Below are 144,179 nucleotides of genomic sequence, written 5' to 3' on the forward strand. Positions count from 1 at the left end.
CTGCTCACTTACATTTCTTTAGTGACGTATTTCTCAAGCTGTGGGCTGTGACCTTTTCATGGGTCAAAATGATGCTTTCACAGGGGTCATCCAAGACCATCGGAAAACACACATATTTACATTATGATTCATAACAGCAGCAAAACTGCAGTTATGAAGTAGCAATGACACTTTTGTGGTTGGGGGATCACCACAATGTGAGGAACTATATTAAAGGGTAGCAGCGTTAGGAAGGCTGAGAACCACCGCGTTAATGGTTAGTGATGATGTGAGTCACCTTTTCGTGCAATCATCGGCCACAGGTGTATCGTCTTTGGAGAAATGTCCATTTTAATCCTTTGCTCATTTTTAAATTGAGCTTCTGTTTCTCTATTATTAAACTATACGAACGCTCTATGCTCTACATACAAGTTCTTTATCGGGGTTTCTTTTCTTTCCAGATGGCATCCTTGGAAACACAGGTTTTTAGATTTACAGTGCAGCCCAGCTTACTATTTTTTTCCTTTATTGCCGGTGTTTTTGGTGTCATATCTAAGAAATCATCACCACATCTAATCAAGATGTAGCCCTGCTGTGTCTTCTTCTGGGGGTTGTAATTTTTTTCTCTTATACTTAGGTCTTTGATCCACTGGAGTCAATTTCTGTCACTGCAGCCAGAGTTCTGGCTTCATTTTTTTTTTTTTTTGCATGTTACTATCCAGTTATTCTAGAATTGTTTATAAAAAATAATATCTCTCTCCATTTAATTTTTCTACAGGATCCTTGTTAAAAGTGACTTAACTCTAATGTGAAGCTTGGTTTCTAGAGTCCCTGTCCCTTCCACGGATCTATTTGCTGTATTTATTTACCACACTGTCTTGATTACTGCCACTCAGGAGTTGGACTTGATATCAAGAAGTGTGAGTCTTCCAACTTTCTTTTTCATGATTGTTTGATGTGTGTGTGTGTGTGTGTGTGTGTGTGTGTGTGTGTGTTCTTTCTAACCTATTTCATTTTATAAGTATCCTTTTTACAGTTGACTCCACAAGCAAAGCCCTTCACGTTGGTTCTCCATGAGCGGTGTCTTTTCTTCCTTCTGGAGATGCCCTGGCTGCGTCCTGCTGGCACTGCCTTAATCAGCAAGGTGCCCCTTTTTGGAACTGTCTGAGTCAACCCTGGTGAACAAAAGGCTCTCTGTAATGGTTGCGGATTGTTCCTTCTTCCTCAAATCTGTTCTTGGGCCAGGTTTCTCTTCGTCGTATTGTTGTTTTAAACTCTCGAGACCTTTAAAATCATTCTTCTATCTATGATTATTCCAGTTCAATGGTTCAAACTTGAACTGAGTGCATTCCTTAGTAACAGACTCTTTGGAATATTTTCCATGTGTGTATACAAAGTATACGTAATGAGACAAGCATAATTTATAGTGATATAGGCATATATATACAGTTTTAGACAGTTGTGTTGTGGGGCCTATGGAGCCCATACATACATAGATATATATTTTTTACTTGTAAGCTTCTATATGTAACTTCTTCTCTAATTGATTAAATGTAAAGTCAGTTTCAGTCCCCCCACAGAGTAAAATTTTAATACAAAAACAAAAAACAAACAAACAAACGAACCTGTCCCTCCTCGGGCATTAAGGTAGTATCTATGTCAGTTTCTTGTGTCCCAAAGGACACATGTCCCTCAGTACCATCACACTGGCTTTTAAGGAACTCTGAGACTAGCAACATTTAGTTAAAATTCTGTCAAGTCTTCACAGGTAGCGAGGAAGCCATCCTGGCATGGGAAACTTGTTATTTTTCCAAACGTGTAAACCATCCCATATGTGGCGCACGCCTTTAATCCCAGCACTCGGGAGGCAGAGGAAGGCGGATTTCTGAGTTCGAGGCCAGCCTGGTCTACAAAGTGAGTTCCAGGACAGCCAGGGCTATACAGAGAAACCCTGTCTCAGAAAGAAAGAAAGAAAGAGAGAAAGAGAGAAAGAGAGAAAGAGAGAAAGAGAGAGAGAGAGAGGGAGGGAGGGAGGGAGGGAGAGAGAGAGAGGGAGGGAGAGAGAAAGAGAGAGAGAAAGAAAGAGAGAGAGAAAGAGAGAAAGAGAGAAAGAAAGAAAGAAAGAAAGAAAGAAAGAAAGAAAGAAAGAAAGAAAGAAAGAGAAAAGAAATGGTTCTTAAAAAAACAAAAAAAAAAACGAACCAAACCAAAACAAACAAATAAACAAACAAACAAAAAAGAAGGGCTTTCCCATAAGTTAACAGTAAACAAGAAAAAATGATTTTAAAAAATAGGCAGTATACTGTTTATGTGGGCAGCAAGCCTGGTTTTAAATCACTTCTCAACACTGTGAGGCTGTGAGAAGGCAACTCCGGGAAGGTAGTTGGTCAGAGCTTGGATGCTGAATGTTCCCAAAAAGGCCCACACATCCTGGTCCCTCCCTCCTCTTTTGCTTCCTGGTCATGAGGCCTGCAGTTTCCTCTGCCCAGCTTTCTTCCCCTACCCCTGGCTGCCACCAGGCACACTTCCCCAAGTGCGAAAGCAAACCTTTCCTCTTTAAGAGCTGAGTAGGACATGTATTGTTTTAACAGCCAATGGAAAGCTGACCAAAGAAACTTGTTTGTTAGCAAGCAGAAGTGGATTTAGGGACCAACATGAGCAGGTTCCAAGGGTTCCTGATGGCAGGTTCATCGATAAGCCCCAACTGCAGAGCACTCATGGGCTTCAACTATGGACAAGGGAGGCAAGTGAGAACGAAAACTCAGTGCCTGCATCGGCAGAAGAGATCCCGAGAGGACTCAAATCTCAATTCAGACCACAGGGTAAATAGAATCTCCTCAAGAAAATAAATGAGATCCTATTACCCACCGCATACAGTGAATGGATACCTATAGATTAGTGGTTCTCAACCTGTGGGTCTCCATCCCTTTGGCGCTAAGACCATCAGAAAACACAGATATTTACATTACAGTTCCTAACAGTAGCAAATCCACAGCTTTGAAGTAGCAAGAAAAATAATTTTCTGGTTGGGGGTCCCCACAACCTGAGGATCTGTGTTAAAGGGGCAGCAGCATCAGGAAGGTGAGAACTTCTGCCACAGACTCTGCTTTCCAAATGATGGGGCTTGGTTTGTTCCCGGGCTGTCATTTCCATGACCTACTGAAGTCCATATTGTTATTTTAACTCTACTGGATGAAGAGCCTCTCGTCCCACCTATCCGAGGATAATAGCAGATACTCTGTAAATAGTCTAGGGCAAATGGATGCCTTTGTAGACAATGCAGACTTTAATGTTGATAGCCAAAGAGTAAAAAGAAATACCAATCTTTTGTTTCTAAAGTGATATCACAAGAGCCTGTAGATACGACTTCATTGAGGAGTGTAATGGCTCAGATCTTGTAGTGTCTTCCATGTCTCATTAAATCTTTGTGTATTTCAAGCATTCACTCCTCTCATTAACCCTATAGGCAGGTGCTATCAGAACCTTTCAGCTGTATATTTCATACACAAGGAAGTCAGTGTACAGGCCAGTTGAGTAATCTGCTCGTGGTTGGCAGAAGAAGACAGTGGGGAATGGATACTTAGGACGGGTTTTCACACAGGCACAGTAAAGTTGGCTTATCACTGTTTCGAGTAAAACCAGACTTGGGTTGGACTAGTTGGTCCTTCAGGTCATTTGGTTAAGTGACTATTTTATGATATTACTTCTATCTCAGTGACATGCATATAAGGGAGGGATTAAAAGCCAATGTCCAGAGCTGTAGTTTAAAGTCTCTTCACTCCACCATACGTACTGGAGCCTGTCTCTACTTGGAGCCCAATGCTGGGGGGCTATGCTCCCATTTTGACTTAAGTTACATTTTAATTAATAAGAAGAAATGAACTGGCAATGGCTTTTACCCATGGCCTTCGCACGTGTGACAGGTCACCCAGGAAAAGAAACACTGTTTTGAGTTCACTTTGTTCCTTCACCGCTGAGTTTTGAGTGCTTCCGTTCCTCCCTCTCCAATAGACTTGCACGAGTCCTACTGGATGCTAACAGCAGAGTGTAGCACTGAACATGAAGAATAAGTAAGGTGCCCTCTTACTACATCCTTTGCAGTTGGAGCTGTTCATGTTCGTTAGCCTAAAACTGGGTATCAAGGGTTTTAGAAAGCAAAGAGTTTCTTGGCATCTTTGCTCCATCCCTTTCTTCCTTAAACATGTCAACCTCTTTAGAGGAAGGAAGGGTTAAATTTCTGAAACTGAACAAAGTGGCCATGGTGGTCGAGATGGAGGTTATGCTTGGGCTCAGCAACACGGGCTTCCACTCACCAAGGCTGACCTGGCTACAGCTGCTGCTGATTGCCACATCTGCCAACAGCAGAAACCAACACTGAGCCCCAGATATGGCACCATTCCTCGAGGTGACCAGCCAGCAACCTGGTGGCAGGTTGACTACATTGGACCACTTCCTTCATGGAAAGGACAGCGTTTTGTTCTTACTGGGGTAGATACTTATTCTGGTTATGGATTTGCCTTTCCTGCACGTAAGGCCTCTGCTAAAACCACCATTCATGGGCTGACAGAATGCCTTATCTATCGTCATGGTATTCCACACAGTATTGCTTCTGACCAAGGAACTCATTTCCTAAGAAGATGAATGTGAATTATTCAGTTTGCAAAGAAAGGAAACTATATGAATGCAAGTATCATACCAGAACATCAGGGCTGTAACGTCTGCCCTTGTGGACTAGAGAAAAGCCAGTGCATTGAGTGCAAGCCTCTGTTGACCTCCATGTGAGGGCATGATGCTGAGGGCAGAGAAGATGGACAGGGTTAGTCAGTATCTATCATTCAAAGACAATCTGCTGCTTTGGGCACTGACTGAATTACTAACCCAGCAAACGGCTGGCAAATTTTATGTTGCTGCTCAAAATAGGCCTGGTAAGGCCTGAGAGATTACTACACCGTGACTGCTCAAAAGCTGCGTGGTAGTATGCAGGCACTTGATAAGTATTTGTTGACTAAGATACACCTGATCGCCATGCAAAGACTACATTTATCCTTCCCAAAAGGATGGGTACTGGGGAGAATGCTGAAATTAGACTTAAGAGCCTGTTGTTGTTGTTGTTGTTGTTGCTGTTGTTTTTAATCTCGCTAAGGCTCCATTTTCAAGACTATAAAACAGGAAGATCTAGGTCTATCTTAGAGAGAAGTTGTGGGAAATTAAAAGAAATGCTATGCAAAACAGCCACCACCCCACAGCATCTGCTCAAAAAAAACACTTCTTCATTGTCAGGAGAGGGTGCCCCTTAGTCTTTCCGTGAATAATTACCATATGTGTGTCTTGTTCTCTCAATTTTTGAGTAGTTCTCTCTTTGAAGCAATCTATTTTTGACAAATTATAGAACCAAGTCAAAAAATGAAGAGAACATTAAATATCGCAGCAATCACAAAAAGGGTTAAAATCTTCTTTGGGATATCAGTGCTGCCATACAGAGTAGCTCAGGCTTCCATACAGAAATGCAGGGAGCAAATCCAACAGAGACTCCCAGGGAAGGGCTGTGCTGGGCTCTCACTGAGGACCAGTGGACTGTGGGTTGCCCCGTTCTCTTACAAAGAACAGCCTTGACAGCTACATCCCAACGCTAGCATCCCCATCCTCCTCCTCATCTTCCTCCTCCTCTTTAGAGAGCTATGAAAAGTTATGACCAAGACTGAGCCTCTTCATGTCAAATGGAGACAGCATCCAAGGAAGAGAGAAGAGGCCTGAAGGCGAGCGGAAATGCTCGCTCTAAGCAGGTGCTCAGCTGCAGGAGTCTATCCGCTCCAGATTGGACTAGCAGACCATTTGAAGGCAGCCCCTCTGTCATGCCAGGGTGACTGGGGCTATGCCTAAAACCACACCAAAGAGCTCTCATCTGTTCAAGGGGCTGCAAAGAAGTTGGGTCGTCAAACTTGTAGATGTCCTGGGGCTCCTCTGTCATCATGCAAAATGAGCCCAAGGACCTCATGAGTGATAGTCTACCACAGATAAAAGTCACTTTAGAAGAAGATGATAGTTAAAAGAAAATACTATCTGAAATGGGGCTGGAGAGATGGCTCAGCTGGTAAGGCTCTTGGTGCTCTTGCAGAAGACCCAGGTCTGGTTCCCAGCATCCACACAGCTGCTCACAACCATCTGTATCTACATTCCCAGTGTATCTGACACCATCTCTGGCTTCCATGGGCTCCTGAGTGCAGTGGTACACACACACACACACACACACACTAACACATACACACACACACCTAAGTCACACACACATAGATCACACATACATACACACAAACAAAATAAGTAATTGTTTTTTGAAAAGCTGGGTGTGGGACTAGCTATATGGCCCGGTGAAGCTAGTCAGCTAGCCTAAGCACTTCAGCTCTGGCCTTGGAAACACTTAGCAGGCGAAACCTGAATCCTACATGCTGTCTTCTCAGCTCCACACATGCAGTGTGTCACATAGGCACTCAAACACACACGAGCATGTACATACACACACTAGTTAAATGTAATTGTAAGAAAAAAAAATGTACTGGGTCACCCCTGTCAAGCCAGGAAGATTAGAAATTCAAGGTTGGTGTTGGGCTATGTTCCAAGTTTGAGGCCAGCCTGGGTTACATGAGACTGTCCCCAGATCAAATCAGATTAGGAATTTCTCTGATAATGAAAACTTGCAAACACCTTGTCACCCCTTTTGGTTCCCAAATGAAAGGCTTCTTTTCTTTTCTCGGTTTCACTCAGAGTTAAGCTAGCAGGGGAAACAGGGGGACCAGGCGTCGTCTTCCAGCCCCTAAAAGATTCAGACAAGATGAGCAAATTGGTTTGTAGTTAAAATGTGGGCCTTTGTCCACATCGACAGACTTCCCTAAAATGACAGCATGAAGTGAGCGTTTGTCTAGCTCAGTGCCCACACTTTGGAAGGTGTAGCGAGAACACGGAGGCCTGAATGCTTCATGCATCACCACCCCGGTGGCCCCAGCTGCTGAGACTGGGTCTTGCTTGATGCTTTCTTCGCTAAATCCTGTTGCCCTTTCTCTGCAACCGATGTTCTGTTTTTCCTCAACATCTCCACTGCTGGTACCTGATAAGACTTTGTATCAGTCGCCTCTCCACTGCTATGACAAAACACTCGACAGATTCAGGTAAATTAATACTGGATAGGATCTGTTTCGACTTGCACTTTCAGAGGGTTCTATTCATGGCTGCCACTCTGTTGCTTAGGGCCTTTAGCACAAACAACAACTGTGGTACCTCATGGCATGAGGAGCATGTGCTAGGAAAGACCTTTTCACCCAAGAGTGACAGGAAGCCATCGCAGAGAAAGCACAAGGATCCCAATGTCCCCTACAAAGGCAATGTCCGCAGCATCCCACAACGACCTAACTTCCTTCTGGTGGACCCACCTCTTAAAGGGTCCTCCCTCTCTCAGCAGCACTTCAAACAGGCTGGGGAACCAAGCCTTTAACATATGAGACTGTGAAGATCCAAATGATAGTATAGGTCATTTACTATTAAATACAAGAAAGCGAAATTATTTTAATTCCACCATAAAGGTATCATAAAGAACCTTTTTTTTTTTTAAATAGGGAAAATCCCACCACACTCTGTCTTTGTATTTTTGCAATGCTGGGTTTGTGGCAACCCTTTCTAAGGAGTCTGTCTTATCGCAGCCTCAGGGGGATCCTGGGGCATGTCACTTCATAAACGTGACAAAAATACAAGATCAACACTGTATTTAAAATAAATAACAAGCAGAGTTGTCAACACAGGCCAGGCCCAATGAGCCGAGCACACCAGAGACCTCAAAGCCTTTAGAAGCCCCCATCTTCCAGCCAAATGGCACATGGAGGTTGGCACCTTGCCAGAGTGTGCGTTATCTGTTTGGATGGGGGCAGAGACTAGAGACTTCCATTTTAATGTATCGTGGAACTATTCAAAATAATAAGGATTAAAAGCCATTGAAGGCAATTCACATATTGAGAGCAACCGAGTTTTAGGTGCGGTAATCTAATATCGGGCTAATTAGCAATCATACTGTGGTGTCAGTCGGGTACCTGTCTGGTCATCGGAAGAGCTTGTATTTGTAGAGGGATATATATATATATATATATATATATATATATATATATATACACATACATACATATATATACACATATACATATATATATGTGTTTGTATTTGTATATGTATATACATATATATATGTATGTGTTTGTGTATATATATATGTATATGTGTTTGTGTGTGTGTATATATATATATATATATATATATATATATGACTGTAACTTTACAGATTACTGTCTCCTCTCCTACGGTGAACTCCCCCAAATGCACACTGTGATGCAGGATTCTTGTCAACTTGGAAAGTGACAGAAAGTAACAGCAAAGTAGAGAAACAGGGGTAGAGAAGAGAACCAAGAAAAGCTGGCTGTCCAAGATGGCCACCGCCATGGGTGGGGAGAGAGAGAAAGAGAGAGAGAGAGAGAGCTGGAAGGCCTTGTAGAACACACCCCTGAATTATCTCACCAGCGGGATAACAGAGCTAGCACACACCGGTCAATGGTCAATATTTAACAGCCAGGCCTGAGAGAGGGTGGAGAGCTCTGATTCACAGCGACTGCCCATCTCTGCTGTATGCATACTGTGGAATTAGGAAGAAGCACGCACTCTAGGATCTCATAACTTGGTACCAGCCTCCTCCAGGAACCACCACAGTTCCTGTCGTCGCTAGCCAATGACTGTGCAGTGTATGAGGCCACCTCTGACCTGCCACGCAGTCCCAAGTGCAACCCTCAGAGGCCAGAGAGACGCAGGCACCGTCGTGGAAGCAGCTTCGTGTACACCAGAGTGGTGTACGGGTGAGAGGAGGCAGATGCTCCTCCCAGGGTGATTGCCCCATCGTAGTGGCTGATGAATCATGTTTCCCATTGATACGAAGGCCCACTGATAGCCATGGGAGAGCTGACGCAGACACAGGCCTAATGGGTACCACAGCGCACTTGTCACTGTGTCATGCTCCTTCCGCCAGAAGACACAAGTCTCATAACATGAGAATGGACAAAGAAAACTATATCGCATTATTTCAGGAAGATTACCATATCAAATAGATCTATATATTTCTGGGGATAAATTAAAGTTGTTGAGGGAGCTGTCATCCATCCATCCATTCAGCGATCCCTTTTTTTCTGAGATACTGTAACCTCTGGACCACTGTACTTATCTGTATCCAGATGTGCAGTTTCTCTAAACCACAGCTCACATACTTCACTGCCAAGGCATTCTGGGATACACAGTCCTTGGCAAGGCGATTAGTTGGTTCGTAGTTACGTGTGCCAAGTCCTGGACAGAGAGGGAATCTTTATGAGCGTCTGTCTCTACCATACTTTTTCACAGACCATTCATGCTAAGATATTATTTTCTATTTATTTTTAAGTGAATTTTAAAATCCACAGTAATTTGAAAGTTTTATCTTTGAAGTTTCAAATAAGAGGTTTGAATCAACTTTGAATTTAGGTTAAAAATAAAAACCATAAAGTATAGTATCCTATTCCCCATTCAAAGAGTTTATTTTTTATTTATTTTTTATTTATTTATTTATTTTTTTGATAAAGAGCCTCTTGCTATAACTTTCACTTGAGAAGTTTAAGGAGCCACTAGGAAATTATATCTACACTGAGCAAAGGCCTCGGAAGGGGCTCATGAACCTGCTTATGTCTACTAAGAAAACGATGGCAAACTAACTTCAGAAAGACATCAAAGCAGCTTTGAGCTTAAAAGAAATGGGTTGTAGAAACAGGCTATCTAAGTTCAAATCTTACATCTTCTAGTTGCTAGCTGAATATCCTTGGCTCAGTTACCTACTCTCTCTGTTTCATCTCTGCCTGCAAAATAGAGGTGATTACAGTGCCGATGTCATAGGGTCATTATGGAGATTAAATGTTAATAATATGATGCACTTAGCACTGCTCTGGTACACAGTAAGTATTCAATAAACATAATTATATTTAATAATATTTAGCACCTGCTCTCTAGAAACTTCTAGAATCTTGGTCCTTTATCCTTCAAAGTGTGTTTGTTTTATAGGGACATTTTTCTTTTCTAGGTTTCTATTCTAAATGCCCAGGGCCTTTTGTCTTTATGAACTATAGTGTCACCTGAACCCCAAGCCACTTTTCAAGGTTCTCCTTCCTATGGCAATCCCCATTTTCCTTGGGCAGGGACACCACCCCCTCTCCCCCCCATGGCCACCCCTCCTAGTTCTGGGCTTTAGAGGCCTCTCTCCCGTCTTTGTACAGAATGAATTTCATGGGTATTGGTGGCATCTGCAGCTCACCTCCCTGCACCAACAGTCCCGGGGGCTCCTGAAATGTAGCTTTCTGGTCAAGTTCTCCACCCTTTATCTTCCTTAAGCTTTCCTAACTTTCTGTTCCTCTCCTGTTGATTCCACCTACCTCAACACCAATTATCCTCAAAAGAGGCAATTAGAAGGGCTGGGGAGGTTGCTCTGGTCAGTAAAATGCCTGCCACACCAGCCGAAGGACCTCACTTGATCCCTAGGGCTCAAGTACAATCCAGGCAGGAGTGTAACTCACAGGGTGGGAGGGTGGGGGAGGGAGTGGAGGCTGGGTATCCCTGGGGCTCACTGGCCAGGCCAGATCAATAACCTCCAGGGTCAGTGACCCTGTCTCAATAAATAAGATGGCAAGGAACAGAGGAAAATAACTGACACCCACTTCTGCCCCCCACACACATGCTCTCCACACACCCACATACACACATACACACCTACATCACACACAGAGAGGAGACAGTTAGATTGTGCGTAAATAAATCCTGTTTTTTCTAAACTGAATTCACAAGTTAGCAAATGAAGCAATATCACAGGGAAATTTTCTGTCTCTTGAGGGGGAGGTGTCCAAAGAGAGGTGTAATTGAAAGGCAGATCCTAAGAACTTGTAGATGGTGTTTTGTAACCCCCACCCCCTAAATTAGCTCCTGTTGACTGCGTATCTGCTAGCCAGCGACTCTGCGGAGGCAAGTGAAGATGGTGAAGAGGAAATGCCTCCCCAGCCAGCACTTGGAAATGTGGACCTGTGGACAAGTGGTCTTAACACAAAAAGACTTTGTAAGTTGCCCTATGTGACAAGCACTATCTCACTTTCTCTATTCCAAGAGCCTAGCACAGGGCCTGGTCCTTAGCTGGTGCCCAGCAGTGCCTCCCTCAGACCTGGGCAGAGGGAGCTTGGCCTTCGCTTCAGAGTGTGCTAGTGTCACAGATTTGGGAGAGCGTGTTTATGGAAGGTCACCTGGTCACTGGTGTTGGCTCACAGTAGTGGCCAGCATAGCCTGCCACTCCAAGCCTATGCCCACGACCCCCCAGGGAAGTGTTACTTTATATGCTTGCCTATAAACTGAAAGGACTCAGGTTCACAGAGGTGCTGCTGCCAGTGTTAGAGGAATATCAGCTTGTAATCAGCTGGGGGCGTGGCACTGGTTGAAGTGTTTAGTATGAAAATAAATGAATAGTTTTTAACTTGCTAAATCCATCTCTCAAAATAAGAGAAGCTGGTGGATTCTGGAACAATAGGACAGGACCCTCCAGTCACTCAGTGGCCCAAATTCTTTTCTTTGTGGCCCATTACGTGAGTTCCCAAAACTATTCACATCTGTATACAAATGCTAAGGAATGAGATTGGAGAGATGGCTCAGCAGTTGGGAGCACTTGATACTCTTGTAAAATACCTGGGTTTGATTCTCAGTACCCATGAGGCATGAGGCAACTCACAACCATCTTTAAACTCCAAGTCTAGCATATCTACCGCCCTCTTCTGGCTTCCACAAGCACTGCATGCATGTGGGGCATATACACACAGGCAAAAAAAACCAAACACATAAAATACAAATAAATCTTATTTAGAAAGTGCTAAGGATCATTTTAGAAATTTGAGATATATGTATATTTATATGTATATTTTTGTAGATTAAAACAAAACATATGGCCGGGCATGGTGGCACACGCCTTTAATCCCAGCACCCGGGAGGCAGAGGCAGGTGGATTTCTGAGTTCAAGGCCAGCCTGGTCTACAGAGTGAGTTCCAGGACAGCCAGGGCTACACAGAGAAACCCTGTCTTGAAAAAACAAAAAAACCCAAAACATAGGAAGTGCATTGCTATTGTATGCAGTGGTAACTATGTGGCTGTGAATTGCTGGAATTATAGTTGCATTTTAATAAAATATTTAATAACATTCAATTTTCAAGAAGTTTTAGTACCAGCTCATTTAGACAATTAGCATTCAAATTTTTACTAGTCACAAACTTTGTATTTTGAACTTATCTTTTGCCTTTTAGAATAATATATTATCATGTTATATAATAAAATTATGTTACACATAATGTAATATATAATAGCATAAAATATAATATAAAAGATGAAGTCAATTTAAATTGAAAAATAAAGCTAATACCTTATTGGATTGTTTTAATAGATTTAACATAAATTATGTGAACTGTAATTAGAACTTTAAAAAAATAAAAGCTTTAACGTCATTTCATAGAACGGAGCAGGGCAGCATTCACCTGTAGTGGCTCTGAGCACTAGGGTGGCGGAAAGAATGCCACAAGTTTGAGGATATGCTGGCCTACGTAGTAGTGAGTTAGAGGCCAGTCAGGGATATATGACAAAACCCTGCTTAACAATTTTCATTTTAGAAGTTTTAAATTATGTATGACTTGACTCCTCATTGGAACACACAGAGAGATGCAGCTAAATACATTCGTAACTGGTACTCTGTCATCTCAGGTCTATAAAAGCCTAAAGTTGCACACACAGTTCAACTTGTTATAGAAATATTCTGCTCATTTAGGATCCATTTACTGCTGATTCACCTATTAACTCCAAGGTAATTTAAGGTGTATTATTATCCTACCGCTGCTCTGTCCTTGACAGTATCAGGAAGGCGAGGGTTTGGGGGTGAAGAGGGTTTGTTTTCGGGGAGCATTTTCAGAGAACAGAGTCCCATAGGAGAAACCATGGAAGAGCAGGGACCTGATGGGCAACAGGAGCCATGGTGAGAACTAAACAGTTGTTGGGAAGGTAGAGAGATGTGGGTGCTCAGAGTTCCATAAGGGTAGACGCCATGATCTATGATCTCTGTGTATTCCTCTGTCAATTATGAAAGAACAGATTCTATATTCTGTAATGAGTGGAACCATGAAAGAGTTTGAGGAAAGAGAACGTACTCAGGAAAGATATCCTGGTACATATCTGTTGTTTCCGCTCAGTTTTCTGAACACATTCAGATAGGTATTTTTCTCATACACCAACATGCCCTAACCAGACATCCTACCATCCATAAAACGTCTTAGATATGACCGTTCTAGAACTTACAGTAGCTACAGGCTTCACATACATCTGCAGTGCCTCTAGACTTCCCGGTGCTGCAACCATTTAATACAGTTCCTCATGTTGTGGTGACCCCCCAGCCATAAAATTATTTCATTGCTACTCCATAACTGTAATTTTGCTACTGTTCTACTGTTATGAATGCGAATATCTGGTATGCAGAATATTTGATATGTAACCCACAAGAGGGTCTTGACCCTCATGTTGAGAATCACTGATCTGGAGGGCTGAACGCTTGGAGTCCAAGTTAAGGTGTTTGAGATGCTCTATAAATATAAAATGGCCATAAAATACACCAGGTTTGATTAAGAAGAAAAAACAAAAACAAAAAAAACAAACAAACAAACAAAAAAAAACAAAAAGAAGATAACACATGTCATTAGCAATATTTTGTCCTGTGAGTATGCATTTAAATATTTAGAGTATAAAATACATTTTTGAGATTAATTTTACCATTTTACTTACTCCTAAGTGTAATATAAAACTAAAATTGTCTATGTTGCTTGAATGTGTTTTACATTATATTTTACTAAATATTATTCTTCCAGTGGATACCAATATTGCATATCTTATTCATATTTTTTACCTCAAGTTGTGCAAGACAAAAAAGGCAACCACAAGGCATAATGACACATGCCTGTGATTCCAGCACATAGAAGGGGGAGGATAGAAGGTTGAGAAATTTGAACACACCCTGGGTTATCAATCAAGGCCCCGTCTCACAAAACCAACAAACAAATCACCAATGTTGCTCATTCAAATGATTTGAAGATTCAAGGCAGGTTAGAAAGGATAAAATTTTGCTAAGAGGAATAATTAAATTTAATAAATTTCCAGCCTAACACAGTGGCCCATGCCTTTAGTCCCAGTGCTGCAGAGGCAGAGGCAGAGGCAGAGGCAGAGGCAGAGGCAGAGGCAGAGGCAGAGGCAGAGGCAGAGGCAGAGGCAGAGGCAGAGGCAGAGGCAGAGGCAGAGGCAGAGGCAGAGGCAGAGGCAGAGAGGCAGAGGCAGAGGCAGAGGCAGAGGCAGAGGCAGAGGCAGAGGCAGAGGCAGAGAGGCAGAGGCAGAGGCAGAGAGGCAGAGGCAGAGGCAGAGGCAGAGGCAGAGGCAGAGGCAGAGGCAGAGGCAGAGGCAGAGGCAGAGGCAGAGGCAGAGGCAGAGGCAGAGGCAGAGGCAGAGGCAGAGAGGCAGAGGCAGAGAGGCAGAGGCAGAGGCAGAGGCAGAGGCAGAGGCAGAGGCAGAGGCAGAGGCAGAGGCAGAGGCAGAGGCAGAGGCAGAGGCAGAGGCAGAGGCAGAGGCAGAGGCAGAGGCAGAGGCAGAGGCAGAGGCAGAGGCAGAGGCAGGTGGATCTCTATGAGTTTGAGGCAAGTCTGATCTGCATAGTGAATTTCAGGATAGCCTGAGCTACCTACCCAATGAGACCCTAGACCTTGGGGGGAAAAATTAATAAATTTCCACTTTATCCTTAAATTTAATACCTCCTTTCCGTGACCTGGAAAGCTCTGGTAAAAGTTACTTTCTGGTAAAAAACTCCTGAAACTGCAAGCGTGTCCAGGAAATCACTGCTATGTTTAAGTCCAAGTGAGGATGGAAATCGTAGCTGTGGAGAAAAGAGGGGAAACGGAATCAAAAATGCAGGGTTGGGGTTGGGATTTGGTGATAGGGCCTTGTTTCTTTGCATGTAGGACTTCCACTTATACGCCCATGTGTCCTTCTCACTGACCCTGCCTGCAAGTGGCATTGTCACCCAAGCTAGCAAACATAGATACTTTCAAAGTAAATTTGTCTAATTGTCTAGAGAGGAGCACCCTCTTCCTCACCTTATTTAATGATCACAGCCATGACTGATCTGACAGAGAACACTTTCCATGTCTTGTCCTCTTTCATCCTTTGAAGCCTTAGTTCAGTTCTCATTGGAAAAACTTCCAGTTTTCACTCACTCTCATACTGTATTAATCTAATAGCCAGAGATCCACTTGCCTCTGCCTCTGGAGCGCTGGGACTAAAGGCATGCGCCACCATGTTAGGCGGGAAATTTATTAAATTTAATACCCATGGGTCTGAAAATATGTCAGCCAGCCCAATAAAATACCCACTGGTAAAAATATTTACAGGTGAAAGCATTCTATTCCGTTAAAGTAGTCAATGTGGTTAAGATAATGATTAAGAATATTAATTATATACTGATATTAATAATTAATAACAGTTATTAATTAATAACAAATATTAAAATTATTTAAACAGGGCTGGAGAGATGGCTCAGTGGTTAAGAGCACCGACTGCTCTTCCAAAGGTCCTGAGCTCAAATCCCAGCAACCACATGGTGGCTCACAACCATTCATAACAAAAATCTGATGCCCTCTTCTGGAGTGTCTGAAGACAGGTACAATGTACACACATACAATAAATAAATAAATAAATAAATAAATAAATAAATAAATAAATCTTTTTAAAATTATTTAAACAATTTGAGAGGAATAAAACATCTTGTGTGTGCAAAGGAGTTGCTCAGTAGCTGCGAACGGAATGTCTTACAAGCTGAAATACCCTGCCAGCACATACGCCTTTTTCATTTTAACATCGTGATATTTTTGCCCAATGAGGAAATGCCCTGTGTTTATCCTCCACATGAACTTGGTGTAGCAGCTCAAGTGTGACTTAGGCCATTCCCGGCAGCCCTCTGTGGGAGCTGTGACCTGGAAAGCTCTGGTAAAAGTTACTTTCTGGTAAAAAGCTCCTGAAACTGCAAGCGTGTCCAGGAAATCACTGCTATGTTTAAGTCCAAGTGAGGATGGAAATCGTAGCTGTGGAGAAAAGAGGGGAAACGGAATCAAATTAAGGCAATGGAGAGCCTGTAGCAGTCTGCCATCTGACACATGCTTCCGCAGAAATACATCACAGTATTCAAACAGCTCCAAAGATCAGGGTGGCGTGGGGTTGGGTTGGGTGTGTGGTGAGGAGGGCCATCCTTAATCATACTTAAAGTTGGGTAGGGACCTACCCTGGTAACTGCATTCACAGGAGACCTTATATTAACATAGAGTAGAGAGCAGACTTCCTTAGCCAATCTGGTCCTTTTATTACTTATCTCTGAAAGAGAAACGTGTGTCCAGGTATAGGTGCATAATGACAGCCGACTATGTCCATAAAAGATGAAAGGAAATGGGATTCAAAACAGGAGATGTGGCCTATGGAGGCCAGAGAACTGCTGTTAGTCAATTTGTGCTTCCTTTGATGCCCACCCTCATCTTCAAACAGTTCAAACACTGTACAAATAAAGAGACAAAAGTCACCCTTTCCGGGAGTTCTTTTTTTTTTTTTTTTTCTTTTTCCTTTTTCCTTTGCTATTCAGGCCAAACTTCCAAACCTGGTCCAAAGGTGGAAACAAAGGCTGAGGGTCCACAGTGGCTTTTCTCACTTACAGGTACCTAACTACGAGTGCGCCAATTTAAAGTTTATTTTAGATCTCAGTAGAAACCAGAAAAACTAATCCTTTTCAATTTAGGATTTGGTGGGTGTGGCAATCTAGGAAGACCTAGGAAATAACTACTGTTTGGTTTGGATGTTATGCTTGTCTACCATTAAAAGAGCATATAATTATAGCCTAAATGTAGACCTAAATCTTGAACAGGCTAATCTAAACTTTCAAAACGTGTACCTTTTAATGTAACCATTGAGAACTGTAGCGTGCCAGATGTTATAGCAGTAAGTATAACACCGAGCTCAAACTGAAGTCAGTATCCCTTTTTTAAAAATCCCTTTTGCATCACCTTGCTCTCTTGGCTGACATTACACACCTAAGGAGGGCTTCATTTGATCTAGTCTGGAGAGGTTAAATGAATTATTTTGAGCTAGTTCGGGCTTTTGTCTAAATGCTGGAGAGACCTCTCCTTTCTCTGTAAGATGAAAACCCTTCTTACCCCTCCCCCACGCCTCATGTCTTAATGTTTCACAAAATAAATCTAGAGATCCTGGGTTCTGAGAGATTGTCTATTCTAGACAAAGTGTCTAGAGAAAAAAAAAAGTGGCGGAGGCGGGTGAGATACAGACGACAAGGCAGCTTTATCCCGTTGAAAAGGGGTCGGAGTGGGGAAATCCCATATACGTATACTGCTTTTCTATCTCCAGCACATTTTCTAGACTCTCAGGCAGGAGAAAGGCGAAGGACGCCGCACAGGGCAACCAGAGAGCGGCGGCGGGAGGGAGGTGGGGGACCCGGGAACCGGGCCTGTCACCTGACTGCCAGGAAGAGGGACGTGCAGCTGGGAGCATCTGTTGGGGGTGGGGAGAGACCTGGTAGAAGATGGCATGATCCAGCGCTTCCTGGCACAGCGCTGGCTCCTTCCCCAGACGTGCTCTCCCGCTTTCGGTTGGAGCCTGCCTTTCCAAGACGGGGGAGTAACCTCTGGCAGAGTACCTGGGTTGGTCCCTCTGCGTACCCGGTGGGAGGGGGAGAGCGTGTCCCAAACCAGCAGCTTCAGAGGTGCACAAGGTAGCGCAGGAAATCTTAAGTAGTGTTATTTGTGACACGAGGGCGGGACAAGAGGTCTGCTTTCCTAAGAGAAGGCTTCGCGTCCGTCCGTCGGCGGCAGGCGACAGTCCCCGGGCGCCACCTGCGCTTCGGGCGCGGGCCGGGCCGGTGCGCGCGGGGGGGCCCCCAGCAACCGCTAATAAGCGCGTGAAGTGACAGACCGTGAGTCCTCCGGCTTGCGTCCCCTTCCAGCACCAGGGACTCGCGCCCCGATTACTGCTTGCTCAAGGGTGGGCGAGCTCCCGCCGAGCCGCTGCTCCGCCCGGTCGCGCACTACCTGGCGGCGGCCGGGTTGCAGCGCACAGCGCCCGGTCCCCGCGGTGCCCCTGCCCTCCCACCTGCGCCGCGCGCCCGCCCGCCGCTCCGCGCTCCCGGGCCCGGGCCGGGAGGCGCGGCCCCGCTCGCGCCCGCGCCCGCGCCCTCGGCAGCAGCGCGCGCCCGCCCACCCGCCCGCCGCTCCGCCCGCCCCCCGCGCTCTCCCCGCCCCCTCCCTCCCCCGCAGGCACGAGCGAATGTAGCCCGCGAGAGAAAATGGCGGCGGCGGCGGGCGATCGCGCCTCGTCGTCGGGATTCCCGGGCGCCGCGGCGGCGAGTCCCGAGGCGGGCGGCGGCGGCGGCGGCGGCGGAGCTCTCCAGGGAAGCGGCGCGCCCGCAGCGGGCGCGGCGGGGCTGCTGCGGGAGCCTGGCAGCGCGGGCCGCGAGCGCGCGGACTGGCGGCGGCGGCAGCTGCGCAAAGTGCGGAGTGTGGAGCTGGACCAGCTGCCGGAGCAGCCGCTCTTCCTCGCCGCCGCCGCCTCGCCGCCCTGCCCATCTACTTCCCCGTCGCCGGAGCCCGCGGACGCGGCTGCAGGAGCGAGTCGCTTCCAGCCCGCGGCGGGACCGCCACCCCCGGGAGCGGCGAGTCGCTGCGGCTCCCACTCTGCCGAGCTGGCGGCCGCGCGGGACAGCGGCGCCCGGAGCCCCGCGGGGGCCGAGCCGCCCTCTGCAGCGGCCCCCTCCGGGTGAGCGGCGGGCCGGGGCCGGGCGGGCAATGAATGAAGCGAGCGGGGCGCGCGGCTCCCGGGGCTCCGCTCGTTGGGGGGGGGGGGGCCCGCGTCCCCGAGCCCTGAAGGTCGGGCGGCGCCCGGGACGGCGTGGGGACGGGACGGGAACGTGCGGGAGAGTTTGTTATTGTTTGCGGACATGTGACAGGCGTGCAAGCCGCGAAGGTGAGGGGCTCCCGGGGCCGGGTCCTGAGAGCCCCCGCGGCGCGCAGTGAGTTTGGGGGGCTCGGAGCGCGAAGGTGACGGCGGTGGGTCTGCGCGCTGTGACAGCCTAGAGCCCCTCGGCCCCACGGGGACGCGCGCCCGCGGGCAGGTACCGGGCCGGGCTCTGGCGGCGCGCCCCGGGCGGCCGGGGGATTCCAGGGACTGCGGGGGGAACGCCTGTCAAAGCGACGCAGGCGGACGCTGCGGGCTCGCGGGGCGGCCGGGTCTGCGGGGACTCCGTGGCTGCCCTCGCTGCGTGTCCTTGGGAATTCCTCCCGCACCTCGGGGGCTAGGGCGCCCGGTGCTGGGAGTTTGAATCCGGCTTTGAAGTTAGCTTTTGGCGGAATGCTGTGGGATCCAGGACCGGATGTGTCAGCCATTCAGCTTCAAAGCTGTGGGGACTGCGCCCCGCAGCCCCGCTGCGCGGCGGGGACAGGGACGGTGCGGGGCTGCCGCTTTGCTCGCTGGGGTCTTCCGGTGCACCAGAAGTAGGATGTGCGTAAGATAGTTTACACCAACGGCTCTTTTGGCCTCGCCCTGTTTTGGCTACTGGAAAGTTTTCTGTTAGAGGAAATTCTTTTAAGTATATGATACTTTAAAAAAAATCTGATGAAAATACACAAAAGCATAAAATCTTGATGGATGTGTGAAGTTGCTGGATATGTTTTCGTCATCGTCACCCCGTGGCCCCCCGTAGAATTTCTTGACGTTTACTGTGGGTGGAGAGTGTTTTATTGTGTGTCGAATCTGACAGTAGGAATCCTTGGTTTCGGTTAGTTATCTAAAGTAATTTGACCCCCTTTTGTGCTCTGGATTGTTTAAAATCACGGTCCGTTTATTACTTGGAGGTCGTTTTCCCTCCTCCCAACCCCCAAGCCCAGTAGTAAAAAGTGTGTTGACCCCTGGCTGTGGCAGGATAGGGAGGAAGGTAGGCAGTAGGCAGCCCCGCTGCAGCTTTTCTGTGTGTGTGCCCTGTGTGCACTTGTACACGTATCTTCCTCTAGGGTTTCCTGTTTCTGTGCAGATTAGATTAAAACTAACTAGAATAATTCTTGGGTGGCAACTCTTACTACAGATCAACTGCAGATGAAAGAAAAAACAGTAACTCAAACTTTGAGGAATTAATTTTATCTAGTCCTGTGAGACCTGATTTTTTTTCTATATGATAATACAGTTGGCCACACTTAAGCATTTATAAAGTCAATATAACGACCTATGAATATACCATGAGCAGCAACTGCAAAAATGACATATAGAATTTTAGTGTTGCCTCTAGAAATCGGAGGACCAAGGTGAGGACAAGTAGAATTGAATACCTGAGTAATCTGCTTAGTTTTTGCATTTTCTTCTCTCTCTCTCTCTTTATCTCTTTAAGTAGTGGCTTATAATTGTAAAAGCTGTCTTTAAAATAAATACTGCTAGCTAGAATTCTGTTAGTGCACCTCAAATGTTATATGTGATAGTTTCGTTTGCTGTAAAATATCGATTGTCTATCCTTTTGAAATAATACTAACACATTCCTCCCCCACCCCACCCCGCCTCCAGTTTTTGTAACTGGTTTGAAATTCATCTCAAATCTGCGGGTCTAAACTTATATCATGAAGAAGGGGTTATGCAGAAATATTGTTGTGTTTTGGGTTTCCTGTTGTGATGTTTTATTATTTTCTCATTTAAAATCTCGGGGAAATGATTATACGGCATGTAAAATCTCAGTTGAACAATGTGGTTCCCCTTTTCCAAGTAGCTCACATTCATACTTTGAAGAGAAAGATTTAATGCTGATATTTTAGGTTTGTTTTCAGTAGTAGTAGATAGCCAAAGACCCCTCTGAGTGTCTAAAGACCTAAAATATTTTTCTTTTGTTTTTGTTTTTTTTTTAATCCAGTTTCTAAATGTTGGATGTAGAAATTGAATGTTTAGAAAATACACATTTGTAAAAAGATAAGCTATGGGAAATTCATTAAAGTCAATGACTGTATGTATGTCTGCCCTCTCTCCTTCAGTAAAATAACTCAAGTCAGTGAAAGTTTGTCCTGTAAGTGGCGCCCAAGGGTTTGGGATTTTTTTTCCCCTTATACCACAGAATAGGGGGCTTTTCCTCCTATTGACTGTCCTTGAAGAAAAATTACAGTGCTTCTCTGCATTGAACAGGCTGTTGGGAGGTTGGCAGATATAATTACTCTGTCCTATTTTTGTAGTTTCAACCAAACTATCAATCACTTTGCTGCCTCGTGAAAGAGCAAGCTATGCTGGGCCTGTTAGTGTGTTAGCCTCGTTTAAAACTATTGATATTTCATAAGCCACCTCTGCTGCTCGGGCCTCAGTTTCACTTCCTTTTAGAAGCTGTTAAGCTAAAAATACCACTCACTGGTCCTTTGCTAGAGGGGAGGCATAAAAACATTAATAATAAACCTAAAAATAAGTCCTTTCAAACTGTGAGTTGATGATTCTCTAACATCATAGATGTAGCCCCGGAAGTTAGCCCTGAGTGAATTCCTGAGCTCTGGGACTTAGGGTTTCTCTCCAGGTTTTGTTTTAAACTAGGTAAGGAAATTACTGTATTTTTAAAAGATTAACCTTACTAAATAGGATTCTGGAAGAGAAATATCAGAAGCTAGAGTGGCTGCCAGCTTTTGTTTTCTCTTCATATCTGATCTTGGCAAGAGTGACTGGTTAACCAACATTCCTTAATATGTGATTTCCAATACACAATAATGACTCCATTTTGTGAGATAGGCAAACAGGAAGAAGCCCCGTTGATCGATGCCTCTGTTCCTCTTCAAGTGTTGCATGTTGTGGAAATGGTCACTGAAGTGTGGGCCTGAAGCTTGCAAAATGTGCAGAGGAAGGGTTATTCTGTTGCTTTCAGAGAGAGAGAGAGAGAGAAGCTACAGTTTGCCTAGGTGGAGTCTGCTACCCTGTCCTTGACCCTAGAGAGAGAGAGAGAGAAAGAGAGAGAGAGAGAGAAGCTACAGTTTGCCTAGGTGGAGTCTGCTACCCTGTCCTTGACCCTGCTGGCCAATTCCAAAGGAAGAAGTCGTCAGGGAGAATGGGTTATTCTGAGGGATGATCCAAAATGCTGTTAGTATTATTGCCTCTGCATTCTGCACTCCCGGGCGCTTCCCTGAGCCGAGGGGGAAGTGGGAAAGCGTGGATGGGAAGGTCTAGGTCCATGGAGGGCACTGCTGACCCCGTGGCTGTACTTTTCAACGTAGGATGATTTGTTTGTATCACGGGTGTCACATGCATCCTTTAGACTGGTCGTCTTCCTTGGCCCTGGCCTTTCTGTATCTTTAGTTAAAAGTCACAGTTGCTGAAAAATGTCAAGGGAACTGGTAAGGCCAGGAGGAGGCAGACAGACAGACCCTAGCATGAGCAAGGCCTTGGGTTGGATTGCTAACATATATGCAATATTCAAAACATAACAATGTCTTTCAGACATATCTTGAGAGTATTTTTAGTCATGAAAAAAAGTCAGGACCAGAATTCAAGCAAATGACTCACCAGAAGCAGGGGCGTTAGTCTGGTACCCTTTAGACCACTAAAGGTAGGAATTTTACCTATGGCTTAAAACACACTTGGTGGGTTGTATGCTTTTAATACAGTTAGCTTCCTTGCCTTCTGTGCGGCTGACAGATTGCATAGATCACCTTGTTTAATTGCCACTGCTGCCTTCTCAGGCATGGTAACTTGTTTGGGGAGGTAAAAATTATTTGGATGTAGAAAACCCCCCATGAACAACTCAGCCACAGACAGGAGTTAGGACTCGACCCAAGTCAGCCTGCCTCTGTTGCCAGCGCCTCTCATTAGTTTTTGCTGTTTCTATTTTTGTTTTCAAGTTAATTATTAAATTAATTTATGAACTTTAAAAAGGAAGTTGCTCTGTAGGAGTCGTGAGAGGACGGGCGCAGACTCTGCCCTGCCCGTACAGATCAGACACATTCTCTAACAGCCTTGCGTGGGCACAGGCATTTTACAAGTAAATACTATGTATGCCACACACACACACACCCCAAACCCCCTGCTCTGGCAAAGCGGATAAATGATTAGTGTTGAAAGTTTCTTAGATTTGTGCCATATTAAATCATAAGTGAAAGGAGACAAAGAAGCCCGAATAGTGTTCCCACTGTCTTAGATTTCATTCATTCAGTGTAGATGAACTTTGCAAGACAGTGGTCTGGCTGATCAAAAAAGGTCACTGGTACAGAGCCTGGGTTTCAGTTGGCGGATGGTAGAGTGACCGTGTTTTGTGATCCTATGTTAAGTGCAGAGTGAGAGATCCGAGAGAGAGTGAGAGAAATGGGGGGGGGGTGGAGGAGAGAGAGAGAGAGAGCAAAATCAGTCCTCTGAACCTCACCCACAGCCTTAGGTGAATACAGCCATACCTTCCTAGCCCCTGAGGCCAGTTTTAAGTCAGTAGCTAGGAAAGATGGCTTTGCCCCCTCCTGCGTCTGTCCTGCTTGGTATTCCTGCTCCTTTTCTCTGGTTGTTTGCCCTTCTCTGAGAAGAGAGGCGCGCTGGGTTTGGGCAGCCTCAGCCATAGTAAACAGATACAGATCTGGTTCACACTCTGCCTGCCTGCCTGCTCTTATTAAGAGGGATGGAGACAGAGCTGCAAGTTCAGGCATGACTTTTTTTATTTTCTTGTTCTAAGAGAAAATTAAAACGAGGGTATGGGAGCCGGAAATTCAATATCTGCCAACACTGGTTTTAAACCTGGGCCCTTATTATTTGTCAAAGCAGCTCCTGATAGGAAAACAACTCGAAGGAGCGCAGGGTGTGCTCCGGGGCGTGGAGTGGTTTTTCTCTGCACCCCAGTCAATGCGGGTGTGTGTGCTGTAGAAAGGGTACTCCGCTCCGTCAGCATTTGAGTTGTTGGCTTGATACTATAGCCGTTTGATATTATAAACTTAGATGTGATGCATTGCTTGGCAGAATTTTTAAGTCTTAACCGGATGCATGTTTAAAGTGCATGGCTGTCAGCTGGGAGTTCCTACTGTGGCCATTGGACCTCTTGAAGACTCGAGGAAGCCCCTGGAGCCACACGGTACCAAATATACCGTCCTGTAGTTAGGATAAGAAGTCATTTTGTCACCTGCGTGCCTATCTGTCCCGGGTATATGTGGAGTAGGAGCGGGTAGAGACTAGACTGTATAGGTGGGCGCTTTGCTTCCTGGTTGGCCCGAGAAATCATTAACTGATAGGTTATGATGTCATCTTCAAACAGGTCGCACAGCATCCTGAACACTAGGTACCCGATTGGGAACTGTAATTCCCAGCGTTGACTCTTCATGTTTTGAACATCGCTTGGTATTAAGCAGAAGTGTGTTGGTATTTAGTAAGCAGTCACTGAAAATTCTGACATAGGATTTAAAAGCTATGATAATTCGCATATTTCAGTAACTTACATGTAGTTATAACTGGAGCCGTATGCCAACTGTCAGGTACTGGGAAAGTGAGCTCTGGCGTCTAAAGTGCCTGCTGACTTGGGAAGATGGTACAGCTTTCTGCACACATTGAGCACTTCTTCCTTGGAGATTGTCTCCAGCCTTTGGGACTTTAGAATTAGGTCTTCAGAAGGGCTCCAAGCTTTCCCTATTCTGTCTCCTTACGCTGGCCATTCAGAATAACTCCGGAGTTTGTTTTCCTGGCCGTGACCTCCCCAGGACTGCAGACTGCACCAGAATCAACCTGCTAGTCTTCCCTAAACCAGTGCCAGCCTGTTCCTGCTCACTAAGTACAGAAACAGGACCTAGGACTCCTCCTGGGCTCCTGCCCACCTCTCCCTCAGCCTTGTTCACTCTCCCGTCATTTGCCACCTGCCTAGTCCCAGCAGCCACCCTGTGGACTGGAGAGCAGCCTCTTGCATCCGTGTCTCCTCACTCACTCTTGCCTTCCCAGACTGTTGTCCATGTTATATGCCTGAGAGACCATTTACATGCAAACCTCACCTTAACTGCAAACCTAACCTTAGCTCCCTACCACCAGAAAAAAAAAAAAGGAAGGGATTCTATTAAGTCCAAAAACTTGCTAAGGTTTTCACTGAATTACAGACCAACTGAATCTGCAGTGTTCCCTCAGCAGTCCCTGGCTGGGTGGGTTCGCTACCTCTACCTCTGCCTCTTGGCTCCATCCTGGCTCGCCCTAGTCCCAGGCTCACACCCCTCATTTCCTCAAACTCCAAACCCTGCCTCCTGCTGGCAGTCTGTGCTTCCCATGTTCCTCTGCCTTGCTTGAGTCTCTGTCCCTCAGTTCTTAAGGCAGCCTCACTGTTGAAATCTTAGTCCCTTGTCCCTTCCGTAGGGAAACTTTTCCACTTGCCCAGTCTGACTTGGTGGTGCAGTGCCCCTGTTGACATGGTTGAGGTTTTAAAGTTAACTCCTTTGTTGACTGACTGCTGGCCCCAGAAGACTGGCCTGAGGGGACAGAGCTGTGGCTGGGTAGGAACCTAACACCAGTGGATACTTGCTCAACAGTTGCACAGCTGTTTGCGGAAACTGAACACGAGGGACAGCACCATGCGTGTTCAGACAAGTAGATCCTGTGTTCTTCCCTCTGGTCAGATGTAGTTGATGATCTAGCTGAGAGGGGCTCAGGCCATAAAGTATAGCAACCTACAGGTTCTCCATAGGCTGGCTGGCAAGTTGCTGGACTTGTAGCAGTACCCAGTGCCTCCAGTAAGTAGGACAGCCAGTGTGTCTAGAGCATGTGTGGCTGTACTGCCCGGTTGCCTTCAGGTATAAGGAGTTTGCTCAGTGCCTAAGACTTTTCTGTACTGACTGGGTGGTTGGAAACACACACATAGGAATAAGTACATGCATAAGGCTGTTGGGCCTTAATGCATAGCTCTTTTACCAAGTTCTCAGGGTGGTGTTCAATGTTAAAATATACTTCTAGGATTTTTGTCTTTGAAAACTGGCTTCTGAGATTTATAGTCTTGGCGAGTCACTTGGCGATGAAGAGACGTCCAGATTCACATTGAAGAAAAGATTTGCTAGGCAAGCACTGTATGAGATTTCAGGCGCCTCAGACTCTTGTAACAGGCACCAGACAGGAGGTAACTGAAGCCAGCAGGTCCCTTACCTAGAGCACAGTTTAGTAACCAAGAGAGAAGGCCGCAGGCAGCCAAAGGGGGCGGGGCAGGGGAGGGTGGATCTGTGAAGTCCTTTGATTTTACTGGAGTCTCAGGGCATTTGTGCAGGACTGACATTTATTTAGGGAGTTGCAGTCTTGGTCATTTGGTGTTCCTGCCCCACAGTAGTTAGAGGAACAAAGTGTGGGCATTGCAGGAGGCAAGCAGGTTGCTTTCTGGCAAGAGGTATCAGCAGGCTGACCCCAGGCAGGGCAGGGAGGCAGAAGAGGAAAATTAGAATGTACATTCAGGGTCACCTGGTGTTGGGACAGCTAGCTCCGCCTGGGTAGACAGGCTTGCTTGTTAGAACATAACCGCTTTGAGCATCATGGTTTGGGTGTCAGTTCTCCCTAAGCTGCAGAGTGAATGAATGGATTCAAGACATAAAACCACTTTGCCTTCTAACAAGTATGGTTTCTTATTTAAAGTCATTTTTTTGGGGTCATCTTAGAGGTTGTAACATGTGTTAAGGAAATTTTCTCAGATTTTAATGCTTAAGGTGGTGAGCCTCTCTCAAGTGTCTACAGCTCTGCAGTCTAGACAGTGAATAAATGAAGTTTTCTTTGAATTACATAGAGTGGATGTTGCTGATTATTTCTAGTAATTTTTTTTCTAATGATAGATAAACATCTTGTGAGTCCTCTGTGTGGGAAACCTGCTTATTTGTTGGTCTGCAGTTTCTTTGAAATAACAATAAGCATAAAGCTGCCCCCAGTATATTCCCAGCCTTTTCCCTAGATCTCCAACGGTCAGGCACTCAGCTCTAGCTTCCCACCCAGCATCGCCCAAACTGTAAATTACTGAAGGTTTGGGGCTAACGAGGGTCGCTTGCAAGACGTTAATTGTGTGTGTGTTCTAGGATAGCACAGCATGTCCATTTCTACTGTGTTTCCTCTGAGAAGTATTTTAATTGATTCTATTTGTTACTGATTTTCAGAATGTTAGTTGGTGCTTTTTTATTGGACCTTAGATTTAAAAAAAAAAAAAAAAAGATGTGACAAGTTGGGGAGATAGCTCAGTCATAAAGTACGCTTCACATCTGCAGAGGCTGCAAAAAGAAAAGCAGACAGACAGACAGACAGACAGAAAAAGGTGTGCTGGGAAGTACGGGTATTCTCTCCTTCGTTATGGTGCTGATGATTGGACCCAGAGTGTCCTACATGCTAGGCAAGGAGCCAGATCCCGGCCTTTATTAGTATTCTTGAAAGGGGGGTTGTGTCTTGGGGGGAAGGCATGAACATAGATCTTATAGGGTGGCTTTAAACGCCATAGAACGCCTGGCTGCCCAACTGTGTCCCTCTGCGTCTGCTTCCCAGTGCCAGGACAAGTGCCACCACACCTGGCTTACTCTGAAATTATACATTTTATTATTTAGTATACGAAGTATACACCTCTCTGCTGTTTATATTACAGTGATGAAGTAAACTTCACCAATAAAATAATAAACAAAATGACATATATACATATATATGTCACTAAAGCTTAATTTAACAATTCAAAACAATATAAATATCTAAAGATAGACACCTATGTGTGTATATACATACATACATATGTATACATACATATATGTATATATATACACACATATATACATATATATATATACATACACTTGTGCTCTTGGCTTCGTAAAATAAATACGCTGGCATAAATTGTTGTATGAAAGGGAATGTGTATTTTAAAATATAATAACACAGCCAGATTGTCCTGTGAAACCTCGTGTCAGTTTACATCCATGCCACAGTAGGGGACAGTGACCATTTTCCCAGCCTTACTAACATGGTATATTGCCACAGTTGTGTTTCATCTTCCATTTTTGTCAAGCTGGTGGGTAAAAGAAAGTTTCCCACTTGAATTTGCATGTCTTAGCTTGATCTTTTCTTTCTTGAGGTGGGGGTGAGAATTCTACATTCCCAAGTCACCAGATTTCAAGCTCTGTGCTAGATAGAAAGAAAGCCAATCGGCGCCCAGAAACAAGAGTCTCTGCTGACTCAGCCGTGAGAGTGCCCTCCTCCAGTGATGACTCTCTATATCCAGCTGTCACCTGAGGAGATCTCCCATGCAGGGCAGAAGGTGGCTGTCATCACTCCTTGTGCTCTGCCCTTACAGGAGAGCCTCCATGGCCTTTGGAATGCCTTCCTGGGTATATATGCTGGCACCATCTCCCTATGGGCTCTGCTCTCTCTCTTCCACCCCGTCAGCCTCACTCACCCTGAGCTGGCCTGCCCTTCTCCCCCAAGGGTCCTTGCCCTCACAGACTTTTCTCCATCCTTAACATGAAGTACAGTCTCCATAATGCAGTTTAGATGCTCTGAGATGCAGCCTCCTGTCATCCCCAAAGGGCCCTCCCCCTCAAACACAGAATACTTGAACCCTTCCATGGTCACCGTTTAACGCTCCTGTCTGAAGGGCTCACTCTGACTCCTCAGTGAACTATTTTTTGTATGTTTTTATTCTTTGAAATAAAGAATTATTGGTATTCTACTAAAAATACATGTGTCTATTTGTGGAAGTCAGCCCTGAGCTGTAAATACTGCCCAACTCCTTGGTTTAGAAGTTCTCTATAGTCACTGCTCTTAAAGCATCTTCATCTTCTCTTTGTTGCTGAATGTGTGCTCATGCCTTTCAGCACAGCAGCACCGACAGACAGAGCGGTGTCTGAAGCACACGTTGTAAAATGAATCAAATGTTCTAACTCACCGGCGTTAACATTTCAGACGTGCGGTGGCAGGGGAAAAATGTTGGTACCAAGCCGAGACTGCCCCTGAGACTAATCCAAGGCCATCACGGGTCAGACAAAGAGGTTCAGATGCTTCAAGCAGAGAGCCTGGCTGGGCATGAGCACGTCTGTGGCAGGTTTGTGTCAGCTGCCAGGCCTCCACAGCCCCTCTCCATGAACCTGGAGCAGCGTTCTTAGAGGAACAGAAGGGGAAGGGCAGTGTAGTGAGTGTGATAGCATGAGTGACCTGTGTGAGTCACCACTCCTGAGTACGGGACACCATCCCTTCAGTAACCTGAGTGTCTGCTGTGAGCTGGACATCAGGTGCAGGGACACAGTGGAAGAAGTCAGCTGTCCCCATGGTGTGTCCCTGAGAGTGTGCTGAGAATATCCGCCTGGCTGGGGGGGGGGGGGGGAATACGCCACTAAGCCCGGAAGCATTCTTAGGAGTGGGACACTCACAAGAGGCTTTCAAGAGAATCCATGGGCTAAGAGGGTGGAAAGTACAGAGGCCCAGAAGTCAGTGTCAGCGCGATTAGAAATCTGTCCTGGGTAGCTCGGGCAGCCCCACCTGAATGGAGAGAGGGTACAGATGAGGCTCAGACACCTAGGACAAGGTCCCGGGCTCTGGCCAGCTGGAGAGCTAGACAAGAGATCTCCGCCTGGGTTTTGTTCCACGGACCGATCCTTAGGTCTCAGTGCTTAGAACTAAATAAGAAGCCTTTGTAGCTAGACGGGTAACCACGCTGCACCAGGAAGTGGGTCAGCAGGCTCAAAGGAGGAGTTGCCGAGCTGGGAGCCAGACCTGCCAGCCACCTATTGCCATCAGGCCCCTGGGAATGAATACCACTCTGGAGTCTCCGCTTCACATCTCTGAGCTCCAAGATGGAGTGGATGATCGTGAGGCGAGATCCCTTTTAAACGTCTCTCATTAACTTTGATGCCAGTCACTGCCCATGACTGTGAAGGCTTGTACGTAGCTGCTCTTGTTTTTAAGCAAAGGCCACCTGTGTACATAGTGATCATCTTGTTAGAAATTCACTTCTCCTTACTATTTTGTAAGATTTTTTTTCCCACGGGGCGGGGGGGAAGAATGGAAAAGTGCAGCTTTTCGATTCTGCGATGTGGGGTGAAATAGCTGTTCGTCTGGTGGCAGGCTGAGGTCCTGGAAATCCCGACTCTGTGCTGCTCACGTGCAACAGACCCAGGAAGGAGTGGCGGGGAGCCCCTGAGGCCACTCTGAGCCACAGCTTTCAGACTCAGACTGTCCTGCCCAGCTCAGGCAAGACTCCTCCTCCTCTGAGTGTCCTGACCCACTTCCTGGTGCGCAGCGGCACCAGGCACCATAGCAGACCAGCGCTCTCAGCACCCTGAAGTTTAGTGTTTGCTTTCCCGACCCCAGGTCGTCCTTCAAATTCTTGTTCCTTTCTGAAATTTAATTTTGAAAGTTATTTTTTGTGGCTAAATTTATTGAAAGTTTTTTTTTTTTAATAAACTCTTGCGGTTTCAAACTGTTTATCACCCGTGAAGAGAAGCTTAAAGTAATATAAAGAGAAGCAGTGGAAGGTTACATGGCCACATACACCTGTAATCCCAGTGCTCAGGAGGCTGAAGGGGAGAGAGTGTTCCAGGCTAGCCTGAGGGACGTAGTGAGAGATCCTGTGTATACACACACACACACACACACACACACACATTGAGGCTGCTCATAACCCACTGCTGAGCAGTGGGACCTTAGCAGGAATTGCTGTTTGTCTCGGATTGGTGGCGAAGAACACTTGAGACTTCCTGCTTCTGCAAGCCCGCCCCTCGATGTTGCAATGTTGCCATCAGATACAGAGATAGGTGGCTGAGGCCTCACTGTATGGTCCCAGCACGTGATTTCCAGACCAGGCAGGGTGAAGGGCAGAACAGTTGTTACGGACTGATTCCCGAGGCACCATTCTGAACCTTTGTGTCAGACTGTGATGACTGGCTGTAGGTTCTGTCGCTAGGGGATGAGGCAGCTGGACTGTCAAGCTGCACAGTGCACACTTGGGCCTCTCCTGCAGTCTCCAAAGTGGAGAGTGGGCCACTCCTCCATCCCGAGAGGGTTTGCTAGGAGAGCTCTGACAACAGCGCTAAAGACCTGGGAAGAGAACCTCCCCTTGTGGGCATAGGCCCAAAAGATAGTTTTGGCATCGGAGAGAAAAGGCTATGCTGAAGAACTTGTTACTTTCAATGCTACCTCCTTCCTGGGCCAAGCTTTGTTGATACAAAGTCATTAGCGCCTGAAGTCAGCTTCTCTCTGAATCCAGCAGCTTGGTAAGAAAGGCATCCGGAATTTTATTGTACAGTATAATACTGTATTCATGTTGATGGGTCCCCTAAAATGCTAGATGTCACAGATCTTAATCCATGCAAGTGAGTTAGCAGAAACCTCGTATCCAGGGCTGGGGATGTAGTTCATTTGGTACTGTTCTAGTCTTCCTGAAGCCCTGGTTCCATCCCTAGCACCACACTAAACTGAACACCTAGGGGCCTAGCCTGCACCCTCGCTGTTCAGGAGTTGGAGGCCTAAGGACCAGAAGTTCAAGGCCACCCTGAGGTGCCTGAAACCCTCTAGAGATCCTTTTACAGGGATCAACTAATACCATCTGTATATCAGATATTTACAGTTCATATCAGTAGCAAGATTATAGTTGTGAAGTAGCAGCAAAAAACAAGTTTATGGTTGGGGTCCCACAGCGTGAGGAGCTGTGCTACAGGCCTGCAGCACCACTGCCTGGCTGGTTCTGTCTTTAATGCTTGTGATTACCGACCTGAAACTCTGTCCTTGTAGACTGCGTTCCCTCTGCCCCAGCTATTTCTTTTTGTGTGTATTTAGAGCACATGAGTTCATTTTATCATAATCAGAAATGTTTGAAATCACAAAACTAGCCCAAAGCCAGAAATTTTTGCACTGTTGGCTGCTGATTTTTTTTTTCTGATTTTGATGCTAATGTAGTGCTAATCTTGTGTTTGTTTGCTGTTTGGTTTTTTGTGTGTGTTTAAGTGTATTCATAAGAAGCATCGATGCTCAGATTTGCATGATTTTTAAAGGGTCTCAGCTTAGGAATCTGCTTTAAATACTGATTCATTCTTTTGCCAATACTTAGGTAGTCATTAAGTCTTTTTATACATATAAAATGCTCTTTCTTTAAATAATTAAAATTGTTTCAGAAATCTCATCACTTGCCACTCTAACTTGTGCCTTCGGGAGTCTCGCTGTTTCTTTGATTCACTGTGAACTGAGTTCAGAGAATACGGTCACTGCAGAGGCTGGCCTCTCTCACAGGCTTCTGTCACCTGGGATCTCTACCTGGACCTGAGGGATAGGCCTTCTAGCCCCTGTGGCTTTCATTGACTCCAAACACACAGGAGTATTTTGGAGTTTTTCTCTCTTTTTTTTGTTTTTTTGTTTTTTGTTTTTCGAGACAGGGTTTCTCTGTATAGCCCTGGCTATCCTGGAACTCACCCTGTAGACCAGGCTGGCCTCGAACTCAGAAATCCGCCTGCCTCTGCCTCCCAAGTGCTGGGATCAAAATAGGGAGAGTGAGGTTGTGTGATACCTGCACCAGGCTGAAGCACATGCCCGGGGTTCAGATCCCTCACAACAGTCCCCATAAACAAGCCATGCTCAGGAGGGCATTGAGCAGCCACAGCCGCAGCCCTGGGTGTGGAAGCAGCCATAGGCACTCCTTTCAGGCTGGAGCAAGAGAGAGAGCTGGAAGATGGAGAGCAGTCCCCAGAGCCAGTGAACTTCAGCTCAGAACCCTCTTTCTAGGGAATTAGACCTTGAGAGAATAGAGGAAGAACTCTTCCCCAGAAGCCCTTGGGCTTCCAAATCTGTTTTCTTCTGTGACAAAAAGATCAGACCCAGTCTCAAGTGAGGTAGAAGGTGAGGACCAACCCAGGAGGCCCTCGAGCTTCCGAATGTGCACAGGGCACAGATGTTCCCACACCTACACATGGGCGACGCGCTCAGACCTGTAAAACTAAACACAGTTTTAGATTTAAATGTGTCTACCGTGACGTGCAAGAAACTAGACTCCAAATGTGCTTCAATTTCCTTATTACACACTCAAGGTTTTGTGGGATTGTTTTGGTTTTTTTGGTTGGTTTGTTGGTTGGTTGGTTTGGGGGTTTTTCGCCAGCAGAATGAGAGATGTGTGGGTGTATGCAGTCATTAAAGGTAATTGTTAGCACCTGTGGAGCGCTTTGCCTTGCTCTGAGAGCTTGTCCTAACTCTGACTCTCATGGGGCTCATTCTGGTGTCACAGATGGGAATAATTCAGGAGGCTGGGCGGGAAAGGAAACCGTCCCTCTGCCCATAACCCAGTGACCTGTGCACGCGCACGCACGCACATGCACACACACACACACACACACACACACCCGGAGCGTCCTGCTTCCTCAGGCGTTTGGAAAGTCACTTAATGAACTAGCCCCAGCATAGCTTAGGCTACCCCAAGAGAGCTAGTTTTCTCTTCCAGCAGTTTTCGTTTTAAATTCATTTCAGACTAGTATTCCCCTTGTGGTATGTTAGAGTTGTTGGTCAAGCCTCTTAACGTGTTGACCTGAAGATAATATCTAAGACCAGCAGCCCGTGTAAAGTTCTGCCTACATAGAGCTCAGGTCATTTATTCTCTTAATACTTGTTCCACTACTGAAGTAAGTTTACGCCTGCCTGTCTTTCAAGTGTTCAGTAGGCATCTTTGATAATTAAAAGCCCTTGGTGGCTCTGAACTCAGTCCTCTGCCATCCCTGCAAAGGAGATTATCTTTGAGTTTCTAACTATGGAGAGGGTACCCAGGCAAGACCAAGTCTTAAGGGAAGGTGCACGTTTTCAGCCTGTGTTTCTCCTGTTGCGTTGTCTTATTTCCTTCGGTGCGGATCATGTGTTTGTCACACCCTAGATTTTATACACTGGCTGCCTTAACTCAGTGCGTGACTGGCATGGTTTGCTATGTGGATGCCACCGGGCCAGAGACTCAGACATTCCCCACGTCAAAGCTGGAGCTCTGGAGGTCCACCCGGCGCGATGCCTGGCTCTCCAGCTGCTTGTTTACCCAGAGCTAGTCTCACATTGAACTCTTGGAGAAAGCCGAGGCATGCGGTCCCCTCGGGGATGACAGTCTCCTGCCTGTGCTGCATATGAGACTCCTTGGAGAAAAAGAACTTGTGTAAAGTTGATCTCCCATCCCGCTACACGCATAGAGTTGATCTCCCGTCCCGCTACACGCATGGTAATTTGCCTTCAGGACCGTTTCCTCTCTTGTTACTTTCCTAAGAACGTGGCTGACGGGTGGGGAGATGAATGGATGGTCCCTAATGACAAATGGGATTCCTTGATAGGTAGACCCAGACTCAAGTCAGCATCTCTGAAAGGGCAGCAGGGAACCCATCTGGCTGCTCCCTAAAAGCCAGTACCTCCTGGATGAGAGCCGAGAGGACCCTGCAGAGGACCTGGGACGTTGCCAAGCGAGGGACACAGGAGAGGCCGAGAAGAGGACTTTCCCAGAGAGCAGATGGTTGGTAGCAAATGAGGGCCACAGGGGATGACAGGGACTGTCCCAAGACAGGGCAGCTTATGGAGTGATGGAGTGGTAACTGCTGGACTTCAGTGTGGGACCGAAGGCAGGTGGGAGCACAGGCTAGCTCTAGGCAAGCCTGGGGAGGAGGGAGGCTGCAGGGAGATGAAGCCAGATGGTTTGCAAAGGCTACACATCTGGGGGCTGGTAAGTTGTCTTACGTCTTAAGACGGGTTTTCACAGGTTTTGGAAGTAGAGTTTCGTTTGTTAAGTAGTTGCTCCTGGAGGAAGTTTAGGCAGGGCTTGATTGGGAGTTAGTAGGAAGCCATCTATGGTGAAATGTTTGCCATAATAACGACATGAAGTCTGTGCATAGGAGTTTTTCTGTCTCAGTTATTGCAGTTCGAGGTGTATCGCGACACAGGCTCAGCAGATTCATTAAGAATGGGCGATGCCAGTCTCTAGGAACACAGCAGTGACGACACAAATCCCCAGCCCTCTCAGGCCTCGCATCTTAATGAAAACGTTGAGTTCTGCGTGCGCCCTGACCCGTCACTGGGCTCTAGTCACGCGGCTCTGTGCTGTTTGGTTTTTTTCCTGTTGTCTTGGACTTGTGTTAGAATGTTGTAAATGCCTGCTTTAACACTTCAGTCCGTTGCTCTGTGATCCTAACTGTCCTTTCAGATGAGCTTGGGCAGAGACCGTCTATCCGTTTTTGCGGCTTTCGCAGCATGCGTCGGCTTGGTAACAGTTAAACTGGGCTATTGAAGAAGCCGAGGGTGGCAACACCTAGTGTGTGATCTCTGAGTACTCCAGAGATGAGTAGAACATACTGAAGTCTCAGTAATTGTTTAGAAAAAAAAAAAAAACAACAGTATGAGACCTATAGAAACCCTTTCTGTAGCTTTCTCTCTTGCCCATGGATAGCTTTCTCGGATGGACAGTGTAAAAACGTATCTGTAAGATAGGGAAGTTTTATTTGATTGTTCTGTTTTGGGACAGAACACCGGTAAATAGTCCTGGCTTGTCTCCTCCATCTCCTGGGCCTACAGTCCAAGCCTGCCCAATCACCCAGTTTACTCCTTTGGCTTTTGTCTTGGTTTCTCTTGTGGTGCTGGATAAGCAAGTGTCACACCACTGAGCTACCCTACCCCAGCGCCAAGGTGCAGTCAGTCTGGAATAATGAACAGAACGGACCGAGTCTTGTGGCTTGGTTTAATTCATTTGTGTCTTTTAGTCACGTGCTTTTTTCTTTCTTTTTTTTTTTTTTTTTTACCTACACCTTGGCTGTGTATCTTTGCCTGTCCCGCAAGTCTTGGAATAAACATGGACGCTGCGGAACTCAAAGCACCACTACTGCAGTAAAGAGAAGCGTGTGTGCCTAAGGACAAAAGACGGGGCTGGGAGACAGAGCCGCTGCTGCAGCCACCTGAGTGTCTGCCTTGTTTTCTCTTAATTTACGGAGCCTTTTCCAGAATGGTGCTGGAAAAACGTATATATCCACACTCAGAATGAAACTAGGCCTCTCACCTTGTACCAAGCCACTCCAGAGTGAACCCGAGGCCTTAACGTGGGACCTAATTGCTTTAAGAGATAGTGTAGACGAGACTTCCTGAATGGTCTGCAGTGGCTCAGGAGATAACTACAAGAATTAGAAAAGCTCCCACACGACATGTTTCCCCCGCTGCTCATTGACAGAGTGAATACCTAGTATATATAAAGAACTAAGACTCATAAAAATAACCTGGTCAATCCTTAAGCAAATGAATAGGTAGCTCTCAGAAGAAATACAGATGACCAGCAGGTGAACATGCTGAACATGGGAAAATGTCAGTATCCATGACCACTGGAGAAGTGCAAACCAGAACTACACGGAGCTGGGTATGGTAGTGTATGGGTGCGACCCCAGCAGAGGGGAGGGTAGGAGGAGGAAGGTGAGGTCATCCTCAGTTACATAGTGAGTTCAAGACCAGCCTTAGCTACATAAGACACTGTCTTAAAAACCCAAAAGGAAAGGCTGCTTTGAGATTCCTGCCCTCTGGGAAACCAGCACCTGCTGCTGAGGATGGAGGCTGTGGCCTGCCGGTAGGAATGTTAACTAGTTTAACCACTGTGGAAGCCAGCGTGGAGGTGCCTTAGACAAACACAAGCAGAATTCCTGTGCGATCCGGCTGTTCCACCCCCAGCAGATTCCTAAAGAATCTTAAGTCAGAATACAGCAGAGTTATCTACACTCTCTGCAAGGTATACAGCCAGCTTAGGCGCCCATCCGTGGACGGCGAGGTAAAGAAAGCGTGCTGTGAGCATATACAAGGCAATTCTATTCAGACACAGAAAAACGGAGCCATGCTGTCTGCAGGAAAATGCACAGATGTTAAAATAAGCAGGACTCAGATAAATTCGGCATATTTTCTCTCTTCTGTGGAAGTGTCTGTGTGTGTGTGTGTGTGTGTGTGACACACACACACACATAGGCCCCAAAGTAGAAAGAGGACTATTTGATAGGAAGGGGGCCAGTGGGATGAGGTATCGGGAGGGTAGTGGTGGACATCAGAGTATATTACACACATGTATGAAAATGTCATAAGAAAGCCCACCACCCACACAGTTACTATGTGCACAGCACTGCTTGCCTTCTTGGCTCTTATGCTTCCTGCCAGCTCCATCTTACCCTGTGTCTGGGTTTGCAGTTCCTGCACTTGCCATCCCTGGACAGCACCCCCTGCTGCCTTAGCTCTCCACCGCCTCCCAGGTTGCTTAGCTCAGACAGCACAGCTGCCCGCCTCCCCGACACAGACTCTTGGATCTTCCTCGGGGCTGAGTTTCGTCACTAACCTCAGGAAAATCAAATTAACTAGATCACATGGGCAAGTTTCAAGCAATAGGAAAGCCCCCTGACTAAGGACTAACGATCTAGACTCAGGGTGGTTTCTTGCTAATCCTGCCTTGGTGTTTTTCCTGGGGCCAAATTCTGTCTCTTTAAACCTCTTGCCTAGCATCCGACCTCCCTTCTCCATGCAGCACCCCTCAGGGCACGGCAGATGTTTCTACCAGAGAAGGATCTTTTTGGTTCAGAGGCTCCTACAGGAAGGAAGGGCATTTTTTTTCCCCCTCACAGCATCTGCAAATACCAGGGGCATCCGTCAGCACGGCTTGTGAACTGAAAGCTGAGTAAGACAAATCTTGCCCTCAGGTAGGTCCAGTCCGAGGAGGACAGTCCACTCTAGTCAGCGTGTACTTGCCTAGTCCATCCCTTGTGCCAACCTTTCTAGTAAGACAGTGATACTAGACTTGAAACCCACTTCTGTCTTCGTTCCCAGTCTGGTGGTAGGGACAGACGAGTGAGGAGCTATGTGCTGAGGAGGCTGGAGGAAGGTTCTCCGCACTGTTGTTACAGGGGCTGGAGCCTGAGGGGAGCTCAGTTGGTGTCTAGCTAACTGACTGGGGTGACTGACCATAGGGCCTTGGAAATGTGAGTGATAAAAGGGGTGGGGCTGAGGGGGTCTAGCTGGGCGCGGCTCATCAGTTAAGAGCACTGTTGCTCTTGTAGAGAGTCCAGGTGCGATTCACTCCGGTCCCAGTTAACTGTAACTCCAGTACCCTCTTCTGACCTCCTCCGGTACTTAAGCACACTCCCGATGCACCTACGGACATGCAGGCAAAACACTCTCCCTTCAAAGGAATAATTCCAATAAAACAAAAAGTCTGCCATGCCCCAGGGAGCACTGCATGAAGGGAGCTCGGGCACCAGTCCTGGGGGACACACCTCGGCGGGAGAGCATGGTAGGGTTCGCTTTTGTCCTCCCTTCCCTCGTGCTAGGAAAACTCAGGTTTCTATCAAAACACTGCCAGGTGGTTTTCATGTTTCAGTGTGAAACTCTTGAGGCTTAGAACTGTGTCCGTTACCAGCCTGACTGAGAGTTAAGTGAGATTGCTGTTCCTGACAGAAAGCATTGGCTGACACGAGTGCTCACGAAGGAGTCGCTGTTGGTTTCGTGGGAATAATAGTTTCTGTCACAGTCTCGCCCAGTACACGGTTGTTTGTTAAAACTGGAAAGTGGTTCCGACGGGAGGTTTGGAAGCACGCACCCGACAGTTGTGAGTCAAACCCTGCCAGCGTAAAGCCATAGACTGTGATCCTGCTGAGTCACCGCTTTCGCAAAAGTGAAAAGACACTGGCACTTAGGACGGCTTCAGGGTGCCACTGAGGTGGGGAAGATGTTACTTAGCAAGACCTTGACTCCAGCTATATTTGGGGCAGGATGTCAGAGTGAGTGCTGCTTCTGTTCTAAGTGATTTGTGGGTAGGCTACCTTTGCTATTAATAAGCGTCTAAATTACATTTTTAAGGAAAGAGCGCCCCCTACCGAGTAAAGCGTCGTTTTTCCTGAGCCCCTTCCCTTCCTGCGACCTTCGGTTTTTCCAGCCAAGGCAGTCAGCTCTAGTTGGTTCATCTTGCAGTAGAGGAGCAGCCGGCATCCAGGATGCTCCTAACACCATCTAAACAGCCCTTTGCACGTTTCAGTGTCCCAGCCAACTGGCTCGTCTCATGATGGACACATTGGCAGAGAAGAAGAGAACTAGTCTAAAGAGTGACTAGGGAGAGTGACACATGGCATGTGGCTGAGGCCATGATCTACTAGGAGCTGCACTCTCAGGGGTGGGGCTGCTGTGTCTACTGAGATGATCCTGTTACAAGTCACTGCAGGGATTCCTGGGATCCACCTGCAAATCCAGGCCTACGGAGGAGTGCGATCCGCCTGGGCCTTTCCAGTCTTAGGGTTTTAATAATGAATACTGTGCTCTCTGCTGAGAAGCTGAGACGTGGACGCTTAGCGAACATGCCAGCGTCTTAGCTAAGGAATACTGTTTCACAATTTTGTAGTCATGATTTTTTAGAGGGTTGATGCACTTTTGGTAACCTGGCTTAATTAATTACTTGGCACGTATCTTAGATTTTCCACTTTGCTGAACTATACAAGCATCAGGCAATTTTTAAGGGATATGTAACCTACGGGCTGAATTGATCCGTACTTGTGACATGTTCACCTGTATTATACAGCCTGTAAAAGGGTTTATATCAAGATCATGAACTGATTAATACAACTACAGGGGCTGGTAAGATGGCTCAGCTGTGACAAGCATTTTTGCTCTTGCACAGGACCTGGGTTTGGGTCCCAACACCAAGATGGCAGCTCACAACCATCTGTAACTCCGGTTCTGAGAGATCTGATACCCTCTTCTGGCCTCCATGGGCAGTACTCAGACACATGCAGACGCAGACACACACACACACGCACGCACACACACACACACACACACACACACGCACAAATAATTCTTTTAAACCCACAACTTTAAGGAGTTAGAACTTGGTATAGAACGTGTGTGTGTGTGTGTGTGTGTGTGTGTGTGTGTGTGTTGACAGATGCCTAAATAATGAATATTAACTGACTGAATAGCTAATAGTCCTGAGAAGATGGTTTTAGAAATATAAAATACTCGGTTATGGCAAACGTTAAACTTTCAGATTAACCCCTAGAAGCTAGTGTGAGCCAGGGGTAGCGATGATCCCAGCACTTGGAAGGGAAAGCTGGGCAAGCAGGCAGCTCGAGGCCGTCTTTGGTCACAGTGGGTTTTAACTGTGATATATGCAACCCTGTCTAAAAGTGAGAAATAAGCCATAATTTCATGAGTTGATACAAATTTAGGCATTTCTGGTACTGTCATCCCCGGTTCTTGGCAAAGTAGGCCAGGTGCCCACAAAGAGGCTGTGCTAGAGAGTTGGACCTCAGTGTAGGATGTCAGTGTGGCTGCACTGCCACCAAGCCTGGGCAGGCACTCCTAGCCCCACTTCCAGCCCCTGATGCTTTCCAGTTCCCTGCACTCCAATATGGAGAGTGGCTCTGTGTCTTTTAAGGGATGACGTTGATGATGCAGTTAATCTTCTATGAGACTGCAACAGTAATGTTTTCGTGTATAAAAGCCTGGAAACCCATGCTTTGCACTCACTACTTAACAGCTTGAATGTTCTTAACAGCTTTAGATGTCTCTAAGAGAGCTTTGAAACGATGCCCATGCCTAGTAACTAAGTTAGCACTGTTCTTAAAATCATCAAGTATTGAGTGTCTTCCTGGGCCGTGTTATCACAGAGCGTGTGTGATCCACATAGCTTCTGACCAGATGGAGATCATGTAAGAGTCCCACATTTAAATATGCTGGTCGCCGAGGTTGCTCTAGGAAGCTTTGTTTCTGATGCCGTGTCCTCGTGGCATAGGGAAATTGCACCTGTCATCTGACAGAAATTATATGATCCTGGTACTCACACTGAACAGACCCAATCCCTGTCTCCTGAGCCCAGAAGAGCCTCCACCATAGTCTTCATGTTCTTCATGTTTCTAGCCAGGTATTACCTTCCGAGCCCGACGGGAAAAGGCGGCAGTGGGGTGGGACATGGTTCTATTTGGTGCTTTCATGTATGCAATAGTAAGTATTGCACACATGAAATAGTATGCAATAGTATATATGTATATGTATATATGTATATGTATATATGTATATGTATATATGTATGTATACATATATATTCACATATATATGAAGCATCATGGTTTAGGTGGAAGAGGAGAAAGCTTTGAGGACAGAAAGACCTGGTTTTAAAGCCCCCAAATTCTCACGTAACTGAGAGTTCACTAGACTACTTAATCTTTTTGTAAGAGTCTATCCTCAGCCATATGACCATGAGTCTTGGCTGTGCTCAGACCTGGAGCAGCACCTGGACCTGAGGCAGTCTCCACAGCATAGTGTAACAGCAGCAGTGTTCAAGTTATAGTAGCTCCTGTATCCCATTTTACACAAGAGGTCAGCAGGGGGAGACATGACAGTTAACTTCCTCCAAAGTACAATATATACAAATCATGCCCTGGAACCGCCTTACAGAGCAGGTGCTGTTGACCCCACTTGACGGTGAGGCGCGTTGAACAACTTGGACCTCAGTTACATGGCTTAGTAAGATTTGACCCTAGGCAGCCTGGCTCCAGGGCTCACACCCCGTGGTCAGTGAGTTGGCATCTGACCTTGTCTCCCCCATCCTCGGGACATGCATTACAAGAAATACGATCTCTGTTGACTGAGAAGCCCCTTGAACTCTGTTGTGTATTTGAGTAACGTGTGTATACATTTTCTCACCAAGTCCAACCTGTTAAGTGTTGTTGTCTCTGTGATGGAAACTCCCTGTGTTTCTCTGGGCTTTGGTGCCTCTCTTCACTGCACACATGCATACCTGCACCCCAGAAGGGAGGCTTCCTTCTCATCCTCAATGTGGGTGAGTGAGCGACTGTGGTCTGTTGCTTTCTTTATGTCTTTTCTGGAGATTGAGACTCCTCTAGCTGTCAGATCAGCCCCGTCTGTCAGCCGTGATGGCCTTTCATCCTCCTCCAGGGCCTGATGTCCAGTGTTCTCTGACATGATTTGGTTATAAGTCAGCCCCTGCCTATGCTAGGCTGTACATGCTGAAGGCCAAAGGCTCACTGGTGCTGTCTTTCAGACCCCCAGGGTCTGTTACAAGGAAAAGAGAACACTCTACAGGCCCCTTCTAGAGATCTGGATGGTGGGGCTTTCTTGTAGCAGTAAAGCGGTTTTTAGAGAAAAACCTTCTTCTTTGAACTTACTCCAGAGCTCACTCTTCGGCTGAGAACCAACAGACCAGACAGGTGTAGCTGAACTCGGGCTCTGCCAGCCTTTAATGGAGTCAGCTCCCATGGTTCGAGGACCACTCCCTTCACTGGGAGATTCAGACTTGGAGCCTTTGCTGACACACACACTAAATAACCTTCTCCCTCCCCATTTGAGCTCCTGAAGGCAGTGGGCTTTATGATTACTGAAGCCCTGTGTTAGCATCTAAGACAGTTGGTGTCAGGTTCTCGTCTGGATTCGCTTCTTAGGAATATTGGCTGCTGAAACGGGGTCTGCATGCGAAAGCCAAAGCACACTTCATGCAGTGTGCTCCGTGGAGCAGCACCTCCCCATCGGGCACGTTCCTCTCAGAAGAGTTCCCACGCTGAGCAGCCAAGAAGGCCGAAGGCCGTTGCGGGCCTTCTTTCCTGCAGTGCACCTAGGTTTTCACTAAAGGCTCCGAGACAGGCTGCAGCAAGCGGGCTCGGCTGTCAGTTGCGCTGGTGTCTCCTGGTCTGCACACAGATGTGGTATCTGGGAATCATTAAGCACTCTCTCTTCCAATGGTGTGGCCCTGTGAAGTTTGTACACTTCCACACCATCATCCTTCAGAGGGTCCTTGTCTGCCAATCCCGCTATTGATAGTGGTTCAGGCACGGCCTCCTCAGTAGACCTTTCTAGAGCTTTCTATACGTAGTTAGCATTGGGTTGATTCTACTGCAGGGCTGTGTACTTTCGCACTTCTAGGGCCGCATATGTGCTGTTCTTCTCAGTTGTCTTGAGCAGTGTCCAGTGTACCTTCTGTGCATTTATTTTTATCCTCCTGCCTGAACCACTGCCCACATGGGCAGGTGTGCCACTCCCAAGTAGAATGGTCTGCTAGCTTTCCAGGAAACCGTTAGTCTTCTATTTCGAGCATCCTAGCTAGCATGCCTTCCCACCCACCAGAAGGAAAGACGGTAGCCCTTGGCTGTCCCTCAGGGTGCAAAGAAATTCTTTCAGCAGAGACTGCAAAAGAGTTTTGCGTTCTACTTCAGTATTAAAATTTCCAAACATTTAAACCACGCTAACGGGTTTTAGATAGAAAATAGTTGTTCAAAGTGCCATGTAATTTAACTTTTAACCACTCTTCCTAAAATCTGAGCTGGGAATAACTAGCCTTGTTCGTTGAACCTCTTAGAAAGATGACACACGTTTGGGCCAAGTGTCAAGGGATATCCACGGACTTGGGGTCGTCTTGATGGAAAGCAGAGCAGCGAAAGAGCAGCCACCATCCCTGCCAGTTCCCTGCCTCGTGACACGGGCTCTGGGCAGTGCTCCCAGGTGGAGCACTGGCAGGAGGTAGCAGGCTGCCTTGCTGAGATCTGCACCACACAAGTGGTGGAGACCCAGCCTGCTTCTCTACTGAAGTGTGAGATCTCATTAGGCTTGGCCACCATTGTCTGGCAGACTGTCCCAGGCCTGGATGTGTCAAGTAGCACAAAGGGGCGGAATTCTTGAGAGGAAATAGACAGGCAAACACTTAAAAAAAAAAAAAAAAAAAGCATCCTTTTCCCTGCTCACTAAGGAAAAGGATGCGCACAGCATCCCACTCTCCCCCCTCCCCAAGGCTTCTAACGGACGGTCCTTTATCAAGAATCAAGGACACAGCCAGGAGAAATATAAACACCGGAATTTTTAGCAGTGAATATCAAAGGAATACAAGCTTTCGTGGGTGTTTGTTGGGAAGGAACAAATGGGGAACTAGACCGTTGGCCCGAAGTTCCCTTAGAATGGGCACTCGGAAAGTTATCTGCATTAAACCCAACGGCCTTTCTGAATTCCTGCAGAAAATCGTGTAGAAGTACTGTATGAGAATGGATTGGACTTGTTTTTAGTAAATGTGTGATTGGATGCGGTTGTCTGTCTAGAGGTTTGGGCCCCGCCAAAGCTCAGTGAGCAGAGATACTCAGTGGGAATCGCGACCACCTCAGTCCAGTCCCTGGACCCACGCGTGGACAGAGCCAACTCCCACCCCTGTGCACATGTGAGTGTAAAAAGAGTTTAGAAAGACTTGGGCATGTCGTAAACTTCATAGACTTCAGAAGTCACAAGTGATTGACAAGTACGGAGGGGAGAGGGGAGCCCGTATAGAACTAATCACTCTTTAAAGACTAATATAAGAGAAACAGATCAGCACTTTAAGATGCTTGCCCTAGAAGCTCTGACCACCTGACTTCAATTCCTGCCCTTCTCAGAAAAGCCAGATAAAGCTCTCTGAATCTCTAATCCCAGAAGTCCTGTGGCAAGATGGGAGGTGGGGACAGGAGAAGCAGCGAGGGGCTGTAGGCCGGCCAGCCAGCTGGAGGAGAGGAAAGCGGCAGAGCAAGAGAGCCCTGCCTCACAACCCACATCCGAGGTGGAAAACCTGACTCCTGAGAAGTTGACTGCAGCTTCCACATGTGGACCAGGGTACACACATGCTGCCACTGGTACACGCATGCACATGCAAATACAAATACACACACGTACCCTCTGGCACTTATATACACACACGTACATGCTGGCAGTCTTACACGGTTAATTTGAAAAGTGGTTTATGCTGAATAATTGCTCTCCGACATTTTATAATCCCTGTTATTTAACTGTGCACGGTGGCTTTTCACCCAGTCTTACCAAGAGTTCTCGTTTAGAAGCAGGAGGACCTTTGGGTATCCTCTGGTTCCCTTTGAAATTGTTCACATGATCCCCTAGCTAGGTTGGTTGGGCCAGCTAAGCCTTCAGCATCCTCCTGTCTCCACCTCGCAGCCCTGGGAATACTATGGAGGCTACTATGACCAACTTGTCTAACTGTAAGTGCTTGGTGCTCATGCATGTGTAGAAAACGCTTTACCCACCATCTCCTGAGCCCCAAGAGTGTTCTGTTTTATTCGTTTGTATGTTTGTCTTGTCACCAGATCTTACTATGCAGCCCCAGCTGGCCTAGAATTCATTCACTATGTAGACTAAACTGGTCTTGAGCTCACAGAGCTCTGCCTGCCTCTGCCTCCCAAGTGCTGAGACTAAAAGCATATGCTGCCACACCTGGCCCCACGACTGTTTTTGAAAGAGATCGCTAACCCTGGCTCAGGAAATGGTGACATGGGGTCCAGCCTGCTTTCTTGACATAAAATTTAAATGCATTTGGGAAATGCAAGAGCAAGTCAATTAGTTAAGGCCAAAACCTTCAGGCACATGATCCGAAACACAGACCAGAAGGTTAAACAGAAACACAATCCAAGGCTTCCTGACTTTTCTTTGTGTGCTGACATCATTGCTTCTTAGCCATGATTAACCTTGAGTCTGTTTCACCCTGAGTTAGAACTCTTCATTCTGGAGCAGGTCAAAATAGTACAATTGGCCAACAGTTTCTAAGTAAGCGAGCCATAAAAGAGAAGTCATTGATGAGAAAAACAATTAACATTATCAAAGGGAGGCCACTGTGGGTAAACACCATGACTTATGATTCCCCACGCTCACTGGTGTTTCTCCCCCACTTTGCAGCTGTGGAATAAAATGACTCGAAGAAACCTGAGTCTGCCGGGCAGTGGTGACACATGCCTTTAATCCTAGCACTTGGGAGGCAGAGGCAGGCTGATTTCTGAGTTCGAGGCCAGCCTGGTCTACAGAGTGAATTCCAGGACAGCCAGGGCTACACAGAGAAACTCTGTCTCGAAAAACCAAAAAAAAAAAAAAAAAAAAAATCTCCTGTGAACTTGCTTTGGAAGTGCGAGCCAGTTACATATACCCACAGCCTTTGTAGACTTGAGCGCTGCATTGGGCAGAGGTGGAAGGGCTGCCCTTCACCTTCCTGCTCAGGAGGCCAGCTGTCCCAATATTGAAATGCAGATTTTTGAATTTTGTTCTGGTTTTGTTTCTCTATCTGCACACGTTCCTCTCTAGTTTAGTAGACCTGTGAGTACTCATTTCTTTTTGTCATCGGTAGAAATAACTGACATCGTTGCTAAGCAGGTTTGGTTTGGTTTTATTTTAACATAGGGACACAGCTCGTGCTGCGCCCTGTGCTGAGTGAGGCGTCCTCACACATCCACCACTCACTGCATACTTCCCTGGGTCGCTCTTGGCCCTTTCCGAGGGTCCTAGGCTGTTCCCTTGTTCTCCTCGCTCCTTGGTGGTCATATGTGCACTTGGTGTGTGATTTCCTGCTAGAGTAAGCTCTTAGACTCACCCGTCTGGGAGCAGTCTGTGTCTCGCGGAACCCGGGTCTCTCCCACAATCTCTCTTCTCTTCTCTAAGTCTCCTTAGTACAGCCACCCAGAGTCTACACTATTAAAGTAGTTCCTGTCTATGCTAATGACCTGTGCTAACCAGTAAGATTGTGTTGGGACACTAGTAATAGCTGCCCCTGCCACACAGGAGCACCCTAATCACAAGTAGAATTTGTGTACTTCTCAAATTCTGGTAGTAAAATGGATGCCACTAAAGAGAGACGAGAGAGAGATTGATTATTAATGTAGCCCAGGCTGGGCATGAAGCTTGCAATCGTCCTGCTTCAGCCTCCCCAGGTGCAGTTGTGCCCCAAGCCTGGTTTATAAAATCAGGTTGCCTGCTGAGCCATCCTCTAGTATACAGTTAACCCTTTGTACTACTACCTAGCCTATCGACTTTTTAAAAAATGGTAGGGTTCTGAGCATCGTTGAGCGCCTTGTCTATGTGACTTCGTTGTGCAAAGCTGAAATCCGAGTCAGTTTTGGGGATTTTTCCCATGGACTGGAGTGTATTAGGGTGTTTCATTCCAGACTAGGTGGTTTATATTTGTAGATTAATTTAGGAATAATGAAAAAACCCTCTTAATAAATACCATTGAGATCTTGGCTTAGCTGGTTAAAGAATCGTGAAAATGCTTCCCTCGCTGAGACATGCCTGTGGCCCTTGGGAGTTACAGCCTGTCACTTGGGGCAGTATTAGGCTGGCACTAATTGTCTAGTAGCTGCAGAGGGACCCAGTGCAACCCTCCTGCCTACTTTTATTGCTCCTCCCTCGGTAGCTAAGTCCTCTGGGAGTCCTGACTTCTTTATTCTATCTGCGCCTACAGTTTTGTTTCACTTAGTTTCTCCTTTGTTACTCGGATCCCACTCTTTATGAAGTGACACTTTTCACGCATCCTACTTTCAAACTCCAAGATGTCCAATACCATCTCGGTATAGAGTGTCTTTGAACCAAGGCACACTCTTGGACCAGCCAACTATGAACTCAACAGAGGAAGCCCCTGGGGACTTACACACACACACACACACACACACACACAAACACACCTCTGATACAGTGTATCAGGCCCGGCACACTTGGCTCCACCCATAGGAAAGTGCTGAAAATGCAGTCCGACCTGTAAGATCTCCCAGTGCTGCAAGGAAACCAGGAATTTAGATGGTATTGCAATGGATAGGTAGCCTGCTAGGATAGAATAGCTAGTGACTACAGAATACTGTAGGGAATTTTGTATTAAAGATGTGAGGATAGGAAACTTTGCAGATTGCGTGTGTGTGTGTGTGTGTGTGTGTGTGTGTGTGTGTGCAGACTATCTGCAAAGACATGTATAAATTGTCAGTGTTCTTAAGAAGGCAGCACCTTAGTGCTGTAAGAACGGGGCATGCCTGGCGTGTAGGGCACTTCAGGGAGGGGCCGGGCTTATAGACCTGATGAACTTATAGTAAGATGCTTAGACCCAGACATTAATATCATCATAATAAATAATATAAAAATGACCTCTTCCAAGACAGAAGGGGACTCTTAAAGCACCTAGAGTTTCACAGCTGTACTCCATACGTGTAGACAAAGCCAGGGAAGCCTAACATCAGGCTGAGGAGGGGCTTTAAAGTTCTAGATCAAGCCTAAAATGTCCTGAGCTCCATGCACCCCGGATCAACAGGAACAGTCCTGTCGATCAGTGTTTGCCTTTCAAACTCATGTCACTGAAGCCTTGTTCTTGCACTAAGTTTTCCAGTAGTTCTTCCCCAGAAGTATTTTGGCTTTACTAGAATCAGCTAACATAAAGTCAGACACGTATAAACTATTTTAGCTAAAAGCCGGTATGTTTCTAGGTAATGACAGCCGTGGTACACGACCCCCCAGCCCACACATACACACACCCCTGTGTGGTTAACCAGCCATCAGAAGTTCCTAGCAGCTTCAAGGCTTCCTGATTATAGTAGCTTTGGTTAAAAAAGGAAGCTCGCATTCTACTGTAGCTGCAGTGTTCCTTGGCTGGCAAATCGTTGCTGTGTACAAATGCACACACAAATGCGTGACCTCTGGAGACCCTGCTGTCTGTCCGTGGATGGAAGACAAGCTAGGACCCTGCTGTCTGTGGATGGAGCACAGGCTAGGACCCTGCTGTCCGTGGATGGAGCACAGGCTAGGACCCTGCTGTCTGTGGATGGAGCACAGGCTAGGACCCTGCTGTCTGTCCGTGGATGGAAGACAAGCTAGGACCCTGCTGTCCGTGGATGGAGCACAGGCTAGGACCCTGCTGTCTGTGGATGGAGCACAGGCTAGGACCCTGCTGTCTGTGGATGGAGCACAGGCTAGGACCCTGCTGTCTGTGGATGGAGCACAGGCTAGGACTCTGCTGTCTGTGGATGGAGCACAGGCTAGGACTCTGCTGTCTGTGGATGGAGCACAGGCTAGGACCCTGCTGTCTATGGATGGAGCACAGGCTAGGACCCTGCTGTCTGTGGATGGAGCACAGGCTAGGACCCTGCTGTCTGTGGATGGAGCACAGGCTAGGACCCTGCTGTCTGTGGATGGAGCACAGGCTAGGACCCTGCTGTCTGTGGATGGAGCACAGGCTAGGACCCTGCTGTCTGTGGATGGAGCACAGGCTAGGACCCTGCTGTCTGTGGATGGAGCACAGGCTAGGACCCTGCTGTCTGTGGATGGAGCACAGGCTAGGACCCTGCTGTCTGTGGATGGAGCACAGGCTAGGCTATGAATAAACAACAGTGTAAGCATGAGAGGAAGACTTGTTCCTGCTTCCTACTTCAGAGACAATGGAAGCAGTTGGGGGTGGGGGTGTTGTTTTGGTTTTTTGTGGCATGAAAAATGGGATGTACTGCATGTTTTGTTTTGTTTTCCTCAGATCTCGGCGTTTGCAAATTATACCATTTTACAATCTATGAAGGAAAAACAGTCACCTAAAAATTTACATGTCATTGCTCAGAGCCATTGAGATTTCAGATGACATAGTGTAAAAAATGCGCATTTTAGAATTAACTATACAAAATAATTATGAGAAGGCTAAAACGCTTTGTTTATGCTTATAGATTGATTTTGGAATGATGAATTCTCTCAATAAATAACATCAGAGTTCCAGACGTAATCACAAGTGCAGAGTGATAAAAATACTTAACTAACATGAAAGTCATTCAGGGCTAAAAGTGGTAGGGAAGCCCTTAGGACTGCTGAAGACTTCGTTAGTAAAAGAAAACTCGTTTCATCTGAGGCAACGGTCACTCGGTTCTGCCTGTGCTTTGATGCACAGTGGATAGATGAAGCACGTGCCTCCGTGTACAGCCCGGAGGTAAGGGGAGAAGCAGGAGCAGAGTATGGGCACCTATCTCCTCTGAACTGCTCCCAGCCTGAAGGAGGCTCCCTGAAAACGCCAAGCAAGGGGCACTAACTTATCAAGGCTCCAGGAGGAGAGAGTTGTCTCCAGTAGAGTTTGCAGTTGGAGGGAGGTGATCACTTTGAAGGAGAAATAGCAATGGGAGAAATAGCTATGAAAGAGTGAACTGACGCAGTCTCTGAGTGGCTGTGTAGAAGTGAATTCAGTGAGAAGTCAGGTGGGACATAGCCTATCCAGGACACCCGGGAGCCTTGTGTCCTGGGGCTGGAGAAAAGGCAGGAGGGTGAGCCTGAGAGACTGGGGTGGCAGTGAGAAGAAGCCAGCTCCAGAGACCCTGCCAGACCTGGGCACCCCGTCTCCCCAGCAGTTGTTACTGCAGCCTGGAACCTTGTGACTCTTCATGGCTGAGGGGTTGCCTGAGGGTCCTCCGTTGGTTTCCTTCCAGAGCCTTGATAAGCGTGCCTGGCTTAGAGTTTTAAGGAAGCTTCCTTCAGGAGGAAACAGGTACCCACTTTCTCCTGTCTTCTCCCTTTACCTCCTGTCTGACTTTCTTACCTCCTCTCTTACTCTGACAGTGACGTCATCACCATCATCATGGTGGAAACAAATCCTGCTAAGTAAATGAACCGTCATTTAATCAGCCTTTCCATCCTGCGTTCCCTCTTGCTTAGGAACCTTTTTTCTTTTCTTTTCTTTTCTTTTTTTTTGAATAGCAGGATGTCTGCTTTGTAGCCTGACTTTTGCAGGATTCAGGTCAGATGTAGAGTGTCCTTTTCTTCCCACGGGCACCTAGTCGTTTCCCACTGTGTTCTTGCTGTGTGCTGCTTGCGCCACAGTCTCAGTGTTTCATTGGTGTGTGCTGAGCATACCCTCGCCGGTCCTGGGTACCTTGGGATTCTTTTGTTTTGTTTTGGTTTTTTTTTTGTTTCTGTTTGTTTGTTTCACTCAAGCTGCTGCTTCTGGGTTGTGATTAACTGGAAAATTCCCTGACAAGTTCGAAGTTAGCCTTCAGGAGTGAGTTCAAGGTCATCATTTCTGGTGTTTCTACGAGCGTTTCCCCTTCCTGTCAGCGTACAAAAATCATTATTCTCTAGCCTTACCGGGCTTTCCAAAAATAGTTACTGAAGTTAGCCTAGAATTCTTAAAAAAAAAAAAAAAAAAAAGGGTCCTTCTCCCAGAATACAGGTGCTTAGCCGTCCCTGGGAGCCAGGCTTTGAAGTCTGCACACGCATATTTGTGCACGCACACCAGTGGGGATAGGTGCACTTTGTAATGAGCGGTCTTGCGGAGAATGGTGCTTTTAACTACTAGACTTTGTCTAATTAGTTCCCTGAAGTCCCTCGCTTGAAGATTATCTTCATTCTGGTAACTCATTATTATGAAGTGAAGGTCAAAATGTTCGTAGCGGGTCTTTTCCTCTCTAGTTACGAAGTATACACCAAGAGCTTCGTCATAGTGCTCTTGTTCCAGGAACATGCAGACTTGATCGTGTTATCTCAGGATATCGGCATGAGTCGTTAGGAAATCTAGAATAAGGGTAGTCGGGGGCTTCCCAAATGTCTGTTTCTGGTATATCGTAATATCGGGGTGGTGGGCGGTCTTTGCTAAAGCAATAGCTAATGTTTTGGATTCGTTCTGGCGTCTACTAGGAAAGGGCCTGCGTTTGTATATTATTAGGAAGCCTACAACTTCTAGGTGGACCCTCCTCTTGTTAGAGATACCGTTAAAGGTGGTGGCAGCAGACAGTGCTGAGCAGTGCGCACGCTAAACACAGAATTCATAATGCGTGGTGGTTTTGTCCCTTACCGCTGTCTTTCTGGGGGTTTGTGACTCTGTCCTTTCAGGCACCTGTCACCAGAGTAAAACAACCAGCTGTTGACTTGTGCTTAGGGATCATTTCTCGCATCTGACGCTTTTCTTGTCCTTATTTCTCCCGTAACTTTAGTCGAGAGATGGAGAATAAAGAAACCCTCAAAGGACTGCACAAGATGGAGGATCGCCCGGAGGAGAGAATGATCCGGGAGAAGCTCAAGGCGACCTGTATGCCCGCCTGGAAGCACGAGTGGTTGGAGAGGCGGAACAGGAGAGGCCCTGTGGTGAGTGCTGTGGGCCCCGGCTCTGGGGAAGGCAGCGCAGGAAGTGAGGAGCTCAACTTCCTGTGTCCTTGAAATAAGTCATAACTAAAACTCTGTCCATTGAGCAACTTAAACCATCACAGGATTGCGTTCGGTGGAGCGCATAAAGGAATACTGCCCTCTGATGGCAGGGTCTGTACTCTGAGTGGGTTTTGTACTGGGTTTTCTGAATAAAAATTCTAATTGATTTGAGACGCTTTATGTCTGATAAGGTCTAAGAATTGTGCTTCCAGAAATCTTTCAGGAAAGCAGGGGAAAAAAATCAGATTAAACAGACTTGGGGCTAAAAATAAAATTTATGGAGTCACAAGAGTAGCCAGGTTAAGAAGGGAAAGGACCCTGCATCCTGAGCTGTGATTTCCGCTCAAACAGTTGAAGATGCCGTGGTAAAATGCACTTCTGTCCAGACAGAGGAAGAGGCCTGCCGCCAGTCTCTGGAAAACACTTGGCTTATATTTTTCTTTTGAAACAGAAACAGCAATTCATTACACCCCAGCCAGCCCCTGACCAAACCCTGCCACAGTCTTCTCCTCCTTCCTCATCCCACAGGCATATTTAACATTACATCAACTACATACAAAATAAAACTCTCAGCTTTGAAGTGGTACTCTATGTCTTAGTGTCCTGCCTGCATGTTGTCTGTGTATCATATGTGGTGCCCACATGTAATGGGATCCTTCATCATTTTGTCCTTTGGAGAGGAGGGAGAGAAATAAAGGACTAAGCTTAGAAAGATTTGCTGAAACACTTTTAGATGTGAGAGAGAGTGGAGAGGGGCTTAGTTCTGCTCGGTCAAAACTAAGCAGTAGAGACCTAAGCAGTGAACACCATCAGAGCTTGGGGCGTGCTCCATCAGACCTTGGGGCGTGCTCCATCAGACCTTAGGGCGTGTTCCATCAGACCTTAGGGCGTGCTCCTCTTCAAGCTCCTGGAGCTGGAGTTATTCTACAGTGCTGTATGGCAAATCCAACCACATTAATGTTATATTGTTTAAAACTCATTTTCTCTCACTGTCTACTTTCTGGCAAATGCTTAAATACCTTGTATGTGGGGCAGGAGGAAAGAGAGAAGAGATGTGTAGAGTAAGTGACATAGCCTATAACCCTTGAGCATAATTGCCCATCTCGCATTCTGGGGCTTACAGATTTCAAGCTATCCTTAGGAAGTTTACTTTGTACTTGGAAGGTCTAATTATTTTATTTATTTATTTATTTATTTATTTTTATTCAGTTGCCTTTAAATCCTTCTTAAAACACTAAATAAATAAATAAATAAATATCTCCAAACAGGAAATTGAGGCTAAGTAAAAGCAATGTGTAAAATAACACAGATCCGCTGACGAGCAGGTACCAGATGCATGAGGCGGGCAGACGGGCAGTAAAGACTTGGGACAGATGAAGACTGTAGGCTTGGGCCAGCAAGACGGCTCCATGGCTAAAGGGCTCGCCAGCCCAGACAGACTGTCAGGGTTTGGTCCACACAGTGGAAGGAGAGAACCAGTTCATACGAGTTACACTCCGACTTCACACACAAGTAAAGAAAGAAATGCGGTTCTGGTCTGGAGAGATGGCTCAGCGATGAAAGAGTATAAGATGCTGTCCTTGCTAAGGGACTGAGTGGCTCCTGACCCCACATCTGGTGGCTCACACCTGTAACGGTCGCTCCAGGGGAGTCCCTGTCTCTGTCATCCTCAGGTCCCTGCACCCATGTGCATGTTCCCCCATAAATAAAAATAATGAAGATAAACTTTTTAAAACTATAGAAAGCTTTAAAGAACGTAGATTGTGTTATCCGAGGGTTAATGAACGGTAGGATTGGAACGAAGCGTGAGGGATGAGTGAGCAGTCCTCAGATGGAATTGTGCCGCACAGAGTGGGAGGTGCGGGAGCGCACAGTGTAGACTTCTACTGTCCTCAGGCTGCACAGCCCAGATCTGGTCCGAGAGGCCTATATTTAAACATGGCAGTAACAGCAGCAGGTTGTGTAAATTGCATGTTTCCAATTTAAGAAATTGGTCTTTAAGCTTGAAACTGCCCTGGCTTTTTCTAGCCCCTTAATCTCTCTTTTCCCCTTTGGCCCTGAGATTTGAACCTAAGGCTCCGTGCATGCTGAGAAACCTCTGTACCACCAGGCTGTGCTGCCAGCCCTTCCCTGCCTTCTTGAGCTACACTTTAAAAATATTGTAAAATAACAATTTTTATGATAGTATAAGGCGATCAAACTGTATTTGACGAGTTAATGCCCATTGTTGTTTGTATTGCCTACACTTTTTCCAAATGTAGAGGAGTAGTTCTTCAGTTTCACTGAATAATCCTTGAAGTGCTAACTTTTCTGCATTTGATTCCTAATTTAAGTTAATTGTGAAGATGAAATGAGCTAGAGAATGCAGTAAGTAGCAGTTCTTCCGTAATTTTGTACGGTAACCTTAATTAGTGTACACATGACATCTGTGTCAGTAAGAGTGTCCCACACCGGTGACATAAAGTCATACCAAATAAAGTGTGACCTGTTACCTGGAATATCTGTGTTAATATTGTATTAAAAACTCAGTTCATTTTCCACCCTGTGATGGTCAAATGTGCTTCTCGTATATTGTTAAGTAAAATAATGAACTACTTTCACTTCAGGTGGTGAAGCCAATCCCTATTAAAGGAGATGGATCTGAAATGAATAACTTGGCAGCTGAGCCCCAAGGAGAGGGCCAGGCAGGTTCCGCTGCACCAGCCCCCAAGGGCCGACGAAGCCCGTCTCCTGGCAGCTCTCCGTCAGGGCGCACGGTGAAGCCGGAATCCCCAGGAGTGAGACGGAAACGAGTGTCCCCGGTGCCTGTAAGTTAAGATTCAAACCCATTCTGTTCATGGCTGTCCTCTTTGGCTCGTTCACGACACAGAGAGGGTAGCCCAGCTGTGCCAGAGAGCAGCAGCTTTCAAAGTGTGGTCTGAAGTGATTCACAAGGAGCACGGGTCCTAGGAACCACAAGATGCTCTGTCTGTCAGGTCACAACTAGGCCCCCGAGATGCTCTGTGGACATTGGTCAGGTCAAAACTAGTTTTATACAAAAACCAGTGCTTTGTCTGCCTTTCAGTGCACCAGTAACTGATAAAGTCGCTAGTGTTCCCGCCCCAGTTGGCAGTAAAATACAACATCAGAATCAGGGTTTCCCCTTTATTAGCACCTACGCATTGTGTGAATCATTGGCCTTGATACCTGTTTTCATATCTCCTGCCCACCTGCCTTACACTAACCCCTCAGAATTCATGCTCTTATTGCTATGTATGGTCTATGAATGAAAAGGGCTACTTTGATTTAAGAATGCCTTTGTGAATGAAATAGAAATTATGTTTTTTGAATCTCAGTGTGTATTAAATATTTATAAAATGGGATGCTTGCATAAAAAGCACTTCTGCCGTACCCTAAAATGTGGTCACCATCTCAAGGAGAAGCAGTTATGCAGTTGCTGGAGCTGTGATCGTCCTGTTCTCACAGAACAGAATCATTCATTGAAAAAAAATGGCCAACGAAGTACGGTGGCGTGGACGTGTATTTAGCAGACGTTTTTCTCTAAAGCAAACTAAATGAAACTGTCTCTTCAAAGAAAATAAAGTACTTTTAACCACTGATAAGATTTGAGGTTCCAAAGCAAAAATTTTAATTTTAGAAGACAGTTCCCACCGTGCTTGATGGTTTCTCAGTATTTAGACCTTTCTGAGACAGATGATATATAAAAAAAAAAAACTTTTTTAATACTGCATGATTAAGTATGTCTTTGTTACTTAGTAAACTTGCACTTCCCAGATAATTAAGTGTATGCTGAAGGGAAATCATTCGTAGGACCCATTCAGGACATGAAGTGTACCCTGTGGATTAAACGCGCTAGTAAGAAAAAGCAGAGAGAGATCTTTCCTAGCCACATGGCAGCTGCCTCCATTGCTGGAGAGAGGGAGGGCTCAGTAGCTGAGGGCACTTGCCACTCTTCCTGCTCCCACAAGGTGGCTCCAGCTACGTGTAATCCACCACTGGGGAATCTCATGCCCTCTTCTGGTTTTGTGGGCACTACACTACACAGTACAGTGCTCATCATGCATGCGGGTAAACTTCCTGTACACATAAAATAAAAGTAAAAGGATGTAAAGAAATCAGAGACTGTTGTTGGAGCTTGGGGAGGGGGTGATGGGCAGCTATAGTGTCATAGAGAAGAGGCATGCTTTTTCTGAAAAGGCTCTCAAAATATCCCTTCCTTCGGAAGTCGGATTCCTTTTTTTTTTTTTTTTGTATGTGTGATTTAATCAACACATATCACAGCAGACCAGAGAGCTTTTCATGTTAAATCAGACATCGGAGAGATAAGATAGCACGGGGCAGTAGAGACCCTAGTGGTGGAAATGCACTTCTGCGTTTGAAGAGTGAGTGAATGGCGCTGTGCACAAGGAAAACCTTACGTTTCCCTGGTCGTTTAAAGCACATAGATCCACCCAAAGTAGACTTTGATCACTAACTAACACTGGTGACGACTCTGTAACTGGGACCGGCTCAGACATTTGAGAACTGGGGACAGGAGCTTCTTCTCTGCTCCTGATGGCCTCTGCTCAAGCTGAGGCGGCTTCGTGGGTGGAGTGAGGGGTGGGGGTGCTGTTGGTGGCTGCCTCCTGGAATGGCTGCGGGACCAGAGCAGAAGCTACTTCGTGCGAGATCCATTCTCAAATCCATGTGCATCTTGATTCCATGAGGCACCAAAGGGAAGGAGGACCCTGACTATGGAGAGACAGAATGGTGCCTTTCTGTGCCCCTTGCCCCAGACCACAGTAAGGACGAGCTAGGCACCATTAGCCTGAAGTTGTTTCTATACTTGGAAATCAGACTGAGCTTTCATGGACTGCAGACAGACAGACAGACTGCCTATTTGTTGCATAGCTGAGGTGTGCCTATCACACACACACACACACACACACACACACACACGGCCAAGGCTCCTTACAGCCACACACACACACACACACACACACACACACACACACACGGCCAAGGCTCCTTACAGCCAGTCCAGCAATTGCTTCACCTTGCTTTGTGTTCGGCCTGCACAGGCTGGCTGGACATTGCTAAGCCGTCTCTCTGATGACTCCAGGTTTTGAGTCTGCCCAATCCATGGGGTGCTTCTTTGCTCAAGTACACTGTGACCTGCAGTTGCTCTGTTAGCCCCAGGCTTTGCGTTAGCCCCAGGGATACTGGTGTGAACATTCACATACAAGTTTGTGTGTGGACATGTTTTCACTTCTCTTCAGTTCATACCTAGGGGTGGGATTCCTAGGTGTTAATGTGACATTTTCAGAAACCGTTACACCGTCCCTTCGCCCCGGCATCTGCACCCTGTCCCACCACCAGAGGGGTCTGGGAAGCTTTACGGCTTGATGCTATTTATGCCGTCGTTGCAACGTTCAGGCCAGGCATCTCCACCAACCATAATCCCTACTGGGCGTTGATGACAAGACCAAGTTCCGGTCTTGGTCTTGGTCAGCCTCAAGGGGGTGTTGTAAAGGAGGAAGCGCCTGCAGGGGTCAGGGGAGGGGGCGTCCATGGGGGAGGGGGTCCATGTGAATGCAGTCATGGGGAGCCAGAAGCCCAGAGATTGCGTGTTTACAGTCACTGCAAGAAACAGTCACTTTATGCCTTTAACATATGCTTTGAGCTCAAACAGTACTTTAGGAAGACCCAGGGTTATGGAGTAGTCTATAAAATGACCATATGCTTGTCTCCCAGGCAAAGATTTATCATCTCTTCTAGGAATGACTGAGATTCTAAAATGAGTTGTGTCAGGTTACAGCATATACTTCCTCCAGGAAGCCGTTTTTTTTTAAATCTGGGAATATAATCTGCCGCATGGCTTTCTGGTATGACCAGTTAATTTCTTATCAAGAAGTGAGAAATTTACCTAATAAAAAACAATGTTGTGAAGTTCCAGAGTGGCAGAATCACACCACCCCGAAGAGCCCCGTCACCGGATGGCTTCTCCCCGTACAGCCCAGAGGAGACGAGCCGCCGCGTGAACAAAGTGATGAGAGCCCGGCTGTACCTGCTGCAGCAGATAGGACCTAACTCTTTCCTGATTGGAGGAGACAGTCCAGACAATAAATACCGGGTGTTTATTGGGCCACAGGTAGTGTCCAACACTATTTTATACTTCATTGGTATATGGTACCATTTTTAGCCTGCGTACTAGGAAATGGTTTTTCTTCTTCTTGTGTGTGTGTGTGTGGTTAGAAACTGTACAAGTGTCACTTCACCCCGGAGGTTTCTTTGGATTCTTCGTCCTGTTCGTGGTGTTTGCTTTGTTACTGTTTTCATTTTCATGTCTTACAGTGCATCTAGCTTACTTCAGATTCAGTTTGTAGCCTAGGCTTGCCCTAAATTCACAGTGATCCTCCTGCGTCAGCTTTGCAGCCACTAGAATTACAGGCGTGTCTCTGCAGGGCTCAGTTTTATAAGGTCCTTACCTGAGATGCGTTCTGTTTAGTAAGTTAAAGTGAGCTTAAAATGCATCTAGGCTGTGCATGATGTTTTGACTATAGCTTAGTATCTTGAATAAAATAAATTCAATCTATCAAATACATTCATTGAAAGCAGATTAATGCATGGCGATGTGTCTTTATGTGAGAATGATGAAGAATGTTAGTAGAAACTTCAATAAAATGGACTTGAAATGCCAGAGCATGATAACCAGAGGCATTCTCACCGATGTATTCACGGCGGTTTTCCTTCTCTTCTGCAGAACTGCAGCTGTGGGCGCGGAGCATTCTGTATTCACCTCTTGTTTGTCATGCTCCGGGTGTTTCAGCTAGAACCCTCTGACCCCATGTTATGGAGAAAAACTTTAAAAAATTTTGAGGTAATTCTTCAACATACAACTCTGGGGTAAAATTGGCAGCAGACTTGTATGGCGCATCGTGAATTTTACCAAGAGCACTGAATGAAATAGACGGTGACCATGTTGGGCACGTGAAGCTACAAAAGAACTATCTGAGGCCTTTAAAGGTTCTTTGGTGATTTCCTGAGTGACAGATGGTTTGGTTTTCCTTCTCCTAAACTGTAAAAGGCAGGAAACACTGTGCTGCGGTAAACGTCGTTGTCCTTAGTAAGCTACGTTCTTACGTTGGAAGCTCTTAAATCAGCTCTATGCAAACTTTATGCAAATAAGGACGAATAATTCACCTCTTCATGTGCATAATTGTGGCATCCATATCATTGACGCTGTCTTTTTCCAATGTTAGGTTGAGAGTTTGTTCCAGAAATACCACAGTAGGCGTAGCTCGAGAATCAAAGCTCCATCCCGGAATACCATCCAGAAGTTTGTGTCACGCATGTCAAATTGTCACACACTGTCATCGTCTAGCACATCTACATCTAGTTCAGAAAACAGGTTTGTACTGGTCACAGGGTGGAGCACTGATGTACTGGCACACGGTAATTTTAGGGGTCTTTTATTTTTTTACTTACTGAATTGCTAGACAATGATGTTATTGAGTCTTGGCTTTTCATGTTCAAATCAAAGGTAAAGGCTATTAAAGGTCACGTGAAGCCGCTTTGCTCTCCACACTATAGCACTGGAAATGACGTATCAGAAATTAACATAATGTCCACTTTTGTGAGAAAGCAGGCAGCAGGTGTAAACGAATGAGAGGCTGCTCTGTCAGACATTACTGTAGCCAAGCCCCCGACAGCGCTGTTCCCTCCTGTTCTTATGTTGGGTAGATTTTGTCACTGTTCCACAGGTAATAAAGCTGAGGCAACTGTAAAGTAGAAGGAAACATCGGTAACGCTTTTATAAATAAACTGTATGCAAGGCAAAGCGGTTTTCCAAAATCACTTTTAAGTATGGGATTTTTATATCCTATAACATCAGTACTCCGTTCGTATCTGTTTCCAGAGTCTGTACCTGGGAGAAGGTGAGCTTGTACTCGGTCAGTAGGCAGGGCAGCTGTAGGATAGGAGGTCACCATCACTCATGGTTACTGCATACAGTCTACAGTGCTTCACAAACGCTCCAAGACACAGTGGCTGGAAAGATGACCAAGACAAGCTCCGAGGGATGCAAAATGCAGCCTAAAAGAATAGATGGGTGTTTTAAGTCTCTGGTATTCTGTGGAGACTGTTATCTGCTCCGTAACAGAACTTTTCTTTCTGTTCTGTGGCACTACCTCTTTGGTGTAAAAACGAGATGATTCGGTTACTGCAGAAAGGAGACCAGGTATCTGTGTTCTTGGCTCCCTGTTTGAGAAGCACTGGCCGTGGGAGGTCTCATCTGCATCCCATCACAGACCCTCAAGTTCATAACTGCCTCAGAATTAACGGAGCAGAGGGAAGTGGTGCTGAGGCCCACTGAGCAGATGTTCATCTGTGGAAAACACAAAGATTTGTGAAGTGAAAGATCTTCTGGCTTCCTTAGATGTGGATGGAGCCAGAAGAGGCGGCATAACTCGTTTAAGTCATAGCATGACCAGTGTGCGGGTGTCTTGACTCCTATCCCAGGTTTCTTTCTGTTTCTGAGTAGATGGGGAGACTTAGGGAGGTTGGTCTCTTCTTTATCAAGCTTGAGAAACCAAACTTATTTTTTCTTTTTCGTTGAAGAAAGAAAATAATGTTTAAAGCTAGATAGCTAAAGCTTAGATCAGAAGTTCCTAAGGTGAGCCAAGGATACATTGATATGGGACAGGACCCGAAGTTTCCAGGTGCATTGGTATATCAGCAGTGTGGGCACAGAGTTTGCCATGTTGTGTAATTTGTTCCACATAATCACATATTTTTATAGAAAAAATAAGTAATAAAAAGGACACCTAAAGGGAGATTCATCTGGGGTCTAATTTTATAAAAGTTTCAAATGATATCTCAAAAAAATAGAAAATAGAGAAGGAGGCTCCGGGCGTGGTGGCGCACGCCTTTAATCCCAGCACTCGGGAGGCAGAGGCAGGCGGATTTCTGAGTTCGAGGCCAGCCTGGTCTACAGAGTGAGTGCCAGGACAGCCAGGGCTACACAGAGAAACCCTGTCTCGAAAAACAAAAAACAAAAAACAAAAAACAAAAAAAAGAGAGAAGGAGGCTCTAGAGGTGGCCCAGCAGTAAAGAGCACCAACTGCTATTCCAGAGGACCCAGGTTCAATTCCCAGCACCGCATGGTAGCTAACAGCTGTCCGTAATAACTCCAGTTCCAGGGCATCTGACACCCTGTTCTGGACTCCACAGGCACCAGGTATGCGTGTGGCATATATATGTACATACAGACAAAACAGATGCATGCAATAAAAATTCAAAATAAACAAGATTAAAGCATACTGAAAATATACAAAACCCTTCTAAAAACTGAAAGCGCAAAGGTGATCCTAGAAAGAAAATAGTCATGAAATAAATTTGTTTGAAGTTTTTGTTTTATTTTGTTTTTCGAGACAGAGTTTCTCAGTGTTGTCCCTGGCTGTCCTGGAACTCGGGCTGGCCTCAAACTCAGAGACCCGCCTGCCTCTGCCTCCTGAGTGCTGGGATTAAAGGTGTGCACCACCACCACCCGGGTCATAAAAGAAAATTTTGAAGAGGCTAGTAAACATGTCAGTGAACCCAATAACATTCTGAAAAAATGCGTAATAAAAAGCACAGCAGGTAGAGACGAGGAAGGTAGGAAAGGGTGAGCCAGAGCACAGTAGGAGGGCGTCTGTGGGTGGGGATGCGTGGTGAGTCCAGGACCTGTGCTTTCTACATCATGAAAATAACATTTATGAATTTTTATTTAAAAACGAATATTTATATAAAATTTTGTATTTCTCCATATAAATGAATATACATATATGTGGGGAAATGGCACATTTTACTTAGGTAATTAAGGGGACTTTTGTAATGCAACAGGCCTGTTCGTGAGAGGCGCTCCACTGTATGGAAAGCAGATCGACCTCCCGGGGGTGCAGAGGGGGCGTGGCTTCCTGAAGCGTTTTCCTCTCCTGCTCTAGAGCAGGCACTAGCCAGACCTGTGCATTGAAGAAACATACCATCCTCAGTAGGTCTTACATGTGGCTGTTTGTTATGTGTGGCGTAGCGTAGTGAAAATATAGAAACAGGTTTAAATAGCCAGCGACGAATGAATGATTAAAGCATACCCACGCCGTAGCCAGACGTGGTGACGCACGCACGTGATCCACGCGTGCCGGAGGCTGAGAGAGAGCTACAGTGAGTCTGAGGCCATTTGGGCTGTGTAGGGAGTTCCAGGCCAACTTGGGGTACACAGAAGGGCCCTGTACACTGCACTGCCCCCCAGACATGTCCATGCTATGACTATGCCATGTAACCATTGAAATTACTAACCCTGAAGACTACTGAGTACTGTGGGAAATATTGATAAGTGAAACCTTACTTGAGTTCTATTGCTTACTTATACCGATTATATATATATATATATATATATATATGAAATTATAGGTGTATAAAAACTAGGGCAGAGTTATAATGGTCACTAATAGCTATGACATATACTATTTACTATTACAGTTATGTCATTTTCTTTAAGTGTTTATGTCAGTCATGCCCTAGTAAGCTCAAGTAGTTTTCATTGATAATATGAAAGTGAGTGGAAGCCGGGCGTGGTAGCGTGCACCTTTAATCCCAGCACTCAGGAGGCAGAGGCAGGCGGATATCTGAGTTCGAGGACAGCCTGGTCTACAAAGTGAGTTCCAGGACAGCCAGGGCTACACAGAGAAACCCTGTCTCGAAAAAAAGTGAGTGGATGTGGCCATTGTCCATAAAACTTTATTTATAAAATAGGCCACATGTTGACTAGATAACTTTCCCTTTGATACTCGCTGTTACGTGTGACTTTTAAAACATCAAAAATTAGACTAAAAAATGTTTATGATGATTTCTTAAATTGTAAAACTAAGAATACATCTAGAGTGTCAGTGGTAAGCAGATACATATATAGTTAGAATCTATCAAATCAGTAAACATTATGCCACCATGATGTGTCCATGGCTGGTCAGAGGGATCATTTCAGGGATACGAACCTCCTTTCGTGGGTTGTAGTTCCTCCATTCACAGTAGGGACAGTCTAACTCACGTACAATCTGTGAATCCAGTTCCATGGTTCTGCTCCTGAATTCCTGTGTGTTAACAGGCGGGAAGTGGTGCACATCTTTAATCCCACCACTCGGTAGGCAGAGGCAGACGGATCTCTGAAGGAAGGAAGGACTGACTGCCCTGCAGTTGCTATGTGATCACATGGTGTCATCCAACGGGAATCTGTGGCTAATGGGTGCTTATTCCAGAGACGTCTTCCGGGGTTGGGCGCTCAATGTTTTGCTTCTTTCCCTCACAGCATCAAGGATGAAGAGGAGCAGATGTGTCCCATCTGCTTGCTGGGCATGCTGGATGAGGAGAGCCTGACTGTGTGTGAAGATGGCTGCAGGAACAAGCTGCACCACCATTGCATGTCCATCTGTAGGTGTCCCCTCCCCCACGCTCAACCTGGCTGGGCTCTGCTTGGCGGCTTTACTCGGGGTTGTGGGGACATTGTCTGGAGCAGAAGGGAGTCCTGTTTAAGCTCCATGTAGAGTTTCTGCAGCCTGGGTTATAGGGTCTGTGTAGATTGAAGAAAGGAGTATATGTCCAGTAATGCAGGTAGAAATGGAAGGAACATAGGCTGAAAAGCTCCCAGCCCAGAAGCTGTGAGGACAGAAAGGGTGGAAGACCTGGACAGGCTTTCCAGAGGGTGAGTCTGCAAGGCTAGCCACAGAATGGACTGGGGAAGATGCTATGAGGGATGTTCAGCACAGCAGTGTTATCACGGGTGATGGTAGCATTTGTACAAGCATCAGGATTGACTCCACTGCAGTGTATGAGGCTCCTTCTATATCCGTCTTACACTAACCATCATGAATGCTGAGGACTTTATACTTAAACGTTGACATTTTCATGATATTTTTCCTTTATATTTTTCAGGGGCGGAAGAGTGTAGAAGAAATAGAGAGCCTCTAATATGTCCCCTTTGTAGATCTAAGTGGAGATCCCATGACTTCTACAGGTAGTAATTTTGAATATCTGATTTGTATATGTTCAACAAAAAATTAAAATGATGTCCTCTAGGCCTTCATGGTAGTACACACCTGTAATCCCAGCTCTTGGTGGAGCTGAGGCAGGAGGATCGTGGGTTCAAGGCTAGCCTGAGCTACAGCAAACCTGGTCCCAATAAATAAATGAATAAATGAATGAATGAATGAGGGGACTTATATCTGTTAATATCTTGCGGCTAAGTTTTGTTATTTTTCATTTTAGCCATGAGTTATCAATAAATAAATAAATAAATAAATAAGGGACTTATATCTGTTAATATCTTGCAGCTAAGTTTTGTTATTTTTCATTTTAGCCATGAGTTATCAATAAATAAATTAATAAATAAATGGGGGGACTTATATCTGTTAATATCTTGCAGCTAAGTTTTGTTATTTTTCATTTTAGCCATGAGTTATCAAGCCCCGTGGAGTCCCCCGCCTCCCTGCGAGCTGTCCAGCAGCCATCCTCCCCGCAGCAGCCCGTGGCCGGATCACAGCGGAGGAATCAGGAGAGCAGTTTTAACCTTACTCATTTTGGAACCCAGCAGATTCCTTCCGCTTACAAAGATTTGGCCGAGCCATGGATTCAGGTAGGTATCCCTTTATGTAATTCCCAGAGAGTCCTGTTGGCCATGTCCCGTGTTTGTCCCCGTCCCTCAGCTGTTTCTGATTTAGGGAAGCACTTGCCTTGTGTGACTCCTAGCATGCTAAAACCTTAAATCTGGCTTCTGGGTTATTATTTTCTATATTCACGTTGCACAGCCTACACTTTAAAGTTCCTTTGTAGTTTCACCTATCTCCCGTGTCTCTTCCTAACCTAACATACGTAAGAGGCTGTGCAAGGGGGGGAGGTGCCGCCCTTCAGAGCTGACTTCCCCCCGTGTAATCCCCGTTCCTGGCAAGTGTGTCTGCTGTGCGCCTGTTTCCTGCTGTGTAAACCCAGTTTCCCCCTTCTGTGTCACCCTGGTACACAGCAGGGCACTTGGTGAGAGGACACATGAGGACTCGGATTTCTCAGGTTTGGGTTTTTTGGTTGCCTTTACCTCCTCAGAATAGTTTTTCATCCTCCGTGAACTTAGGTTTTGGTTGGCCAACTTATAAATTATTTTCATGGTCACTTGAATGCTTACTGTACTATTTTCAAATGTAGGATCTATAGCCAGTGCTTCCAGTAGATAGTATAGTGAGATAGGAGTGAGGTCAGATAAGCACCACGTGGCTAGTTGGCAGGCTCTGGGTGCTGGGCTGTTTGTGAGGCATCTTAAATCATCCAATGGCTCTGATAGAAAAAGGCTGCCTTTCAGCTTCGCGGCTCCTCCTTCTGCGGTCTTGAAATGTACTCTTCCTGTTAACCACCCGCTCCTTACCAATCTGATAAAATCCACAGAATTTATAGGCACAGCTTAATTCTTCCATCTGGTTTGTGAGCAGTATCCTGCGGAGAGGCACATCTCCTTGTCTATTCTCAGCCATTAGATGCCACTGTTTTGAGGCTGTCACCGGCTGTGTTTTGCTTTATCTTAGGACATCATGGAAGGTTGATTAACTGAAGCAGTGCAGGAAGCTCGAGGGTCTTGCTGGTTTATTCTCCTTAGAGTTTCTTGGTAACAGAACACATGTAAATACATCAGAACTTGTTCCCCAGCCCAGAATTGGGTTAAACTTACCTCTCATATTTAGAAGTTTTCACGTATATACGTCATCTTAGACATTAAGCTTACTTTTTGCTAATTGGTCATGAGGTTGATACCATTTACAATTCTCCTGTAGAGGAGGTTTGGGGCCTGATGCTGTAGCCACACAAACATCAACTCTGCTATATCATTGCCCTTTGTTAGTTTAAACAAAGCATTCTTTAGTCTCACCTTTCTCTTCTGGTCCCACCTGCTTCACCTTTTCCTACAGGCCAAAAATAACATAAATTTCTGTGGCTTTTATCTCTTAAGAAAAATATTCTGACTTGAAGTCTCCACACCACTGCTTTTCCTGCTTTTTTTCCTTTTTTTTTTTATAAAACCTTTGCTTCCTTCTCTATAAAGTATTTTAATCAAGAATATATTTGGAGTTCTTTATAGTTTTTCTCTTTTTTTCTCTCTCAGTTTTAGTGTTTTGTTTTAAGATTTATTTGTTTTATATATGTGAGTACACTATAGCTACCCTCAGACACACCAGAAGAGGGCATCGGATCCCATTACAGATGGTTGTGAGCCACCATGTGGTTGCTGGGAATTGAACTCAGGACCCCTGGAAGAGCAGTCAGTGCTCTTAACCGCAGAGTCATCTTTCCAGCCCAGGTTTTAGTATTTTTAAGCATAAAGCAAACTATGAAAATGAAGCTACCTAGTTATTAGAACTTACTCGAAGTTATTCAGTGTTAGTTCCCATGGTTACCAATCAAACTTGAGTCTGAAGGTATGTTGTGCTCTAAGTGTTGGAGTAATGAGCGTTTCAGACTAAGTGCTGCAGTGCTTTAGTGATTTTTATTGTTTTTGTGGCCAATTACCTGGAAGAAGTAACGATAGAGGGAAGAATGTGTTTCAACTTACAACTGAAGGGATGCAGCTAACCATGGGGAAAGGCATGACAGGAGGAGCTAGAGTCACACTGCATCCATAGACAGGAAGCAGAAGAGAAGAGCTTATTTCTCCTCACTCAGCCCACAAGCTGGTGCTTAGCACATTTACGCTAGGTCCCCCGCCTCAATTAACATAATCTGGAAAGCTCTCAACAGCCATTCCCATAAGTTTCTAAGTCCCATGAATTTGACAGTCAGGGAACTAGGGTGTGACCCCCCATTTCTCCCTGGATGCTATTGGCCATCGACGTGAGTGGAGAAAAGGGAGCAGAGGCAGAGAGCAGAGTTTGGACGGCTGTGACTATGGACGAAATGACCTCCAGAGTCTGCTACTTGGGAGGCTGAGACAGGAGGATTGCTTGAGTCCAGGAGTTCTAGGCTATAGTGCGCTATGCCGATCAGCTGTCCACACTAAGTTCTGCTGTTTACACTAAGTGTTTGCCATTTAAGAACGGGAGTCTGAGTATAGTGTCCAGCATGCTATAGAAAGCTGGGTGTGTTGATGTACTCGCAATCCCAGCTCAGTGGCCAGCCAACCTGGCCTAGTTAGCCTGATAGAAGAGCCCATCTCCAAAGAGAAAAAAAGAGAGAGAGAGAGAGAAGTGGACACCTCCCGAGAACAACTCCTGAAACTGACCCCTGCCCTCCACACATATACATGTGCATCCATGTGTCCACACAGAATGTGTGTATAGTAATTCCTCACTAGGAAAACATTGACAATTACAAGTATCTGTCAGATACAGTAAAGACTTGAGAGGTGGCCATGTTTTCTGTAATCATCAGAAACTTGTTAATACAGCGTGGGTTCCCTTATTTCTCATCCCGTTGTGTTTGCTTGATTCAGGTGTTTGGAATGGAGCTCGTTGGCTGCTTATTCTCTAGAAACTGGAACGTAAGGGAAATGGCCCTGAGGCGTCTTTCCCACGACGTTAGTGGGGCCCTGTTGTTGGCAAACGGGGAGAGCACTGGAAACTCTGGAGGCGGCAGTGGGGGCAGCTTAAGTGCGGGAGCGGCCAGCGGGTCCTCCCAGCCCAGCATCTCAGGGGATGTGGTGGAGGCGTGCTGCAGTGTCCTGTCTATAGTCTGCGCTGACCCTGTCTACAAAGTGTACGTTGCTGCTTTAGTAAGTATTTTATTCCATAACCATATTTTATTTATGAGTTTTCTTTCTTTGGTCTTTTGTAGATATCAGTTATAAAAAAACAAATCTTCTCTACCTTAACTTTAGAAAAATCCAAAATTTTTTTATCCCATACTCCTAAGAAATTGCAGTATTTCATTTTGTCTGTTCATATAACTTTACTGATCTTGATATACTCATGATTTCTTATGCACTGTTTGCTTTTCTACCATCTGGTAGTAATGTCTTGCTGTTCATATATTTTCTTGACTATATGACTGCATCACATATGGCCAAGTTAAAACTTCTTGATGGCATGTATGGTAATGCTAAGCCATGAATCCAGCCCTTGAAAGGAGAAAGGGGAGCGTCGGCAGTTAAGTTGGTCTTCATATTGTGAGAAAATTCAGAGGCTTTTTATGGAAAATGGCCCCCATGATGCCTCAGTTCCTCCCTGTCACTGATAAAACACCCCAGCAGAAGAAACTTACAGAGAAAAGAGGTTTGTTCTCTGGGTCACAATTCCAAAATATAGTCCGCTGTCTCAGAAATTTCTGGAAGCTGGCCACATTGCATCCTGTCAAGAAGCAGGGAAAGACAAGTGTGTCCACACTAATACATGGCTCTGCGTCTTCTGCTTACATAACCAAATCCTGGCCACAGTTCAGATGCTCACCACATAGGTTAGGAAAATCAGGACAGTCCCCAACATGGGTGCAGAGGCCCAGGCCATGTGTAATCCCAGAGTCTGTCAAATTGACAGTTGGCGCTATCTGTGGCACATGCAGTAGATGTAGACTTTCTCAGTTGACCGCAACCACTTGTCTTCCAGGAGCAGGGTAGCATGATAGAAAGGCGATGCACAGGCTAGTTTGACCTTCGCCATTTGGAGACCCCATCTTGGAGCCTTGTTTCTCAATCTCAGCAGTGTTGTGGTTGGGCAGACCTGGGGCAGGGACACCAGAGCTGCTGTCGCTGTAGGATGTTGAGCACCTCAGCTTCTAAGCACTAGACGGCTAGCAGCGTTAAACCCCCATCGCTGTCTGTCATGAGAGGGAAAACACGAAGCTTGTCTTCAGGCACTGCCAGTGACCCCCAGAGCTCAAAGCCATCCTCAGCTTAGAATACCTGCCTTGGGAGTAATTCTTATAAATTAGACAGACAGATGATAGATGGATAGATAGATATACAGATGGGATGGAAGGAAGAAAAAGAGGAAGAGGGATGGGGTACCCATGTGAAAATCAGAGGACCACTTGCAGAAGCCATGTAGTTCCGTCTGTGTGTGTTCTGGAGGTCAAACCCAAGTCTGTCACGTTTAGTGACAAGTGCCAGTGGTCGCTGAACCGTCTCGCTGGCATGATTTCTCACCTAATCTGTTTAAGCTACCTCTTGTAATCTTTTTTTCTAACACAATTTACCAGTCAGGTCTAGTGAATCTCCCTTTTAAGAAGCATGAACGGCCACAAGTATAAGTTTAGGTCAGAATTCAGTGACTTCAAAGCCCCTCACATCTAGAACACTAACTGTGCCGGTTGAACTGGGAGGAGCCAAGGAAGTCTGGCCTTGGAGATGTCAGAGATTCCAACTCTGGTTTAAGTCACTCGCTGCTGCTTTGGTTTGAACAGCCCCAGTTATCCATTCCTGTTATTACTTGTTTTCCCAGCTTGGCTCAGCTTAGGCCATTTTCTTTGATGCATTTTGAATGTGGTTAAACTGACCTTCAGGGTTTTTTTCTCCCCAGAAAACATTGAGAGCCATGCTGGTATACACTCCTTGCCACAGTCTGGCAGAAAGAATCAAACTTCAGAGACTCCTCCGGCCAGTTGTAGACACTATCCTTGTCAAGTGTGCAGATGCCAACAGGTATGGCCTCGCTTCAGAATACCTCACACTCAGGCCTTGATACATCCGCGTTAGCAAGTCTTTGAACACCACTTTGTAATATGAACTCTGAAATGACAACATAGGACCTCAAGCTTGTAAGGGCTAAGGAAAGAAACCCCAATGGCAAGTAACAGCCAGGCTAGCAAACTGCGTGGACCTGTTCATCTAAAGTACTGTGTTCAAAGCATTCTTCATGCAAAGACCCAGTGACAGGAACACTAGCTGGCATATAGAACCACCAGGAGTAAACTTACACCGTTATACCTGCCTCCGCCTCATAGGAACCACCAGCAAAGGGTCCTCTTCCAGTACTTTTAATTTAATGGAAGTTTATTGTAATAAGAGGTTTTAACTGGTTTTCAAGTTTCGCATCTTCACATAGTAGTCTTCAAAACTGAGAGAAACGCAGAGCGGTAGCAGTGAACGTGAGCGTAGGCCATGACGCTTACATCCATGGACAGCAAAGCTCCCTTTGATTTAGTAAGCCCTGGGAGCTAGGGTCGAGCCATTGCTTCTCTCCATCCGCACGATTCGAGCGGCAGAGCAGCTCAGTCTCCCTTGCTTGCTTCTGCGGCCACCCTGTTCACCTTCTCGTGCCTATTCTGCCTGAGTTATAAGTTAACCTTGTAGAGAGTTTGTAAATACGCAGGGAAAATCTTGTTTTTCAAATCTGAGGCTGGTTTAGATGGCATGTCTTACATAGCCCATTTTCTGGAACTCTGGGTTGCTTACCCTGGGTATTTGCTTGAACAATTGAGAACATAAGAAACACTGTAGAGAGATTTCATGACATTTGCAGCTCATCAGGGGAGTTGTTGACCCAGTATCTGAGGGTAAGGTTGCTTTCGTTTCTTTGTAGCCGCACGAGTCAGCTGTCCATATCTACAGTGCTGGAACTCTGCAAGGGCCAAGCAGGAGAGCTGGCGGTCGGGAGAGAAATACTTAAAGCTGGTAATTACTTCTACTTTAAAATAATGAGCACAATTTATTGTTTTCTTGACCTAACATGTCTCCTAAGACTGTTGTTGAAGTAATTTAGTAAATTGATTCAATCAGCTGTGTTAAAAGTAGGGATGTGGGCTGGTGAGATGGCTCAGTGGGTAAGAGCACCCGACTGCTCTTCTGAAGGTCCAGAGTTCAACTCCCAGCAACCACATGGTGGCTCACAACCATCCGTAACGAGATCTGGTGCCCTCTTCTGGAATGTCTGAAGACAGCTACAGTGTACTTACATATAATAAATAAATAAATCTTTAAAAAAAAAAAAGTAGGGATGAATCTAAGAGAAGTCCTTGAGACTAATATAATCCGGAAGGTTTCTGTGAGCCTTCCCATTACTTACTCGTGTTTCGTCTTAGAGTTTTACAATGCTCTTGTCCCACCATTTATCTCTCCTTCTGTAGGGTCCATCGGGGTCGGTGGTGTCGATTACGTCTTAAGTTGTATCCTTGGAAACCAAGCTGAATCAAACAACTGGCAAGAACTGCTGGGTCGCCTCTGTCTTATAGACAGGTTGCTGTTGGAATTTCCTGCTGAGTTCTATCCTCACATTGTCAGTACCGATGTCTCACAAGCTGAGCCTGTCGAAATCAGGTAATTCTTGTAGAAACCAGAACCTGTCTCTTCCTTCTTGCTCACACATCCTGCAGTGGTAGACTGATAACCCTCATATTTGAGTAGCATAGAAGCCTGGAGACGGGGCTACTTAAACATTTACAAGTTCTTCATACCAAAATGGTTTCTGTGTACAAGGGCAGGCTACACATTGCCTTTTGAAAATTGTGCATTATTTTCTGTTCATTTGAGCTTTTCCAGTCATTGAAGGTGTCCTGCCTCGGTTTCCCTCCAGGTATAAGAAGCTGCTCTCCCTCTTAGCCTTTGCCTTGCAATCCATTGACAATTCCCACTCGATGGTCGGCAAGCTCTCTCGGAGGATATATCTGAGCTCTGCCAGGATGGTGACTGCAGTGCCCGCCGTGTTTTCCAAGCTGGTAACCATGCTTAACGCTTCTGGCTCCACCCACTTCACCAGGATGCGCCGGCGTCTGATGGCTATCGCGGACGAGGTAGAAATTGCCGAGGTCATCCAGCTGGGTGCGGAGGACACTGTGGATGGGCAACAGGACAGCTTGCAGGCGCTGGCCCCCGCCAGCTGTCTAGAAAACAGCTCCCTTGAGCCCACAGTCCATAGAGAGAAAACTGGAAAAGGGTTAAGTGCTACGAGACTGAGTGCCAGCTCGGAGGACATTTCTGACAGACTGGCCGGCGTCTCTGTAGGACTTCCCAGCTCAACAACAACGGAACAACCAAAGCCAACGGTTCAAACAAAAGGCAGACCCCACAGTCAGTGTTGGAACTCCTCCCCCTTGTCTCATGCTCAGTTAATGTTCCCAGCAACATCAGCCCCTTGTTCCTCTGCCCCATCTGTCCCAGCTGGCTCTGTAACAGATATTTCTAAGCACAGACCCCAGGCATTTGTTCCCTGCAAAATACCTTCCGCATCTCCTCAAACACAGCGCAAGTTTTCTCTACAGTTCCAGAGGAACTGCTCTGAACATCGAGACTCAGACAAACTCTCCCCAGTCTTTACTCAGTCAAGACCCCCACCCTCCAGTAACATACACAGGCCAAAGCCATCCCGACCCGTCCCGGGCAGTACAAGCAAACTAGGGGATGCCACAAAAAGTAGCATGACACTTGATCTGAGCAGTGCTTCCGGGTGTGATGACAGCTTTGGCGGCGGCAGCAACAGTGGCAACGCTGTCATACCCAGCGATGAGACGGTGTTCACGCCAGTGGAGGACAAGTGCAGGTTAGATGTGAACACCGAGCTCAACTCCAGCATCGAGGACCTTCTTGAAGCATCCATGCCTTCAAGTGACACAACAGTCACTTTCAAGTCCGAAGTCGCCGTCCTCTCTCCGGAAAAGGCCGAAAATGACGACACCTACAAAGATGACGTCAATCATAATCAAAAGTGCAAAGAAAAGATGGAAGCTGAAGAAGAGGAGGCTTTAGCGATCGCCATGGCGATGTCAGCGTCTCAGGATGCCCTCCCCATCGTCCCTCAGCTGCAGGTGGAAAATGGAGAAGATATTATCATCCTTCAGCAAGATGTGAGTATAAAACCTTCACGGCCCTGGGAAAGCTCACGTTAACGTCTACTAGGAAGACAGATGTGAGTGGGTTTTGTGCATAATCAAGTGGCAATGATTTTGAGTCTCTGCAGTAGCAGCACTCAGCCTATCTGAGATACTTCTGGCCGGTTCTGAAATGACTGTCACTTACACACTTGATAACTGGTTGTTAACAGTGTCCGTTCAGAGGTCAGATTCATGCATGGCGTGGGAATTACAACAGTATTTTCTCAGTCTTCTCTCATACAATCTTGTTCTTTTAACAGTAAAATGATTCTTTGTTTACTATTCAGACACCAGAAACTCTTCCAGGCCATACCAAAGCGAAGCAACCTTACAGGGAAGACGCTGAATGGCTGAAAGGTCAGCAGATAGGCCTCGGAGCGTTTTCTTCCTGTTACCAAGCACAAGATGTGGGGACTGGAACTTTAATGGCTGTGAAGCAGGTTGGTATTGGGAGCACAGGGTGAGATTGTTCAAATTATGAAATGATGCGTGTACAACTGCGAACTCAAAGGATGAAGTGCCAGTATCCTAGGGCTTCGGTGTTAGAGGTGTGGGTTTGGTTTTGGAAGCATCACGTAGCCCAGGCTGGCCTGGAGCTTGGGACCCTCTTGCCTCTGCTTTCCTAGAGGTAGAAATACAGGGTTTTGCAGCCACACTTGACAGTTTGGAAAAGCTTCAGACTCAAGGTAGATGTTGCCAGAAGTGGCACAAACATGAACTCCTTTTAAAAGTTGAAGCTGGTCACTGTAAGATCCTGTGTGACGATGTCTGTGCTTTCCCCTCCTCTAATGATCTTGCATACTCACCAGGGTGCAGAAATAATGACTTCCCAGTTTAAAGTCACGCTGGTTGTTCCTCTGTCATTGGCTTTTCTTGTTCTTGACTGTTCTGTACAGTCAGAGTCTTGGCTACAGCACACTCCCCTTAGGTCATTTTTCTGATCTACAGCTCACTAAGCTATATTCTTCTTGTGTAGCATTATCTGACTCGTCTTCCATGTTGAGTTGCTGTGTTTATAAAGCACACGGCATCCAGGAGGGTAAATGCCACTTGCTGCCAACGTGGGAGATAGTTTGGATTTGTTCGTTTTACATCAGATCGGTTCAAAAATTTAAGAGCAGTAAAACTCAAAACCCCGTTAACGTGTCTGTGGAAACAGGTGACGTACGTCAGAAACACATCCTCGGAGCAGGAGGAGGTGGTGGAAGCGTTGAGGGAAGAGATCCGGATGATGGGCCACCTCAACCATCCAAACATCATCAGGATGCTGGGGGCCACGTGCGAGAAGAGCAACTACAACCTGTTCATTGAGTGGATGGCGGGTATGTGCGCTCTCTGAAGAGGGTCCTGCGTGCCCACAAGTGACCGGATGCCTCACTTATCAATACGTTAGGTCTCTAAAAACAAACCACTCCTAATATAAAGCTATCCACAAAAAATACTGTATTTTAAATCTAGTAAATATTAAAATTTTTCATCTTGCTGTTTTGTTTTGTTGTACTTAGAATGGAGCCCAGACCTTGTCCGTGCTAGGCAAGTTCTCTGGCACCGAGCTGTGGTCCCCAGCTCAGCAACCCTTCTTAAGAGTGATTTTAGGGCTTGGTGTAGAAGAATTTTTTTTCCCCAAAAAAAATCTGGCTTGTTTAAATCCCATGTTTCTCTTTAATAGTCATCACTAATTGTATAGATTATGTTCCTGTAAGAATGTTCCTAACAATATAAATAAAGTTACTAAGCGGGACCTGGGCCTGCAGGCAGTGTACTCAAGAGGCCAAGGCAGAAGGGTGGTTGGTCCAAGGGGGGTATGGCCTGAGCCATAATAGGTGAGAGTCTGTCTCAAATAAATAAGCAAACCTAAATAAATTCATGTTTAATTTGAAAACTTAACTGAAGATAAAACAGCACCGGGACACAAAGTTAAACCTCCCTCTCTTGAACATAGATGGAGTTCACTTCTATAATCTATGTAACAGTGACTCCAGCTAGGACGCCTAGGTTATCCAGCCAGTTGTTAAGTGCTCGTATGGTTTGAGAGTGCATCTCTAGTTCATGTTTGTATGTGCTTACTAGTGTGCCCGTGTGCGTGCAGATGTCAGAGGTCTGAGACGGTGTGTACCTCCGTCACTCTCCACCTTTGTTGGGATACAGTCTCTCTCTGACCCCGAAGCTCATCAGTTGGGCTAAGATAGCGGGCCTATGCTGAGGCCACAGTGTACAGTTTTGATAGAGGAAATCAGCTGGACTTTGAACGCGGGCTATGAGCATACCATTTCATACGAGCTCATCTTGTCGGCCTGAGAAGCTAGAGCGTTAAGAAGCCGGGCTCGGGCTGGTGAGATGGCTCAGTGGGTAAGAGCACCCCAGAGTTCAAATCCCAGCAACCACATGGTGGCTCACAACCATCCGCAACGAGATCTGGCGCCCTCTTCTGGAGTGTCTGAAGACAGCTACAGTGTACTTACATATAATAAATAAATAAATCTAAAAAAAAAAAAAAAAAAGAAGCCGGGCTCACCGTTCTGCCTGTCTTCCAGGAGGGTCTGTGGCTCACCTCTTGAGTAAATACGGAGCTTTCAAGGAGTCAGTCGTCATTAACTACACTGAGCAGTTACTCCGTGGCCTTTCCTATCTCCACGAGAACCAGATCATTCACAGAGACGTCAAAGGTACGGATCCTAACCATTTTCTAGGGATGGCAAGAAGACGAATGTCATTTTAAAACTTGACCCTTGGCGGTGTCTAACACAGGTTTCTAAGTCTCGGATTAAATAACCCTATGATTATTAGAGCCAAAAGGACCCTTACGAGTCACTCTACCGTCCTCATTAGCACAGTGTGTTCCGTACCACAAGGCTGTGACTTGGCAGGACGTGTAAGACCGAGGAGGCCTCCTCGTCCCCCATCTTGGCTTACAGGGTATCCACAGAAGACCGCTGCTCTTGGTTTTTTCTTAGATAATTTGTGTATCATAAACTTACGAAAATCCTGCCTGATCTTGCAGCTTTGATTTTTATTTATTAAAGGCAACCTGGATTTTTTTTTTTTTTTTTTTTTAGGTTTTTGGTTTTTGGTTTTTGGAGACAGGGTTTCTCTGTGTAGCCCTGACTGTCCTGGAACTCACTCTGTAGACCAGGCTAGCCTCGAACTCAGAAATCTGCCCACCTCTGCCTCCCAAGTGTTAGGACTAAAGGTGTGCGCCACCACTGCCCGGCTGGATTTTCTTTTGTGAATATCTTGAGTATTTAACAATGTTTTGAAGTGCTGTTGTGATACAAACTTTAATTAAACTGTGATTATAAAATAAGCATATATTTTTGAATTGGCCTATGTTAGTATCAGTCAACAAGCCTTGGCCTTAACATGTAAACTGAACCAAAATTGGAAGTCTGGATAGATTTAGCTGAAATCATCGTTTAAAGGGTTTTGAATCCTGGCTTTATGGGGTCTTTAAGCTTATTCCTCTATCTCCATGGGCCTTATGATTTTGATCTTCAGACTTTCCTTCTGAGGCTTTAGGTTAGACCCACACTAGAAAGACCAGTGTGCCCTTGCATAGATGGAGCAGAGGAAGGCGGGGGCAGCTTTCTGGGAGGCAGTGGCTGTACCTACGTTGTCTTAGTTCATTAGCAGCGCTTCATTGGGACTCTCAGCGTGTCTTCATTTGATCTAACACGCAGGGTCATTTGCTGTCTCTGTTGACAGGTGCCAACCTGCTCATTGACAGCACTGGTCAGAGGCTGAGAATTGCAGACTTTGGAGCTGCTGCCAGGTTGGCATCAAAAGGAACCGGTGCAGGAGAGTTCCAGGGACAGTTACTGGGGACAATTGCATTCATGGCGCCTGAGGTGAGGAGTGGCTTTGAGTGTAAAGAAGGACAGTGTCGTGGAGTCCATGTGGCAGCACTGTGCCAGACTATTTCACAGTAGGATCCAGTGTGCACTTAGGAATGGGAAGCTCGTGACCTTATAGACTAGTTTTTAACAGTACCTCCCGCCCCCCAAACCCGCCCCCATTTCAGATCCTTATTCCCAACCCTCCCGTTTCTGTCTTTTAACAAAATTATAAAAGACAAGTTTTTATAGATTGCTTAAAGGCTACTTGAACAGAAATTTAACACAGAATTGTGGGGTTGGTTTGTTAGTGCCTGTGGTAGAAATACAGAAGTTACCTCTTCCTCCCAAAGGGAGGTAAGCCCCAGAGATGGCCCTGCCTGTCAACATCTTAGCACAGGATGCACTTCTGAATATGGCCTGACCTGAGCTCGTGGCTCTTCATGTTCAGTGTAGTGGGGATTTGCTCTTGTGTCCCGGTGTTTAAGAAGAGGGTTTGCTTTTGAACCCTGGGATGTTTGTCTTTGTGCCACATGGACATTTGGCTGGTTAATGAGATGTCAAGCCATCCATGTAATTGTCGTTTGTGCCACTGTTTGCCCTGAACTTACACATCAGAAGTGGACCTCTTTTCAGTAAGTCACATTTCCAAATTAACTCTGCTTTCTTTTAGGTACTAAGAGGTCAGCAGTATGGTAGGAGCTGTGATGTATGGAGTGTTGGCTGTGCCATTATAGAAATGGCTTGTGCAAAACCACCTTGGAATGCAGAAAAACACTCCAATCATCTTGCATTGATATTTAAGGTGATTATGATAGGACAACGACTGTTTAGTAGTAAAATTGGCAGAAGTCAAATTCTCAGGCGTTGTCCCTACCAGTCTTTGTCTGTTTTTATGTCATGTTATGTGCATGCATGTTTGGCCTGCATGTTTGTCTCTGCACCACATGCATGTCTGGTGCCTGCAGAAGCCGGAAGAGGGGGTCAGATTCCCTGTAACCAAGTAAGTGTGTGTGTGTGTGTGTGTGTATGTGTGTGAGGGTGTGTGTGCGTGTGTGTGTGTGAGGGTGTGTGTGAGGGTGTGTGTGCGTGTGAGGGTGTGTGTGTGTGTGAGGGGGGTGTGTGCATGTGAGGGGGGGTGCAGGCCATGTCACATGGAGATAAGAGGACAGCCTGAGGTGCCAGTCCTCACTCTCCATCTTGTGGTGGGCTTCTTTCCTTGGTCACTGCACTGCACTGCACTGCACTGCACTGCTCCAGGACTTCTACTCCAGGGCATTCTCCTGCATCTGATCCCTCTGTAGAACTGCTGGCTTTTTACATGGGGTCTGGGACCCCAACTCAGGCCTACCATCAGGCTTGCACAGCAAGCAGTCTCAGCCACTGAGCTGACTCCCTAGTTTGTTTCATTTGGGGGAGAGGGGTGACAGGGTCTCTATATCGTCCTGGCTGGCCTTAAACACAGAGATCTGCCTATGTCTGCCTCCTGAGTGCTGGGATCACCAGGCCCTGCTCCACTCCCCACATTTTAAGTGTACTTCTTTTGACTTCTCTGTGTTCCTTATAAGGAATTTATTCTGTGTAGTCAAACTCAGGACCAGGCATTGCACCATGGATAAAATACTTAAAGCCTGAACTAACTGTGTTTAACAGAAATGTTTGGCTTTTTTTTCCCTCTCCCCGTAAAGGAAAAACAAAAACAGTAAGTGGTTACACTTGAGAAGGTGAAAAAGGGTGTCACTTTTGTAAGATGTGAGTTCGTCCACTTAGTGTCTCTAGACAGAAAGGGATCATGGGTGTGTGCATTCACTCAATGTCAGAGATTTTTAGGATTTCTTTTTTTTTTTTCTATCAATTTGCATTTTTTTAATAACCATCCATGAATTTGCTAAGGTGAGGGAAAGGGAGTGTTTTATACTATGATGAGAAAGTAGATAGATTTAAATGATGTAGATTTATCCTTTACCTGCTTATGGGATAATAGCTCTTACCTGGCTTGGTGGCACACAACTGTAATTGAAGTACTCCCGAAGTGGAGGCAGAGAGATAGATCCAAGCCATCAGCCTGTCCTAAGTCTTGATCAAAAGAAAGGGGAAAAAAAGTAAAAATTAGCAGTTTATATTGTTTGCTGCTGAGAATTAAGATCTGTCCAACACTGGAGAAAAACTCACTGCACACCACACCATGTAGGTGACTGGGAGGCTATGAGGTTCACACCTGTGTCGCGTGGGAAGCCGCTGTGGAAACTCAGGGCTCTGGTTTGCTCTCCTGCAGATTGCTAGTGCAACTACTGCACCGTCCATCCCGTCACACCTGTCCCCGGGTCTGCGAGACGTGGCGCTGCGCTGCTTAGAACTTCAGCCTCAGGACCGGCCTCCGTCCAGAGAGCTGCTGAAACATCCGGTCTTCCGTACCACGTGGTAGTTAATTGTTCAGATCAGCTCTAATGGAGACAGGATATGCAATGCGGAGAGAGAAAAGAGAACTCGTGGGCGACCACGCCGCTAACCCGCAGGCCCTCACGCCACTGAACAGCCAGAAACGAGGCCAGCGGGGAACCGTACCTAAGCATGTGATTGACAAATCATGACCTGTACCTAAGCTCGATATGCAGACATCTACAGCTCGTGCAGGAACTGCACACCGTGCCTTTCACAGGACTGGCTCTGGGGGACCAGGAAGGCGATGGAGTTTGCATGACTAAAGAACAGAAGAATAAATTTATTTTTGGAGCACTTTTTCAGCAATATTAGCAGCTGAGGGCTCAGGATCTATTTTAATGTGTCACTTCTTCCATTTCATCTAGTGGTCACAGCAGGGGCTCTGCAATTCCGTTTGGGTTAGGTTTTTGGGGGGTTTTGGTTTTTTGGTTTTTTGTCACTGGCTGTAAAAAAAAAAAGAAAATCATCGCCTGGCTCTTTCGGGTCAGAGTGTGTATGAGAAGCAGTAAATACATGCGTTTTTAAAGTTAATAACTTCTTTATAACCCACAGTTGACCCCCCCCCTTTTTTTTAGCTCCTGGTTTATTGTGGTTCACTGTGCATTTTACTGTTGGCCTGTTCATTTCGGCTTTTTTGGAAAATATGGTTCTGTATTTTCACTTCACCTTCACTCGTGTTGAATATTCAGGGAAAGGTGATCTCTTCAAACCAGAAAAAAAGAAATAGAAGTAGGTGTGAAGTAGTTTATTAAGTCTGTGTCTGTTGCAAGAGCTCTGCTTTCTTCTCTCGGCATGCAGTAAAGTACTGGCTACGTCGACTCAGTCTCTGCCCTCACTGTGCGGGTTAGGCAGAAACTCACTTTCCTAAGTGTTCTCAGATGTAGCTTTCAAGGCAGGGCAAGATTGTCTGAAGGTTGGGTGAATTATTTCATATTATTTTGCTAGCCTATAGGCAGTTCACACCATTTAAATCTTTCTCTCTGTAACGATCCATCACTCACCCCGCTGATTATTACGTAACTACTGTTTTCCTTCTGCCGTGCACGATATTTTTATATGAGACTGGGCTGATAAACTCACTCATCTACCGATTGGTAGCGTTTTTAAACAAATACTAAATTTGCTCTGCATTTAGAAACTGCTCAGAAAGAAAAGTGAAGTTGAGTTTCATTTATACACGAATTCCTGGCATTTGCACAACTATTTGTCTTAGCCTCAAGTTGAATTCAGATGCATGGAATCAGGAAGGAAAAAAAAAAAAAAAAACGGTAGCCCTTTGTATGTGTGTCTTTTAAATCAAGTACTGGTTAGCTATTAAATGTAACTTTGAGATGTTAAGTTTTAACTCTTCAGAAGCCAATGTGAAATAGAATTGGTTATTCTCAAAGACTCAGGATAAACTAAATAAGCTATATATATATATATATGTAGTACATTTGGAATGTACAACACAAATTGGAAGTAAAATAAGTTCCAAGATAAGTTTACAGGGAAATATTGCAAACAGTTTTCAAAGGCGGTTTTATGTGAATGGGCTTCTTAGTGAAATTTTACATTCCTTTGTTTTGAAAGATTGGCAATATTTGAAGAGTTAAAAATAATACAGAAATGTGAAGTTTGGTAATGCTAAATGTATTGTACTTGACTTTTTTCTTTTTACTTTTTACTTTTTGACTACTTAGAATTTTCACAATTCTAATAAGATTGTTTCCAAGTCTCTCATGTGCAAGCTTTAAAGGACGCACTCTTGCCATTTACCGTACTGGAAGATCATTTGGTCAGATTAGCACTGTGTCTGACAGAAATATAAACTGTAGAAACTGAGGGACCTCAGCTAATCAGTATTACCGTGTAGATCGACATGCCCGCCACATTTCAAACTCAGACTGTCCCCCGATGTCAAGATCCACTGTGTTTGAGTTTGTTTGCAGTTCCCTCAGCTTGCTGGTAATTGTGGTGTTTTGTTTTCGATGCCAATGTGATGTAATATTCTTATTTTCTTTGGATCAAAGCTGGACTGAAAATTGTACTGTGTAATTATTTTTGTGTTTTTAATGTTATTTGGTACTCGAATTGTAAATAACGTCTACTGCTGTTTATTCCAGTTTCTACTACCTCAGGTGTCCTCTAGATTTTTCTTCTACCAAAGTTCACTCTCAGAATGAAATTCTACGTGCTGGGTGACTATGACTCCTAAGAAGACTTCCAGGGCTTAAGGGCTAACTCCTATTAGCACCTTACTATGTAAGCAAATGCTACAAAAACAAAAAAAAAAAACTCTGGGTTAAAAAAAATTTGGCTTAAATGTATCCTTTGTTATTTTAAATATATCAAGATATTTTAATTAAAATTTTTACCCCTTTGAACCAATTTTATAGTATTTGTACCTATTTTGGTGTTTTGTCTTTATAGTAAATAAAAGTTTTTGAACAAAAGTTAACTGGCATTTTAGCTTTTTTTTTTTTTTTTAATGGAATCTCATACTAATGGAAAGGTTCTGAAAACACTGCCTTTCACCCTGGTGACACCTCAGCTGCCTGCTCACACCCTTCATACCCACAGGTGGATTATGGGAGACTCTCAGTCTGAGAGTAGTGCTTCCTCGTCAGGCTGGGAACATGCAGGTGGGCCAAATGCTCCAGGCAGTGCCGTGCTTTTGGCACATGATGGTAGAAGGGATGTGCACCGCCCATTTGTTCCTGTGCAGCGGAGACGAGGAGCCCCGGATAGCCGACAGACCACATAAATCCCATTTGTCATCCGGTTTAGCTATGTGCTCTTAGCTCTGCGTGAGATATTATCCTCATACTTACCAAATGATGATTTTTTTTTCCTTAACATGTGTCAACTGGTACTTTGCTATTAGGAAGGTTAAATTAATGGGATACCATGTGATGTTTGATACGCTTAACTTTTAAATGCTACTGTCCATCAGAGGAATCCGTGCTCTTTGGGAAAAATGGCTGCTCCAAGGACCACGCAAGACAGATACACAAGATGGAGCTAAATGTATGACATATTCAAAGAATAACAGTGGCTTGCTGTGACAGGCAAGCCATTTATTTATCATATAATGTCATTTATTTGCTGGAGATCAGTGATGGAATGTCAGTTTCTGAGGCTTAGCATCTGTCCTGACTCCCATACTAGTAAAGGTTCTGTCTATCAGCCAATAGAGTGAATATCTATTACCAAGGGTGTTTAGTAGATTGGCTTACCATTACAATACTAGGTGATCAACAAGAGCTGTCTGCATTCCAGAGGCTAAGTCACTGGTAAACTGCTCAGCCCAGGAGCCTAGACACCTCAGCAGCGCCGTCTGGCACTGAAGGTCTGGAAGATTTCTGGGAAGATATGTATCTTTTAACTAGGTAGGAAAGCTGAAGAGCCTGGGTTCTGATAGCACCAACTCAGGTCACCAGCAACAAGTGAAGGCGAGCAAGCAAACAACAGTTGTTCCTCTGGTCCTCCTTATATCTGGTTTGCCGCTCGTGGAAGGGTGCTTCCCAGTGAGTGCTTCTGGGCACTGCTGTTTGGCAGCATCAGAATGATCTCTTGCCGTCAGACACACGGACCAGGACGTCCTGCCTCGCTCATACTCTGCACTCATCCTACTTACTGTTTAAAACTGCTCACTTTTTATGTTATGATTGCTTTCCTGTGTGTATGTGTGTGCCTGTGGAGGCCAGAAGGAGGCATATCTAGAACCGCAGTTATAGATAAGTTGTAAGCTTCCATGTGGGTACGAGGAACTGAAACCCAGTTTTCCGCAAGAACAACTAGTGCTCTTAACTGCTGAGTCACCTCTTCAGCCCATAGACTACTTTTTAAAAAAAGATTATTTATTTTATACATATGAGTACACTGTAGCTGTCTTCAGACACTCCAGAAGAGGGCATCAGATCCCATTACAGATGGTTGTGAGCTACCATGTAGTTGCTGGAAATTGAACTCAGGACCTCTGGAAGAGCAGTCAGCGTTCTTAACCGCTCAGCCATCTCTCTAGCCCCCAACCCATTCACTCTTAATTCCCCTGGGAAATCATGTCTACTCAGGCCAAATAATCCTCTTCTGTTAATGTCTTAGTATCCCACGTATGAGTCACCAGTCTCTTCTTATTCTATAGGGCTGTGGGGTTGCCACTGTAGGGACAGTATCACCCTAACTTCTATGACTAAAACAGACTCAAGTTAGTTGAACTGGTCAGTAGTAGGGAAGAGGGGCACTGTGTCATATCAATGTTTCAGAAGGCTGTGTAGGGTATTATTTGAGAGAACAACTATTGTTTAGGACTGAGGGGACAACAACCAGGAACTGGGAACAACTAGATACAGCCCAAGGTGGAAGACAGACAACAGGAAGCAACCATGGAGAGAGGAAGAGCTAAACTCCAAAATATATAAAAAAAAAAAAGTGTCATGAGGCTCAATTCAGGCCATGAAGGGTACAGTGATTGTGGCTTCAGCTTCAATGCCTAGGAGCAGAGCCCATTACCTAAGGACAGCTGCACCATCTGACCACCTTGACGCTGAGGTCAGTAGATTCATCAAGCATTTGGACAATTCTGAACATCCAATGGAATTTCACCCACACATGACCCAACAGAGAGAGAGAGAGAGAGAGAGAGAGTGCAAGGAAGCACATAGGAAGGATAGAGCAGCGGTTCTCAACCTTCCTACCCTTTAATCCAGTTCATGTTGTGGTGAGCCCCAACCATAGAATTCTTTTTTGTGGCTACTTCATAACTGTAATTTTGCTACTGTTATGAATCATAATGTAAATATCTGTTTTCCAATGGTCACAGGTAACCCCTGTGAAAGGGTCTTTTGACACATACCAAAGGGGTGTAACCCACAGATTGAAAACAACTGGGTTAGAGGAATGAAGGAAAATGAAGGAAACGAAGTATTAATAAAACAATTATACTAAAAGGAAGGAAGGAAGGAAGGAAGGAAGGAAGGAAGAGAAAGAAGGAAGGAAGAATGAATGAACCAACGAACGAAAGAGAGAAAGAGAAAGAAAAAAGAAAGAAGAAAGGAAAGAAAGAAAGAAAAGAGAGAGAAGAGAAAGAAAGAAGAAAGGAAAGAAAGAAAAGAAAGAGAAAGAAAAAAGAAAGAAAGAGAAAGAAAAAAGAAAGAAAAGAGAGAAAGAAAGAAAGAAAGAGAGAAAAAGAAAAAGAAAGAAAGAAAGAGAAAAAGAAAGAAAGAAAGAAAGAAAGAAAGAAAGAAAGAAAGAAAGAGAGAAAGAAAGAAAGAGAAAAAGAAAAAAAGAAAGAGCAAACGCAGGCGATGATGCACTGGGTAAGGCACTTGCTGTACATGGGGATCCGAGTTTTAATCCTTAGAACTCAAAGCCAGACATAGCAGCACAGGTCTGTAAATCCAGCACTCTTATGGAGAATGGGAGGAAGAGCGGGCCCCAGAGCTGGTGAACACAGCAGCAAACAGGGAGAGGCTGTCTCAAACAAAACTAATGGTGAGGACTGATACTCGAGGCTGTCCTCTGAACCCTACAATTGTACACACACGCAGGGGGGCGGGGGAGGGTGGGGGGAGGATGCCGGATGAGAGGAGTAAACTTTATATACTGCGTGTGTGAATACAATGAGAAATTTCCAAAATAAAAAATAAAAATAAAAAATAAAAAAAAAAAGAAAAATATTTTGAAGTCTAAAGAGTCTTTGGTTTGACTAGACAGTTTTTTTAAGTACTTTCATTTTTTACTTTAAATAAATAAATAAACCTTTATCTTCCCTTGCTGCTGAGGGCCTGCATTCCCCTGTACTTACTTAGAAAGAAAAAAAAAAAAAAAAAAAGTCCTTTGACCATAATCCATGTCCAGCAGAGGGCAGCAGAGTAAAACTGATTTAAAGGGTTTCTTGGTGTGTTAACTCTGCTGAGAAATCTTAGTTTGTTATTCTCCACTCAAAACTACAGCATAAAACCCTGGTGATTTCCTCAGAAAGCTGGAAAAAAATACACACAACAAAATCACCAATAGTCCCATTTTTTACAAACTAGAATCTAGATTTGGTATTTACCTTCTTCCTAAAATGACATGTCTATACCACCTGCTGCAAAGGAAAAGCCAAGTCCAGACACTTGCTGCCTTCCTGCAGGGGCTCCGGGTCTCAGACCCACTTTACTCCTGGCTGCTAGTCACCCACCCACCCACCTATCCATCCATCCATCCGTGCCAATCATTGTCCTTTGAATTCTGGAGACCACTCCTCACCTCAGCTCTGCTTACAATCCCTGATGACTACCTGATGTCTGCCGCGTTAGTGCAATGGGCTCACTCCACCTAAAACTTTATTCTCCACTATTGCCAAAAACAAAAGTCTGCTTTTCTCCCCTTCCTCTCACTCTGCAAACCCTCTGTGCTCTAGTCCCACCCCTGCACCTTTGCTGAAGACAGTGACTCCACCTCGTTCCCCCTCAGAGTATCTAAGAACTACTGCCACCCTTCAGTGGACAATTAAGGCTGCTACACCTCCTGTGTTCTACACAGTCCTATGAGCACCATGCATGCTACAGTTTTACTAGATGCGTGTGGTTGTTATAATTTTGTCCTGGCAGAGGGCAGTAATGTCGCTGAAGGACAAAGTGGCTTTTGCTAATTTGCATGAAAACTAGCAGAAACCATTTTCCTCATTTTTGTAGCTGGTCTTGGCTACTTTGTGGGTTCTCCCTCAAACCCCAGTTTATACCACCTAACACTGGATCGGAGAGAAACAAAGATAGGGGGGAAAGAGACGGAAGGACAGAGAGACCCCTGAATCTAATTTTCTTCTTATTATTTCTTCTTTGACCACAGCTACTAACCACGACCAACTTTCCTAAACCACTGATGTCCACACACCACGCCTCTCAGGGCCCTCTAAAAAGGTCCCAGAATTCCAAACTTTACACAATTACAGAAATTATCTGCAGCTGGCAAAACCAGGTTTCTGCATGAGGCAAATCATAGAAGCTGCTGTGGATAGTCCAGGCAGCCTCACATCCCTACAGCTGGGATTGAAACAAAAGCACGTTCTTATATTTCTCTGCTTTTAAAGAAACTGAAATTCCACAATTCCCAGAAATATCACAGTTCCCTCCTTCTGTTTTAAGCTGTCGTGGTTTGAATATGCCCAGGAAGTGGCACTGTTAGGAGATGTGGCCTTGTTGGAGAAAGTGTGTCACTGCAAGGGGTGGGCGATGTGAACCTCTTCCTTACCACGTGGGAGCCAGTTTTCTCCTAGTGGCCTTCAGATGAAGATGTAAAACCCCCATCTCCTCCTGCGCCATGCCTACCTGGATGCTGCCATGCTCCCACCTTGATGATAATGGACTGAACTTCTGAATCTGTAAGCCAGTCCCAATTAAATGTTATCCTAATAAAAGTTGCCTTGGTCACGGTGTCTCTTCACAGCAATGGAAACCCTAACTAAGAGAGAAGTCACTAACTGTGCTGTGTGTAGCGAAAAAATTATAAAGAGACATTTTCAAAGAACCAAGTGTTTTTCGGATCAGTGGCCAAGGTTTTCAGGAGACATCTCCTGCTCAATTATATTATTTAAAACCTTTTCTTTCCTGTGGAAATATAAACAAATCTGCATCCCCAACACAGAATGTTTGCTGGCTTCTACTCTGATCTCTGATGTTAACACATCCTCATAGTATGTATGGCAATTTAATTCCAGGGTGTTTTCTATAACCCAGTGTTCTTTTTCTGATTAACATCCAGAATTTTTTTTTTTTTTTTTTGGTTTTTCGAGACAGGGTTTCTCTGTGCAGTCCTGGCTGTCCTGGAACTCACTCTGTAGACCAGGCTGGCCTCGAACTCAGAAATCGACCTGCCTCTGCCTCCCAAGTGCTGGGATTACAGGTGTGCACCACCACTGCCCGGCTCAACATCCAAAAAATTTAAAGTTAGTAGAGCACAATTCTATCTCTGAGTTTTTTTATTTTTCCTATCTGCTTTATAGCATTTCATTTAAGGTGTAGTTAAATCTTTCTTTTTTTAATTAAAGATTTATTATTATACATAAGTACACTGTATCTGACTTCAGACGCACCAGAAGAGGGCATCAGATCTCATCATGGGTGGTTGTAAGCCACCATGTGGTTGCTGGGATTTGAACTCAGGACCTTTGGAAGAGCAGTCAGTGTTCTTACCTGCTGAGCCATCTTGTCAGTCCTAATTAAGTCTTTCTACAACCACTTGTCCTGGCTTTGGACAATTAGCACAGCCTAGAATTGGTTTTTTTGTTTGTTTGTTTGCTTGCTTGTTTGTTTGTTTGTTTTGTTTTTGTTTTTTTTCTGAGACAGGGTTTCTCTGTGTAGCCCTGGCTGTCCTGGAACTCACTCTGTAGACCAGACTGGCCTCAAACTCAGAAATCTGCCTGCCTCTGCCTCCCGAGTGCTTGGATTAAAGGCGTGCGCCACCACCGCCTGGCTGACCTGGAATTGTTTTCGATGACCTGTATCTATATCTTCCCCCAGAATGGTAGATGTACCATTTCACCCCTCCTTATCTGGGGTTGCAGGAATATTAATCAGAGTATCTCACTGTTGTCAAAGATCCCTTCTCCATAAATGTATGGATATATCAGTCGCATAAAGCCTTCACTTTGACTTTTGGCCTTTAGGTGCCACACAGTATTTATTATTTACTTATTTATTTATTTATTTTATGTATATAAGTACACTGTAGTTGTCTTCAGACACACGAGAAGAGGGCATCAGCTCCCATTACAGATGGTTATGAGCCACTATGTGGTTGCTGGGAATTGAACTCAGGACCTCTGGAAGAGCTCTTAACCACTGAGCCATCTCTCCAGCACAAGTCCCACACATTTAATTCATCACACACTTTGTTTTATTAGGATACCTTTCCAATTCCTAGGAACTGGGCATAAATTTTTTGAAGTGGTCATTCTAAATTCCAAGATTTTTGTAAAATGATAGTTACATCAGCTCCTGTATCCATCAAACCTTCTATTTCAATACCATTTACTTGCAGTTTTAATGATCACATTAGCCAGAACACATGTTTTCCAGTACTTCCAGACCCTCTTGTCCTTTCTACTGGACTGGCTTTGCCTGTGATGTAGGGACACAGCAGCAGCTGAGCAAGCCTGTCACCTGCATTAAATTGCATCTTTTTGTTTTATATTGGCCATCATTTTAATTTCTCCTTAGACTGCTTCATCTATAATTCCTAGATGCACAGTGAATGCCTGGGAACTCAGCCCGCTTCTTCCCAAGACCATTCCTACTGTCCCTGTGTCTGAAGACAGCTGCAGTGTAATCATATACATAAAGTAATAAAATAGTTAAAGAAAGAAAGAGAGAAAAAAAGAGGAGGAAAGAAAAGAAGAAAAAAGAAAAGAAAAAAGAGAAGAAAAGAAAAAAGAAAAGGAGAAACATTGCCCCTAGAAATGGCTCGTTCACTTTTCTGGGCACAAAATACTGTATTTCTCACAGTTAAGGCACTGGGTGTTTTGAGCTTTGAGGCTTTTGGTTTCATCACAGTCTCTTGCAGATAACCATATTTCCCACAATTGAAGCACCAGGCATTTTGATATCAGAGACCTCTATTGTTTGACATATTAAATTAGCATGGTACAAGTTAGAACCAATCTCGGTTGTCTCCCTTACCCATTCGCTCATACCTGCTGCTAGGCTTTCCGGACCTTGTAACGTTTTACCTTGGTCTTCACGTTTCCAAACGCTAAGGTGTCTATCAGCGCCTGCCTTTCATCAGGGTTTAAAACTGCTTGCTTTAAGACTAATCTTTGAGCCGGGCGTTGGTGGCGCACGCCTTTAATCCCAGCACTCGGGAGGCAGAGGCAGGCGGATTTCTGAGTTCGAGGCCAGCCTGGTCTACAGAGTGAGTTCCAGGACAGCCAGGGCTACGCAGAGAAACCCTGTCTCGAAAAACCAAAAAAAAAAAGACTAATCTTTGTAAAACTTCAGGGAAGGCTTCTCCAGAGCCTTGTATAAGCTTTATATTAAAAAAAAAAAAAGTGGATTTCCCCCCCCAGACTCCTCAACTTTGTTCCGAGCTCTTTTTATGTATATGAGTACACTGTAGCTGTACAGATGGTTGTGAGCCTTCATATGGTTGCTTGGACTCAGGACCTCTGCAGGAAGCCCAAAGATTTATTATTATATGTAAGTACACGGTAGCTGTCTTCACACCCACGAGAAGAGGGCATCAGATCTCTTTACAGATGGCGGTGAGCCACCATGTGGTTGCTGAGATTTGAACTCAGGACCTTAAGAAGAGCAGTCAGTGCTCTTAACCACTGAGCCATCTCTCTAGTCCTGTCCCAAGTTCTTTTTTGTTTTTGTTTTTCGAGACAGGGTTTCTCTGTGTAGCCCTGGCTGTCCTGGAACTCACTCTGTAGACCAGGCTGGCCTCAAACTAAGTAATTCACCTGCCTCTGCCTCCCAAGTGCTAGGATTAAAGGCATGTGCCACCACTGCCTGGCTGTCCCAAGCTCTTAAAGCAATTAATCAAACCGAATCTGCTCCTGTCTATCAGAGTCCTTTGCCTAGCAACTGAACATTGACTATATTCATTCCCCTCACTCGATTTCACTGTTCAGTATTTACAGCTTATTTTCTCCTCCATGTTAATCAATGCAACTGTGGACCAGCCTCTAGTACAGCTGCCATCAATCCCTCCCAGTCTTGTGGAATGATTCTATTTTAAATAGCCCAGGTATTTAGAATTTGTTTCACATAAGGCAGAAGTGCACACCATCTGAAACCATGATCTCTTTAAGATGCCTTAAGTCTTTCATTTTTATAGGACACCATCCTATCTTGTCATAACTGTGCTCTACACCAGTAGCAGATATATGCTGTAGACTAACGGGAAAGCTGATGGTGATGTCATAATCCTGGATGCCCCTCCCCTAATTCTGGCAGCTCAGCAGGTTCCAGATTGACCCTTTCTTTGAAAACAGGCTATCTCATCTATCTGGTTGTCCACTCTTTCAGCTTTTCTGACTCCACTGCCCTCTGGCAGCTTCTTTCCCTCTCACCTCCTTCGGGAAATTCCCACAGTCATGCTCAGTCACCAGGACTGAGCTTTTGTGTTCTCTTCTCCAGTACTCCTCGATCCCCAGGTACTTCCACCTCCACCAGCAACCTCTCCAGTTGCACAGACAGCTGTGAAACCCTTTGAGAAATGAGAGAGCAGAGAGCCCCCTTCTGTTTTCCCATTTCAGGCATTTTTGTTTCTCAGTTCCCTTCATTTCCACCTGCAATATTTTCAACTGCTTAGCCAGTCTTTCAACCTTTTTGAAACAAAATATACCAAAAAGAAACAGAAAATCCCCTCTAAGAGCAAAGCAAGGGATATCCCAGAGATACAAGTCAAAATAATTTTTGCTGGCCTCTTGAAAAGAAAAAAAATTTTTTTTTTTTGGTTTTTTGAGACAGGGTTCCTCTGTGTAGCCCTGGCTGTCCTGGAACTCACTTTGTAGACCAGGCTGGCCTCGAACTCAGAAATCCGCCTGCCTCTGCCTCCCGAGTGCTGGGATTAAAGGCATGCGCCACCATGCCCGGCTGAAAAAAACATTTGTCACCTGCCATTTCCTCTACATTTAAAATCAAATTTCTCATTTTTTCCCTCTTGTGCCCCACATAGGAGCCACTTGTAGCTGGCCTTGGCTACTTTGTGGGTTCTTCTTTTTCCTACCCTTTATTCTGCGCCCTGGTTTCACCCCTAAGAAGAATAGAGAGAAAGAGAGAGGGCAGAGAGATCCTGGAATCTAATCTCTTTTCTATTATTTCTTCTTTGACCATATCTACTAACAAACTGTAACCAACCTACACACCATGCCTTTTGGGGGCCTGTCTTAGTTAGGGTTTTATTGTTATGAACAGACACCATGACCAAGACAACTCTTATAAAAGACAATACTTAATTGAGGATGGCTTACAGGTTCAGAGGTTCTGTCCATTATCATCAATTTGGAGCATGGCAGCTTCCAGCCAGGCATGGTGCAGAAGGAGCTGAGAGTTCTTCATCTTCAGCAGACTGTCTTCTAAGTGGCTAAAAGGTCTCAAAAACCACTTTGTGACACAGTTCCTCCAACAAGGTCATACTTCCGAATAGTGCCACTCCCTAGGTCAAGCATATTCAAACCACCACAAGGCCCTCACATTTATATACCCTCAGAAAAGTTCCCAGAATTCCAAATGTCACACAATCGCAGAAACTATCTGCAGCTGGCAAAACCAGGCTTTTGCTAGAGCATGAGGCAAATCATGACCAGCTGATTCTGACAGGTCAAAGCAGGCCTGGAATTAAAACAAAAACACATTCTTTTGGGGTTGTTGTTTTTAGATTTATTTTTTTTTTATTTCATGTATGTGAGTACACTATAGCTATTCTCAGACACACCAGAAGAGGGCATCGGATCCCCATTACAGATGATTGTGAGCCACCATGTGGTTGCTGGGAGTTGAACTCAGGACCTCTGGAAGAGCAGTCAGTGCTCTTAACTGCCAAGCCATCTCTCCAGCCTCCAAAACACATTCTTAAAATATTTCTGTGGGTCTTTTTTTCCTTTTAAAAAGAAACCAAAGTCCCAGAATCTGTCGTGTGGACACCTGACCTATTGATACACATGGGTGCTGCCCCTGTGCATTGAGTGAGTTATTAAAGTTCTTTCAAATATCAGCCATGGAGAAATGGCTTCCATTTCACCTTCCATGAGGCCAGTATTTATCCAAAACTGGATAAAATAACATCAAACACAAGATTATAGACCCATATCTCTCATAATGCATACGCAAGTTTTCTTTAAATATCTTACCAAAAGAACCCAGTAATATAAAGGATAACATGATCAAATTAATCCAATGACAGAAAGCTTAATGGTCACTTGGGGACTGGGAATAAAAGAATACATGAGAATGGTTAAAGAAAGGTTCTAACAGGATTTTGAAAATGAGGGGTACATTTACAATCTTAATTTTGATTAATTAGTGTATGGGCAAAAGATTTATCAAATTGTTCACTTTAAGTGTGTGTGGTTTATCATACACCACTATGAAATATCATATGCTATACCTTAAAAAGCTCCTTAAGAAAGCATTTTGTCTGGTAATCTTGCCTTTGGCTGTTTAGGAGAATGAAGTGCAAACAGGGCATTTTGTTCTTATGTCTATATATTCACAAATCACTTTAGTTACTCGGTGGTTAAGAACACTCATGCAGCTACCTTGGGATTCTGTTCCCAACATCCACGTGGTAGCTCACAACCATTTATCCAGTTCCAGCGGACACCGTGGACACCAGATACCCACAAGGTGCACATATATACATGCAGGTAAATCACTAATACACATAAACTAAATCAGTGTGTGTGTGTGCCTCTTTGAATGGGTTCGCTCGCTCTTAGAAGCGCCTGAGGTCCAGGCTAAGGTTGGAATTTGGCCGAGAAGAGTTCAGCTGAGTGGAGCCCATGAGAGTAGGGGCTAAGCAGAGGCTGAGGACAGACGTTACAAGCAGCAGGCACAACCCTGGGAAAGAAACCAAGCGGCCCACGCCCAGGGAGCGTTCCTAGAGGCCAGGATGCCATGAAATCCAGTGACTCTTGGCGCACAACCAAGATCGTTGTACCCATGAGAGCGCAAACGCACAGCGAGAGCAGGATGCTCCAGCTCTGCGCGCCCGGGCTGCAGGAGCCTCGCAGTGTGGGACGCCCTGGGCGGAGGCCCGGAGGGCGGGACAGCGCAGCCCGGCTCCTCCCTTAACTGGGCGGGGCGAGGATTCTTCCACGCCTTCCTCGTCGCTGCACCACAGAGCAGCCTGCAGGGTGCGGGGGTGGGGGGGGGGGGCGATGGCGCCGCTTGGTCCCCCAGAGTGTGATGAGCCTCACCTACAACCCGGAGTGAGAGGACGGAATGGCAGGACCTCACGACGTCACGCAGCCCTCACTGCTGCCAAAGCTGTGACGCCCAGCCAATGGGCTGAGGCGGGCGGGCCGCGGAGGCGGAGCCTGAAGTACGTGAAGCTTGGGGATGCCCGGGGCTGACTCGAGCGAGCCTTGGGGGCGGAACCTGAGGTGGGTGGAGCCTGGGGGCTTCCAAAGTTCTGCAGTGGGCGGGCCTAGGAGGAGGAGCCTGGGGTGGGTGGAGCCCGGGGCAGCCAAAGTTCTGCGGCGGGCGGGCCTAGGAGGAGGAGCCTGAGGTGGGTGGAGCCCAGAGTAGGTGGAGCCCTGAGGCTGAGGGTCGCCGAGGGGGTTGGGGCTACTCGGTACCGCAGATGCCCACCTTACCGGGGCGGGACCTCTGTCCCCTTTCCCAGTGTGCGCCGCGCTGCTGGGTCTCACGCGCGCGCGCTTTTTTTCCTTTCGTAACTCCGCCCTTACGAGGCTGCGGAGGAGCAAATAGAAACTTACAAAGTGGGGGTGTGGCCTTTCCTCAGCCCGGACCTAGGTGTTTGAACTTCCTCGGAAAAGTCAAGGTTTATTCTCATTAACGCGTAGAAAAGAGCAGAAAACCATGGATTGCTCGGGGAGGGTCGCCGTGGGCTGTGACGGCTGGCGTTTGTGAGCGTGCTGCTGATCTGCAGTCTATGCAGTGGAAGACTCAGCTGAAAGTGAGACAGACACAAGCGCCTCCCCGAAGCTTCACACTACAGAGACGTGAATTCGGGTGCAGCGTTACCTTAGAATTGTCAAGAGAAAGTTTCATCCTTTTTGTTCAGAAACAACAGTTCGATAAAAAAAAAAAAAAAGTTCTGGAAGTAAGAGTGATATAGTCAAAGAAGAAATTACCACTCCCGGGAGAGACTATATGACAAGGGATATGAATTTGGCTTAAGTTTGCCTTTGAAAAGAACACGCCTATGGGAAAAAGTGTTTACGAAGATTCTTATTTGAAAACATTCAAGTAGCTATTGAATGGTTCGAGGGAAAGCTGAGCTACGTGTCTGCTTCTGATCTTTCCGTTTACAGCTTTAGTGCCTCGGGCAAGTTCCCTAGCATTTCCATGCCTAAGTTTCTTTGCAGAAAAAAACCCTGCATGTTGATGACTGGCTACTTGGATGCTCATTGTTGGGGCTTAGAGAACTTTGAGCTCTCCCAAAGAATTGCTTCTTCTAGGGTCTCCGTTTAGCATAGCTTAGTTCATTAAGGGCAATAACCCAGAAATCATCCAGAACTTTAGTCAATTGCTGGATAGGAAACAGAAACTTTCAGATTCTTTAATACATTGCAAAAGACCCAAAGATAAAATTATTACAAGTGAAGTTGTTCTAGGAACGTTACCAAAGGTTTCCCAGGCTCTATTTTTAAATGACCATAGTAAACCATCAAATTTCTTGTGCCTCCAGAACCAGTTGAGTCAAAATATCAACACCTGAGAGTTCAGCATCAAAAGGTGAAACTGTTTGAAAATGGCTATCAACAGCAAAATGTCTTTAAACCAGAAGACATTCATTGTATGACCTTGGGTTTAGGTGTCTACAGGAAGATTTGTCTTGTCACTGAAGGATTGATATGAAAGGAACAGAATCTATGTATCCTGGTAAAAAGCTGTTAGTATTGCCAAAGATTGCTGGTCTAGCTCTGTAGTCAGAGTAAATAAAGATTTGAATTTGAAACCCAAGTTTTCAGACTTTTAATCTCATAGTTAACCTTATAAATTAAATTGTCTGTTAAAGTATGCTATAATGTTTGATGGGATAATTGCATTTATATGTAAGTACATTGTACCTGACTTCAGACACCCCAGAAGAGAGCATCAGATCTCATTACAGATGGTTGTGAGCCACCATGTAGTTGCTAGGATTTGAACTCAGAGCCTTTGGAAGAGCAGTCAGTGCTCTTAACTGCTGAGCCATCTCTCCATCCCAATAAATGCATTTTTAAAGACCATCTCTTTGGTCATGAGACTTTCCCAATATATATTCATTTTCTTCTTTTCTTCTTTACCAGTTATAGAAAAAACAGCATGAAGGTCAGATTCATTTGTTCTCACATAAATCTTCTATACTAGTCATTAGCAAAATACACTTTAAAAATAATACCCAAGGGATATCAAATTAGACTAAATAAATATATGTGTGTGGATATATATGTGTATAAAACTTTGTAAAACTGAGTCTAAAGAATGTTGTTCATATTATCATTAAAATTTAGATTCTGCCTCCTCTATGGTCTGCTGGTTCTGTGCTTCATCATCTGTTAGGAACAAACTCTATTAAGAGAAAAGTCTTTCAAAAACATGACATTTTAATCCCAGCACTCGGGAGGCAGAGGCAGGCGGATTTCTGAGTTTGAGGCCAGCCTGGTCTACAGAGTGAGTTCCAGGACAGCCAGGGCTACACAGAGAAACCCTGTCTCAGAAAAAAAAAAAAAAAAAGAAGAAGAAGAAGAAGAAGTAGAAACAAAAACAAAAACATGATATTCTAGACTGGAAATAAATTGTTTAAGAAGATGAAAGAACATGTATTAAAGTATCATAATAAACTCATTATTTTATGCTAATAACTAATGAGTTATTCGTAAAGATGGAGGGATTAAAACAGACTTCTATTTAGGCTTATAAGTAAGATTGTCCTTATCGGGGTAGTTTAGTTTCACATGTTGCTTCTGTGCCTTTGTCGTGTTGTATAATAGGTGCAGCATATCATAAGTATGACCCGATCTTTTTTCACTCCACTGGAAACTGATTTAGTTTTAGACGCCTGGATGGGGTCCTCATTGATGGATATGACAAAGGAATATCAAAAATTGTACTCAGGCAATAAATATCCATATGCAACCTCAGTCATAGGATGTAGAACTATATTTGCCATAGTGATTGTGGCTTAAGCATTTATACTTTAAACACAATCCATTTAAAAGGCTGCTATGTGAATGTAGTTGCCTGACTGGTAGACAAAACCTTCTGAAAAGAAATCGCACTTGTAGGGTTCATTTTGTGGTTTTGGATTCTTTAGCATACAACAGAATGCCCTCTTAGCTAATGCCCTCAACTCTTCTTGAGACAAGAGAGATCAACCTGGCTCTTTAAGAATGAATGGCAGTACATGGTTAATATCAGAAATTCACAGTCCTCTGGTTATAGGACAGTATGTAAGTTGGCCTGCCTGGGCTTTTGACGGGAGGTACAACAGTGGCGAATTGTTCTTTGTCATGTGACTGAGCACAAAGCCAGTTGGGTAACAGACCTTGAGTGACTGTAACCGGCTGAGAAACATTATCTTTCAATAATGATTATTTTAGAAATTTTAAATGATTTGATTATTTTATCCGTGTTGAAATATAGCTTTACATATTAACCACTCAACTAGTATCCCCTTTCTCAGTATTGCTAAGTTTGTAAGTCATCCATTTATTGGCTTGAGTTTCTCACTGGCAAAACCCTGATTACCTACCTGGCTACATTTACAGTTACAGGAGCAGGCCTGGCTCCTTTATCTAACTGAATGACTGGAACCCTTAGTTCCTAATATTTTAAAAGAAAACGATGAAGCCAAGCATGGTGGTGTATGGCTTATTCCATCACTGGAAGGCTGAGCCAGGAGGATCAGAGTTCAAGTTCACCATGGGCTACGTAAGAAGACCCTGTCTTGAGCAAGTAGAGATGAAGCATGCGTGTTTACTACCTAGGTTTATGTGTAATCTAAACACTTATACTTAGTATTTAAAAAAAATTTTTTGTTTGTTTTTTAAGACAGGGTTTCTCTGTGTAGCCCTGGCTGTCCTGGAACTCACTGTGTAGACCAGGCTGGCCTCAAACTCAGAAATCCACCTGCCTCTGCTTCCCAAGTGCTGGGATTAAAGGTGTGTGCCACCACTCCCGGCATATTTTAAATTTTTATTTTACTAAATATCAGTAATATTTTGAGTATGTTCCAACAGTTTATAGCAAAGCCATACGTTAAATATAATTCATTGGTGTTTTTTACTCTCACCCTGTGCTATGGCTTTTTCCTCTAAAACGTGCCTGTTCCTAGACAGAGCCACTAAGGTCTGTCTGCTCTCAGGAATTTGGTATGCCTACAGTTTTCCCTAGAGAACTGAAACAAATTTCCCAAACATTTCCTGCAGTTTCGACAAAGGTTAGTCTTTTAAATCAACGTGTCTGGTCTCCTACGTTACACTACTTGAAAAATAAAATTTCTAAGAAAAGTCTTTAAAGAATGTGGAGCACCTGTTTTCTTTTTCGAGACAGGGTTTCTCTGTGTAGCCCTGGCTGTCCTGGAACTCACTTTGTAGACCAGGCTGGCCTCAAACTCAGAAATCCGCCTGCCTCTGCCTCCCAAGTGCTGGGATTAAAGGCATGCACCACCACACCTGGCCTAGGAGCACCTTTTTCTTTTTAGTAAAAACTTGATGGACCGGAGGTGGCTCCATGACAGAGCACTTGTTTGGTATGGTGGAGACTCCAGGCTGGATTTCCAGAATTGGCTTTGTGTTTTTAAAAAAGCCAGATTTTCTAAGTAGCTATTGTGCTCACTACAAATATTCAGGGGTTTTGTTTGCTGGTCACTTCTTTGAGTTCCTACAGAGCAAATGTTTTTAAGACTTAACCGGAGTAAGTATTTCTTTTTTTTTTTTTAAATTTTTGTTTGTTTGTTTGTTTGTTTTTGTTGTTGTTGTTTTTTTGGTTTTTCGAGACAGGGTTTCTCTGTATAGCTCTGGCTGTCCTGGAACTCACTTTGTAGACCAGGCTGGCCTCGAACTCAGAAATCCGCCTGCCTCTGCCTCCCGAGTGCTGGGATTAAAGGCGTGCGCCACCACGCCCGGCTTTTTTTAAAATTTTTTTTATGTTTGTTGATGTTATATATGTGCCCCAATTTCAAGGTAAATGAAATTTGCTTCATCTCAATTTCAAATTTATAATACAATTCCAATTTTTAATTGGTCTTCATACATTTATTAAAACATGTCATTTCATGTTTTTTTTTTAAATTTTATTTATTTAATGTATATGAGTACACTATAGCTATCTTCAGATACACCAGAATTGTTACAGATGGTTGCAAGCCACCATTTGGTTGCTGGGAATTGAACTCAGGACCTCTGGCAGAGCAGTCAGTGCTCTTAACCGCTGAGCCATCTTGCCAGCCCTCATGTTTTCTTTTATAAAGTTGTTTGTGAATTTTAACCAAGCATTAGCAATTCTTTTAGATTTTATTTTTGTGTGTGCAAGTTCCTGCTGGAGACCAGAAGAGGGTCTGGTGACTTTGGAGCAGGTGTGTCACCCAGTGTGCCTGGCATGGGTGCGAGAAACTGAGTCTCGACAAGCCACAAAATGCTCTGAGCTCTCTCTCCAGCCCCAGCAATTGTCTTTGGTGTTGCCATGAGTAAATTGGTATCATTGTCATTTAGAAGTATTCATGGGTTCATCATCCCCCTTCCTCTGTTCACTTGGGGACCAGAGTGTTGAGAGGGCTGTAGGGATTGCTTTAGCGAGGGAATAGTACTAAAAGGACAGGCCTGGTGGCAGAAACGTCTGTTGCTGTCTCGTCTCTGTGGAAGAGCATTCCATTGACAATACTCCTAACCTTTCTCCACCCACTGGACTGAGTACACCCGTAGCTCACACCACCCATCTTCTGCAGGCTCAGCTTTCTGCAGAGATGCCAGCCTAGGGTTGACAAAATGATTATACTTAAGAGGTGAACTATGAAACCAGCCCAGCTGCCCTTGGTCCCAGAGTTTTACTGTTAATGGTTCCTTTGATCCATCCACCCGACTCATGCTCCAAGCTTGGGTAGGGTGACATCATTTACTTAGCCCTCCCATCCTTAGGGGAACTGCAGGATCAGATTTTGACCACTGTCACAGCGACCTCACTAGCTTTGTTTGCCTCCTCTATTGCGATTTAAATTGGCTTTCTTTTCCCACTACTGCCCTTTACAGACTGTATCACCAAGTGGATTGGCTTTCTTCAGGGCAGGTTTTTCCTTGTTCCAACTGGATATAGGTTATCCTCTTCCCCCTATCCACTTGAACATGGGAAATGGGGGAGAGTAAAGGAGTGAGAGAGGTTATTTTACTGTGGGAATACTGAAGGACAAGGTTGGCGGCAGGAACACCTGTTCCTCTCCTGTTTCTGTGGTGAAGGTGTCCTGGTTCTCCTGGAACTTCCTCTGTAGACCAGGCTGGTCTCAAACTGAATCTCAAGAGATCCTTCTGCCTTCCAGGTGCTGGGCTTAAAGGTGTGTGCCACCAACTCTGGCCAAGGGTACTTTTTAAAAGTAATTTCTGGACACATCCTTAGAATTCCTTCACATTTCAGATCCTCTCTTCTCAACCTGCAGACTCCTCTCTCCAGACTGCCTAGGAGCCTGTCCTCTTGCTGAGGCTTGATTGATACAACCCTAGCCCCCTTTCCCACCCGACTGTCCTGGTTTACACCCCATTTTCTCTACAGCACCAAAGACCTCAAGACTCATGTTATAGTACAACTAGGAACAGACATGAGGAAGTCCTCCAGGAATGTAATGTCCTAGCTGTCAGAGACATTTCTGTTCCCCACTTCTCCCTCCCTCAAAGCCTGGAGTGTAACAAGGCTCTCACACCAGGCTGTGGAGTACTAGTCGGGCTCCTGTGTTTGTGCCCACACAGACATGTCACGGGAAGGCAGGTTTGGGAATGGAGGGATGTGGTTCTAGACAAGCAAGGAGAGCCAAGGATGAACATTTTTACTCTTATCTTGCTTTTAAAAAACCGACTATCGTGTGCAGTTTTAAAATTATCGTATGCAGATATTAAAATGGGAAGCCAGAATGCTGGGATTTAAACAAAGATCTCCAGTTAGGAAAAAATCAGATCAAATCAAGGCTTAGGAATGACTAGAGGCAATGGGATTATGAAAAGATACCAGCCTGCTCAGTCCTGATGTCTAATCATATTCCCGTTCTCTGCCTTCCCAAAAAGACAGCTGCCGAGGATTGCTTGGAACAGATAATTCAATAACTGCTTGCTGAACTAAGTGAGGAACTTTGGGAATTGTTAGAATGATTAGAGATCAAAACCTAGTAGAGGAGATTTAAGAAGTATTATGTATGTCTCTCAAGCTGAATATCTACATATCAGATAGAGCTTGAGACTGGTTTTAAGCCAGGCGTGGTGGTGCACGCCTTTAATCCCAGCACTCGGGAGGCAGAGGCAGGCGAATTTCTGGGTTCAAGGCCAGCTTGGTCTACAAAGTGAGTTCCAGGGCAGCCAGGGATACACAGAGAGAGAAAAACCCTGTCTCGAAAAACCAAAAAAAAAAAAGAAAAAAAAAAAAAAGACTGGTTTTTGGAAAATAGTCACACGACCCAGGAAAACAGATTCCCAGATTTTTATTTCTGGAGCTGTACACCAGGTATTAAAGTACAACAAATACAAAATAATGCTCAGAAATCAGTGTTTATGTACAAATATTAAAATCAATGCAACAATAGCAACTTCCTCTTCAACACTGGATACTAAAACTTGTTCTGATTGTCACTAGTTCCTCATACTCACAGGGTACTTAGTTCAAACTGGGACAATTGCAATCACTGGTCATCTAAGAGGAATATTAATATCTACCATATTTAACAATAAAACTAATAGTTTCCCTCCTTTTAGTGAAAAAATTAGGAACTTTTTAAAAAACATAGTAATGTCAATATTTTATAAATTATTTCAATTTCCATTCGTAGACAATGTGCTTTGAAACTCTGGGCAGACAATCTCCTTGGTGGTCGGGCTTGTTAGTTTACATTCAAAGTTGAAGTATTTACTAGACTTTGGTTAAATTAAATAGTACTGCTACTCTATTAGGTCTGATCTCAAATATTTGTGACCTTCAATTTTAAAAATTAAAAAGGAAATGATTGCACAATTCTGTGACCTCATTGTACAGACTTTAGGGTTTTTTTGTGTGTTTTTTTTTTTTTTAAATAGTATTCTACATCCTTCAAGTAAATTCAGCAGTTGACCATGACAAGAGGAAAACTAAACATTAAAAGGCCGGCGGCATAGCACGGCAAAGCACACGTGACGAAAGTAAAGTATTGCTCCAGTCACAGCACCAGGTCACACTCGTCCACGCCCACATCCTCCGAGTGCCCTGGACGCACAGGATGGGCCAGCCGACATCGCCACTGCTCACCATGGATTTTTGGTTTGTTCATATGAAAATATTGCGGCAAATGAAAGAAACAAAGAATTCATCACCGTTTGCTCGAAGAATTGTGCTTATTAACACGTGATAAAAGGCATTGTTTTTCTTCATACGATTGCAAAGCAGATTTTTTATGCTTTCAAACTCAATTCTTTTAATAAACAGTAACAAATTCTCTGTTAAGATGTTCAAATGGAGACAAAAAAATAAGTCCAGCTGTTGGAAGAAAATTCAATAAATAGCTATTTTACATGGATAAAGTCATAGTGGTACAATTTATGAATGTCACATCAGGCATGCACAAAAATGTATCATACATGACAGGAGCAGTCAGAAAATATTGAATTAGGTCTAAAAAGATATGAAGAATTTACTGTACACATATATACAAAAATCTTGCAAATTATTGCCTCATTTTAACAAGGAATTAAAAGTAAACGTTACCAGCTAGGTAGCACTCTCTAAGAGGCTAAAATCCAGTTAGCATTTAAAAATCTGTTAAACTAGCTGGAATTTATTTCTCTCATATCATTTTTCTGGATTTTGGTCAAAACTCTATTTAAATAACTAAAGTGTCCATTCAACTTGCTGATAATCAAAACTCTAGATGAGAAACACTGTTTCCATCTTACATCAAGACCCCAGCGATGCATAGATAAACTGTGTCAGCCAATGAGAATGGGCATTTTCATGTAAGTGCAACTGGTATTAGCATTCAGTCATCTTTGTGTAAATTATTTATACAGACCAGCCACTGTAAACCCAGAGTGAAAAATATAGTTTTAACAATGCAAGAATATGCCCGGTATCCTCCTACATTAAAGAAAGTCTACTGAAGGGAACGAAAGAAAGAAGGTTCAAAGTTTAGCACAGCACAGCACAGCAAAGCTAAGCAAGCACTTGGAGAGTGTCAGGAAGCAACGTGGAGCCCAGGCTGCCCACTGTTTACTGTGTGCATACAGGAATACCAAATTTTAGATGCATAAGTTAAAGACTGATTTTAAGTTATTAATTCAACTACCCTTTGTCCTCTGTGCTAAACTAAATTGTATAGTTAATGTGCTACTGCGTAAACACTTCAAAGCAATCTTCATTAAAATGCTGCAAAGGAAAACAATACACACCATCCAAAACCAAGGATGTCATTGCAGTTCACAGTTTGTGGAATAAATACCCTCCCTTCCAATCACTAGGACCACTACCTCCTACCTACTCCTCAGCACGACCTTGAAGCGACCTACACTCATAAACAGCAACACAACTAGTAAAATAAAAAAAAAAATCAAAATATTTAATTAAGACGGTGCAAAAAGTAACTGTTTTAACTGTAAAAGCAAAGCTGATATCCTAACACTGTCTTGTAGAGTTTGACTCACCTGAAAACTTAAAAGGAGCATGTCTAATAAAGCAAAAATGGTCAAAGCTATGACAATGGCTTCTTATTCATGTTTGGAATAAAAGTGAAATCACGTCTGAGATGCACGTGACCATCTGTCACATTTTAGAACTTAAAAGTGGTAACGTACCATTCTACTTCAGACAGAAACTCACAGTTTTCTTTCCAACTATTCGAGCTAAACAAAGTAGCTTCAAGGGTCTGCGTTATGGATCCCATCAGAATTCTAAGTTTAGTAACACTGTGAACTGCAGTGCTCCAAACAAGGTGTCCCAAAATGTAAACCACTGAGACAACTTCCTGGGCTTTGTAGACTGCGCCTCTGCAAGTCAACTGCCTTGGAACCAACTCAATTACCAGTGACCAGTATGATTTTTAATATTACAATCTTGACAATGGTGGACAAAACCCCATATGAATATCACATCTTCAAATGCCAATTATTTTTTGTAAAAAACAAGAAAAAAGAAAAAAAAAGTTTACACAGAAGTTCCCCGGCAGTACAATGACCAATTCTGTGTAAGGTAGCCCTGGTCTAGAATTTTGAAACAGGATCCAAGCAAGTGTCTCCTTCATTTGCACACAGCTCCTCGTGCTGGCTTCCAGACAGATGGTCTTGCTGTTTTGTAAACTGAAGTGCTCTAGTTGAATAACATGAGAGAAGTTTCTGTTTTTAAAAAAATCCTTGCATGTTTGTGCAGTTTAAAGAAACCTACCCCTGCTTTTTTTTATTAATAAAGAAAATAAAACCAAAAAAAAAAAAATGCTACATTGAGCAGGGATCGGGGTTGGTGCCTGTAAACACTGATTCCACTGCATCCGTTACGGCAAAAGGAGCTGACATGAAAAGAAGCCACATCAGTTCTGAACATCTGTGCTGGTTTGAGCTGGTGGCCTCTGTCTACAGGTTTTAAATCTGGGGTGAGGGCGACGGGAACAGAAAAAAGGAGGCCGTGGAAGAGGTATTAAGGGATGAGGAGGAGAAGCAGAGCTTAAAGCTGCACCACAGAGCTCCATCTTAGTTCCCAACTCTGCGGATCATAGTTCATTTCCACATTTATGGATTGAAAAATGAAAATACTCTTGATAAATCAAGATATAGTTCTATACATACTGACATCACTGATGTCATAGTGAAAAAGGTTCAAACTTCCAGTGAAAGACTATGCCAACCTGATAGCTCCCCTCGAGTTTACTGGTACTGCACACCCATTGTCCCTGGGCTTCCCGTTCCCATCACTCGGAATGAAGGGCGGCGTGCTGGTGCTGATGCAGACTATGGGCATTGATGAATCCGTTTGTCTCGTTGGCAGACAAACTGCCAAAGTCAGCTACAGAGACAGCCATTTTGGCACTGGTGATGTGATGTGTATGATTTTCAAAGTCTACACCCAGGTTGTTTACAGAAACCTCATTCATAAAGGATTCGGGGACAGCAATGCCCATCTTCAATCTCTTTGCTGGTCTTTCTGATTCTTCGCTGCACATGGGGTTTAACTCTGAATGGTAAAATCCAGTCTCAAATAAATTAAAACAGTCACTTTCACCGTTGCTGGGCAGGGTGAGTAACTCTTCCGTTACGACAGGCACATGACTGACGTGTCCGCGAGGTGTGTTTGCCAGCGGAGGAAAGCTGTCATCCAGACAATTCACAGCGGTTGGGGTGCAGACAGTTGCTACACTGTTGGTTAAAGCTAGAAAAGAATGGAAAGTAGTTTAAGTGAGAGGTCACTGCTCTGTAACAGAATGCAGCCTGCAGCAGGCTGTGCACGCAGTCTCATCTTACCTGTCAGGTCACTGGCAGTGAAGGAGCTGAGAATGTTCAGCGGCTGATCAGGAACGGGCTCAGGCCGGTTACAAGTTAAGGCTGAAGAACTGACGGTACCACCCAGAGACTCTGTTTCATCTACGAGACGATCCATATAGTCCCTGAAGAATACACACCGTAATCTTAACTGGGCATCACAGGTAAACATGGCAGCCACTCAAGTCAAACGACTATACTTACGTAACACCAGGGTGATGGTTATAGCGTTTCTTTCCAAATTTTGTCTGTTGAGCAAAGTAATCATAGCGTTCTGATTTCTTCCACATGTAGTAGAAGGCGACACACTCGGCGACAGTTCTAGATCTCACCTAGTAAAGAAAGGCAGACAACTGATGCTCCCAACACCATCTTTTAGCAAGTATTAGTGACATGTCTCTAATGAGATTTCCAAATGCATATCCACAATGTTGCATGTTTACTTAAAAAATCCTCAAACAATTGTGACTGAATTCTCATTGTGACCACAGCTGTGGGAACTAACCAACGTCCAAAGACAGGTCTATGAGTGGTTTTCCTTGGGACTAATAATTTTCCAATGATGAGCAGGTAAACTGAGGAGAACAAAACAGTCTCACCATATTATCTAAGGGCTCGGTGAGTCCCAAGACCCACACCCTCCAGCTCTGTAGGGAAAGACCATTCACTAACAGGTGCGGGGCTTTTCTGCTCCTTGTGTTTGGCTCTTATCTCCAATGGGCTTAGCAACTAACTTTTGTAAATCAAATAGTTGGCTCCATACCCAAACTACAGTCCTCCAAAACACTTAACAGCCATCAGTCTGACTATACAGACTTCTTTTATTCAATTAACCCATTCTTCCGACTTATCAGTGCCCCAATACAGACATTTCAGTCTCTATCCTGATTCCACAGTAAGCTGTGACCTAAAGACACTAATGGAGACACTTTTGAAACCATGAAAGGCAGTATAACTTTCAATAAACACCATTAACTAAGTCTTCATAGAGAATATAGGCTTCCTGAAGCCACAGACCTCTTCTTCCTTACCCACTGCTGTGTATGCCAGGTGCCTTAAATAGTGTATGGTAAGTGGGGGGACTGTTTATGGAGCAAGTGGATTAAGATTAAATTTCATAAGTCAGACATCTTTGAACATATTTAATCTATTTGCACTGAAAGCTTTAGCTTACCATTTAGAAAACAGTAGACTATTGGTTTAATATACAAAAAGCATGAAATTTCCAATATAGTAATGAAGGAGTATGTAATGCAGAGACAAGAAAAGGCACAGAGGCCGGGTGTGGTGGCGCACGCCTTTAATCCCAGCACTCGGGAGGCAGAGGCAGGCGGATTTCTGAGTTCAAGGCCAGCCTGGTCTACAAAGTGAGTTCCAGGACAGCCAGGGCTACACAGAGAAACCCTGTCTCGAAAAACCAAAAAAAAAAAAAAAAAAAAAAAAAAAAGAAAAGGCACAGAGAATGGAGAGGAAGAGAAGAACCATCTCGCCTCAAAAGTCACAGAAGCTGTACAAACACCCCAGAGAATCAACAGAATAGAAACGGAAAGGGGTGAGCCCCAGAAACAGGAGCCTACACTCAAGGCCTGCCTGGCTTCAAAATTCAGGATCAGTCCAGGCAACTTAGTGTGACCCTGTCTCAAAATGCAGAGAGCTGGGATGAGCGACATGTGAGGCCTTGCCAGCTTCAATCATCAATACTGAAAAAGGTAACAAGGTCTCAGGATTGAGGATGTAAACCATGAAGATTAACCAACTACCCCCAGGCACAGTAGTGCACCCCTATAATCTCAACACTGGGAAGGAAGGCTGAGGTAGGAACAGCACCTGTGAGGCCTGCTGGGTTACAGTGGGCCTGGACAGCCTAGACTACAGAAGGGAGACATTAGCTTTAAATAAGTAAATATATATGCATATATATATATATATATATATATATATATATATATATATATATATATAAACAATAACAACTCAGAAACACCTATTACTTCCCTATGTACAAATAATGACCTGAAATTTAAAACTGAAAATACATCAGTACCTTCAACTAGATTTGAGTAAAACTATATTAAACACTTAATGAAGACATTAAATACATGGATAATCTATGTTCCTGGAACAGAAGACTAATGATTCATTCAGTATACTCCCAATAAAACCCCAGCAGGCTACTCTGTGGACACCGATAGTTAATTCTCTATGGAACACAAAAGCAAAAGAACAAGACTATTTAACACTGTACTGCCAACAGTGAGTAGGGTATGGGCTTTAATTCCAGCACTCAGGAGAGTTTGAAGTTTGAAGTCAGGTTGGTCCACATAGTGAATTCCAGGCTAGCCAGGGCTACATAGTGAGACCCTGTCTCAAAGAAAAGGGAGAGGAATAGGGACAGGGACAGGGAGAGCAAAGAGAATCTGATACAGGGGTGTTTGGATAGAGAAGGCCAGCACATTACTAAAGAAAGAATGGAGCCCAAAAATGTAAGCACTGATCTTTGACCAAGGAGTCAGGCAGTTCAGTGGAGGAAGAGTGAGAACAAACAAAACTCAAACCAGACACACACATCTAGCCCTTGTATCTTAAGTCTGTAAGAGCAGTACTGAGTTCCTGCCGGCAGTCTCTGCAGTCACCCAGTTTTAATAGCAGTTTTGCCTTTCTCACTGTCTGGGTGGACATTCTCGGATTGCCTTTCACTGAGCTACTCCTCATTCGTCTATGCTATGTATAAGGCAGTGACTGCAGCCGTTGTAATTGCGGTAGTGAGCAATCTCTCCGCCAGCTCACCTTATCTTTCTGAATGAGATGAAAATCTTTTCCATGGAGCATCAGTGCATGTTCAAAGCTTCGGCACTCCTCTTCTGTCCACGCTGTCATTCCTTCTACAGAGAGAGAGAAGAAAAGAGCTCGGGACTCTGCCATGTGCATCCTGGATTTCCCTTCAGACTCACTCCTCACACATACTCAGACTGCAGGGTGCTTCAGCTACATTACACACACACACACACACACACACACACACACACACACACACACACACACTTTCCTGGATGAAGAGAGGGCTCAGTAGTTGATTGTATACTGTTCTAGAGGACCTGAGTTCCATTCCTCCTACCCACATCAAGCATTTCAGCACAACCTGTAACTCTGGCCCCCTCCTCTTCTAGCCTGTTTGCACCACTGCTTACGTGTACATAAACCCAGATATATACAGATATATACACAGATATATCTACACCTACACAACTGAAATAGTAAATCTTAAAACACAAGAAAACAAAAAACATACTTTTTGTTCTCTGCACTGTGTAACAAGGATTTAATGTATTAAAATACATGTTTTTTTTTCTTGTGTGTCTGCGTGTGAATGTCAACAGTTACATGTACACACGTGCATGAAGACTCAGATCATGACTGTGTCCTCAGGACAGAGCTTCCCTGTTTTATTGAGCCAGGTTTTCTCCCTACCCTAACCTGGGGTTAGCTGACTAGGCAAGGCTCGATGGCAAGTGAGAGCCAAGGGTGTGTGCCTGCCTCCCAGTTGGCTTGCGTGATCGCCGGTGCATACCAGCACAGCTTTGCCCATGTGTTCTGGAGATCAGCACTGGCTCTTTACTAATTAAGCTGTTGCTCCAGTCCCAACAAGATTAGAAAAAAATGACTGGAATAAAAGGAAAGGTTCTATTTCGGTTTAATGTAAAAAGTAAGTTCTTTAATTCCAGACTATGAGAAAAATCCATCCATATTTATTTAAAGTCAGTATGTGAGTGCTGAGAATTAATCCATGCTCTCAAAATACTAAATTCCATCAATTTTCCAGCAGCCACTAATGTTGAGAAATAAACTCTAGAGTTAGGGCAAGAAAACCTTCACAAGGCTACAGCCAAGGCTCAGGGATTAGTCATTTCTGAGTTGCCTCACTCACTGATACTGGGGACCAGATCCTCAAAGCCATTACAAGCAGTAGACAAAGAGAAAATGAAACATTTTGAATTCAGGAAAATCTGGTCTAAAGACTGGAAGTTGACAGTTTAAAATAATCCTTCTAAGGAAGTGTCTTCTACAGGGCAAGTGTCTCAACCTACAAATGTAAATACACTATTTCCAGCTTTTACATTTTCCAACGTCACTAAGTACTATTTTCATTCTACATGCACTTAATTGTGGAGAGAGTGCATGATAGCCATTTATATGAAACCATGTTCCACTGCGCCCCTCTCCTTTCCTCACCGCCTGTCTCTGTGCTTGTGTGTCCGTGTGTGGAGGTCAGACAACAGTGTTGCTGGAGCTGCTCCTCTCCTTTCATCGATGTAAACTCGGGTCCTCAGGCCTGGCAGCCAGGAGCCTTTACCTGCTGAGCCATCTCGCCAGCCCTCCTTTCTTCCCGATTAAGTCTAAATCTCCCTTTTATTTTCTGACTTACATAAAACCAAAATATTCCCAACATTTTTCAGTCAAATTATAAAATCATTCTTCTTAAATTACTGTGGCTCTATTGTCACTTGTGAGGTCTGCTTTGTTCTGTAACTACTACCAGTAACTGGACAAAAGGAAGTAAGTGCTATGACAACGAACAAAAAGGTTACAGCCTGCTCCGTCCTGTGCACCACACCACCTATCCTGATGCTCACGTGAACACCCCTCATTATTTCTCCTGTTTTCAGTTGTTTCTCACCTTGAGATGCCTTTCCATTACAGCAGTACCTTTCAATGGCTTCCTTTATATTGTGGTTACACTTGAGAAGTTCGTATAATGCCTAAGAGAACAAGAGGGAGAGGAAAAAACAACCAATAAAAACTGCTGCTAACAGACATGGTCTAAGAACATTTTAAGAAACAAGGTATCTTTTAAGAGAGTCTTGACAAACAATACTAAAATGCTTTCAAATCATGACAAGCCAGGTATGGTGGCATCCGCCTTTAATCCCAGCAGGTGGATCTCAAGGAGTTCCAGGCCTAAGACAACCAGGGTTAAGTAAAGACTGCTATGACATTTGTTCATCCCAGTATATGCGAGTGTCTGGGTATTATATGTGTGTGCAAGTGTACACACAAGAACCTGTGTGGGCCAGACATCGATTTCAGGTGTCTTCTTGAATTGCTCTCCAGCACCACGCCCCTCTTTGTTTACGTAGGCACTGGGGCTCCTCACCAAGCCACCTGGCAGAGCCATCTGTTCCTTCTGACCCAGAAGTCATCCACGCTCACCACACTGACTTTGCATCTTTCTAGGTCTTCTCACATGGGAAGGTTCTTTAATCTTTTCTTAGAGTTACCAAAACAGAGTCTGATAGAACCCAGGATAGCCTTGCATATTAGACGAGGCTGACCATAACAAATTCTTTTGCCTGGCTTCAAGTGCTGAGTGAGGCTACAGGCATTCACTACCATGGCTGGCCAAACCCTCCACTTTTAGATACTTTTGGTAGAGGGGATATTAGTATGGGGTCTGTCTCTTGCTGCTCTTGTAAGAGGACTTGACAAAGCAGAATAAATTTCTAATGAGATAATATTAGTTGTAAGCAGATAAACACTGTCCTGCAGCAAAAAAGACAGCACACATTAAACCAAGTGCCAACATTATTCTTGATGAGATCTTGTCTCAAAAAACAGAGTGATCAGCCAGGCATGGTGGTTTTAATCCCGGCAGAGGCAGGCGGATTTCTGAGTTCCAGGCCAGCCTGGTCTACAAAGTGAGTTCTAGGACAGCCAGGGCTACACAGAGAAACCCTGTCTCGAAAAAACAAAACAGAGTGATCAAGACACCATGGCCAACCTCTGGCCTCCACTCACACCCTTCATAACCTCAACACAACAAACCCCTGAGAAAAGATGATGTCCTATTTACACTATTTACACTATAACCAAGTTATCTAGAAATACTATGTAAGAGGAAGCTTACCTGTTCATTATCCCTGGTGTGTGTGCCTGAAGAAAGCCTGTCTAGGACTTTTTCATTTCCAGTTCTTAATGAGGTCTCAACAAGGTACTCCTTGACTTTGCTCTCCAAAAGCACACCAGGATGCCACAGTAACTGGTCCTCATTTTCATAAGCTAAGAAAGAAATTCCCATTAACATATCACAAGTGATGAAGGCATTAATTAAAGAATGTCTGGCCTGTGCCTCTCGCACTGGACAGAGCTTCTGACTGGGGTAAGTAACTGAGCAGCAATGTGAATGAATGCTGGACAAGAACAGTGTTTGCTGGAGCCAACAGCACAAAGCTACTGTTGATGCTGGCTTTACTGACCATCTAAGGCTAGTGAACTATAATCCTAAAAGTGCATGTTAGAATCTTATAGTTTTGTAATATAGCTGTAAAAACCAAACCAAACCAACAAAAAATTCAACTGCTGAATTCTCTAACAACCTCTTTGGAATTCTCCTGAATTCCATAAATGGCCCTGTGAACTTTCTCAGGACCAAAGACAGCTGAGGTACATGTCAGGAGGCAACAGACTGGCCTCAGCAACTTCCTGCTCTGCCAGCAGCAGGACACAGCATTCCATCTGGTTTCTTTTTGCTCCCAGAGTTTCTGTTCACTCTCACTACCTCTCAGAACCGGAGATGAGGCTCTGCTCACAGCCCCTGAAGCCCCCAGGGTCTTCCCTCCCTTCAGGCAGCCCTGAAACCCGTGATCCCCCTGCCACTGGCTCCCACCAGGCCCAGCTTCAAGATTACTTGATATATTTCTTCCCAGACAGAACTAACTGTCTGGACTATGGGAGCTCCTCTGGATCAACCTGTCTCTCTACCGTCTAGGTTGGTATAATCACAAGCTTGGGTGTAAGATAATTTGACCTTACCTTTCTCGTCGTCACCATTGTACTGGCCAAGATAAGGGGGAATTTCTGCCTGATACTCCAGCCCAATCATTATTTCCTACAGGAAAATTGAGAAGTAAAAGCAGCATTATAAAAACAAATCCCAAATCAGCTCTTACCTATCAAAATCAACCTTATTGTGCAACACTAAAACTGTCACAAGTTGCTCAAGAAAGGTTCTTAGGTTTTTTTATTTAAGTGTGTGTGTTGGGGGCTGGTAATGCACAAGAGTCCAGGTGAAAGGCCAGAGGACAGTGATTTCTTGGAGCAGGAGTCATAGGTGTGAACCATCCAACAGTGCTGGGACCTAAATGCTTCATCTAGTTAGGCCACTTTAATGATTTATCTTTAATTACGCATATTTGTGTGTGCACATGCACACAGGCATGAATTGAGTTCAGGAGCCCAGAGGCCAGAGTCAAATCCCCTCAAGCTGGGGTTGCAGGCACTTGTGAGCCACTAAACCTGGTGCCAGGCGCTGTACCATTGTCTCCAGGATTAGCGCATGCTCCTAACCCCAAGCCATCTCTCTCCAGCCCGCAGCTAGACAGTTTTTAGAAGCATTAGTCTAAATGCTTTATTACATTAGTGACAGGTGGCTTACCCTTCTCAAATCTTCAGGTGAGTTACCACTGTCTGTTTCAACGTCCTCAATCTCTGACTCCTTGTCTCCATCACATGTAGTGTTTGCTTAAAAGAAAAAAATGCACATTTAAGCACCTAAGAAAATGCCATTTAATTTGTAAAAACTTGAATACAGAAGATCCATTAAGCCTGCTTGTACAGTCTTCACAGCTAGCATCTGTCACAAGGACAAACACTGAGAGCACCAACACTCAGTGTTGTGTTCCCCTTGTCACCACGCCATCATCTGAAATGTCAAGTGCAGCACAGGGCTTTGTCCTCATGGGACTGACCCAGGACTGCAGACAGCTGAGCCCAAAGCTGCCCCTGAACCTATCCAGTCATGTGCACGGGGAAACATTAAGAACAACACAAATGGGCTGCAATTTAGCATTTGTTTCAGCTTAAAGCCCTTTTAATATACTAAAAACATTAACAACCAAAAACTAAAGGGAAAAAATATAGTAAATCACTAAAAAATGGAAATACTTTGAGCACTGGTAAATCCTAAGCTGAACCTTTCAACAAGCCCAAGAACTGTTTTGTGGCTGAACTAAGTAAAATGGTTTACCACAGCAACAGATGAAAACAGGCAGCCTTGCAAAACTAACTGAGTGAGTGTATGGGTTCACTCCATCCCAGTGACAAAGGTGGAATCCTATCCAGACTCCCACACTCTATTTCTAGCATTCTTACATCGTAAAGGCCGGGGGAAGAACTCCGAAGTTTCATGCGAAGTCACGGACGGAGTCAGATCATCAGCAGAAGACTGGGTTTCCTCGTCATCGCCCGACAACAGGTCTTTCGCTATTTCTTCCTGCAAGAGTTAGAAAGCAGTGCAGGTCAGGAAGAGCTGCTTGCAACCTCAGCAGCTGATGGGGACGCTTTTGCTTTTATAACACTCAATAATTAAGAACCAATTTGCACCTTGGTTCTAAAAAGTTTGAAATTCTGTAATTTACTTTGTGTATAAATACTAATAACATTTAATACTTAATATATTGTTTTAAATTTTTAAAGTTTTGTCAAATAGGAATAAAAAATGCAATTGCACACTTAAACAACTTGCCATGCAAAGAATCTACTGGAAGTTCCATACCAATTTTCAGTGGATTTATAATAAAAAAAAAAAGTATATTCTAGCACAGCACAACAGCGTGTGTCTCTGGAGCAGGTTACGAGGCTGAGGCAGGGGAATTTCATGAGCTCAGGAGTTCATGCCAACGCTGAGCAAAACAGTGAGACAGTAATTCAAAAACAATAAAACCACAATAAAAATAGAACTTCTCCGTGGCCAGAAATTATACTTTCTCCAACAATTTTTTAAATTATGTATTTATTTTCTTCATTTACATTTCAAATGCTATATCCCAAAAGTCCCCCAGACCCTCCCACCCCACCCCACTCCACCCCACTCCCCTACCCACCCACTCCCATCTCCAACAATTCTTAAAAATTTAGAATTATCTCCAAACTCCACTCTTCCGATGGGTTAAAATGTCCAATTAAGTGACTGGTGCTTAAAAAGAAGCAGGTATGGATTTGTATGAAAGTCACCGTCACACAGCAGGTACCCAAGGCTGAATGATACTGAAGAAAGCACACAGTAAGAGGTAGGTCCCAAGATGTGGATTCTCTCTTCCTGCCTAAAGCCTAACTGGCAAAGAAAGCCTCTCAGAACCCCACCCAGAGAGGCATGGCCTCAGGATTCTCCTCAGCAAGGAGTGGGCCTCCCTACAAGCAGTCTGTGTGAGACGTGTCATCATGGCCTTGCCTGCTGTGACCACTGTCACCCAGAAGCACAAGTCTGCCTAAGCCAGTTTAGTGTGCAGGCTCTGGGAGATTCATTAACAGAGGTCTTCAGACCAACTGCAGTTAAAGGAAAATCCCCTAGCTACAATGTCTAAACAGAAATAGTGAGCAAGAGTTGATTGAACAGCTGCTACTACTACTCTTAAAGCAATAGGATCAAATCCAAATGGATGTTTAGAGCAGTCAGAGTAAGAGGAAGTTTATACATTTCAGAATTAGAAAATGCTTTAAGCATTAAGAATCTTAGAAACCAGGCAATGACAGTGACCCTGATACTTCCATAAGGGCCCATACTTACTTTGTCTAGAGTCATATCTGGTAGTTCGTCTGCAAGTTCACTTGGGGAGCTGTTTGCACTGGAATTCGCAACCGTTGGGATTGTAGATTCATAGCCGTAGAATGCCAACAGGTCTTCTAGAGGCATGTTTCCTTCCTATGCAAGCAGGGTAGACATGGACTCAGTAATGCCATAACGTGAACTGCGGGTTAACTGCAATGCTCAAGTTTGTACAGCTCAGTATCAACAGGGCAGAGTCAACCACAGCCAAGCTTTTAAAAGTGTATTGCTTTTTTGTGTATTGCTGTAGAAAAGAGTACTAAGCCCAGTGAGTAAGTGCTGTATTAGCAAAAGCAAACAGTTCCAATAGGCCAATCAAGTGACCAACAGACAACTTCACATCATTTTTAGCTTGTTTACTCAAATAACCTTGGGTTCTGTATAAATATTGGTATATTTACTTTGTAGTTATATATTTATGTAATAATGTCCAAAACCCAACCGCCATTTTACATTCTCTGTTCTTAATAGTTTGAATAGCAGCCCCAAGTCCTCCTGACAACACTGCGTTGATAACCCGCATGCTTTGGCCTCAGCATTATAGCCGGGTACTTAGGCTATGATCAACAGTGACCCCCAAACTGTTTCCCAAGCTCATCACCATGTACTTCTAATGCAGATTTGCTTCAACACCTACCACGCACACATAACTGCAAAAATAAGCTTGATAACTCAGAAACTCCTGAGATGGTTACCTATGTCAATTAAGAGATTTCTTTCTAAAGCTTGGTTTAGTTCCCTTCAAGACAAACACCTCTGTCATACAGGGCTAACATGAAGCATGTGACTAGTGTCCATGAGTGGCCAGAGTGTGCTAAGCACTGCCGGTGCCTACAGGATGCTGGCTATCCACCAGGCCCAAGGAACATAGGCTGAAGGCCCCTGGCTTTTGTTCTATAGAACTTTTGTATCTAGAGAACTTAGCGACAGCACTGGGCCTCACCTCAGACAGAGCTTAGACTAAACCGTATGACAGTGCTAACTTACAAAGTCAGACAGAACATTACTCATGCAAGGAGGAACCTCCTGCAGGAGGGGACCAGGTTGCAACCTTGTCAGCCACCTGTCTGTAGCATCACTTCTCTAGGACTTCAGTGACCCTCCTCCATAGTGTGAAGGCCGCTGTTGTTCCTCATGTCCTAATGGTCTATCATATCATTCACTGACTCTAGTATTTTGTTGAGAGTTATTAGACAGGGATATAGAAAATTACAGAAAGTCCTTTCTCTGAAAGAATTCAGCCCTGAGAGAATCAGACAGGTTAACTGCCATACAACAATGGCTGTGATGCCCGACTCTGAAACTGATGCCCTACTGTGCACCCAGACAAGGGTGCTGACCCAGGAAAACAGGGCCGGAGTCGGGATGAACAGACAAAGCTGTGTCTCAGGATGTGTTCCACCATCAGTATCCGTGGGCTCAGACCACTGCACTGGTTAGCTGCTGATATAAAACAGGCTTAGCCTTAGATTAAGGGAACCAACAAAGCCCAAATATAGAGAGAGCTGCAAGCTATGTAGTGCAAATAAAACACAAAGAACCCTAAGATAAAGAGTAAGGCTGGGGTCCATTTTCATTGGATAGCAAAGACACCCAAGCATGTGGCTGAGTCTCAAAGCATAGTCCTATGTCTACCATTCCAGTCAAAGGAAGATGTACTGAAAGCTGATGGTTGTTTAAGAAGTTGGTGGCCATGGCTAAGTGGGATGAATGACAGAAGGAAAGAACAGACTCCTGCACACTGTCCCCTGACTGCAACATGCCCACAGGCATGACTGTGAGTACAAACACAGAGACATAAAAAGCAGGAACTGACATCTTTCTTCTTCAAATACTGGAACACTACATAAATAAGAGTTGTGGGGTTATGGAGAGACATGAAGTGAGTGATAAAGACCTCTCCTTGAGCAAAAGGGCGGGCAACTCTTAGAGTGACAGAAAGATGAAAGGCCAGGGTGGGGGGGATTTTTTTTTTTTAAGGAATTATATTCAAGATTTTTACAGGACACAAGTTTGAGAACTATAAGGCATCCAAGAAGAAAAGTCAAGTTGGCCGGGAGCCTGGAGCTCAGAGACTCGGGCTCGGCACCCATTAGTGTCTACATGGTAAAGCCAGGAGCTGAGGAGCTGCCGACAGACAACAGGGCACACAGAGAAAGGGTCTGTGCTTTATTCCAACAACTTCAGATATGATACAGGAGCTTATAGGAAACAGGACAGTTATAAATCCTAAAGTGGGATCTTTATTCTAGACCCAGGAGAATAAGAACCCGAAGGAAGAGAATTTCATATATAACATGTAAGAGGAAAATACAGTTTTAAGTTATTTGATAGCAGGAATGAAAGAGATCTAAGTCTTAATAGGAAGGACTTCCAGCCTGAGGAGCCAGCTAACTCCAGAGCCACAAAACCAAGGCAAGGGCTTAGGACAAACATGGATGACAGGTGGACTGCTGCGCTTGAGGGAGAGCCCATGGATGGGTAAAATCCGAAGACAAGGGCAGAATCTGCCTACAGCAGAGAGGGATGGACCCAGGAAAGCAGGATGCTGAGAGGCCAAGGGTGTTCCCTGCAGTCAAACAACAAGGAGAAACCAAATGAGAAAAGGGCAGGCAAGAATTCTTACTATCTGGCAACCAGGATCCCTCGTGCCCTTATAATGAACTGGAAGAGGCCAAGCTAAGGGTTAAACTGGAGGGCGAAGCAGAGATGTCTGACACTTGACTAAAAAGGAGAGAGACCAAGGTCAGGGGGTTAAGTTCATCCAAATGGGAGACATACTTGACAACTTTATAAAAAAGAATAGTATATAACTCAGCGCTTGGGAGGTGGATCCCAGATGTGAGACGGGCCTGGGCTCTACAGTAAGATCCTAGCTCAAATCGTCGGTAAGTAGAATAAACTGAGGGCAAAGAGGGGATATATGGATTCCTGAGAGATGAGGCATATACTTCTAGGATAGGAAGGCTGAAAAGAATAGAAAAAAACTAGAGGTGGGGAAGAGACAAGAGGTTCTTGATTCTTCATAAAAACACCATTGTTAAACAAAGTACAAAAGATGGCAGACAGTCTTCCTATTGGGGTTGATGGAGATCACTGCTGGGAAGGCACTGGACTTGATGCTGGTTAAAGAGAATCCAGTTTCTGAAGCATTTTGCAAAATGAACTTCCTATTAGAACCTAGTAATCGTGTTTTCATACTTTTCCCCTCAAAACTGAGTTACCAAGGCCCAAGGTCACCTGCAATGACCAGTTCAGCTGACAAACTCCACCAACCATGCTAGGGACAGACTTTCTCCCCTGTCGTTGGATTATTTAACTTTAAGGACACAGGTAAGCGCAGCTGTATTTATCACTGAGCTGCTTTATGATGGGAGTACGCATGAGGAAAGCGGAGTGCATAGATAATTTAGTCACAGGGCACGCTGACTGCAGATCACCTTGGTAAACTACCCAGCCCATTACACCTCCATCTCTGTCTGTAAGAAAGGAGAGTACCATTATTTTAATCTGATGCTCATGTTAGAAATTAGGATACACACTACTGCCAACCACATGTTCATCTGTGTTATTTCTTAACCAATGGGACATTTTACTGTCAGTAACGGGGAAATGAGTTAACACTCTCCTGGCATGCATGATGCATGCCAGACGGTGGTGGAGCACGCCTTTAATCCCAGCACTTGGGAGGCAGAGGCAGGTGGATTTCTGAGTTCGAGGCCAGCCTGGTCTACAAAGTGAGTTCCAGGACAGCCAGGGCTACACAGAGAAACCCTGTCTCAAAAACACAAAGACTGTGATGCAGATCAAATAATTCAGTACCTAATACAGTATTCTTGAGACTCTCCAAAACAATAAATATGGAATGTTTAAATCTATAATCTTTAACCTTCCACAAAACCTAGTGGAAAGGATGATTTAAAGTTTCTTATTTAAACTTGTAAGTTTTTAGACAATTTAATAACAACCTTTTTAAGAGCTACATCTAAATCTAGAACTACTAAATTAAAATCTCAAGAAGCAGTTATATGAAAAAAAAAACAAAATTTATAAAGCTTATGATAAAGCCTTACTTTGCTATAACTAAAATCTAGCCACACAATCTAAGAGTCACATTAGAAAAGCTAATTTTGCATCTCTATTATTTTCCACACCACATAAGCATGATGGCCAAAAATTTGTAAGCACTAAATTACATTCATAGACAACATTAGTATAAAAATAAAAACTTCTAATTTTTGAAAATGAACATTAACATCTTATCCCTACAACTGTTGAAATATACCAATGCCTAAATTGTAGTTTCAATAAAGATCAATATATTATATTAAATTACATAAAAACATCAAAATATAAAATTTCTGCAAGCTTTACCCTTTGTTTCTTTTATTCATTTTTATGTTTTATTAAACATAAAATAAATAGAGACAGCTACACTTTACTGAAGAAAGAACCACTACTCAGAGGATGTAGCAGGATCATTTGGTCTCCTGTCCAATGCACACTAGAAAACAACTAGCCATCTCGGTTTTCAGAAAAATGTAAAGACCCCTGTATTCTGCGAGAAGCAGAGCCGTCGAGAGCCGTCGAGAGCCGATGCAGAACTCTTCTAATGGAGAAGTCCAGAGGTGGCTGATAAAATGCAATTATCAGCAGACACATAGAAAGAGGAACTACATACTTTTAGGTTGGACTAGAGCGCATTATATAGCTCAGGCTGGCCTTGAACTCATGATCGCGCGGAGTCTACCTCCTAAATGCTGGAATACAGAGAGGCGTGAGCCACCACTTCTGTCTTGGAGATTTTTTAGATGAATAAACCTAATTATAATTACCATGGATTAATTAATCATGTGAATGAAGGTGCTTCCAAAACTTCAGGTGTACTGGAGCAGCCTGAGAGAGCAGGCCGGGAAGACTGTTTCCCTGTACACTACCAGGAAGAAATGACTACAGTACTCAGCCCTGCTTCACAAAGCCTGAAGAGACTGCTTATGTTTGCACTCTTAAAAAACCCCAGAAGCACAAGAGTGGTGGGAACTCCAATAATTGATACCCTTGGCTATTATTCCTGAAGGCTTTTGTTCCAGTGAGCTGATCAGAAATTTTCAAATGGGGTTAACTTACAGACAGTTGAATCCTACAGCTCCAAGGTGACCCCTTGCAAGAAGACTTTTGCTATAGGCCTAGTGCAAAGGAAGGCTTAAAATGCAGTTCATTTGAATTTATATTGACTTTGGACTTAAGAAGTTGTGAACGGCACTCAATCCAGAATGTTTGGAAAAGATGACTGGAGGGTGCAAACGGAATATTGCCAACTTACATTTGATAGCACAGTAAAATTTGTTCAGTCTCTTAATAGCATCCCACTAATCTAAGTTTCTTTGGAAGGAAAAGATTTTTCCCTACTCTACTACAGGACTAAGTTAAGCTCAAGTCCGACCCTCACTGTTCTTAGATAAGGTAAAAAAATGACGCTAACAGATAAATAATGAACATGTTCTGACTATACTACTCTCAAAATAAGAGGAAATCTGTAATATTAGGTTTAAACAATAAAAAAGGTGCATAAAATAGTTCAGAAAGGTTGCAGAAGAAGTTACGATAAAATGTCTAAGTCTTTACCACGTGTGTGTGTGTTCTAATCTGACAGGAAGCCTTTACCTTTTCTAAGTCTTCAATTTCAGAGCTGAAGTTCTTCCCGTCGTCCATCAGCTCCTCCTCCTCTAGAGTTCTTTCGTCATCATAGTCATGAACTAGCATCTCAGCAGTGGGGTCAAAGTCATGGTCCTCAGAAGACAGAGAGCCAACTACAAGGAAACACACACCCGCCGCAAGGCCAGTCACCAACAAAGAAAGACGTGTGCTGCTCTTCCAGAGGCTTTGATACTTATATGTGAACTTTATTAAATCAATTTATTATCCACTTTATGGGTTGTAAAGTAAAACTACATATGGTCTTGAAAAAGATACCTAACCAGCAAAAGAACAAGTAGAGTATTCACAAACACTTTTACGGGCATCCAGACCATGAAAAGAACAAGGTATAGTATTTACACTTTATAGGCATCCAGACCATAGAAAAAAAAAAACATGTAATCGTAACAAAATTATTTCAATGGCATGTTCTGAAAATTCTTACTAGTTATCATTTCCTGAAAATAGCAAGAGCTGGGCACACAGCAATGTGGCACAATGCCTGTCTGGATTACATGGGCTCCTGGGTTCAAGTCCTAGTACAGCCTAAAGACAAGCCAAATGACCAAACATCAGAAGTTCCAGGAATGGGAGACTTCCAGAAAAAGAGTCAACAAACTAACATTAACATTTCAGAAGAGATTATATATTTTACATTATCTATAACCCTAAACAGACAAAAAATTCAATAGAAAATTGGCTTTTAAGACAAATACTTCTATGAAGCAGCTACATATAACAATTAAGGTATTTATTTATTTATTTTTCTGAGACAGGGTTTCTCTCTCTGTGTAGCCCTGGCTGTCCTGGAACTCACTTTATAGACCAGGCTGGCCTCGAACTCAGAAATCCACCTGCCTCTGCCTCCCAAGTGCTGGGATTAAAGGTGTGCGCCACCACGCCTGGCTAACAAGTTTTTTAAAAGCATAGAATCACTTTATTCATATCTTAAAATTCCTCAGAATTAATCAGACAAACATTAAAAGTGCAAATCCATGTTCTAGATTGCTTTTAAAAGTCTTAGAATTGCTGGGCAATGGTGGCGCACACCTTTGATCCCAGCACTCGGGAGGCAGAGGCAGGCAGATTTCTGAGTTCGAGGCCAGCCTGGTCTACAGAGTGAGTGCCAGGACAGCCAGGGCTACACAGAGAAACCCTTTCTCGAAAAACCAATCAAACAAACAAAAGTGTTAGATTTATGGGAAGAATTCATCCCACTGCCAAGTTGCTATTGTCACTACAAGCTTGTTTAACACCATAGTTTTAAGTATGTAATCAACAAGTTCAAAAATAAGTAAATAAATAGGACAATCGCAGGAGAAGTGCAGGCCTCCCTCCACTGGTTTTACATAGTACTGAATGCAATGGGTCCAGTGAAGCTCAGGAGCTTGGGAAGAGGAATTCTGAGACCCGAGGGTACGGCCAGGTATATGGAAGAATATTCAACAGTTTGCTCTGTTTTTAAGAAAGCTATTACTTGTTTAAAATTTCTAACTTAAGCACCATGTGAGATCATTACCAAAACAGTGAACTAGTCCCACATGTTCTCATGGTGGAGAGGCTCCAACCACAGTTCCGTGTCTGAGCTCAGAGACTTAGAAGCATTAGCCACTCCCATCCCACAAAGACACGTGGCCACTTCCATAACACCTGCAAGGTTTTGTTATTTCTTTAAAACTAAAAAAAAAAAAAAAAAAAATAGCATATGCTCATTTTTGTTGAAATAGATATTACTTAACTTAAACTTTTAGAGATAAAGAAATATTTACTCACTAGCTCAAAACCAGAACACCCCCTCTATAAATTTTCTTTCCTGAGAAACATCTGTGGTATGCCAGTGTCGAGGATGAAACAGAAGGCCCTGAACTCCTGGCTTTGTGACTTGAGACTTGAAGCAGGCCATTCAAAATCCCTAGGTCTAGCTTGGGTTTTCATTTGTAAAATACACACGGCTAAAGGCAATGATCTGTGAGTCCCTTCCAGATCTAAAATTCTATTGACTAAGTCATTAAAAACTAAGTGTCTGCTTAGATACTAAAGCCACACTGCCTTTTGTATTTTTATTGAAATTGCAACTTTTACAGATAATGATGCAAAATGAAAAATTATATTATCAACCTGATGGTTTAAATCATGTATATATTCTTTCCCTGAACTTGTTTGTGTCATAAGAGCTGCTTGTCTCAGGAAAAATTTAAAAACACTTGTACAGATGTACACAATGATTTTAAAAACAATCACATATTCCATTCACTTGGTGTTGATCTATTTTACCTCCTTAAAAGATATCTAAATAGATCTTTGAAAGTTAGCTAAATACAAAAAGTAAGACTGCAAGGCAAATGGCTTGCTCTCTGGAAAGCAGCATATAAAGAAAGTCTGGGGGGCCTGGCGTGGTGGCGCACGCCTTTAATCCTATCCCAGCACTCGGGAGGCAGAGGCAGGCGGATTTCTGAGTTCGAGGCCAGCCTGGTCTACAGAATGAGTTCCAGGACAACTAAACCAGAGAAACCCGGGGGGGGGGGGGGGGGGAGGGGTCGTCTGGGGATAATGGCAGAGAACTTGCTTAGCACTTGGTAGTCCCTATACAGAAAAGGGGGAAATTAAGCATATACCCCATTATGCTGGGTGACTCTCTGCAAAACAATTCTAATTGCCTCCATGTACAATAAAGGGGTGGGAGAATTCCAGAGGCACTTTTCTGGAACAAGTGAGACAAGGCAGCTAGAGAAAGTTTGAGAACCTAAAACAGTTTAGCAGATAAGGAGAGAGAGAGAGAGAGAGAGAGAGAGAGAGATTGATTTTCTACAACCTCCTCTCCCATGTAGGTACACCTGCGCAGATTCTGTGGACTCCTTTTATTAGATCCTCAATGTATTTTCTGGCTTCTGTACTAGGTAGGCTAAGATGGGTCTCTGCTCAAAATAACCATATTAATACATCTCTGTACAAAACCAGGAAGACACACATTGCTTTTTTTCCTTTATTATTAAGGTAGCTTTACCTAACCCAATTTTCAGTTTAAATATAACAGACACTTGAGAGACATAGTAAAGAAAAATGGAGAGTTAAAAGCTAATAATCCAAGTTGCCCTAAGTTCTGACAAGTTAAAGGGACAATTTATTTTTAATAAATAAAAATAAAACAAGGTGTTAATTTATAGAAAGTTGATTTGGGATTCATTATTTCCAGCTTAGAGGCAAACAATAAAAAAAGTTATGTGAGAATAAAAGACTTTGTAATAAGGTTTCTGGGGTACTTTTTCCAATGTGCACTGAGAACAACTATTCTCTCCTCTAACAAGTAAAACTACATTGGAACTCTAAGATCCAAATGATGAAAAAATATAGCAGGGTACATTTCTGTGGGTGTACAGAGAATCCTATCTCCCTCTGGGACCCCCCCCCCCCCGAAGAGGTTAAGAAAATTGAACAAACCTGGGCTCGAACTTCCAAAGGAAGCCTGGGAGAGAGAGAGAGAGAAAAAAAAAGAAAAGTGTGTGAGATTGAATCCTGTAGCAAGGAAAAGGAGGCAGCGCAGGCAACAGGGCGCAGAGGGGGCGGAGCCGAGCGCTCCCAGGCAGCTGCCAAAAAGTGCAAGACGTAGCTTCGCTCCAATCGCTCCCGGCCCCTTTCGGGCCCCCTCTTGGCTGCCTCGCCTTCCTCCCCAAGTCCCCAGTGTACAAACTCGCAGACTCCGGACGAGGGCTGGAGTTGAAACGGGCAACTCCAAGACACCGTTTAGAGCTCGGCAAGTTACAAAGCCGGGAAAGCCGAAGCCGGAGCTTACCCGGCTCGCAGCATCAATCCTTCATCCCGGGCATCTCACGAGTCCCCCCACTACAGCAGCTCACCCAGCTCTCCGCTGGCCCTAGAGCAAGTCCTCGAAACGCAACCCCGTCCCCTAGGAGGGTCTCACCCTCGGAGACACACACACAGCCTGCCCTTGGAGTGCGCGGGCGCCCCAACTCCAGGGTTTGTCGACTGCCCCAAGCGTAGGCCAGCTCGACCCTGACACTGGTCCCCAACCCAAAGCGGGAGCGCCCTCCCACCCCCACCTCCCCACCCCCACCCACCAGCCGCCGAGGTCGGAGGAGCCGCGACCACTGAGTCTGGGACCAGCCGGGTCCTCCCCCGGGGGAGCGGTCGGTCCCCAGCCCGCCAGCTCGGCCCTAGCACACACAGCTCGCTCCTGCCCGGCCCCGGTGCTCCCATCACGGCGCCCCCTCCCCCAGCTTGCCCGTCCCAGGGGAGCTAGCCCGGCAGCCCGGGTCGCCCGGTGTCCCCCCCACCCCCAAGTCCGGCCCGGGGTAAAGAGACTCTCGGGCCGCTCGGCGGGCGAGGGCGTCGAGGTGTGGGTCGGTCTCTGCGCCCGGGGACGCCGCACCTCGCAGGCTTCGGGGCAGAGAGTCCCGCTCCGCTCCCGCTGGCCTCGGAGCCCCCGGTCAGGAGGGGCGGCGGGGGGCCGGAGAGCCGAGGGCCGGGTCGGCTCACTCCGGCGGGGCAGTGGCGCAGCCCGCTCTCCGCGCTGCATTCCAGCCGCCGACCGAGGATCGGCCGCTCTCCACCCACCCCGATCCCGGGAGGAGGCGCCGAGCGAACGGCAGCCCGCGTCAGCCGCCCCGGCCACGGCCCGGAGGCTACCCCGGCCCGAGGCTCGCCGCCGCCGCCCTCCGCCGCCCGGCCCCGCCGCCCGGCCCGGCCGGGGTCGGAGCCGCCGCGGCCTAGTCCCGAAGGGAGACCGCTCCCGCGCCCGCTCCCGCCCCTCCGGCAGCCTCGCCGCGCCTCGCCGCCGCCCCGCGGCCCCCCCACCCCCGTCGCCGCCGCGCCGCCTTCCGAGGACCCGCGGGAGGAGCCGTGGCTCTCGGGCCCGCTGCGGGGCTTCGGGGGGCCGCCCGGCTCCCGCTCCAGCACGGCCGCCGCTGCCCGGTTTCTCCGCTCACCTCCGCCATATTGGTACCTTTAGGGCGAACGAGCAGCGCCGAGCCCAGTCCCCGGATGGGGCGCCTGAGCCAATCGCAGCCGCCGCCGCCGCTGCCGCCGCCGCGGCCCGCCAGGCACCCGCCCGGAGGCAGAGGCGGCTCGGCCCCTTATAGGGCAGGCCGGCCCGCGACGCCCCCGGCCCGCTCGCACACCCACGCCGTCCGGCGCTCCCGCGGCCGCCGCTCCTGCACGCGCCCGCCCCGCGCGCCCACGGCGCCCTGCCCCGGCTGGAGTAAAGTTCCAGCTGAACTGCGGGCGAGCGCGGGGACCGGCCGGTGGGTGCGGTGGGGGGGCCGGAGGGAGGGCGGGAGGGAGGGCGAGCCCGGGGCGGGGGAGGAAGGAGGGTGGCGGGAGACTCGGAGGAGGACTCGACGGACTTTCCCGAAGTGACAAGAGTACGCGATGGCAAGTGAGCGAGCGGCTGGCTGATGGGCAAAAGAGAGAGAGACCCGGACAGGAAGCAGGACGGCTAGGCACCTGCAGGAATGGAATGCGCATCGGCGTTCACTGGCTTGGAGTGAACTGTGGAAGTAGACATTTGCCAGACAGGCTCTGGAAGATGATGGCAATTCAGAAGAAAAGGCAGAAAGACTGACAGACGGGGCAGACATGATGAGCGTGCTTGCGCGACATTCATTGCCTGTACACTTAATTTAAAAAAAAAAAAAAAAAGACCAGTTCTAGGAGTTATTAATCACAAATAGTCTAGAAGATGACCCGAAGATATACACTTGATGAACCTTTTAAAAAGCAGAGTGTGTCAAAGACCCTGAACCAAATTGCAAAAACTGCCTCTCACACCTACCTCCGGGGTAAAAAAAGAAAACCAAAAAAAAAACAAAAAACAAAACCCATTGTTTGAGATTATACATACAATAAATGTGGTCTCCTGGGTAAGTGGATATATGGAAGAGAGACAGACTTAGCAGATGTATCTGTTTCTGCATAGGCTTCAAGAAATAATCCTATGTATGAAAACAGATCCATGACAGATAATATACAAACAGGAAGGTGTGCTAAGACCTTACAGGGGCTTAGTGTGTCCGTGTAGACCAGAGCTCTCCTCCCAGATGCCTGCCAGGAGCTTGTAATAAATATTAATGGCAAAATGAAGTTTGCACTGTAGCTTCATAAATTTAAGCATTTTTAAGATGCTAAAGCTTTTCATCATTTTACACCTTAATTACACTGTTCAGGTTTGAGCCTAGGGTCTCCAATTCCCTCACTGGATGAGGATGGAGATGGCTTATGGGAAGAAGCAACGGTTACTTTTAAAGAGGATTACCAAGGCACTCAAAAAAAAAAAATCAACCTAAAAACACGGGTAAAAGTTATTTATTCGTGGAAATTTTACAGAAGAAAAAGTCACTCAACTTCAAAACATCTAAAAGACATGGAAAATTACACTTCCCCTACTGTGAATGATATCACAAACTTTTGTCCAATGGAATAACTCAAAAACAGGCTTGGCACATGTTGTCCCTACCATCTTCAATGAGGCGTTCAAAGTTGTAAAAGTTAAAAAACAAAACAAAAAACCCTGTGGCTTGAAATGGAGTGGAGTGACCAGGGTTAGTGAGGGGCAGTGCGCACCCACACCCTCTGATCAAGCCAGAAAGCACTGCTCAGTGGCTCTGCTCCAGCCAGGTAGCCAACAGCCTGTCCCTATTTACACCATAAATAGTTTCATCCTACAACTTTATCAAATCCTCACAAGTGTGGCCTTAGATTCTACTGGCCAATTCTGAGAAATAGATGGCCTTGCAGTTCTCCATGAACAGAGTAGTAGGGTTTCTACACGTTCTCTTGACATTTTGACAGCTTATACACAAACATTCCACCTCACAGGGAAAGCTTTGTCCACACTTCATAAAATGATAAAGTTAAATTAGCATTTTATATTTTTAACTAGGCAAAAAAAAAATTGTTAAGCTTTTCCAAGAACGAATTGTATTGTATAAGCAAAAATTGAAAAGGTAACCAGGGAGCTTGGGCTTAAATATTAGAGATCTCAATTTTATCAAACCCATGAACAAAAGAACAAAATTTCAGAAAGCAGTCATGATAGAAATAGCAGCAGCTACAACTTCTGCAAGTGTCTGTTTGCCTGGTTCTTAGAAACCTCATCAAAAGTCTCCATGAGCCTGGAACTTCATTATCATACTCTCCAGTAGCAAGAGGTGCTCTTCCATCCACAGTGGGCAGAGCTCCAGCCAGTCTCCTTTATCGCAGTCTGCACCAAGCTGATGTAGGATGCAGCTGATCTGTCTCAGCGTGGCCTGTAACGGTGGAGGCCTTTGCTGCCGGAGATGCCTGAACTTTAGGGTTGTTAAAATGGAGTTCTGTTTGTAAACATGTTCACCTCTTCAATACCAGAGAAACTGCCCCTAACTTCTTTAAGGAGAACTGCATTTTTTTTTTTTTTAAATCATCTGTCAGTGGCTCCTTTCCCACCAATGCACAATTGGACCTACAGTTTTCCCTGGTTCACGATCTTTCCTTTCATCTTGTTGGAGTGGAAATGAGAGTCACACTGGGGACTAGGGTTCATTTGGGGCGGGGGGGGGGTGTGTGTGTGTCTCAGGTAGACCAGCTGAGACAAAGCACACACAAGCCAGGACACAAGCCAGCAGCTCAAATTAGCAGATAAAGCAAACAGCTTTCCCACTGTTCATCACTAGAGAAAAACGTTTGCTACCCCACCTTCACCATCCCTATTCAATAAAGCTACATAGGTGGATCTTTCATTCTTTTTAATAAGACTTCCAAGTGTGGGTTGGGATAAAATGCCCTTTCCTTCCCCTAACTTGAAATAAGTGTTTGTGTCATTGCTGTTTTACTGTACTTTGTCACTGTACAACAGGTGCCATTATATAAACGGTCCTATACGGGTGTCTATGACATAGAAGTGCCTGCATGTCAGACACTATATATAGGACCACCTTGAAAGTCCATGTTCCCCAACGACTATGGTTAAAGTAATTGGTATAAGTGACAGATGGAGTGAGAACAAGGGAACTTAAAACTAAATAACAGCAACCCTGTATGAATCACAATGTACTAAGACTTCCAGTCATCTTTAGAAAAACATAAATGTAAAGAGAGAGAGAGAGAACCAATGAAATTAACTAGACCAGGAGGCTGACACCACAGAGAAGGTGGAGAATACAGATCCTGCAGGGAGAGCAAAGAACATGACGGGTGTACTGGAAATGCCGCGGCTCTACGCATTTCAACACCAACAGTAAATAAAACTGGTTATTTGATCCTTGTCATCTTTGAGAAGATACATGGAAATTCTTCAGCAGAACAGATTGTCAGCATACTTTAAATGTCTTGCCTGGGCCATACATTAATAGTAATTTAGGGAGCCGGGCGTCACCATGCCTTTAATCCCAGACTGGGGAGGCAGAGGCAGGCGAATTTCTGAGTTCCAGGCCAGCCTGGTCTACAAAGTGAGTTCCAGGACAGCCAGGGCTATACAGAGAAACCCTGTCTCAACCCCACCCATTCCCCCACCAAAATAGTAATTTAGGGAAGTACCCTCTTCCTTTGCCAGGGCTTCAGAAGCACTAGCCAGTTTTATGACCTGTTTTGTGGAGTTTTCGTCATGAAACTACTCGGTTTGTGGTAGCGTTACAACAATGCAATATCAATAGTTAGCTGTCTAGAGACACTCTCTGACCCAAGGGGAAATAATGAGCTGTCCAAACTTTATGTCTCCACTAAAGTGCCTATCGGTCAAGCATAACCAAGAAAGGAGTGAGGCTGACTGGTGTAGACAAAAGCCAGAGAGACAGCAAATGCAGATGTGGTCTACACTGCCCAGCAGAATAGCAGCAAAGCCTCAGCCTACTAGCTCTTGACCCGTGAAAAGGTGGAGCCAGAATTTAAGTAAATCCCAGGAGCAGCTAAGAAGCAAATTTACGTGAAGTTTCTTGGGTGTTTTTGTTTTTTGTTCTTAACTTTGTCAACTAAGAAAACAAAAAAGTCTAGGTGCTGTGGTATATACTTGTCTCAGCAAAAAGATCTTGACCCCAGGAGTCCAAAGCCCAAGTAAAGTGGCAAAACTTAGTTTCAAAAAAACCAACCAGCAGGGCGTGGTGGCACACTCCTTTAATCCCAGCACTCGTGAGGCAGAGGCAGGAAGATTTCTGAGTCTGAGGCCAGCCTGGTCTACAAAGTGAGTTCCAGGACAGCCAGGGCTACACAGAGAAACCCTGTCTCGAAAAAACAAAAAAAAAAAAAAGAAAGAAAGAAAAACAAAAACAACCAAAGTGCCAGGCAGTGGTGGCGCACACCTTTAATCCCAGCACTTGGGAGGCAGAAACAGGCAAATTTCTGAGTTCGAGGCCAGCCTGGTCTACAGAGAGTTCCAGGACAGCCAGGGCAACACAGAGAAACTGTGCCTTGAAAAAAACCAAACCAAACCAACCCAACCCAACCCAAACACCCAAAGGTTCTACCTCTCTTGCTCTTGCTCTGTCTTCTTGTACCTCAGCGCCCCTCTCTCCATGTGTTCATGGCCGGCCTCTACTGTGCTCTCTCTCTCTCTCTTTCTGCCTCTATTACCCTCTTAACTCCCTCCATGCCCTTAATACCTTAATAAACTCTATTCTATACTTTAAAAAAAAAAAACAAAAAACAAAAAATGAAAGGCATGGGTAAGTATATCATGGTCAGCCCATGACCTTCCAACATAAATCCATAAATTCTGGCCTGGGGGCTGGAGAGATGGCTCAACACATAAAAGAGTACTGGCTGCTCTTCCGGAGGACCCAGGTTCAGTTCCCAATATCCACGTGACAACTCACAACTGCACTCCAGTGCTGGAGATCTGATTCTTACACAGACCTACATGCAGGCAAAACACCAATGTACGTAAAATAAATAAATAAAAATAAATAAAATAAAAATAAACCCATAAAAGTCTGACGTAGGAAATTCACTAAAAATTACCTCTTGCTAGGGGTTTATCTCAGTGGTAGAGGGGTTACATACCATATGCAAAGCTGTGAATTCTACCCCAGGACAATCCCCAACACCAAATCACCTCTCTGTAAGGCTTTGAATAGATTGTAATGATAGTAACTCAGGCCAGCACCAAGCCAAGCTCCTTCCTTTGTTTTCTAACTGTATCTACTTCTCTAGAATTAGCCTGAACACTTTTTCTGGGAAGAGTGGTTCCATCTGAGGGGGTGAACTGACCATGATAAAGCTTTGCCTAATAAGAATTACCTACAAAAAAAGAGTCACGGAATGCCTCTCTGTATTGAGGGAAACTATTGGAATGACTTACCTTTTGCAGTCTCACTACCCCAATGATGGGCAGCTGTGAATGGCGATTCCGAGAACCTAGGAATTGCTCAGTCCCACCAGGTTCGGTGTTGCAGCTGGTCTTCTGTATACTTGGAATCCTGAAGTAGCAGTTTCCAACAGACGTGCTGGCTGGTAAGTGCAAGCAGCTGAGGAAGAGCAAGTCTTCGTCCTTACATAGGGCTCCAGCAGGTGTGGCTCAGATGAAAGGTGTGTATCACCACGCCTGCATCTGGGACTTGTTTTGTCCAAGGCTGACCTTGTACTCAGAGACCTCCTTGCCCTAGTCTCCTGGGATTAAGTCTGTACTACCTTGCCTGGGCCTAAGCCTTTCAAGGCCACCATGCCTCAAGATCTCCATATCAAGATCCAGGTCAGAGCCAGGCGTGGTGGCGCATGCCTTTAATCCCAGCACTCGGGAGGCAGAGGCAGGAGGATTTCTGAGTTCGAGGCCAGCCTGGTCTACAAAGTGAGTGCCAGGACAGCCAGGGCTACACAGAGAAACCTTGTCTTGAAAAAAAAAAAAAGAAAAAAAAAAAAAAAGATCCAGGTCAGAAACCTGTTTCTTCTAGCCTCAAGATCTGGATCACAGGTGAGCCCTCCATTTCTGGATTGTAGTTCATTGCAGATGTAGTCAGGTTGACAACCAGGAATTCCCATTGCAATTTAATATGGTAAGTAGAAGAGGACTGTAAACAGATTTTTTTTTTTTAAAGTCTTCTCGGATGAGGTAAAGGAGTATGGTCCACAGACATGAGCATTTCTCCAAGAATCAAGGCCATCAAAACAAGATTCATGGCCAGGCAGCGGTGGCACACGCCTGTAATCCCAGCACTTCACAGGCAGACTCAGGCGGATCTCTGAGTTCCAGGTCAGCCTGGTCTACAGAGTGAGTTCCAGGACAGCCAGGACTGCACAGAGAAACCCTGTCTCGAAAAACCAACCAACCAACCAAACAAACAAAAAACAAGATTCAGTGAGCTGACATATCCTTATTAGTGGCTCCAATTCCATCTTCCACCTCAATAATTTTCCCTTTATTTAAGTGACATCCTCAACATAGATGGTTTTAACTTTATTTATCTGATTGTGCTTGTATGAGTGTTTTACCTGCACCTATTTTGAATAACTCTTTCATGCCTGGCGCTGTCTCTGAGATGAGAGGAGGACATCAGATCCCCTGGATCTGGAGTGGGGGCGGGGGGGGGGGGGCTGTAAGCCACATAGTGGGTACTGGAAGCTGAAATGAAGACTCCTGCAATAACAGTGACTGTTCCTAACAGCTAAGCCATCTCTCCAGCCCTCAAATGTGTGTGTGTGTGTGTGTGTGTTTCGAGACAGGGTTTCTCTGTGTAGCCCTGGCTGTCCTGGAACTCACTCTGTAGACTAGGCTGGCCCCTGAAATAAGAAATTCACCTGCCTTTGCCTTCCAAGTCCTGGGATTAAAGTCATGCACCATCACTGCCCAGCTGAAAATATGTCAATAACTGTGCTTTCCCTCACAAATTCAAGTTGATATCCCTTTTAATTTGTGTGTGTGTGTATGTGTGTGTTTCTGTGCATGCACACATGTGTATCCTTGCTTGTCTGTCTGTGTACCATGTATGTGCAGGTACCCATACAGACCAGAAAAGGATGTTGAATCCCCAGGAACCAGAGCCATAGTCCATTTTCATATGTCCTATGCAGTTATTGGGAACTGAACCCAGGTCCTCTGCAAGAGCAGCAAATCCTGTCAAAGAAAAGCACACAGCGTGGGCTGACCTGTGTGCATGGGGTGGGGTGGTGGTGGTGGTGTGTATCATGGACATGGAAACTGAGTCATTACAAAGGAAAACATCTTGGGCAGTAGAGAGAAAGGGTTAGGGATTCCCTCTGATAAAAAGCAATGGAGGGACTGCTTTGGAGAAGGAAGGGGACCAGTGGGCATAGGGACACGGGTGACAGCTGTGGGGGTGTGCATGAGTGAGAACTAAGTGCAATGACACAAATCTACAAACTGTGGAATAACAGAACACATTTACAGGCTGACCTGAAGCAATGTTTTTTCTTTGACATTAGGAAATTTTACCCAATTCTCTTCTCTCAGAACATCCATTCTAAACAATCACACTATGATTTATGTTGCAGAAATCTTTTTCTGATATATTACTTTCTTTGTAGCAGAAAATCCCTGAGTTGACCGTCAAGATTAATTTTCTCCAGATTGTGTTATCAGTCTAATTATTATCAATTTGCCATTTATCAAAACAATATATGTGTGTTGTATTTTCATTAAAGCTTATTGAACAAAATTACATTGGAAGTCAATCTCTCAATTGGGTGAACAGCATCTTTGAACACTAATGCATGTCTTTGTTACCAAATGATGCTTAACTCTAGAATAAAAATTTAGTGTCAACTGTATTCTTAGCCTTTATACAGTATAACCTTTGGAAAAGGATATTTTTATAATGCAGAGGTTGAAGAGGGTGTTATCAGTAAATCATCACTTGAATTCTGAAATCTTTTATTTGCTTCCTGGGTTTGTTTGTTTGTTTGTGGTTTTTGTTGTTGTTTTGTTTTGGTTGGTGGTTGGTTTTAGTTTTGGTTTTTTGAGACAAGGTTTCCCTGTATAGCCCTGGCTGTCCTGGAACTCACTCTGTAGACCAGGCTGGCTTCAAACTCAGAAATCTGCCTCCCTCTGCCTCCCAAGTGCTGGGATTAAAGGCATGTGCCACCATTGCCTGGTTTTTGTTTTGTTTTTCAAGACAAGGTTTCTCTGTATAGCCTGAGCTATCCTGAAACTCAGTTTGTAGACCAGGCTGGGCTCAAACTCAGAGATCCACCTGGCTCTGCCTCCTGAGGGTTTGGGATTAAAGGCGTGTGCCACCACTGCCCAACCTCTTTGAAATCATTTAAATTAGCATTCATTAGAATTCTTCACAATCTGCCTTCTGTCTGCCTTCCGGGCATTCTCTCTCAAATTTTACTTGGAGGCTGGGAGAAAGCTCCGATCTTAAGAGTCCTTATCATGCAGACCCGAGGATCTGATTTCAAATCTCCAGCACCCTCGTAAAAGCCGAGCAGGACTACACATGCCAGTGGCCCCAAAAATGAAGGGTAGAGATAGGTGAATCCTGGGAGCTCATCAACTAGCCAGCCTAGCCAGCCTAGCAAAACGGCCGGCTTCGGGATCAGTGAGACCTTGCCTTAAGGGAAAAGGGTGGAAAGCGCTAGAGGCACAGCCAACTCGTCTGACTTCCATACCCACCCCACGCACGTGGCCATGCTTAGCCACACGCCCTGGTGCTTGCAACCCATACTAAAAAAAAAAAAAAACCTTTTGTTTGTTGGCTTGTTTGTTTAAGACAGTTTCTCTGTGTAGTCCTGGTAATCCTGGAACTTGCTCTGTAGGCAAGGCTGACCTTGAACTCCGAGATTCATCTCTGCCTCCCACTGCCAGGACTAAAGGCAGGCGCCACAAAGCCCCATATTTTTTAATGATGTATTAACTGAAGTTTGTTATTGAAGATAAAGAATTAAATATTATCTGACTTGCAAAATGATTATTTAGCTCTTCGGTCTTTTCTAATTGCATCCAAGTCAATATTACCAACGAAAGACCACATAGATTACATATATTAGCCACCCCACTTCCCCTCCCCCTCCCTTCCAGACTTCTGTTAGCCTCAACAGTCTCCAAAATGGGGCAAAATGGAAGTGTTATGAATTTCATACTCTCTTGCAGTATTTGTAAGTAAAATGCTTCCACCTCCTCACATGTTGAAGATGCATTCCTATCACATTCTCTGTGCTGCAGAGTCAACCTTTTTGGCTTGTGGGTAATGTTCTGCCCTTCCTATATTCATATATCCAAACCCCTCTCCTAATTCCTCCTATAAACGTACTCTCCACCTCCCCATTCCTTCCCTCTCAACCTTGAAGCACCCTTTGTCCCTCTCTCCGTCTCTCTATCCCTCATGTTTCGGTCTGTGTGTGAGTTGGTTGGAGCGGGGGCGGGGGGTGGGTCTCTCCCTAACCAGTCATAGTGAGTTTGTCCTATCATTACAGGAAACTGGCTCCCCTTCTCCTAGAACCGATCATGTCCACAGCTCCTCAGACTATGCTAAGGGAGGGATTTCCTGCCCACCTTCTCTCGCCTATGCTAGGATTTCATCCACTTTGAGCATGTGTAGGTCTTGTGCAGGTTGTCACAATTGCCATGAGTTCATATTCTCAACTGTCCTGTTGTGTCTGGAAAACACTGATTCCTCAAAGTCACCCACTACCTTCTTGAAGTCCCTGAGCCTTGTGGGAAGGGGTGTGGTATGAAACTTCCATTTAGGGCTGAGCACTTTACAATGTCTTTGTTGTGCAACAGTTTCATCCAAGACTGGAACATTCTGCCCTATAGCCAGCCTCTTTAAACTGTAAGGTAAATAGTAAATAGCTCCAGAAACTGAATAGTCCCTGAAACTGACCAAATTCACTATGCCCCTCCCTGCTAGAGGAAGCAGCAAGAGCTGGGCATCCCTCTCAGGCGATTCTTTTTTTTTTTTTTTTTTTTTTTTTTTTTTGTTTTTTCGAGACAGGGTTTCTCTGTGTAGCCCTGGCTGTCCTGGCACTCACTTTGTAGACCAGGCTGGCCTCGAACTCAGAAATCCGCCTGCCTCTGCCTCCCGAGTGCTGGGATTAAAGGCGTGCGCCACCACGCCCGGCTTCAGGCGATTCTTAAGACCAGACCAGGTGTCAGGAAGAAGCAAGAACCAACGGAGCTGCCCAGAAGGGGTTCAGACCAACTGAGGCACCTGGAAAGGCACTCTTCAACCTGTTGAGTTGCCTGTAGGCTGTGCAGTGGGCTTCAGGTTCCTAGCATTGTGAGCTGTCACCCATTCTGGGGTGGACTTTGATAATGCAGCTGTCTTTTCTGCTCCCTTTACCCTTCACCCATATTCCTGTAAGGAACCCCAATAAAACTCATTGGTTCACCAAGTTGAACTTAGGTGGTATCCTGACTTTGGTCTGCTGGGGGATCCCTGTCTGGGACATGTATGTTGCATGTCCCCAGGATAAGCTCTGTCACACAACAGTCTTGTTGTTTTTTGTTTGTTTGTTTTTTTGTTTTGTTTTCCCAGACAAGGTTTCTCTGTGTAGCCCTGGCTGTCCTGGAACACACTTTGTAGACCAGGCTGGCCTCGAACTCAGAAATCCACCTGCCTCTGCCTCCCAAGTGCTGGGATTAAAGGCATGCGCCACCACTGCCCAGCTCACACAAGTCTTACTCTCTGCACAGTGACCAGTTGAGAATTTCTGTTACTTACCATTTACTGCAAGAGAAACATCTCTGATGAGGGCTGAGAGGTATCACCAAGAACTAAATTATAAAATGTATTACTAAAAAGATTACTGAAAGTGGGATGGTCAGGATTAAAAAGATGCAAAATCTAAAAGAATTTTTTTGTTGTTTTATAATGAGTTATAAAACACGAGGAAACTGGAGATAAAATAAAAAGGCTTGAGTATGCCAACAACTAGTTCATATAATAATACAATAGGCTACAATATACTATACTATATCATAATAACATAACTAAGATGGTGTATTCTTCTTGTATTGCAATGATTTGGTAAAAAGCATAATATTTTTGTTTTAGAATGTTTAAAAATGTATTAAATCTATGCTATGGCTGAGTAGCTTGGTGTTCTTGTGGAAACTGTAATAGAGGGAGTGGCTGTTTTGGTTTGGGTTTTCCCTATTTTCCTACTTGTGGGATCCTTGTCCTCCTGCTGTATTGCTTTGTCCAGTCTAGATGCGATGATGTATGCCCAGTCTTATTGTAGCTTGTTATCCAGTGTTTGGTTGCTCTCCCTGGGAGGCCTGCTCTTCTCTGAGGAGAGAAGGAAGGGGGTGGATTTGGAGGAGAGGGGAGGAGTGTGGGGTGAGGGGAGGGAGGGGAAACTTCCGTCAGGATGTAATACATGAATGAAGAAAAAATAGGTGTCAGAGAGCAAATGTTAAGCTGTCTCCAAACTCATATAGCGAAGCCCTAATTCCCTGTTGTGGATGTACATCCATGTGTCACATAACATAAGGTACCTACAGTGATATAAACAGTAGCTAGCCTAGGTGTATACTAGGTTATTATCTGTAGATTTGTGTGATTTGCATAACACACTATGATGTTTGTACACACTAACAAACCCATCTACTGACACATTTCTCAGAACATATCCCTATTCATATCTAATAGCTAGATTTGGCAAAGGGACCTCTAAAGATGCAAATGAGGTCATGAACCTGCAACACTGATCCAGTGACTGATGTCCTCATAAGAGATCCTGGAGCTGGAAAGGTAGCCTGGCGGTTAAGAGCACAAACTGAACTTGCAGAGGACCAGTTCAGTTCCCATTGTCTGCATCTGGTGGCGCACAACAGGGGATCAACCCATTTAAAAAAAAAAATCTCCATTGGCACTGCAATCACACACACATACACACACACACACACACACACACACACACACACCCCTATTAAGCTCCACTTAAAGCATTCCACTGCTTTCCAGAGTTCCCAAATCTACATTCCTCCAAACAAAAGCATGGTCAGTCAGGCCTACCACAGCAATACCCCAGTCCCTGGTACCAACTCTGTCTTAATTTGGACAGACACCATGACCAAAGCAACTCTTATAAAGGACAACATTGAATTGGGGCTGGCTTACAGGTTCACTTTCAGTCCATTATCATCATGGCAGGAAGCACAGCAACATCCAGGCTGGCATGGTGCTGGAGGAGCTGAGAGTTTGACATCTTCATCAAAAGGGAAGCCAGGAGCAGAATGTCCTCAGGCAGTTAGAAGAAGGGTCTCAAAGCCCACCCCCACAGTGACACACTTCCTCCAACAAGACCACACCTACTCCTGCAAGACCACACTTCCCAATAGTGCCATTCCCTGTGCCAAGCATATTCAAACCACCACAGTTGTTCTAAGCTTTTAGTTTGTATTTGTGTGTGGGTATTTGCCGTGCACATGTACTTGCCTTACAGAATACACGAGAAGGTCAGAGGACAATCTCCAGAGTCAGCCATTACCTTCCTCTTTTGTTGTGATTTCCCTGTAGCAGACACAAGCCTAGCTGGCCATGGGCTCCAGAAGCTTCTGAGAGGTTCTCCTGTCTCTGCCTCCCACCCTGCTGTTGGAGTGGATGGCAGGTTCTGGTCTCACAGAGGTGCTGGGGGTCTAACTGAAGTCTTCACACTTGCCTAGTAAATGCTTCATCCACAGCATCATCCTCTCCTTTGTTAAAATTCTTAAACTGCACCTTGAGATTTCATTTCAAAGTTCTGTCTGGCTTCCACTCCTATATAGTCCAACATAAATCTAGAAAAGCCCTGTGGTGTTTTGTGTTGGGATTTCATCGTTTTTGGTTAAGCTTAGAGAAGTGATATTTTTATATAATTGGTTAGTTAAGATGTAAGTACAAATCTTCATATCACATCTTGTAAAACACATATTAAAATCAAGGAAAGAAGCTGGGTGTCCATGGCAGATGCATTTAATCCTGGTGTTGGAAGGCAGAGCTTGGTAGATCTCTGTGAGTTCAAGGCTAATCCAGTCTATAGAATGAATTCCAGGACAGCTACAGAGAAACCCTGTCTGAAAGAACAAGCAGAGAGGCAGAGAGGAAGGAAGGAAGGAAGGAAGGAAGGAAGGAAGGAAGGAAGGAAGGAAGGAAGGAAGGAAGGAAGGAAGGAAAAGAGCGTACACAGTTAACTTTTGTTTTGTTGTTTTGTTTTGCTTTGTTTTGTTTTGAGACAGGGTTTCTCTGTGTAGCCCTGGCTTTCCTGGAACTCACTCTGTAGACCAGGCTGACCTCCAACTCAGAAATCCACCTGCCTCTGCCTCCCAAGAGCTGGGATTAAAGGCGTGCACCACTACCAGCCAGACATAGTTAACTTTTAAGCTATGTTTAATACATGTTCAATCTTCCATATTTTAAAGTTGGGCCTGATCAGGGGTGAAGAGCTTTGATTCTCATTGGGATTTTCTGGTATCAAACACAAGACACTGTGTAGTGAAGGGAGTGGATGGGACAGTTCTATTAGAAAATATTATTATATTAACAATAGATTATTAATAAATAGTAATGGCAACTAGCCATCTGTGGAAGACACTGTTTCTGAGAGTGATTGGAACTGTGTAGTCCTGGCCCGAGAAGTTTCAGTGGAGAGGAATTTTTTAGTGTGTGACCTAGAGATGTTTTACGGTATTTCGGTGAAGAATGTGGATGTTTTTTGCCCTTGTCTGAAGGATCCACCTGAGGCTGAGGTAAAGAGATTTGTATTAGCTGCACTGACAAAGAGAGTCTCAAAAAAGCCCAGCAGAGATTTTGTTCTCTCACTTAGTCTCCTGAAGAGCATTCTGATCAAGCATAGCAAACTTAAAAAGAAAAAAGACAAAATGTATGGTTAAAGGGGCACCAAGAAGCAGAAAGGAACTAACTCTTATGTTCAAGGAGATAAACAGATTAAGGGAGTGGTGACCTCAAGACAGATCCCACCCTACTAGGTTTATTCTTAGAAAAGCAAGCAGATCTTGAATTCAAGGCCAGCCTGGACAGAGAAGTTCTGGGTGAAAAGAAGCTTAGGTCCAGATGTGGTGGTACATGCCTTTAATTCCAGCACTCAGGAGAGACTGAGCCATGCAGATCTCTGAGTTCAAGGTCAATCTACAGAGCAAGTTCCAGAACAGCCAAGCTTAGGCAGTGAGGGAGTTGGAAAACAAAACTGGTGATGATGTCATAGAACAAGGGGGGGGGCATGTTTTAGCTCCAACAAACAGCTAAACTCTGCAATTTTGGCCACGTGGCTCTGGCTTTAGAGACAAGAATAGAAAGGACTACTGGGGCAATTAATGCTGGTTAACTGGAACTAAGAAATTAGTGATTTCACTGAGGTGAAATCTTCTGGGAAGTGTTTTCTGAGATCATAAAGAAGCTGTGATCCAGAGATAACCAAGGTTGTACCTTGTGCTGCCGCTGGATTTGGTAATGTGTAAAACTTGCCTAGGTGGTACTGGTTTTGAAGACGTGAAATGGTCATGGAGAACAGCTGAGGCTCAGCACTGTGAGTGGTCAGGGAAGGCTATAGGTGAAGATATAGTCTAAGTTGCACTTGATGGCCCAGGACTGAAGGGGCCATGCAAAGAAGCTAAGGCTTGGCACCATGAAGAGAGCCTATGAGAGGCTGTTGGTGAAGCCTAGCTGCAGCAGAAGACCCCAGAAATTAGAGACGCCAGCACCATGGGATGATCACCAAGAACAGCAACCAGACCCTAGAGTGATACAGCAGGCAAAGCTGAAGATGTGACCCAAGCGCTTTGGAGGAGCTCAGAAGATCATGTGTAGATCCCCTATACCTGAACAAGAAATTATAACATTAAAGTTGCCTTGGTGACCCCAAGATGTTCGAGATGCCAGAACCATGGGACACCTGCTGAAGAAAGCTGACCCAGCCCAGGAGAAAGAAGTTTATTGCAGTCAATAAGGATGAAAGAAGATGGAGATCTGAAGAGCGCTTTGACATCGGACATGGATTTTGGAGTTTGCCCAGCTGGTTTCCTGGCTTGCTTTGGTCCATTATTTCCTACAATGACATTTTGGAATGATAATGTATATTCTGCGTGATATTGGAGGTATATGATCTGCTTTTTGATTTTGATTTCTTAGGGAATTATAGTTAATAGATTGCATGAATCTCAAAAGAGACTTTGAACTTTGGACTTTTAACAGTGTTGAGACTGTTATAGGCAATGGGACCTTTTGAAGTTGAACTAAATGTATTTTGCATTATGCTATGGCTAGGTATGGTCCCCATAGACTCATGTTTGAACAAGCCTATGGGCATAAGGGAGTGAAATGTAATGGTTTGGCCTAAGGAGTGGCACTATTAGGAGATGTGGTCTTGTTGGAATGGGTGTGGCCTTGTTGGAGGAATTGTGTTACTGTGGGGGTGGGCTTTGAGACCCTTCTACCTGCCTGAGGACACCCTGCTCCTGGCTTCCTTTTTGACGAAGATGTAAAACTCTCAGCTCCTCCAGCACCATGCCAGCCTGGATGCTGCTGTGCTTCCTGCCATGATGATAATGGACTGAAAGTGAACCTGTAAGCCAGCCCCAATTCAATGTTGTCCTTTATAAGAGTTGCCTTGGTCATGGTGTCTGTTCACAATAAAACCCAAACTAAGAGGCCAGGCGTGGTGGCACACACCTTTAATCCCAGCACTTGGGAGGCAGAGGCAGGTGGATCTATGAGTTCGAGGCCAGCCTGGTCTACAGAGTGAGTTCCAGGACAGCCAGGGCTGCCAGGGCTACACAGAGAAACCCTGTCTCGAAAAAAACCAAAAAAAAAAAAAAAAAAAAAAAACCAAACCAAACCAAACAAACAAACAAAAAACCCCAAAACAAAACAAAAAAAACCCAAACTAAGATGATAACACTAAAAACAATTTTAGAACTAGTTGAGCATGGTAGCTCATATAATCCCAGCACCTGATACACTGAGGCAGGAAGGAGGATTGCAAGTCAAAGGCCAGCCTGGGCTACACTTAGCAAGTTCTAGGCTCGACTATGCCACCTGCAAAATGTTATCTAAAGATAGAGAGGGGTAGAAACAGAAAGGGAAGGGAGGAAAGGGGAAAGAAAGAAAACTGAAGAAGAAAGACAGACAAAAGCACAAAGGAATTGAACCCTCACATCTCAGGGAACTGGGCCTGTGTGGGCGAAGCAGAAAGTGGGGCCTTTTTTCATGAAGGGTTTCTCCTCACCCTCCCTGAGGGAGTGCAGAAGAGCTGGAGAAATTAGGGTGAAGAAGAGGCCAGTGGCTCCCTCTCACCCACACCAGGGTTAGCATTGGATGGAGAAGGGGGACCTTCAGGTGGTGCTTGTTGGCTTCACACTGTGAGAACGTCTTGAGAATATAATTGGTGCTTAAAGAAACACTAGGTTGTTTGTTTTGTTTTGTTTTGGTACCACATGGCCTATAAATTCCAGCCAACTCCTTCACCTGGTGTTCAACTATTCAACCACCCAGTTCTGAGGAGGAGCTGCCTGATTTTGGGGAGACCACACATGTACCCTCTCTCTTGTTGCTTTGCTAAGGTCATTTTTTAAAGTTTAACTCCCTTTCAAATTAATATTGTGAAATATTTCTGCAATATCAGACCACATATGCTTTTTTTATTTCATTTAATTTAAACAAATAGCTGAATGCAAATACAATATTTCATTTTGGAAGCACATATTGAATTGTACATTAAATGCACAGTACTTTCTTACCAACTCCTTTGCAAGATGGGTGTTATTTTCTCCATGTTATGGATAAATAAAATTAGAGAAATTAATTCTCTAATTTAGCTTGTAAATTAAAGAGCTAAGTTTGTGTACCAGGAATAGGTTACCTCTTTTTGATGCCAATGGGTCCAATAGATACCCATCACCAAACCTGACAGGCTATTAGAAATGCTATAGGTTACCCTCCAGAACTAGACAATATGACATACTTATGTCATAGAACATAAAGAAATACAGCTAGTACTCAACTGGAAGCGTCACCTCTTTGGCTAACATGCATAGTGTTGTAAGGTATTATGCACACCACTGGGAGAGAAAAGCAGTCAGTAATCTCCCCTAGCTTTGAATTCCATGAGCTGCAGCAATGACCTATCTGGGGCTGGAGAGATGGCTCAGAGGTTAAGAGCACCGACTGCTCTTCTAGATGTCCTGAGTTCAATTCCCAGCAACCACATGGTGGCTCACAACCATCTGTAATGGGGTTTGATGCCCTCTTCTGGTGTGTCTGAAGAGAGCAATGGTGTGCTCATATATATAAAATAAATAAATAAATCTTAAAAAAAAACAATGACCTATTTGCTAAGGTATAACCTTAGTACAATAATGGCATAAATGTTATGCTAGTAACTAACTTAGGGTTCCATTTCTGTAAAGAGCCACCATGATCAAGGCAAGTCTTACAAGGAAAATATTTAATTGGAACTGGCTTACAGTTTCAGAGGTTTAGTCCATTATCATAGTGAGAAACACAGCAGTGCCTAGGCAGTCATGGTGCTGGAGAAGGAGCTGAGAGTTCTTCTACATCTTGATCTGAAGGCAGCCAGGAGGAGACTGAATTCCACACTAGGCAGAGATTGAGCACAGGAGATCTCAAAGCGCCCCTCCGACCCCTCACTCTATCAGTGACATACTTCCTCTAACAAGACAGTGCCCAGGCAGACATGGTGATGGAGAAGGAGCTGAGAGTTCTACATCTTGATACAAAGGCAGCAAGAAGGAGACTGGATATGTTTCACACTGGCATAGCTTGAGCAGTTTAAGACCTCCACCTTGACAAACTTCCTCTAACAAGGCCACACCTCCTGATAGTGCTCTCCCTACAGGCCAAATATTCACACCCATGATTCTATGGGGGTGGGGGGGGGGAACCTATTCAAACTGCCACAGTTACCAACCACTTTTTTGATTGGATTTAAGGCCTGCTTCATGAGATGGAACCTACATCTGGTGATGTCAATGAGGCCAAGAAGAAGGAGAACGTTTAATTGGACCTTGCTTCCAGTTCCAGAGTTGGGTCCATTCTTGTCGTGGCAGGACATATGGTAGCATGCAGTCAGACATGGTGCTGGAAGAAGAGCTGAGACTTCTACACCTTGATTCACAGGCAGCAGAAGAGAGACTGCCACACTGGATATAGCTTGAGCTTTTGAGAACTCAAAGCCTAGTAACACATCTTCTTCAACAAAGCAACACCTACTAGTACTGCCACTCCCTATGGGCCTACGGAGGGCATTTTTATTAAAACCACAACAGTGACTGTGAAGAAACATTGCTTTCCAGACATAATTAAGCAGATTCACACATGAACTTACAGAGACTAGGACAGCATACACAGGCCTTTTGAAACTCAAGGTAGGCAAAAATCCCTACATTAAATAAGGCATGAAGTCCCACCTCTACCCAAGGAACTATTGGAATTTGATTGCTAATGGGTGGGGCAAGGTTAGTTTCCTTCAATAGAGTGACACTCTATTGTCACTCTATCATATCAGCCACATGTGAAGGCAGGCTACCCAGGGGTAGTTATCCAGCAAAACCTACACTCTGTTTGGTTGGTTGGTTGGTTTGTTTGTTGCTTTACTTTGTTTTTAATTTGGGTTAGTAGAGAGGTTGTGGATGATCTGGGAAGAGTTTGGGGAAGAGGATGGATATGACAAACAAAATAGACTGTTTGAAATTCTCAAAGAATAACTCAAACTATTACTATTTTTTTAAAAGGCAAATAAGCTGAGTAACCCGTGAAGAGCAAGGCAGAGCTGTTGTTGCCTCTGTTCCTGCTTGAGTTCCTGCCCCGATTTCCCTCATAGTCATGATGTAGAAGCCAAATAAACCATTTCCTCTCCAGGAGCCTTTGGTCAGTGCTTTCATCCCAGCAACAGAGAAGCAAACCAGGACAAGGCTATGGAAGATAACTGCGTCACTGGGCTTCATACTGAGAAGAGATGAGCCTTGGTCTCACAAGATAAGCCCGTTCTCGGGAGAGTGGTATCTTCTGGAAGGAAGCCAACCTTTGTGCTTTGATTTTGTGATGGTAGACTTGAGATACCAACTTTCCTAACTAAGGGCTAGTGCACGCACGAGTGGAGTGTGTGTGTGTGTGTGTGTGTGTGTATGTGTGTGTGTTGTGCATGTGTGTATGCTGAGGCACACAATTATTTGTTCACGGATATGTGGAGGCATTGTGGAAGTTCAGTGTCTTTCTCTATTACTCTTTGAAAACAGAATTGGAAACAGCGTCTCTCATTAAACCTGGACCTCCTTGACTGGCTAGATTGGTTGGGCCAGCTAAGACTTCAGGGTCCTCCTGTCTCCACCTCACAGCCCTGGACTTACACTATGGAGGCTATTATAACTAACTTCTCTAATTGTAAGTGCTTGGTGCTCATGCATGTGTAGAAAACGCTTTACCCACTATCTCCTGAGCCCCAAGAGTGTTCTGTTTTATTCATTTGTATGTTTGTCTTGTCACCAGATCTTACTACGCAGCCCCAGCTGGCCTAGAATTCATTCACTATGTAGACTAAACTGGCCTTGAGCTCACAGAGCTCTGCCTGCCTCTGCCTCCCA

The 144,179-nt window shown here is 44.9% G+C and overlaps 3 protein-coding genes across 4 annotated transcripts; 2 read left to right on the forward strand and 1 right to left on the reverse strand.

The window, feature by feature from the left end:
- Positions 1–18,472: 18,472 nt before the first annotated feature.
- On the forward strand, positions 18,473–80,953 carry Map3k1 (mitogen-activated protein kinase kinase kinase 1). Its single transcript, XM_085830819.1, has 20 exons — positions 18,473–18,942; positions 51,816–51,966; positions 54,633–54,833; positions 57,956–58,156; positions 58,769–58,885; positions 59,268–59,416; positions 63,347–63,468; positions 63,970–64,051; positions 64,486–64,669; positions 67,502–67,780; positions 69,522–69,643; positions 70,524–70,615; positions 71,068–71,257; positions 71,514–72,780; positions 73,095–73,247; positions 73,967–74,129; positions 75,342–75,473; positions 76,510–76,652; positions 77,311–77,442; positions 78,913–80,953. Exons 1-20 carry the CDS (start codon positions 18,473–18,475, stop codon positions 79,060–79,062), a joined length of 4,500 nt encoding a protein of 1,499 aa, XP_085686945.1. The 3' UTR covers positions 79,063–80,953.
- Positions 80,954–92,928: 11,975 nt separating this feature from the next.
- Positions 92,929–96,237, forward strand: Setd9 (SET domain containing 9). Its single transcript, XM_021179943.2, is given in 6 exon segments — positions 92,929–93,092; positions 94,313–94,416; positions 94,419–94,589; positions 94,592–94,618; positions 95,713–95,862; positions 96,083–96,237. Coding segments are annotated over 6 exon segments (771 nt in total).
- A 5,699-nt stretch (positions 96,238–101,936) lies between these two features.
- On the reverse strand, positions 101,937–124,751 carry Mier3 (MIER family member 3). 2 transcript variants are annotated; one of them, XM_021180356.2, is made up of 13 exons: positions 124,645–124,751; positions 123,140–123,164; positions 119,669–119,814; positions 113,966–114,100; positions 112,552–112,672; positions 111,836–111,921; positions 111,214–111,289; positions 110,309–110,460; positions 109,082–109,163; positions 107,194–107,288; positions 104,611–104,738; positions 104,389–104,531; positions 101,937–104,296 (listed from the first exon to the last, which is right to left on the reverse strand). In XM_021180356.2, exons 1-13 carry the CDS (start codon positions 124,651–124,653, stop codon positions 103,839–103,841), a joined length of 1,656 nt encoding a protein of 551 aa, XP_021036015.1. In that variant the 5' UTR covers positions 124,654–124,751; the 3' UTR covers positions 101,937–103,838. The 2 variants fall into 2 exon arrangements, with proteins under 2 accessions (XP_021036015.1, XP_085686946.1); XM_085830820.1 differs by lacking the exon at positions 124,645–124,751 and adding an exon at positions 124,089–124,112.
- Positions 124,752–144,179: the final 19,428 nt, after the last annotated feature.

The sequence above is a fragment of the Mus caroli genome, unplaced genomic scaffold, assembly GCF_978045245.1.
Source record: "Mus caroli unplaced genomic scaffold, Mus_caroli_1 scaffold_15, whole genome shotgun sequence".
Lineage (NCBI taxonomy): Eukaryota > Metazoa > Chordata > Mammalia > Rodentia > Muridae > Mus > Mus caroli.

Excerpts from the sequence above, each read along its gene's own strand:
- Map3k1 (XM_085830819.1), top strand. The coding sequence starts at position 18,473 with ATGGCGGCGGCGGCGGGCGATCGCGCCTCGTCGTCGGGATTCCCGGGC. Across the intron at positions 58,886-59,267 it reads AAACTTTAAAAAATTTTGAG|GTTGAGAGTTTGTTCCAGAA; the intron begins GTAATTCTTCAA and ends TTCCAATGTTAG. Across the intron at positions 74,130-75,341 it reads GTTCATTGAGTGGATGGCGG|GAGGGTCTGTGGCTCACCTC; the intron begins GTATGTGCGCTC and ends CCTGTCTTCCAG.
- Mier3 (XM_021180356.2), bottom strand. Across the intron at positions 109,164-110,308 it reads ACACCAGGGATAATGAACAG|GCATTATACGAACTTCTCAA; the intron begins GTAAGCTTCCTC and ends TTGTTCTCTTAG. Across the intron at positions 107,289-109,081 it reads TAATGGAAAGGCATCTCAAG|AAGGAATGACAGCGTGGACA; the intron begins GTGAGAAACAAC and ends CTCTCTCTGTAG.